General features: G+C 59.2%; 12 protein-coding genes across 34 annotated transcripts in view; 6 read left to right on the forward strand and 6 right to left on the reverse strand.

The window, feature by feature from the left end:
* Positions 1-1917: 1917 nt before the first annotated feature.
* On the forward strand, positions 1918-12646 carry NXPH4 (neurexophilin 4; the record flags this gene model as incomplete). The annotated part of the gene is made up of 2 exons (XM_080635344.1): positions 1918-1965; positions 11900-12646. The coding sequence occupies 2 exons, from the start codon at positions 1918-1920 to the stop codon at positions 12644-12646; spliced, it is 795 nt and encodes a 264-aa protein (XP_080491470.1).
* A 1271-nt stretch (positions 12647-13917) lies between these two features.
* On the forward strand, positions 13918-17788 carry SHMT2 (serine hydroxymethyltransferase 2). Its single transcript, XM_080635375.1, has 12 exons — positions 13918-13986; positions 14845-15042; positions 15149-15228; positions 15410-15610; positions 15701-15782; positions 16004-16126; positions 16216-16355; positions 16526-16691; positions 16757-16856; positions 17068-17223; positions 17404-17511; positions 17637-17788. Exons 1-12 carry the CDS (start codon positions 13963-13965, stop codon positions 17762-17764), a joined length of 1506 nt encoding a protein of 501 aa, XP_080491501.1. The 5' UTR covers positions 13918-13962; the 3' UTR covers positions 17765-17788.
* A 1065-nt stretch (positions 17789-18853) lies between these two features.
* On the reverse strand, positions 18854-23865 carry NDUFA4L2 (NDUFA4 mitochondrial complex associated like 2; the record flags this gene model as incomplete). The annotated part of the gene is made up of 4 exons (XM_080635390.1): positions 18854-18910; positions 19060-19120; positions 20390-20478; positions 23809-23865. The coding sequence occupies 4 exons, from the start codon at positions 23863-23865 to the stop codon at positions 18854-18856; spliced, it is 264 nt and encodes an 87-aa protein (XP_080491516.1).
* Positions 23866-33389: 9524 nt separating this feature from the next.
* On the reverse strand, positions 33390-36070 carry STAC3 (SH3 and cysteine rich domain 3; the record flags this gene model as incomplete). Of its 3 annotated transcripts, XM_080635437.1 has the most annotated exons (11): positions 33390-33617; positions 33703-33840; positions 34004-34055; positions 34164-34267; positions 34372-34421; positions 34634-34700; positions 34773-34867; positions 34947-35016; positions 35152-35249; positions 35372-35627; positions 36005-36070. In XM_080635437.1, 11 exons carry the CDS (start codon positions 36068-36070, stop codon positions 33519-33521), a joined length of 1095 nt encoding a protein of 364 aa, XP_080491563.1. In that variant the 3' UTR covers positions 33390-33518. The 3 variants fall into 3 exon arrangements, with proteins under 3 accessions (XP_080491563.1, XP_080491562.1, XP_080491561.1); XM_080635436.1 differs by lacking the exon at positions 36005-36070 and having other exon boundaries at positions 35372-35811; XM_080635435.1 differs by lacking the exon at positions 36005-36070 and having other exon boundaries at positions 33465-33886; positions 35372-35811.
* A 1552-nt stretch (positions 36071-37622) lies between these two features.
* Positions 37623-78092, reverse strand: R3HDM2 (R3H domain containing 2; the record flags this gene model as incomplete). 10 transcript variants are annotated; one of them, XM_080635289.1, is made up of 24 exons in its annotated part: positions 78001-78089; positions 75296-75463; positions 57563-57761; positions 57442-57483; positions 56733-56819; positions 55907-56033; positions 54915-54993; positions 54009-54068; positions 53475-53615; positions 52993-53101; positions 51735-51830; positions 50262-50293; positions 47526-47758; positions 44916-45100; positions 43016-43258; positions 42402-42528; positions 41798-42033; positions 41251-41405; positions 40969-41069; positions 40018-40187; positions 39697-39841; positions 39520-39620; positions 39017-39101; positions 37623-38253 (listed from the first exon to the last, which is right to left on the reverse strand). In XM_080635289.1, exons 3-24 carry the CDS (start codon positions 57728-57730, stop codon positions 37910-37912), a joined length of 3066 nt encoding a protein of 1021 aa, XP_080491415.1. In that variant the 5' UTR covers positions 57731-57761; positions 75296-75463; positions 78001-78089. The 10 variants fall into 10 exon arrangements, with proteins under 10 accessions (XP_080491415.1, XP_080491416.1, XP_080491410.1 ...); XM_080635290.1 differs by having other exon boundaries at positions 43055-43258; positions 44916-45133; XM_080635284.1 differs by having other exon boundaries at positions 44916-45133.
* Positions 78093-78772: 680 nt separating this feature from the next.
* On the forward strand, positions 78773-80603 carry LOC308230592 (inhibin beta C chain-like; the record flags this gene model as incomplete). The annotated part of the gene is made up of 2 exons (XM_080635388.1): positions 78773-79115; positions 79861-80603. The coding sequence occupies 2 exons, from the start codon at positions 78773-78775 to the stop codon at positions 80601-80603; spliced, it is 1086 nt and encodes a 361-aa protein (XP_080491514.1).
* A 5788-nt stretch (positions 80604-86391) lies between these two features.
* LOC308230530 (inhibin beta E chain-like) lies at positions 86392-88257 on the forward strand (the record flags this gene model as incomplete). Its single annotated transcript, XM_080635265.1, has 2 exons — positions 86392-86707; positions 87500-88257. The coding sequence occupies 2 exons, from the start codon at positions 86392-86394 to the stop codon at positions 88255-88257; spliced, it is 1074 nt and encodes a 357-aa protein (XP_080491391.1).
* Positions 88258-102320: 14063 nt separating this feature from the next.
* On the forward strand, positions 102321-109258 carry GLI1 (GLI family zinc finger 1; the record flags this gene model as incomplete). The annotated part of the gene is made up of 11 exons (XM_080635414.1): positions 102321-102417; positions 102576-102671; positions 102912-103107; positions 103287-103452; positions 103531-103632; positions 103724-103864; positions 104530-104679; positions 105315-105479; positions 106094-106342; positions 106463-106739; positions 107046-109258. The coding sequence occupies 11 exons, from the start codon at positions 102321-102323 to the stop codon at positions 109256-109258; spliced, it is 3852 nt and encodes a 1283-aa protein (XP_080491540.1).
* Positions 109259-111984: 2726 nt separating this feature from the next.
* CSAD (cysteine sulfinic acid decarboxylase) lies at positions 111985-117134 on the reverse strand. Of its 8 annotated transcripts, XM_080635536.1 has the most exons (14): positions 116688-117134; positions 116470-116596; positions 115739-115829; positions 115262-115368; positions 115066-115181; positions 114656-114735; positions 114518-114572; positions 113982-114098; positions 113830-113894; positions 113675-113756; positions 113024-113223; positions 112879-112930; positions 112358-112447; positions 111985-112268 (listed from the first exon to the last, which is right to left on the reverse strand). In XM_080635536.1, exons 1-14 carry the CDS (start codon positions 116829-116831, stop codon positions 112095-112097), a joined length of 1500 nt encoding a protein of 499 aa, XP_080491662.1. In that variant the 5' UTR covers positions 116832-117134; the 3' UTR covers positions 111985-112094. The 8 variants fall into 8 exon arrangements, 7 of the variants coding, with proteins under 7 accessions (XP_080491662.1, XP_080491660.1, XP_080491661.1 ...); XM_080635534.1 differs by having other exon boundaries at positions 115262-115829; positions 116688-116813; XM_080635535.1 differs by lacking the exon at positions 113982-114098 and having other exon boundaries at positions 115262-115829; positions 116688-116813.
* Positions 117135-117536: 402 nt separating this feature from the next.
* Positions 117537-123326, forward strand: ZNF740 (zinc finger protein 740). Of its 2 annotated transcripts, none has more exons than XM_080635543.1 (8): positions 117537-117670; positions 118775-119200; positions 119692-119823; positions 120709-120795; positions 121461-121532; positions 121705-121828; positions 121929-122047; positions 122126-123326. In XM_080635543.1, exons 2-8 carry the CDS (start codon positions 119192-119194, stop codon positions 122213-122215), a joined length of 633 nt encoding a protein of 210 aa, XP_080491669.1. In that variant the 5' UTR covers positions 117537-117670; positions 118775-119191; the 3' UTR covers positions 122216-123326. The 2 variants fall into 2 exon arrangements, with proteins under 2 accessions (XP_080491669.1, XP_080491668.1); XM_080635542.1 differs by having other exon boundaries at positions 118775-119034.
* Positions 123327-123650: 324 nt separating this feature from the next.
* Positions 123651-130374, reverse strand: LOC308230587 (integrin beta-7-like). Of its 3 annotated transcripts, XM_080635378.1 has the most exons (11): positions 130289-130374; positions 130124-130197; positions 129390-129561; positions 128143-128313; positions 127192-127427; positions 126433-126591; positions 126257-126352; positions 125386-125475; positions 125164-125304; positions 124070-124248; positions 123651-123830 (listed from the first exon to the last, which is right to left on the reverse strand). In XM_080635378.1, exons 1-11 carry the CDS (start codon positions 130353-130355, stop codon positions 123794-123796), a joined length of 1422 nt encoding a protein of 473 aa, XP_080491504.1. In that variant the 5' UTR covers positions 130356-130374; the 3' UTR covers positions 123651-123793. The 3 variants fall into 3 exon arrangements, with proteins under 3 accessions (XP_080491504.1, XP_080491502.1, XP_080491503.1); XM_080635376.1 differs by having other exon boundaries at positions 123651-124248; XM_080635377.1 differs by lacking the exon at positions 125386-125475 and having other exon boundaries at positions 123651-124248.
* A 1347-nt stretch (positions 130375-131721) lies between these two features.
* Positions 131722-135482, reverse strand: part of RARG (retinoic acid receptor gamma) — a 7163-nt gene continuing 3402 nt past the window's right edge. For both annotated transcript variants that reach the window (XM_080635438.1, XM_080635439.1), the window contains exons 3-8: positions 135413-135482; positions 134879-135039; positions 134618-134794; positions 133592-133796; positions 132675-132833; positions 131722-132176 (exon numbers count right to left, since the gene is read on the reverse strand). The exon at positions 135413-135482 is cut by the window's right edge and continues 72 nt beyond it. In XM_080635438.1, coding sequence (XP_080491564.1) covers positions 131998-132176; positions 132675-132833; positions 133592-133796; positions 134618-134794; positions 134879-135039; positions 135413-135482 — 951 coding nt within the window. In that variant the 3' untranslated portion in view covers positions 131722-131997. The remainder of the gene's footprint in view (positions 132177-132674; positions 132834-133591; positions 133797-134617; positions 134795-134878; positions 135040-135412) is intronic.

Genomic DNA, 135482 nt, shown 5'->3' on the forward strand with positions numbered 1-135482 from the left:
TCAAACGTCTTTATTTTTTCGAATCTTCACCCATTTCCCCTCATCATCCCTCTGCCTTCCCATGTTTAGGCCCATGGGCTGTTAATGGGGTGGGAAGGGTCTATCCAGGATCCCAAGTCCTCTTGCAGACCCTGGTGAGACCCTTAAGGACACCAGGACCCCACCCCAGGCATCCCCAGTTGCGTTGGGTGCCAGGTCCAAGGGCACACGGGCTGTGCTGGGGTTCACTTGTGGCCATGGGACAAGCGGGGTGACCACCGGGATTATTGGAAGTGGGATACAGGAGCCCCTGACAGCCGGGAAGCGGGGCCTGGCACCGGCTCTCGTGCCAACCGGTAGCACTGGCATGGAGTCAGCAGTGAGCCCCCCCTGCACCCTGGCTATGGACCCTGGCATGGGGTGCATGGGGCGCTCAGTCCTGCTGTGGGGCTGGCTGGGGCCAGGCCATGCGAGGACTCGCATCTCCCAGCTCCTCTCCCTTTCCTTCCTCTCCCCTCTCCATTTCCCTCCCTTCCCCTTATTTCTCCTTTACCTTTATTCATTCTGTCTCCACACGTCCGTGCGGTTCTGCAATGCCCCCCCCCCCGCTTGCCCCCAGCCCTGCCGACACCGCAGGCCCTGCCGGCAGATGGATAATGATAGGAATAACAGTAATAATAGGAACACCAATAAAGTGCAAGTTCTGGGGAGGCATCCCGCTGCGGGGGGGGGATGAGAACACCTTGCACACCCTCCGAGGGCTGGAGGGATGAGCACACGTGTGTGTGCATGCAGTTTGCATGGCCAGCCTGGGATGCTGTGTGTATGTATATGTGTGTGTATGTATGTGTGTGTGTGTATGCGTGTATGTGTATGTGTGTATGTATATGTGTGTGTGTGTATGTGTGTGTGTGTATGTGTGTATGTGTGTGTTCACACTGGGAGGGCTGCAAGGCTGCACCCCAGACCCTTTCCTGGGGGATGCTCCCCCTTCTCTGCTGCAGTCTTTAAGGGGGGGACCCAGCAACAGGGGAGCCCCCTCCCCAGGTCAGGCAGGACCGACTGCCCCAGGGCAGATCCGGTGGGGTGCTGGCAACTCCTAAAAGTGGGGGGCAAGAGCAGGGGCATCACAGGGTGCTGGGGTCTCATGGGAGAGGGGAGGCAGCCCCGGCTTTATCCTGGGGTGCGGGGGGTTCCCAAAAGCAGAAGCCAGGACCGGCGCATCCAGGGATTTGGGGGTCTCCCAGAAGCAGGGATGGGGGGGTAGGACCAGCACATCCCGGGATGCGGTGGTCTCCCAGAAGTGGGGATGGGGGGGTAGGACCAGCACATCCCGGGATGCGGTGGTCTCCCAGAAGCGGGGATGGGGGGGGTAGGACCAGCACATCCCGGGATGCGGTGGTCTCCCAGAAGCGGGGATGGGGGGGGTAGGACCAGCACATCCCGGGATGCGGTGGTCTCCCAGAAGCGGGGATGGGGAGGGTAGGACCAGCACATCCCTGGATGCGGGGGTCTCCCAGAAGCGGGGATGGGGGGGTAGGACCAGCACATCCCGGGATGCGGGGGTCTCCCAGAAGCGGGGATGGGGCGGGTAGGACCAGCACATCCCTGGATGCGGGGGTCTCCCAGAAGCGGGGATGGGGGGGGTAGGACCAGCACATCCCTGGATGCGGGGGTCTCCCAGAAGCGGGGATGGGGGGGGTAGGACCAGCGTATCCCGGGGTCCGGCCCCTCCCGTCGCAGCCGCCCCGGGGGTGCAGCGCAGGGTCCCGGTGCCCCCCCCGCGGGGGCGGCGGGCCGGGATTGGCGGGGCTCGGCGGAGGCGCCGCCCGGCCCCAGCAAGTCTCCAACTTTCTTCCTGCCTCCCCCTGGCCGCCGCCTCCCGCCTCCGCCCGCCCTGCGCGCTCCGTCCAGCCCGGGAGCCCCGGGAGCCCCGCGATGCTCCGCCGCCGCCTGCCCCTGCTCGGGCCCTGGCTGCTGCTGCAGGTACCGGGGCACCGGGCGCGCACCCCCGACAAAGTTGCTGCTACCGAGGGGGGGACCGCGGCATCCCGGGTGCGATTACCGGGATGAGGGGGGGTCGTACCATAACGGGGGGTGTGGGGGGGGGTACGATCCGCGCTGTGAGCGGGCGGGACGTGGAGAGAGGATGCTGGGGAGACGTGCGGTTTGGGGGGGGGGGTCATACAATGCGCGGGGGCTCCGGCAGTCACGGAGATAGCGGAGAATTCGGGGGGGGGGTTGCAGGGAGGTGAATGGGGGAGTTACGGGGGGGGGGTCCCGCTCGCCCCAAGTTACAGAGGGCGCGGGGCTGACCCCCATGAGAGGGGGGGGTCCCGCCGTTAGTGCAGCACCAAGAGCCCCCCCCTCCACCCGGTGCGGAGCGCGGGAGGCGCCGTCTGGCAGGTGCGGGGGGGGGGGGACAACGAGACGCGCGAGACGGAGCGGGGGCGACCGCGCGTGGGCAAGTCGGAGGGGGGGGACACAGGGACGCCCCCCCCCCCGGTTGTGTCGGGGGGAGACCCCCCCCCCGCTGTGTCGGGGGATGGCGGGGGGGGGTCCCTGCACCCCGAACCGGGCTGGGGCAGCGGGTGGGGGGTACCCCGAGGTCGGGAGCGCTGGAAGCACCTGCAGAGGTGACGCCTCATTCCTGTCGTGACTCGGTGCGGGCTCAGCTCCGGCGCTGCCGTGGCCTTCGTCCTCCTTCGAGGGGGCCCCCTCCTAAAGCTCCGGCCGCCCCCTCGCCTTCGGGTGCCCCTCGGTAGTGGTCCCTGGTACTCGATGCTTCCCAAGGCCACTCACCCCCCCCCCCCCCATCTCTTCTTGGAGCCTGGGTCTGGGGGCTCCATTAATCCCTGTGGTGGTCATGAGCGGGGGGGTGGGATTCATGGCCCCCCCCCCCAGCCCAGCTGTGCCGGGGGGGCTGCGCTCGTCCCTCAGCACATCCGATTTCCTGACATTCCATTTTTACTTTCCGTGTTTCATGAATAAAATCAAACGAGTCAATTCCCTCTCGGGAATTGGATGCACATCAGGGACCCCCCCAACCCCCCCCAGCACAACCCTACCCCCCAGGCAAAGGCTCCTGCAACTTATCTCTCCAGCACTGGTTCCTCTCTGGGTGTCCATGGATGAATAGATGGGAGGGGGCTGCTGTGTGTGACCCCCCCCTCCTCCCCATGTCCGTCTAACGCAGAGTATCTGTCGGTGCTGGAGCTGCTTCAAGATGAATGGGTTTGTTTTGATGGAATCAGGGGCTGGGCGCTGCCCTGGTCGACCCCCCCCATCCAATCCTCACCTGCACAGGGGCAGCGATATAGGGGCTTGTAGTGGGGGCCAGCGTAGGAGCATGGGGAATGACCCCGGGAGATGCTGTTGGGGGGCAGCGAACCTGGACCCCTTCATGGGCCCGGTGGCGTGGGGCTGGGGAAGGGAAATGGGGCAGCTCCTGCCCCACTTGGGCTTGTTGGGGAGAAACTTTCCCAGCGGGGCCCCACCGGCTGTCCCCAACCCCAATCACTGCACCAGAGCACCCCGGTGGTGGGAGCAATGGGGCAAAGAGGCAGACATGGCTGCACAGCGGGTACCAGGGTGGGCTTTGAGAGCTCCTGCTGCTGTCTATGGGTGTGCACATCACCCCCCCTCCACCCCCCACCCCTCATGGCTGCTGCTGACCCCAGGATTTGCCTTCTCCTTCCCCACGCCTGAGCTTGGGTGGCAGCGATGCTGCCCGCGGGCGCTCGCCCTGCCTCAGCCTTCCTGTTGATGCTTTAGCTCGTTCTCTGCTCACAGAGTGTTAAACCTTGGGGGTCCCTCAGAGCTCTGCCTTTCCCCTGGGTTGAGCACCCCAGGGTGCACCCAGGAGAGAGCCACAGCAGGGTAGGGGCAGGCTGTAGCTGCAAGGTGCTTTTACTAGCTCAAAAGGGTGCTAATTTAGCAGAGAGGAAAGGCAATTCCTGGCCAGCAATCTCCTGGCCTTGCCGGGAGGCAGATGCCAGCTTGGCCCTGTGGTCCCTGCTGCCCAAGTGATGGACATGATGCTGAACGGGAGCCAGAGGGGTTTAGGGTACCAAGGCCCTGGAGCAGGCAGGAATGGGAGAGTGCAGCCAGGCTGCCCAGAAGCAGAGTGGGATGTGGTGGGGCTGGAGCTAGGACACTGGGTACCTTCCCTGTACCTCGGCACCAATGTGCCTTCCCATCACCGGCACCGTGCCTCGGTTTCCCTCCTTCAAGGCAGGGAGGTGAGATAACGGGTGTCTGCAGAGCACCTGGAGTGTTGCTGGCAGGTTTTCCTTCCTGGATTAACCATTTCCAGGGAAATTCTGCTTTGAAAGTGCCTGTGGCCATGCTGGCGGGATGCTGGTGGTGCGGGATGCGGGATGCTGGTGGTGCGGGATGCGGGATGCAGGTGGGGCGGGATGCGGGATGCAGGTGGGGCGGGATGCAGGTTGCGAGCCGCCAGGAAACTCACCCCACTTCATTCCCTTTCCCTTGCTGTCACCCAGGCACTGTCACACATCGACTGGGTTGTTGGCTGACAGATGGCTCTGCTCTTAAGCAGATGCTGCCAGCCCTTTCGGTGCAAGGACACCCCTAATTCACCCTCCCAGCTCCCATTAACAGGGTAGGATTGAACAGTTTCATGGCTCAGAGAATCCCATTTGTGGCCAGGGGTAGGTAAATGGGGTTTGGGTCTGGCCGGGCGCAGTGCTGCAGGGTGCAGGATGGATGGTGCCCGGGCTGGGGGAGCCGCATCCCCCTTCTCCCGGTTGCTGCGGCTCTCCGGAGCTGACCGTGGCTGCGGCGGGTGCTGTGTGCTCAGCATGGCTGAGCTAATCTATCGCCAAACAAACACACTCTGTTATTCCGAAAGAAGGTTTCCAGGCGACTCATTTCCCTTTTTTTAATAACTCTTCCCTGTGGTGCCCTTTGCACCCTGAGCTGGGAGATTCAATAAGGATGGAGCCTGGAGCGTGGCGCGGCTCAGCCTCCCACCGAGGGGGGAGCGCTGGCTGGGGACGGGGGGGGGCACCCAGGGGTGCCCCCCGGCCAGACCCGCTCCTGCTCCTGCACTGTGTTGTTCTGGCTGCAGTCCATCGCTGCTTTATTGCTTTCCTCTCCCCCCCTCTTGTTTTTAATTGCCAGTTCACAGCCAAGAGGTGTGGGGGGGGGGGGGGTGGCCTCAGCCTTGTCCCTCTGCACCAGCTACACCCCTGTCAGCCCCATTGCTCATCACACCTATGCCAATTAACACCCTCAGATTAATGACTTTTGCCCCCCACCCCTCCAATCACAGCTCCTCTTTCCTAAAGCCCCAATAGTGGGGTGATGCTGCATACAGAAGCCCTCATATTCCTCCCCCCGCGCCTGCCCTGGCCAAGCTCCAGCATCAATGAAGAGCTGCCTGGCTCAGGCTTCGCGCTCGGGCGCTGAAGGTAAATGGCCCAGGAAAGATGAAGCTTCCTCTCCAGCCGCTTGGATTGCTACTAAAGAAATAATCACGTCCCTTTGCCCGTGTTCCCCCCTCCCTGCCTTTTCTCTTTCCCTTCCCTGATCGCTGTTGCAAAAGGAAAAGTCATTGTGGGAGCAGGAGCCTGGCCTGCAGGAATGATCGGCTGCGAGAGCCCACGTGGCGCCATGCACTGGGGTTCATTTTCCCCTCCTCAAATAAAGCCCTGTCAGACCCCGTTGTGACCATCCAGCCACAGTGACGGCCTTGGGCCCTCTCATCCCTCCTCCTGTTCCCCCAGCACTGAAGCCTCCCTCCTGGGCTCCTTGGTGATGCTTTACACCAGCCCCGCCTGGAACCTGGGCAAAGTGGGACTGAATCTGGCCCTGAAGGCTCCCAGGGAGCTTAGCAGGGACCCCTTGCGCTGAGCTCCCAATGGGAGCCAGCACTCAGCTGCGATGCGACACATCCTGGTAGCTGCATCCCCCATGATGCCCTTGAGGGTCCCCTGCATCCTTAGGGTCTCTCAGAAGGCTTGGACCAGCCTCTTGCTGGGGGACACACACACACAGAGCAGTATCCCTGCCACTGCTCCCCCCTTTCTCCTCATGGGGAGAATAAATCTCAGCTGGCCCTGGGAATGTGGAGGGATGGGGGGGCATAGGAACAGTGTTTGCCCCTTTCCATTGTGACCTTGTGGCATCGGTGGAGGGGGGGGCCACGCAATGTGTGGTGCAGGGGGGGGAGGAGGAAGGGCTGGAAATGCAATTTATGATCCCGCCTGATACGATCTTATAAAATTTCCCGGGCACACTCGAAATTACATTTCCATAGCTCGGGAGAAGCGATCTCCGTGCGCGCCGATACCTGCCACTTTTATGGCCACATTTATTGCAATAATAAAGTGAAATGGGGAGGCGAAGGTGGGGGGGAGGCTGGAGGTAAGGGCTGCGGTCCCTTTGGTTTGGGGGGGGGGCTCGGAGGAAGGTGGGGCATCCTGCTGTGCTGTGGGGAAACTGAGGCCAAGGGATGAGGAGGGGGAACGCGGTGTCCTGGTTGGATCAGGAGCGACCTGAGGCGCATCCCTGCCAGCTCTGCCTCTGTTTCCCTGCATTCTATCCATGGAGCTGCTCCCCCTCACACAGTGCCAGGTCCCAGTGGCCAAGCCAAGCTCTGGATGGCATCAGGGACCCCTGGCATGGGGTGAGCAGGATTCAATCCCCCACGGAGCCCATCAGCAAGCGCATCCCCATCCCTCCATCCACCCCTGTGCCCCCTCATCTCTCATGCGCTCCCCCCTGTGCACCCCTCTCCCCCTTCCTGCTCCGTTTATCTCCTCATTTTCCCATTCCTTCTCTTTTCTTCCTTGAGTCCAATGAGTCACACAAGCCCTGAATCCTTTGCCTGGTGCTGTCTCCTCCTTCTATTATATTTTTTCCTTTGCTCTTAACAGCACTTTTCTCTATCACCCGTGGGGGGAGAGACCGGGGATGCTTTCCTGCTTCCCCCCCACCCCCATCAGCCACCTCCCAGCTCCTGTCTCACCGTGAAGCCCTTAAAAGTAATAAATAAATAAAACAACGGCTGAGAAAAGAAAAGGCAGGAAACGAGTGACAGGGAAAAGGAGCCAAAACGAAAGGAAGAAGAAAGGGGAGGGGTGGGGGGGGAGAAAAAAAGTCCTACTCGGGCTATGAAATATTTATTAGCCAGCGCGTGCCGAGCCCGTTAATAAAGGCCCAGCATTTGCATATTCTCTCCGTCTGCGAGGAGCGAGGTGTCTGTTCAGGGGGTGAAGGCAATCGCATCCGTGGGAAGCCAATTCCCCCTGGCTCCTGCCTCACCAGCCCTTGGGTGAGCCTTGCTTCGGGAGCAAGGACCCCGCTGCGTGTGCAGGTTGGGTGCTGGCAGCCCGTGATGGTGGGGTTGGCTTTGGGGATGCCAATGGGGTGCTGGGGTCCGTGGTGCTGGTGCTGACGGTTTGGGCTGTCTGGTCGCATTATGGGAGAGGCAGAGGAAGGACCAAGGAGGTCTTTGTGTGGTCACGCTGAGCTCAGCTCCTGGCAGGATTTGTCCGGCTGTGCAGCAGGGTGCCCGTGCATGGGTGCACCCCAATTTGCCCCATCTGTGACCCACTTGGTCAAAGCTGGGAGCCAGGGAAGGGCTTTCGAGTGTCTTTGAGCTGAGAGGCAGGGAGTTTTCTCCTCTTGTTCTTGCGAGGATGAGATGGGGGGCTCTGCCCTTCCTCCCTACCCCATCTTGCACCCCATTCCTGCACCTCCTGGTACCCTCATCCTGCCCTGCAGCCCCTGGCAGAGCAGCAGCATCCTGAGGAGGCTGGGTCTCACCTTGTGCTTCTGGTCCCTGGCTCCTCCCAGCCCCACCAGCATCCTGGACCTGGCCCAGATGTGCCCGGTGGCATCATTGCCCTGGCACCAAGATTGGCATCACCAGCACTTGCATTGCTCTTGCGTGTGCACCCAGGAGCGTGTTCAGCCCAGGGGTACCATCGCACTGAGGAGGGGCAGAGGCTCCCCTGCAGTGGCATGCAGACAGAGCCGCCTTGCTCCATGCATGCCCTGCCTAACCCTGTGTGCACGCACGTGGAGCCATTTGTGCACATTCAGCTGCACGCTGAGCACCCGCAGGCAGTTTGTTTGCGTTCACTTGCACACCCGCTGCAGGCGCTGGGTGATCTTGGTGTACACCCATGCGCTCTCACCCGTCACCATTGCACCCCTTCAGCACCCGTGTGCTCGGGGCCCTCCCGCAGAGCCCACCGCTGCACCGCATCACCCTGCCACCGCATTAGCACCCGCGCCGCGCCGGCGAGATAAATGGGAGCTGTCAGAGGCACCTTGTTTGCTGCTAACCTTTGGAAATGCCACGCCGCCCCGGGCTGCACCGCACCGGGGGGGGAGCGGGCCCATGGGGGTTGTCGCTCAGCACCTCCAATTAATCTCCTCGCGCTAACGAAGGCAGCGGGGTGACAGGGGACAGACCAGCTTGACCTATGGGGAGACCCCCAGCAGCAGCTCTGACAGCGACCCCCGCTGAGGTGTGGGGACACAGGGTGGAGGGGATGGGGTCTTGAAGTGCTGTTGTGGGTGCTCTGCTCCTGGCACAGGCAGGGGCTGTTTTGCCTTGAGGTTGTGGGCCTGTTGTCGGGGTGCTGGGAGCCCCTCACCGGTGCTGATGTGCTCCCCTCCCTCCACCAAGGTGACCGTGGGTCTCGGGGGAGCGGCTGACGGCGCTCGGCCCCACCGGCAAATGGGATGTGAGTGGCCATCACCGCCGGTCCTGACAAGCCAAATTGATGCCGGCACCGAGTCCCTCTGCAGCCACCCCCAGCCCTTCCTGCATCCTTGCTTGTGCACACGTGGAGTGCCACACGGCAGCCCTATGTGTGCACAGGGAAGTGCACAAGGGGCTTGAGACCCCCAAAACGATCGCTGTCATGGGGTGATGCATGGATGCAGCAGTCTGTGCATGTATGACAAACCCACAGGAACGGTGCATGGGGCAGAACCAGGCATGACCTAGGATAGATCCTGGTGCAGCCAGGAAGGGAGGGGGTCTCTGTGCACATCCATGCAAAGCCAGGAGCACCGGGACGCCCACGGACACTCCGAGAGGTCCCCGTGCACGTGCGCGTGCTGCACCCCGACCGCTTGCAAGCAGGAGCATTAATATTTAACGCGAGGTGTGAGTGGGACCTGCCCTGAATGCCAACAGCGCTGGCAGGGTGCAGGGGGTGACCTTGGCTCCCCTTAGCGCTGTCATGGAAGAGGCTTGACGTGACCCTGCTCTGTGTTGCCCTTTGCCCGTCCTCGCGGGGTGCGGGTGCTGAGGGTCTCCCGCACGCTCCCCATGCTGCCCATTGATCGATAGCCAGGGCTGCTTTGGTAGTTGCTGCCCTGCTCTGCAATTCCCTTTCATCCCTTGCTCCCCAGCAGCCCTGGTGTGTGTGTGGGGAGCTGCCAGCCAGGCCTCTCACCCAGAGGGGCTGGGGGCAGCTCTTTCCCAGCCCATGCCCAGTCTGTGCCCCACAGCCCATCCCGTCTCAACCTCCTGCCTGAGCCCATGGCCCTCAAGTGATGGAGGAAGCTGCCGTCAGCACCTCCCCATAGTACATACCCATCCCCTCCCCACAGCCTGTCCCTGCCCCTTCCCCATTCCTACTGCATCTCTGTCCCCATCAGTTCCTCATCACAGCCCCGTTCCTATTGCATCCCTGTCCCCATCGCTAGTGGGGGATCACGGATGAAAGAGAAAGGGAAACTGAGGCAAGGGGCCACGGCGGCTCCTGTAGCACTGCTGGGGGAACCGCTTGTCCTGGCTGTCAGCCCTGGCTGAGATGGGAAGCCCCATGAGGGATGCGGGGGGGCTCCTGGGCTGATGAATACCTGGGAGTGGGGTGGAGGGAGACCGCAGTCTCCCCGGCGCCACCGTCCCCCCCCCAAAACGCTGCTCTCCTGGATGGAGGGGGGATGCTGGGGGCAGCCCCTTCTTCCCCTCCCCTGGTTATCTGCATCTCCCGGTCCTGCCACGCTCGCTCCCTCTCTCGCTGGCTGGTGAGGGCACCCGGCTTTGAAGCTGCGTTGAAATATAGATAAGGGCAAAGGCAGCAGCCGCGCTCAAAGCGAGATTGGGGAGGGAGCCGGGGGACGCCAGGCCCGAGCGGGGGCTGCGGGAATGCTCAGCCTCTCACTGCAAGCACCCCCATAACCCCCTTCCCGGGGCCGGCTGAGACCCCCAGAGCCTCCTCCCCTGCTCACAGACCGGGCCCGAGCCCCGGTGGCGCGGGCGCGGGAAAGCAGAGGCTGGAGCAGATTTACGGGCTCAGCCCAGCACCGGCAGCGTTTATGGGGATAAGGCGATAGATCCTGGAGACAGCAGCGCAGCCTGGCCTGAGGGTCCAGCGTAGCACTGGAGAGGAACGGGGACAGCGCGGAGCCGGTGTCCGCGGCAGCCCTGCTCGGTGCTGCTCCATCCCTATTGCGCGCCCCGGTGAGAGCAGCCCCTGCCTGGTTTGAGAAGGGGTCCTGGGGGGCTCACTCCTCTCTGATGGGGCTCATGGGAAGCGGCGTGGAGCCATTCTGGGGGTGCTGCAGGGCGGCTGGTGCCAGGATGGGTCCCCAGCGCCTCCAGCCGCGCCTGCAGCCCCCGGGCTCGTGTTCAGCGCTGAGGAGTGCCTCGGTTCCATCACCCCCCCCCGGCTTCCTCTGCTCGCTCCTCTCCTCCCCACACCCCCCTTGGGATGCAGGTCGTCCTGAGCAAGAACTGCCAGAGCCCCGGAGCACCGGGCAGCTCGCGGGTGACAGTGATTGACGAGGCCGGGGCTGACGGAGCAGCATCCTGCGCACCAGAGCAGCTGGCAGGGCAGGCAGGGGCGCGCCGGGCACCGCGGTGCGGAGCCAGCAGCAGCCGAGCTGAGGGATGGGGAAGCGGGGGGGGGCATCTTCCCAAGGTGGGGATGTGGGACACGTCAGAGACGGGGTCTCAGGGTGAGAGAGGTGCTGCTGGCTCTGCTCACCTTGTGTCAGTCCCGGCAGCCAGACACGCAGAGCTGCAGCCACGGGGACCCTCAGGAGGGGGATGCTGCTGTCCCGTCCCCACTGATGCTGGGGCCTTTTTCTCGACTGGAGCTGCCCTGGGGTGCCAGTGCCCATCAGCACCTCCCTGATGGGGCTCATAGCTCACCCAGGTTGGAGGGACCAGGTCTCCATTGCAGCTCCCTGCCTTAATTCACCCCACCAGGAATGGGGCTGCTTCTTTCTGCCCTGGGGGACCCCTTGCCCCAGACTCCTGGCTCTGCTGGGCGAGGGGCTGTGCTGGTACAGGCACCTTGCAGCAGCTGGGTGGTTTTCTCTCTGCTGCCCATCATTTCTGCTTTTGCTGCCAATTCTGCTGAATGCAGAATGAGGGGTCCCCGCTCATTCCTTGCGTGCCCTCCTCCCCGGCACACACTGCACACAATGCACACAATGCACCCCATTCTCCAGCCGTGTCTGCCCGGTGCAATTATCCTGGAGGGCGGAGTGGCTGCCGTGCAGCCTGGCAGGGGTCTGGCGTTTCAGCTGCACATCAGAGGTGCTGCCTAATGCAATTAGGCTTTACTGGCAGGCAGCGCAGCGCTCTGTTGTCTCCCCATCTCCGGGCATGCTGCTGCCCTGCGTCTTAACAGACCTCACTTGTGGGGCAGGCAGTCACAGATTGGCTGGCATCCTGCTTCCTCTGGCACGGCAATGTGGCTGGTGCTGGAGAAGCAGCCCCAGCTCCTGGCATGGGGATGGGGAATGGCATGGGCAGGATGCAGCCATGCTTGCACCAGTGACACGGCACCAAGGGAGGATGTGGTGCCAGAGAAGTGTGTGGTGCTGGGGGTGCACGGCCACAGAAGGGGTGCAGGAGGGGTATGTGGGCAGGGGGATGCAGCAGGCACAGCTCCTGCAGTCTCTGCTCTCTCCCCAGGCGGTGTGTGCTGGGGGCCACATTGCCAAGACCCTGGGGTACCTGGAGCTGGGCACCTCCGGCCTCCTCAAGGATGTTCCCTATGGCACCCTGAAGCCTCCGGTGCTCGACCCTGGGCGGCTGATTCCAGCTGAGCCCCCCCGGGGCGCAGGGAGCCCCTGGGACTGGCAGAAGAACCAGACAACGGGGGAGCTGCTGAGCCCCCGCGCCCGACGCAAGCCCTCGCTCAAGTCCGGCCGCACCAAGAAGATCTTCGGATGGGGCGACTTCTACTTCAACATCAAGACGCTCAAGTTCAGCCTGTTGGTGACGGGCAAGATCGTTGACCACATCAACGGCACCTTCAGCGTCTATTTCCGACACAACTCCTCCAGCCTGGGCAACGTCTCGGTCAGCATCGTGCCCCCTTCCAAGGCGGTGGGGTTTGAGGTGCTGGTGCCGGCCCCACCGCCGCTTTCCCTCCCAGCCCCTCAGCAGAGCACCCTGCCCGAGGGGCGCCCGGCCAAAGCCCTCAATTGCCATGTAGAGTATGAGAAGACGAACCGGGCACGGAAGAACAAGCCCTGCCTGTACGACCCGTCTAAGGTGTGCTTCACCGAGCACACACAGAGCCACGCCGCCTGGCTCTGTGCTAAGCCCTTCAAAGTCATCTGCATCTTCATCTCCTTCCTCAGCATCGATTACAAGCTGGTCCAGAAAGTCTGCCCTGACTACAACTTCCAGCACGACAACCCCTACTTTGGCTGATGGCTGCGGGAAGGGGCGGTGGGCACCACAGATGGGGGCAGATGGGAACCGGGGGCTCCTGGACCCCATCCTGGCTGTACAGTGCCCCCCATTGCTGCCGCATCGACCTCCCCTTCCTCACTGCAGCAGCTCCCTGGGGCACAGGGCATGACCAGTGCAGGGGTGCTGGCCCTATTCCCCGCTGCGTGCCATGCTCCCATACACTGGGCTGGGGTCCCCAGGAGTGTGCGGATGACTTGGGGGGTACAGCCCCATGCAATGGCATCACGGGGCAGGCACAGTTGTAGCAGGGGGGGATTTGGGGTCACAGTGCTGGTGCTGGGCAGTTACCCTCTATGATGGGGGGGCTTCACTCCCTATGCAGCCATTGGAGACATACATGCATGGGCGTGTGGACACGTGTGTGCATGCCAGTCTGTGTGTGTGCAAGGGCCGTGCCCCCCCCTCACGGCCCCTCACAGGCTGCGGCAGGGTTGGGGGCACCAAACCAAGCCCCCAAATGGAGCCCCCCCCCAAATCTGTCCCCCCCCCCCCGGCTGCTGCCTTTCCCCCACCACCAGTGAAGAAGCACCATGGCTGGGGCCTGGGGGGCCAGGGCCCTTGCTGGGGGCTGCTGTTCCCCCCCCCCCCCCCGGCTTTGGGCAGGGACTTCCTCATATTTTTTTAATAAAATGGAAAAAAAAAAAAGCAGAAAATAAAGAAAAACATTGGGGAAAAAAAAAAAAAAAAGCAAAAGTGTTGGAGCGTGCTGAGCCCTCACCCCCGGGATGCGGGAAGAGGAAGGAGGGACAGGGGGAGGGCGTGGGTTAAAGGTGGTGTGCGTGGTCAGGGATAGGGTGCGGGGAGGAGGAATGAAGATACAGAAGGTCAGGAATGGGATACGGGGGTCAGGGATGGGGTGCGGGGGTCAGGGATGCGATGCGGAGATCAGGGATGGGATGCGGAGGTCAGGGATGGGATGCGGGGGTCAGGGATGGGATGCGGAGATCAAGGATGGGATGCGGGGGTCAGGGATGGGATGCGGAGATCAAGGATGGGATGCGGGGGTCAGGGATGGGATGCGGGGGTCAGGGATGGGATGCGGAGGTCAGGGATGGGATGCGGGGGTCAGGGATGCGATGCGGGGTTCACGGGTGCTGGTACCCCGGCCTCGGGGAAGCTCCCGTTTCCCGTCGGGCCCCGCGGCGCCGGCAGCCCCTTTGGCTCCGCCCCGGCAGCGCTCGCGGAGCCCGGTGGGACGGCACCGGGGACCGAGTGGGAGCGGGAGCGGGACCGGGAGCTGGACCCGGCCGGGATCCGCCTGGACCGCGGCCGCTATGTGGCCGCTCCGCCTGGGCAGGGTGAGTCTGGGACCGGGGGGGTGCCGGTGCCCTCGGGGGGGGCGTGCACGGTGCCGGGAGGGGGGGTACCGGTGGCCGGGGTACCCGGGTGCCCGCAGGGTATCGGTGCCTTGTGGAGTCCGGATGCGCAGGCAATGCCGGTGCCCGCAGGGAGCCGCGGTACCCGGGGTGTCCCGGTGCTCGCAAGCGGTCCCGGTGCACGGGGGGGGATTCGGGTACCCACGGGGAGGTCCAGGAGGGGGTCTCTCCCTGCACACCCGTTTCTCCCACCCCAGCGCCCCGTTGTGGGCACGGCGCCCATCCGGTGGGTGTCGGGGCAGCGGCGCCCGCTCCTGTCCCGTTCCCCCCCCCCAGGCTGGGCAGTGCCCCCCAGCCCGGCCCAGCTCGGCCCTCGTGGACTTTCTGTCCAGCACAAAGTCCCCGGGTCGGGGGCAGGCACCGACCCTGGCCTGTGCTCGGTGGCCGCGGGTGATGCAATGGGGCGGCAGCAGTTACATCACCCACGACCCTGCATCAGTAAGAGGTCCTCTTCGAGAGCCTGGCCTGGGGGGGGGACCCCAATGCACAGCTAGGGGGTCCCCGTGTTGTGACCGAGGGTCTGGCCATCCCACCCATGCATGCACATGAACATGCAGCCATGCACACGCGTGTGCAGTGCTCTGCACTCGTGGACGTTCTGGCTGCTTCGGCACCTTCCAAGATGCTTCTGCCCCTTTTGGGGGGGGGTCCCTATGTGCCCACCCCGGCTGGAGGCAGAACACTGGGGTCTTGCTGCAGGCACTGATCCAGGGGCACTTTAGGGGGTACAGAGGGGCCTGTGGGGGGTCACAAGGTGTCAGCTTTGCCTCTCCTGTGCAGGCCCTGCAGCGATGTGGTGCCTGGGGGGGTACCTGCAGCCAGCGGGCACAACACGGCACTGCCACGGCTGCTGCCACGGGGCACGTGCCCGTCTGGACGGGGCAGGAGAGCCTGGCCGAGAGCGACCCCGAGATGTGGGCCCTGGTGCAGAAGGAGAAGGATCGGCAGTGCCGGGGGCTGGAGCTCATCGCCTCTGAGGTGGGGTACGGGCTGCTTGGGGCAGGGCATGCTCACAGCACTGGGGGGGTCCTGCTCAGGTGGGAGCTTCGCTGCCCCATCTCTGACCCCTTTCTCCCCCCGCCAGAACTTCTGCAGCCGGGCGGCACTGGAAGCCCTGGGCTCCTGCCTCAACAACAAGTACTCAGAGGGGTACCCTGGCAAGAGGTAAAGAGGGGGAGCAGGTCCTGGGGGTTCAGGGGTCCTCCTGCAGCCAGGATGCAGCTGCAGGAAAGGTTAAGGGGAGCCCTGGGGCCATAGAGGATGCTTCCAAGGGGAGGCTGTCACCTATAGGGCAGGGGGTAGGACCCCATCACCACCACTCGCTGTCAGCACCTCCCTTGCCCAGGTACTACGGGGGAGCTGAGGTTGTGGACCAGATCGAGCTCCTGTGCGAGCAGCGGGCGCTGGAGGCGTTCGACCTGGATCCTGCCCGCTGGGGCGTCAACGTCCAGCCCTACTCGGGGTCTCCGGCCAACTTCGCAGCCTACGCAGCCCTGCTGCAGCCGCACGACCGCCTCATGGGGCTGGACCTGCCTGATGGGGGCCAGTACGTAGTGGGGCGGGCAGCCGGGAGCCTGCTGCCTGCAGGGAGTTGGGGGGGCCCTGCCTGATCCTGCACCTCTGCCTTCCCCTGCAGCCTCACGCACGGGTACATGTCAGACGTCAAGAGAATCTCAGCAACATCCATCTTCTTCGAGTCGATGCCCTACAAACTTCATGTGAGCTGAGGGGGGAAGGTGCTGGGGTGAAGGGGGCGATCTGCTGGTCAAGCCGTTCATCCTGGTGATGCCTCTGAGGTGGCCGAGCTGCTCTGCCATCCCCTGCCCTTCCCTCCCTCTCTGCCAACCGCATCCTGGTGCTTGGGAGCTGCCTGGGGTTAAGCTGGGGGCAGGAAGGGGCAGGGGCCTTGGCAAGCTGTCAGTCTGTCTGTCCCTTACAGCCAGCCACGGGGCTCATTGACTATGATCAGCTGGAGGTGACAGCTCGGCTCTTCCGTCCTCGCCTCATCATCGCCGGCACCACCGCGTACGCCCGCCTCATCGACTATGCTCGCATGAAGAAGGTACACGGTGGCATCGCATCCATCCAGGGTGATGCTGCAGTCAGTGGGCGACACGGACAACCCATGGCTCCGTGTGCCTGTGTGTGCAGGTGTGCGAGGAGGTGAAGGCGTACCTGCTGGCGGACATGGCTCACATCAGCGGGCTGGTGGCAGCCAAGGCCATCCCTTCGCCCTTCGAGCACGCGGACGTGGTCACCAGCACCACACACAAGACCCTGCGCGGCGCCAGGTGAGGCCGTGTCCTGCATCCGCCGGGAGGATGCTGCCTGTGGTGTGAGGCAGAGGCTGCGTTTCATGCTCTGGAGAGAGCAGGAGGGACCCGCGGGAGGGTGGCAGCGGTGTTGGTGCCTCCATGGGGTGGTGGCAGGAGGAGCGGTACCAGCTCTTAATCACCACCAGGTCAGGACTCATCTTCTACCGCAAGGGCGTGCGCTCGGTGGATAAGAAGACAGGCAAGGAGGTGCTCTACGACCTGGAGGACAGGATCAACTTTGCTGTCTTCCCCTCCCTACAAGGGGGACCCCACAACCACACCATCGCTGCTGTGGCCGTGGCCCTCAAACAGGTCCGTGCCGGGGTGGTGGGGCTGGGGATGACCTGGCCCCGCACTGATGTGATTCCCCCTCCCAGGCCAGCTCGCCAGCCTTCCACCAGTACTGCCAGCAAGTGCTGAAGAACGCCAAAGCCATGGCACAGGCACTGCTGCAGCGCGGGTACACCCTGGTGTCAGGTACTGCCTCCTTCCCTGCACCTTTGGGGACAAGGAGGGATGAGGCTGCAGCATCACTTGGCCTCATTGCCCCTGGGCAGCAGTGGGGAGCATGGGCGGGTTGGGGGGGCAAATAGGAGGTGTTCTAGGAGCAGGGATGAGGTTGGGATGTGGCAGTGAGGAGAGGGGTGGCTCTGTTGGTCACTCCTCACCCCTTTCCCTTGCTCCCCAGGCGGCACCGACAACCACTTGGTGCTGGTGGACCTGCGGCCCAAGGGCATCGACGGCGCGCGGGCTGAGCGTGTGCTGGAGCTCGTCTCCATCACTGCCAACAAGAACACGTGCCCGGGGGACAAGAGTGCGCTCACACCAGGAGGGCTGCGCCTGGGTGAGGGATGGGCCCTGCCTCCATCCATCCAGCTCCTTCCCTTAGGGGGGGATCCCCCCTTTGCTTCACCCACATGGGACTTTGGAGCCAGTTTCTGGCTCAGAGAGGGGCCAGGGTTGAGGGAGCCCCTTGTTGGGATTGGCCAGTGCGGACGGTGCCCGTGATGCTCTCTGTCCCCAGGTGCTCCTGCACTGACATCCCGCCACTTCCACGAGGAGGATTTCCAGAAGGTCGTGGCTTTCATCGACGAGGGCATCGCGCTGGCCCTGGACGTCAAGAGCAAAACCAGTGAGTGAGCAGCAGGGCTCCCATCTGCCCCCTTTCTGGGTGCCAGTTTGGGTGCAGGGGCCTGTGCCCGAGCTGCTGCCAGCCTCCCCCCTTGCTGCAATGTCCTCCCTGTCCTGCATCCCCAGGCAAGCTCCAGGAGTTCAAGATGTTCTTGCTGCAGGATGCGGAGACGCAGCAGCGCTTGGCTGCCCTGCGCCAGCGCGTGGAGACCTTTGCTCGTGCCTTCCCCATGCCTGGCTTCCGTGACCGCTGAGCTGGGGCTTCAAACCACCCTTTGCATTCCCCACTCCTCTTTCTCCCCCAGTAGCACCTCTGGGCGCTGCTTCCCTGGGGTGGGGAGCTGCGTTACCCTTCCCCATCCTACTCTCAGTGTTAGGGTACAGAGACACCCCCCTAGATCCTGATGGGAGAGACCAAGTCCTTGCTCCAACCTCTCTGGCCAAGCAAATCTTGCACTTTTCTAGGAGAAGGGGGTTGCTAATAAAGCAGGGCAGAGCTGGTTGCTGTGAAGGTGTTGTGGGTGCTGAGCTGGGGAGGAAGAGGTCAGTGATGGGGTGTTGTGGGGGACAGTGTCCTGTGTGGGACATGCACCCACTGCCTGCAGTTGTGCCTCTGTGTCCCCACCATGGTGCTTTGCTGAGGGCACGAGGGAGCTGGATTTACCCTGAGCCCTGGAGCATGACATCCGTGCTGGGGGGGGCCGTGGCCCAGGCCCTGGCACGTCCCCCTGTCACCTGCTTTGTATTTGCTGGCCAGCATTCAGCGCTGCCATAGCCAAACCAAACAGCGCCAGGCAGGTGCCCTGGCGCCATGGCTCAGAACCGGGGCTGTGCACACGTGCAGGACACACACATCCGTCCGCGTGCGTGTGAGCGTGTGTGACTCCCTCCATCCCATCCAGCCCTATTCCCTCTCTGGAGATCCCGGGTTGGGACCGGGATGGGCCCTGGAGCGTGGGAGAGAGGAAACAGCACCCAGGGGCCATGAACCACTGCTTCCAGTGGGATGTGAGCCCCCATCCCAGCCTTCAGAGGGGGGAGATGGATGTCTCCTGCGTTCATGGGTCTGAGAAACCGTACAGGATCTGTTTTTCCTGACCCATTCTGTGCCCCAAAGTTTATTACTGTGCTATGAGTTTAATGTGGGCAAGACAGGATGGTGACAGCAGCGTGCCAGGCACTGGTGAGCGCATCGCTCCTGCAGTGGTGTGGTTTATTGCAGGTTGGGGGCCCAGCCCCAGGGATTGGGGTTGCAGGGGAGGCAGCGAGTGTCGTGGAGCTGTGGGGCAGGAGAGGTTGATGGGGGCTGCGGCAGAGCTGCCCCAGCACATCCCAGTGGCAGCTCAGAAACTGGGCCGCTCCTTCTTGAGGCTCTTGTAGTCGGTGGAAACTGCCAGAAACTGGAGAAAGGAGGGATGGGATGGGGGAGGAATGTTCCTTCTGTCCCAAAGCTGATGTTGCCTCTCCCCCTTCTCCCCTGAGGGGGTCTTGCCTTAACCGCAGCCGTTTCCCACCCACCCCAGAGGCCCCCAGTTCACCCAGTGCTCACTTTATACTGGTCCGTGGGGCTCAGCTTATTCCAGGGTTCAGGATTATTCTTCCGATCCCAGCTGCAAGGTTATGATCACCTATAAGGGGAGGGGGAGACAGACCACCCCCCCCATCACCCCCATTTTACCCCATTAATGCCCCCAGCCCTCTTTCAAGCTCATCCTACTGATGCTGCTGTGATTGGGGTGAGGAGCGGATTGAGGAGGGGGGGGACCAGGCAGGCGCATCCCTGCCCAGGCTTGTGCCACGGCCATGGCCTGACTCACCAAACCACAGCCTGGCAAGCACCACGGCACCGGTGCTACGTGCAGGGGTGCACATCTGCCTGCCCCCCGCCGCCCCATCCCTCTGCCCCGCTGCCTGTGAGCCTGCAAAGGCGAGCGCTGGTGTCGCTCAGATGAAGCCATCCCAAGGAGGACACGTCCCGTTGTGGGAGGAGGCCAGCAGCGCTGTGGGATGGGTCCCTGGAGAGCATCCCCCCCCCCCCCCCATCCTCCTGCAATCCGCTGGTGTTGGCCAAGAACAGAGTTTTCCATCTGGGAAGATGTGTGTGCGTGCACGTGTGTGTGTGCGTGCGTGCACGCTGGGGGATGCGGGGGGGTGCGGTGTGTGAATGCAGCCCCCCCCCCCGAGCTGTTTAATAGCATTAATGTGCTGGGGAGAGGGATGCTGCTGTTGCCTTTATCCCCCCTCGCACACACACGCGCTTCCCCCATCAAAGACAAGGTGCCTGGATCTGCTAATTGCCGTGCTAAGTACCCTGGGCAGCTGGCGTCAAACGGAATCAATGAGCGTTTTACCGGGAGCAAACAAATATTAGAGAGGCATTAAGCCAGCGTGGAGCTGCGGGGACCGCGGGCCACTGAGCTACGGGGGGAGAGAAGCCGGCTGGGGTGCTGCAGCGTGCTGTCTGCCCTGTGCCAGCCCATCCACTGCCGCTCCTCAGCAATCCATCCTCACACCTTGCCTCCCGCTCCTTTCCCATTCAGCCTTGCACGCTTTTCATCTCTGTCCCTCCCTCCCTCTCTCCCTTGGTTCCTTCTCCAGCCATCCATCCCACTGGTTTCCCATCCCTCTGTCAATCCATCCTTCCCCACACGGTTCCCCCTGCTCTATCAGTCACATATTGCTTTTATCTCCCTAGCCATCCTGCCCCATAACCCCTCTGCATCTCTCTCCCAGCCAGAGCAGCAGGATGGAGGGGCCCTGGTCCCCCACTTCCCAAGTGCTTCCCTCCGGGCACTGCTGCACGCAGCTTTGCTCGCCATGGAGGGTGCCAGAGCCCATCCAGGAGCCTTGTGCACCCCCAGGGACACCCCGACCCATACCTGACATCCGGGCTGTACAGGGCCAGCCTCAGCAGGTACAGGACGGCACTGCCCATGCCGACACTGATGAAGCCAATGAGGGGAATGAGCTGCAGAGAGAGGAAAATGAAAAATGCCCCAATGAAATGAATATTTATCAGGCCGACTGGAGAGTGAAAGGGAGAGCTGACACACCGGGAGATTTACAGGGGAAATATGGCAGAGCAATCCTGTAGCTGGGCTGCGGTACACAGTGTAGCTGTCAGCTTGAGTGACTGAATTAAAAGAGGGAGAGAAAAATCGGCTCGTGTTGGAGAGGAATTGGATTTGGAATGAGAAATCGCTTCCCCTCTGCCTGCTGCTGCTGCCCAGTGCTGGTGCAGCCATGGTGTGATGGTGCCCTGGTCAGGGGCTGAGCCTCAGGATTCCTCCCAAAGGGACTTGGTCCTGCCCCCCCCAGCCCTGTATCTCTTCCCACCACCTCTGGATGAGGAGGGTTCAATCCATCTTCCCCTGTGCCTGTAGCAGGGATGGACTGGGCTCGCTGGTGCCAAGCATCACTCAGTGACCCCCCGGGACCTGCCCCAGCCCCATAGGGGGGTGACCCACGGGGTCCCTTCACCCTGCTCCGTGCACCCAGGGTTTTGCATCTCTTCTTTGCAGGGCAACAGCTCCATCTCCTCGTCTCCGCTTTCCCCCCACCTCTACTGGCGCTGCCAATCCCCAGTGCCCAGGGGGACGTGGCCTCAATCGGAGCCGAGCCGAGGCTGCTTTGACCTCCCCTAAATTGCAGCGGCCCCCGTGGTAGGGAAGACGGGCGGAGCGTAATGAACCTCCCGCCAAGCCGTGCCCCTGGGAGGGCGAAACGCAGCCGGCTCCTCGCCGTGCCCATTAGCACGGAGCGGGGATCGGGGCTGGCGTGCGCTGTGCGCGCTGCACCGCCGGTATCCCAACCCTGTTGTGTTTGCTGGAGCTCTGAGCAAGTGTCCCCACGTCCCCCCCCAGCCACCCGCTGCACCATGACTCAGGTTCCCATCTGGATGAGACACAGAATCCCAGACTGGTTCGGGTTGGAAGGGACCTTAAAGCTCATTCCCTGCCACGGGCAGGGACACCTTCCACCGGACCAGGTTGCTCCAAGCCCCATCCTTAGATTAGCCCCATCCTCTGTTCTCTGCCAAGCACCTTCTTTATGGGGAAGACCCCCGGGCAGTCAGATGCGTCTCCCTGCCCTGGCTGTGCTCCCCCATCCTCTCCCAGTGCCCATGCCCAAGCCAAGCCATGCTCGCAGCGGCTGCTGGAGCACTGGGCAGATGCCAGCGCCGGTTCGAGGGGTTAGAGGCATCAGCAGATAATGATCTTCCGTGCTGCGTGCGGCTGGGTGCCAAGAGGAGCTGGCAGTAGCCGCTACCCAAGCGCGCCGGCTAATCAAGGCGAACTCCACAGCGCCGGGAATCGCTGTGTCTGGTGGAGGAGAGTCGGGGCGATGGGTTCGTCTCACCATCTGCTGCTGACACCTTCTGGGTAATTAATGCCTGGGAAGAATTAAGGGTAGGGGAGCTGGGGGAGCCTCGCATTGCACAGGCAAAGGGGCTCTGGGGCTGCAGGTGCAGGCGGTGGGGCCTGATTTCCATCCCCCACACCCAAAGGTAAACAAGATGTATTGAGAGCTTGATCTTAAGCATCCAGAGAGCCAAAATGCTGCTTGTGTGCCTGCAGTGGTTGCCCTTTAAACCCAGTTGGGGGGACCTGCTCCCCAGGACCTCCGTCTCCCAGCCAGGCTTGACTGCATCCTAGCCACCACACAGCACTTCCAGAGTAGGGATCTGGCCCCATTCCGACCACCCCAGCCCCAAAAATAGCAGGAAGGAGGAAAGAAATGCATGAAGGTGCTGGGTGAGGTGGGGACCCTGTGTCTGGATGGGATACGGGCGAGCGTCCCTTCCTGTGGCAGCGCCGTGTGCCATAGGGAGCGGATGGTGGGATGCAGCCCCAGGCTGTGATGGTACCCGAAAAGCACCCACTGAGCCGTGCAGCCCCCGGCCATGCCAGACGGGGTTTTGCTCCTGTGCTTCACCATCACGGTGCTCCAGGGCATGCTGGGGACATTAATCACTGCCATGCAGGCAGGCAGCCGGGCGTGCTGCGCGGGGAGAATCTATTGCCAGGTGAAAGTGCTGATGTACCTGCCCGGTGCGAGCCGCAGCTCATCGCCTGTAATGGATGACACGTCCAAAACTGCCCCAGCAACCTCTGCCAGCAATAATCCTGCTTAACAGCACCGGGCACATGCCAGGCTCTTCATATACAGGCACCCAGGATCACCCTCCCCTTTACATACACCGGTTGGCGGCCTCTCTGTGCCCCCCCCCCCCCCCCAGCTCATACACCATCCTCTGCTTGACAGATGGGGAAACCTTGGCAGGAGCGAGCAGAAAAGCCCCAAATTACCCCATTTTGCATACAGAAACACACAGCAGCCCTGGTCTGTGCTTTCCCTCCATCCGCTTCCACCGAAGACATCAAAAGCACCCAGGAGCACCCGCTTTTCCTTGGAAGAACCCAGCACCAGGGTGCTCCTGCTCCAGCCCAGGCTCACTCCCAAGTGCCAGCAGCGCCCGGATGCTCAGCCATGGCTCATCCTTTCCACCCTGGCTGCTTTACCGCCCCAAACCCAACTGCCAACAGCTTACGTGACTTCCAGCCAGTGCTTGCTCCTTAACCCTCCCCAGGCCACCAGCCCCTGGCAGGTCCCCAGGCTGCTGTTGTCTCGGAGGGGCTGTAGTTTATAAGGGTTTGAGCATCTTTGTACATAAAGCAGGGGCTGGGGCCAGCTCTGAGCTGAAAGGATGGGAGCTGGTGCTTCAGACTGGGGCTGCTGAGGTGAGTGGGGAGGGGAATTGATTCCCCTCACTCCAAGATGCCCCCTTGAACAGCCACCACAGGGGGTGGACATGGAGCATCACCCCTCACTCAAGAGTGCTGGTTGGGGTAAGTGAACCTGTGGGTAAGAGTCGATGTGCCCAAAGCCCAGCCCTGCCCCCTTACAGTGCTGGATGGAGGGAATGGGGCAGGGTGGCCTCACCTCTCTTTAGTAAAGGGGAGCCGGGGACCCCTGGGACCACCCGGCTTACCTGGAGGATGCTGTGAGAGCCGGGAGGGCAGTGCTGAGGGGAAGGTGGCACGCAGGGACAGCCTGGGCAGGCGTGGGGAGCGGGACCGGGAGGCTTGGATGGGGTTTGGCAAGAGGGAGGAAAGGGGGGGGCTGGCAAAGGGTGCAAAGGGCAGGAATTGGCGGAGGAGGGAGAAGGATGTGATGAGAGAAGGGCAACGATGACCCCGGAGGGATGGGGGCTGTGGGGATCCCTGCAAGGAGGAGAGGGGCAGAGGGATGGGGAGGATGGGGGGTCCCTGTGGGGAGAGGGAGAGGGGTGACTCACTCCGGGGTGTCTCTTGACGTGCCGGGAGAACATGGCTCCGAGCAGGGGGCCCTTCATGGCGAGGGTGTGGGGCAGGTCCGGCCGCGACGGCGGGTCCTGGAGTGCGGTCCGAGGATGGAAGCTGGGCAGGAGACGGGAGGGAGGCGTCCGCAGCAGGGCGGGGAGGGACGGGGCGGGACGGGACGGGGATCCCAGCCCGGGGACAGCATTGGGGGCTGGAAGGGGAGAGGGAGGCTGAGAAGCGGGTCCTGAGCTCCTCCCTGCCCCTTCCAGCCGCTGCCGATAACCGGGTAATGACGAGCTTTGGAATGGGATGCCTGAGGTCCCCGCATGCTGCTGGAACCCAAACCGCATCCGTGCCTCAGTTTCCCTCTCGGTGTACAAGGGGCTGGCTCCTTCCCTCCACGGGCAAATCCTTCCCAGGTTGCTCCGCACCTCCCTGCCAAGGCGAAGGATGAGTCGTGTGATTTGTTATGACAACCTCGCTGATGTCTGCTGCCCCCCTCCAACCTCCCATTGATGACAAATGACACAACACCCCATTTACATTTAGCAATGCAAATCTCCCTGGCGGTACCAGATGCTGCCGTGCATATGGAAACCAGCTCTTCATATCCACTGGCTCAACAAAAGACAGGGGAGCTGGATGGAGCAGGGACTTGTCCTCCCTGACCATCATCGTGTGCATCTGCATGAGCAAAGCCTGGCCCCAGCCCTGGGCAGAGCATGGGGAAGTGGCATGCGATGCTCATGGCAGGGGATTGGAACTGGATGAGCTTAAGGTCCTTTCCAACCCAAACCATGCCATGATTCTATGATGGTGTCACACACACAATGGGCACAGGCCAGGCCCTCTCGCACGTCCCTTCCACTGAGGGCTCAGTCCCTCAGCAGATCAGGCTTTGCTCATGCAGATGCATACATGCACGCATGCACAGGCAGCCAACACACATGGCAACGCGGCAGCAGGCTCCTGCACATACATACATGCCCATACATATACATACATACATGCACGCACATACACATACATACATACACACACATACACATACATACACACACATGCACATACACATGAGCTCTGGCAATTCTTACCACTGACCTATTGTGGTTTTGGCTTGGAGCCTCCAGCCCATCAGTGCACCCTCCATGTCCCCCCCAGCTCCCTCCCCAGTGCAGCCCCATCAGCACCACTCAACCTCACCTCAATTCTTCCAGCAAAGCATAAAAGGACAAAGGGGAAGAATTGCTCTGGAGTGTATGGAAATAAATAAGCGAGGCCTGAATTGCAGCCAGCGGCGCCGTGTTGAGGCCTTTGTTGATATAATTAGAGTTTTGAGATGGGATTGATTAAGTGCCACTCCCCAAGACGGAGCACATCCTGCCCCTGGCATCCTTTGCTGCAGCATAGGGACAGCAGAGTGGTGTGTGTGGAGGGTCATGCCATATGTACACGTGTGTACGTGGTGGGATTCACATGCAGTGCCATGGAGCGCAGCACACAGGACATGGGGAGCCAGCTCCCATAGCAGCCAGGTCTGCTTTGGAGCATCCTGCATCTCTGCACCCTGCACCAATGCAAGCTCCTGGCTCCCCATGGGTAGGCCCGGGCTTCCCGTGGAGATGCAGAGGGATTCCCTGCCCACAGAGCCCAGCTGGCTCCATGCTCATCAATGAGTGTAATTAAGACCTGGTTTCATTCCATGCTTCCCTCTTCCATGGTGACGACAGCGCATGGCCCCTCTGCTCAGGGCTCAGCCCTGCAGGGTGCTGGGGGTGCTGCTCTGCACCCCTCGATCCCCCCCCAGCAAACAGACTCTGCAGGAGCAGCTCCTCATTCATGGCTGCCCCTGCCTGGCACCCTGCAGTTCTGATGGGTCAGCACTTTTGGGCAAGAACAAGCCAAGATCCTTCCTATAGAGACAAGCACACACATGCGTGCACGCCTGCAGGCACGCAGCTACACGTATGTGTGCATCTGGGCAGCTCACGCACATGCGTGTGCATGGACGGACACCTACACGTGTACACCCAGCAACGGATGCGCATGGACACACAGGCATACGCACACCTTGGTACACTGACACGCGCTTGCACATGTACACACATGCGACCACGTGTGGCTGGGTGCACGCTCACACGTGTGCTGGTGCCCCCCCCCCCCAAGCAAAGGGCTGTGGGGAGCTGGAAAAATGAATGGGGGGGGGGGGCGCCCGGCACTGCCGTGGTTTTACAACGGCTCCAGAAATATTATTCAAGATGAAGGGGAATCAGGGCTGCTGCGAGCGAGCGCGGGGCCGTCGCGGGGAATTCATCATCCCGAATTGGGTGCCCCCCCCTTTATCCCCCCCCCGACGCCGCGGTGATGAAGTGCTTCATTAATGGGAGATGCTGCAGCTTGGGGCTGAACGTGCCTGCACCTAAGCGTGCATTTCCTTTGGCTCTCAGCCTCTCTATCCCCACAGAGGCCCTCCCCATCCCCAATCCCCCCCACAGCCCCTTCACCCTAAGCCCCACCGCTTTGGGATGAGCCACCCCAAACCCTCCCCTGATGCCGACACGAGGTCACCCCTCAGTGCTAATGGGGTCCCCTCGCTCAGGCTCTGCTGGTGCTGCTGGAGCTGTAAATCTCAGCGGCTCTTGGCAGGGCGCGATGGAAACCGGCATCAAAAATTCATAGCAAGTAAAGCAAACAAACAATAAACAAACAGCCCATAATTAAATGCTGAATGAACGGGATCTATTTCATCGCCCTACAGAGCCGCGCTGCGGGACGAGCCCCCTGCACGAGCGGCTCCAATGGAGGGCATCACATACAGGCGCTATTGTGTTGTGATGCCTTGCACAGCCAAAGGTCGGGTTCTGCTTGCCCCTTGCTCTGAGCTGGTGTGTGATGCCGTGCCCATCCCATGATGTCATGGATCTCTAGTGACATCACACTGCTCCTGCCCCGGCTGTGATGAGGCTCTGAGCACGCCAGCACCCAAGTGCTGGCCCTGGCACCATCCATCACGGGTGCACACTTCATTTGTAACTGGCACCTTCATTTAAAGCGCTATTATCACCCTAATTCCTGCCATTAATCAAAGGGCTCTGTGCGATGAGCACCAGGAGAGCCCATCCCAGACCCACAAACACTGCAGGATGGGGGGAAGGTGACACCATCCGAGCACCCCAGGACTCTGACACCCCCCTGTAACGCTGCCAAAAGGCAGCAGAGGTGACCCCCATCCCTGTGCCCATCAGCTCGGGGGGGGCAGCATCCAACGTGAGGAAGGGACTGCCTTTCCCCATGGCAGCATCCTGGAGGGGGTATTGTGTCCGCGTCCATCACCCTATGGCCTCAGTGGGCTGGGGTCCCTGGCTGCAGGTTTTTGGGAGGTGGTGGGAGGTGTTTCCTGGACCCGACCCCACAATTAAGCACCCGCTCGGGCCCTGCCCTCGGTATTGATTTGAGTCTTTCATAATTTGCTGAAGAAAAGCCCGAGCCCGGAGCTGTGATTTCCAGAGCCCGGTTTATAAATAACCGGGGTCACCAGCTGCCAATTGCTGTAATGCTGCCTTGATACAATTTAATAAACATAATAGCCTCTTCCTTCATTGTGACAGAGACACTGGTGGGGCCTGCGCCGCGCCGAGCGGGGAGCATGGCTCTGACACGCACACGGCCCCGACACGCACACGGCTCAGACACGCTATGGGCCTGGGATGCGCGCACGTGGCTGAGGCACGCGTGGACGTGTGCGAGACGGAGACGCGCGAGCACACGCCTGATGTGCGTGTCCACGGGGGTGATGCACGCAAAGTGCATGGCTGCAACACGCGAGAACACGGCTCGGACACGCGTGCACACGGCTCGGACACGCGAGAACACGGCTCGGACACGCGTGCACACGGATGCGGCATGACCGTGCGCTCGACACGCGCGTGCCCGCGGCTGGTCGCGCTCGTGCACCCACGCTCCCGCTTCCTGTGAACGCGCTCCCGAGGTCCCCGTCCCGCGTGGGGCCCGCCCGCACCGGGGCCTCCGGCCGTGCTCTGGCGCCCTCTCGTGGCCGCGGATCGCGACCCGCACCGGGGTCGGGACCGGGCGTCACCGCCGCCGCTACCGGACACGGTGCGGGGCACAGGGACAGGGCCGAGGGCACGGCCCCGCTGGTCCCACTCAGGATGCTCCAGGGAGCCCCGCACCGGGAGCCTCAGCCCAACCTCCCTGGAGGCCCTCGGACCCTGGTACCGCGGCTCCAGACCCGGAGCGGGACCTCCACAGTGAGGAGCATCCTCAGCACCACGAGCGGGTCAGGGTCCCGTCTGCCCTGCCCTGCAAAGTCCCCAGCAGCCGCCTCCCTCTCCAGCTCCCCTTGTCTCACCCCCAGACCCGCTGAGTGATGCCAGAGACTCCAAAATCAATTCCCATCCCCGCCAGGACACGGCGAGAAGGCAACAAATCACAGCTGCTGCTCCGCAGCCCCAGCGCCTCATTTTTCTTACTGAACTCCATAATAAGAAATCAATGGCAGATGCCGCACTCCTGATGCATCTCCCCTGGGAGAAACGAGTCCTCACCCTCCCTACCCAAACCCCTGCTGGGTACCCCCACACTGCAGGGCAGCTCCCTCCTTGCCTACAAAGCACCCCCCAAAGGCTTCCCCTATTCTGGGGGCCAGATTGACCCCAACCCACAGCAGGTTCTCTCCATCCCGCTGCAGCCTCCTAAGGTGGGCTTAGGAGCCCAACCGTGCCACTGGATCGCTGTGAGGGAGCCTCATGGAGGTTCCTCGCCCCATAGCCCAAAAGGATGGGAAGGACCCCAGTGTCCTGCAGGCAGAGATCTGGGGGGGGGCCTTGCTGTCACGCGGCAGCTCCAGCAGCTGCAGAAGGGCCTGGGCTTGGGGAGAGCTGCTCCAATTAGCTGTAATCGCGCTTCCCCGCAGCGCCTGACACCGAAAAACCTACATCATTACCAGCAGCGACAGGGAAGGCAGGCCCATGCGCTCGTGCTTAATTGAGTGTTTACAGCCCTGCGAATGGGGGGGGGCAAGAACAGCTCTATAGGAAAGCAATACACAACCCCCCCAGACAGAGAAGAGATTGGGGTGATGGGAGGCAGCGCAGCCCCGTCCCCAGGCCCCCCAGCAGCCCTTGAGCTCATGGCTCACTTGCAAATGCAGCTGCAAGAGCTGGGGTCTTGCTCCTGCCAGAGCCGGGCTGAGATCCCATGGGGGGGTCACTGCATGCGGAGGTGGGGATGGAATGTGGGGACAGGTTGTGGGGCTGGGTCACACCAGGGAGGGGGAGCCGTGAAGGAGTGACAGGGACCAGACCCCATCCTGCAGCCAAGCCCCAATGGACAAAGCTCCTGTTTTCTCCTCGTTAATCTTTCATAGCGTGATCATCATTCTGCTTCACCGCATCCTTATGGACCCCATAACAATGAGCCATGGGGCCAGGCCAGGCCAGGCTGCCCCAGCGCTGGGAGACAGCCGGGGCCAGAGGTCTGCAAAGGGGCACAGCCCGGGGTGTCCCCCAGTGCCAGAGTGCGAACATGCTCCTGTGTGTGCTCATGCAATGGGGACCACACATCACACATGCACTGACACGCATGGAGATACCCTGTGCGTGGATGACAAGCACATACGTGTGCACATGGCCTCGCAGCATCTCCCATCTGGAGGTGCTGGAGCTGGTGGTATCCCTGCCCTTCGCCCTCTTCCCACCCAGAAACAACCAGTGGGATGGGGCAAGTGGGTCTGAAAGGGGCACTTTTCCATATCCCCAAACTGGGAACACTGGGCGGGTTCTGGGAATGTGAGGCACCAACGTCCAGGAGGAGCTCTTGGGCAGAACCTGGGTGCTGAGCCCTATATGAGGCTGTGCCTTGGCTCACCCCAAAACAGGGCTTGAGAGGAAGAGGAGGGGGGGTTCTTAAGCCCTGCCCTCCCGGCCGCCTGCCACTTTCTGCTGTGCCCAACTTGAATCGCTAATTCCAATGAACCCAGGCTGGATTAATTTTCATTTCCCCATGCAAATCAGTGCTAATTAGGATGGATTTAGTTCACATCGCAGGGGCTGTGGGGACAGACGCTGCGCACAGCCCTCGATCCCCAGCCAGGCTTTGGGGTGTTTCATCCACACTTAACGATTGGGGAAGGCAGACCCCGCAGTCTGGAGGTCAGGAAGCAGGGAAGGGGCGGCAGGTTAGAGCAGGGATTGCTCTGGAATGCCGGGAATGACACAGCACAGCATCTCGCCCCCCCCAGCCCCTCGCCAGGACATCCAAACCTGCCCATCCTACGCCTATCCCTAAGTGTTATCGATGCTCTGATGAACGCCGATGTGGGATGCTCCTGGACCATAAGGAGCAAAGCTGATGGGGCAAACACGGGTGCTGGGGAGCGCAGGGGGATGTCGCCACCCAGGCAATGAGGAACCCCCCCAACCCCCCGGCTCTTTCAGCTTTGTCTGAGCCTCCTCCTTTGCCAGCTTTTTAACTCATTAGCACTGCCCGCAGGCTCCTGTTTACGCAGCTTGGTCTGGAGCCCAAGAGGACTCAGAGCAAAGCCAATGCAAGCCGCAAACGGGACCCCCAGGCACAGATAAACCCCACAGCCCCAGGGCCCCCCAACTCCTCTGCACCCCCAAGCACTCCTAAACAACGCTGTTCTCCCTCTGCGGCACCAGGGAGGTCGGGGCAGCCCGGAGCAGGAGGGGGGCACTGCCTTTGCTTGGCTGGGTGAGTGGGGGGCTCAAGTAGGAGGGGGGAGCCCTTATGCTGATCCCCGCATGGGAGAAAGGCATAAACAGCCCCGGTGCGGTTCCCTCTCCCTGCAGCCCGCATGTGGGGCCAGCGGTGGGGCAGGATGCTGGCCCCAGAAGCTCGCACACAGCCGCATGGGGGCGAGAGCAAGAGCCCAGGGGCAGAAGGAAGAAGGGGGCTGAGCCTGGGGGCTGCAGAGGACACGGTGCTGTGTGGGACCACGCAGGCAGTGAGGCCAGAGACAGTGACAAACAGCCAGAGGCGCTGCCTGCCTCCTGCCCTCATTAAATCCCCCCTAACGAGCTCAGCACTGAGCCCTGGGGCCCAGCTGGACTCAGAGCTGGTCATTACTGCTGACAAGGACCTGTCAAAGGGGGAGATGCGGTGAGTTCCATCCCGCCCCCCCCCATGCATAGCACAATGTGGGGGGGACACACACCTTAGGACTGGGGTCACCTGCCCCCCAAACCTTGGCCATGCTGCTGCTTGGGGATGGGGTGGACTCAAGGCACAGAGTGGGGGGGTGCTGGGGATGAAGGGGAGGAAGGACAGGGTCTCGAGGGGACAGTGATGGTGCTGATCCAGGGTGGAAGTGAGCTCTGGACACCCTCGATTTCCCCCTCCAAGATCCTCTCCCAGGACCCGCCTGGAGCAGGAGAGATGGAGGAGGATGAGGAGCAGGAGCACATTTCCCCCCCCTCCGCTTCCCACTTGAGTCCCCCGGCAGAGCTGCTCCTTCCCGGGAGCATCCTGGCACAGATAAGGAGCCCCGGTGATCCCCAGGGCACGTTTAATCTGGGACAGGACAGTTATTGGATAAATACCATGAATATGTAAATTGCATTTATGCTGATTTACGGCGGGGGGGGGCAGGTGGGGAGTGCAGAGATGGGTTAGTTTAGTTTAATGCATTTATTTCCCTGCCTGGAGATGGAGAACAATCTCGGAGCGCTGCATCTGCCAAGACAGAGGAGGTGATTTAGGCAGAGCCGTGCAGATGGGAGCACCCCAGGGCTGGGATGTGAGCTTGGGGGGGGGGGGGGAAGCAGCACCCCAACACTTCCACCTCCCACTGCACCCCCTGGGGTTCACCATCCTTACAGGCACCCCAGAAAGGGTGTGCAGGAGGTGGATGCTCCCATCCCCTCCATGCCAGCGCTGCTCTCCCGGGATGATGTATGGATCCAGCACAAGATCCGCGGTATTCCAATTAATTTCTGGGCCTTGCAAAGGCTCCTGACCTTTCACGAGAAGCAGCGAGGAATGGAGGTGATTAATCTGGTAGGTCAGGGTGGCTCCTCCGCTCTGACATTCCCTGTGTGCTACATGGGGTGGGTGCCAGACCCTTTTGCATCCAGGGGCTGCTGAGCCGCCGCAATCACAGCCCCTTTCTGCACACAGCTGGGGCACGGCCAGATGTGGACACCAGGAATGGGAAGAAACAGGAGCGAGACCAAATCCTGCCCCTGGGCACGTGGTCCCTCCCGACCTGTCACCATGCAAAGGACTCACTCCTGCTTGTGCCCCCCACTTGCCAGAAGCATCTGGGATGGAGCTGGGAGGGGGGATCACCCCTTAACTGATGAACCCAATGAGATCCTGCACCTAATGAAGACCATCCCTCCCCACCCCAAAGCAGCCCCTCCTTCACCCTGAGAGGTCCCTGGGGCAGGGCCGGGGCGGGGTGGGGGCCAATTATCCAGATGACTGTAATTAAGTTGTTCTCGGCTGTTCAATGAGCTGGAGCCCGCCCCGACTTCCTTGGGCGGTTCCCCCCCCCTTTCTTCTCACATGCAGCAAATCAGCTTCAACTCCCGCTCCTTCTCCCCCCCCCCCCCCCCCCCCCCAGGGCTCTGCAAACAAATAAATAGACACTCCTGATAAAATTAACCGTATGAGGAGCCGCAAATGAGGCGGAAAATCGTAACGGTTCCGCATTTAAGAGCTGTCTGACAGGAGGCCGGGAGGGAGGGAACAGTCCTGGGCGTTGCGTGCTGGCCCCCCACCCTCCCTTTAGCCCTCCCATTGCCATCGGTCCTGCACATCTGGCAGCAGCTGCTCCAGACCCACGGTGCGGACCGGGTCCCCCCCATAGCCAGCAGCGACACCCCCGAGGTTGGGCCCGAGGAGGGGGCCCGTTCTGCCTTTAACACCCCCCTGCAGTGGCAGCGTTGACACGGGGGGGGTCGAGGGGCCGGTCCCTGCTATGGGGGGACCGCTGGACTGAGCGCCACCCGCCAGGTGGCGCCGCGTCTTCCCGCCACCTTATTTGCATACGGCGCGGGAGCCCACGCTGCAGCAGTGCCCCCTCGCGGTGCGGCGGGGATGGTGCCGGGACCGGGGTACCGGGCGCACGGCGATCCCGCTTGCAGCGGTCGGGATGGGGAGAACGGGCTGCCTGTCGCCATGGCGACGGGAGGCGCGATGTACCGGCCCCCCTGTCGCCGTGGTTACCGTCGGCGTCACGGCTCCGGGACGTCACGGGCGCCGCCGCCGCCCCCTCCGGGGCAGCTGTTCCTGGCTCGGTGCTCGCCCTGCGCGGTCCAAGGCCTCGTCCCGGTCCCGGCACCTGTCGCCCCGCAGCCCCTATTCGGGCCCCACCGGGCCCGGCGCCAGCGCTCGGGAACGGGGGATGCGGCCCCGGGGGGACGCACGGGGGGTCCCGGCACCCAGGAACGGAAACCGAGGCAAGCGCGGGGAGGAGCAGACGTGTATTGACAACACAGGGGTACACAGCCCAGAGCCCCCCCCGGCACCCACCGCCTCAGGAAGGAGGCCCCCTCCTTGCACCCAATGTCTCTAATGGACTAGAGCTTCCCCTCACAGCCCCCTGCAGTCCGCTGGTCCCCACGGAGCGATGGGGCTGCCTCCCGTCCCCATTCCCATCCCGCTCCAGCAGCTCCCTGTGCGCAGGGTCCGTCCAGAGGGGGGGCCCTGGGTGCTGTCCCGCTCAGATCTCCTGCAGGAAGTCCACGGGGAACAGCCCCACTTTGCGGCCGGTGTAGACTTTGACGTAACCGTTTACCTCCTCCCCCTTCTGCACCACGATCTGGGGGCAAAGGGGGTGATGGTGACACCCCATACAGCTCCCCCCAAGGGTGTGAGCAGCAAGGACCAAAGGGCTCCTGTCTCACCTGATCCTTCTTGAGTGTGATCTGCCCAATCTCCCTGTTGCCCACGAAGGAGCGCGTCACCTTGTGCACCCGCTCGCCCGCCCGCACCCGGATGATGAAGTTTGGAGGGAAATATCCAACTTTCTCCCCGATCTTCCCCTGGAAGGAGGCAGTGGCTGGGTGCAAGGTGTGGGTTGGAGCCAACCTGTGTGACCCCCTCAACAATCAGCCTGCACGGTGTGGGGGGGCTAGGGACACAGCCATGCGATGTGCTTTAAGCGCTGCGTCTTTCCCCTCTCTGCCTGTAGCACCCCAGCCTTACCCTCCACCACTCCTCATTGGAGTCATCGACCACCGTGATCTTCTCCCCAGGCCTGCGAAGGGAAGGATGGGTTCAGCATGAGGGGGTGTAGGGACCCCCTCCCTGGCCAATTGTTGCTCCCCTCCTCACCCCTGTGCTCTCTATGGGGCTGGTTACTTACGGGAAATCCAGGTCATCTTTCTCCAGGGCTTTAAAGCGATAAATAGCCACGAAGTAGTGAGACTGGGGGAAGCCACCACGTGTCCCTGGCTGTAGCTTCTTGCTCTATGGGAGGAGGAAAAGGGGGTTGGTGCCCCAGAGTTGCTGAAAGCCCTGGAGAGATCCCTGCAGCCTCTCCCCATGCTCCATAGCATGAGGGTGACGGGTACCTTGTCGTCTGTTGGGCTCTTCTCAGCCTTCTTGTTCCCTTCAGAGGTGCCTGGAAATGGGAGGATGAGGGGTTACATCTCTCCTGGTGCTGCCTCCCAGCCTGGGGCCATCCCAAGGATCTCCAGGTCATCAACAAGGGGAAGCCCCTGAACTGAAGATCCCCACTTCCTATAGGGCAAAACCCACCCCAGTGAGCCTCCCCATGAGGGTCCCTCCCTGCCCGGTGCTCATGGCTCAGCCCCCCGATGCCACAGCACTCACCGGCCTCCGTTTTGCCTCCTTGTGGCTTCGTGGCCTCTGGTTCCTCATCCATCATAGCAGCCAAAGGCTGCAAGGCAGAGAGCCGTCAGGGGGTGTGGGGCGGGCAGGGAGGGGGGTTGGCCATGGGGTGCTCACTCACGTTCTTCTTGTCATCCTGCCCCTTCTTGCGCTCCTTGTTGGCCATGATGACGCCCGTCCGCAAGGTCTCGAACACGGGGTCGCTCCTGTCGGCTGCTGCGGTGGCACAAGAGATGGTGAGAGGGGTTCGGCTGCCGCACACGGGGAGATGGGGGGCACCCAGCACCCAACTTACAGAGCTGGTCCTTGATGCAGAGCTGGTCACTGTAGAGGGGTGAGCTGTATGCCCGGCGGAAGCCAGGGGGCTGCAAGGGTGGGGGTTAGAGCATCAATCCCTGTCCATACACCAGCTGAGGGGATGGAGGGCATGGGGACACAGACGGGAGCACCCCCGGAGCCAAGAAGCACCAGCCCATGGCAGTGCGAGGGGGAGCACTCACGATCTTGCCGAAGCAGCGCTGCATCTCCACGTAGGTCTGGCAGTGGTGGTGGATGTTGGTTTTGCAGTTCTTGCACCTCAGGCCAAACTTGTTGTTGACTGACAGTGTACGGGGTGGGGGGGTGGAAACGAGAGGCAATGTGACACTGCAGCTGCAGGGACGGCTGGGCTGGAGCCCTCGCCAGCCTTGGCCCCCAGCCCCAGCACCCCTCAGCACTCACGGACAATCATGCGGGCACAAACGTCACAGAACTTGGGCTTTTTGAAGTAATGATCTTTGAACTTGTGGGGTTTGTCATTGACGAGTTTCGGGGGCTCGGGAGGCGGCTCGGGCTCCTCTTCTTCCTCCTCTTCCTCATCCTCATAGATGTAGAAGATGGGTCCCCCGGAGGGGCTGACCAGCTCCCCATTGGGCTGCGGCTCTGGTGGTGCCTCCTCCTTGGGTTTTTGCTGGAAAAGCTGCTTCAGCTTCTGTAGCTGCTGGGCAGGAGAGGATGGATGCACAGGGCAGGCGTGGGGGGTGAGCCCGGCAGGCAGAGAACCCAGTGCCTGGCTGCCAGTCCCTTTGCTCTGACCTAGAGATTCCTTCATCCCCAGTGAGAAGAGACCCCGGGTATCCTGAGGCAGAAACTGTGAGGACGGGGACCCTTCTCCCATTAAAAGAGAAACTGTGACTCCTGAGCATGATGTGGATATGGGAAGAGCCAAGCTGGGAAACGACACCCAGTTTCCTGCTGGATCAGGAGCCCACTGGGCATCCCTGGTCCCACAAAGCCTTCTGGGGCCAAGGCACAGACGATGCTCGGAAGGTGCCTTCCCCACCCACCCAAGCTGCCCTGTGGGTACCCACTTACCCGGCTTTTGGGTTTCCCACCTGAAGCAGGTGAAGCTGGTGGCTCCGGCACTTCCTTCTCTGTCATGCTACGGGGAAAAGGAGACACATCAAATTGGCTGGGGCTATTCTCATTGCAGGGCAGGAACAGCCCAGACCTTGCTGGGTGAGAAGCATCTTCAGAGCCACTGCCTCCCTCTGCCCCAGCATCATCACCCTCAGCAAGGGCCCATCCTGCGCAGGCTGGAGACTGGGCTGCTGCTTGCCCTATGGATGCGAGCCAGACCCTGGGCTACCTGCACGTGTCCAGACATCTCCACCTCATGATTAAACCGCAAACGGTGCTACTCTGGGCTCCCCAGGACCAGCAAACGCCTATGGTGCTGCCTGGCATCACCACACAGCCCTGTTTTCTTCTCCCTGTGCTACCACGAGGGCAGGATTTGCTACTGCATCCCCCAAACAGGCCCAGTCCTGCCTTTGGCTCAACCATCCCCATGGTCCCTCTACCCAGACATCACTATTCTTAGTGATAACCAACACAAGCCCCCCCCATGCCCCCAAGGAAACCAGCCATCAGGGAAGAGCAATGGGCACCAAGGAGCCCTGGGACAAGGGGATGCTGCAGAGGCAGAGCCCTGGGGTCTGTTATCAATAAAGAAGGGGGCAAAAGGGGGGGGGGTGTCAGTGGCCACGACGAGGGGTCATTGCAGAGGGAATCACACTTACACTGTGCTTGCAGCTTTTGCCCTGTGATGAAGAGCCCCTCGATGGGCGGCCGATGATGGGGCCTCGGCAGGCACGGAGCCCCCAGCCCTCGGTGCCGGTGCAGGGAGGGGGCAGCCGCCCCAGTGCTGTGCGGTGCAGGAGTGACAGGGCAGAGGGGAGCCGACAGCTGAGCGCGGCCGGAGGCTGACGCCGGGAAATTGGAGCCCATGCGTGAGCCGGAGGGGAGCGGGGCCAGAGGAGGCACTGGCTATTTGCGTTAGTGGGTTGCTGGGCGTGCCAGAGGCCACCCACCCCCTGGCAGCAGCCCCGGGGCACGCCAAGGGCTCCAGCCTTCAGCTCCTGTTTGCTCTGGTGCTGGAGGCCCCTGCAGCCGGGAGGGGAAAAGGGGAAGAGTGTTCCTTAGCACCAACCGCGGGGCTGGACCCACCGCCCCGTCCAGGCAGCTCTTACCTCTCCATCCATGCCTGCTTCTCTGCTGGAAGCACCCGGGGTGCTGCAAGAGGCTCCATTGCTGCACGCAGTGCTGGGGTGAGGGTGGTGGCGCTTGCAGGGCAGGAGGATGCAGCGATGCCTGCACCTACCAGCTCAGGGGCTGCTTCCCTGTCATCAGGAGAAAGATGTTGCATCCTGGCAGGGGATGCCCTGTGCCCCCCTTCCTGCACTGCACGGGGCTGTGAGTATCGTACAGGGAGGACCAGTGCCTGGTCAAAGTGCTGGCTGCAGCATCCTCCTGCCTCCCAAAGAGGCAGCCCCTAGCACTGGTACTGGCAGAGAATGGGAAAGCAGCGTTAAAGCGATGGACAAGTTTTCCTTTTGTTCGTTTTTTATTTAAAAACAACCCCCCCAAATAAAATAAAACAAAAAAAATACCACCCCTCCCCCCCCAAATAATAATCAGATTAAATAAAATGTGCAGTGAACATACCAATTCAACACCTGTATGTGCGGTTCAACACAGTGCTTAACAAAACAACATACACAGGGGAAGGTGGGCGGGCAGGGGCATCACTCCAAAAATAATAATAATAATAATTAATAATAATAATAATTAAAAAAAATCAATTTTTCGTCTCTTAATTCTGTCCATATAAATATATCCATGAAGGAGGGCAAGAGGCAGGAAGGGCAGAAAGGAAAAAGAGAAGGCAGAGGGAAGTGCCTGCAAGTCCAGTGTGCTCTGTGTGCCTGTGCGCGAGCCCTACTGCGAGCTGGCACGCTCCAGCACCCGCAAGTCATAGTTCTTTTTGGCCACACGCAGCTTGAAGCGGCTGAGGGAGTTGTTGAGGCGGAGGGAGGCGTTTTGGGCAGCCAGCGGGCTGGGGAACACGGCCACGATGGTGTATAAGGCAGCGAGGTCACTGTGCCTGCCGTTCTCCGGAGTCCCGGTGGTGTCCCCGCCGCCTCCATCTCCGCGGCGCCCCTGAGTCTCTTTGAGCCACTGGATTTTGGCACCGGCCATGGCGAGCTGAGTGAAGAGCTTGTCGGCCTCTGTCCGCGTGATGCCCTCGGGCAGGTCCGTCACCTCCAGCACTCGGCCCAGCACTGCAGTGGGAAGACAGCACGGGGTGGTTGTGGGGGCTCCCCACCCTGCCACCGCTACTGTACTAAGCTGCCCCCACCTTCCTGCTTCCTGCATCCTGACCCTTTTGATGCCCACATCCTGGTCCCCGCATGCTTCAAGAGGAGGCTGCTGTAATTCATCTGCTCCAGCCCTCCTTGCTTCCTCTGCTTGGGCATGGCTTTCCAGCCAGGGTGCTCTGCCCCAGCTTCCCACCCTAACCCTTGGGTACCAGGACTGGGAGCCAACCCACCTCTCCTGCCCTCTATCCCTGGAAGGGAGAAAGACACCCACGGAGCAGTGGTGTGGATCCTGAGTGTGACACTGCTCTGAGTGCTCAGCCCATAGACAGATCCACTTGTGTCATGCCCACCTCTTTGCCTCCACTCTGTGGTACCCAAACACCCTCTGCTGCCTCTTGGCTCCAGCCTTGGCTTTTGGGCTTAGCAGAGCGCTGGCTGAATGGATTCTTTGCTAATATTAACGTGGCATGTAATGAACATGCCAGCCGCAGGGAGAGGGACAGCTCTTAAAGGGCTCCCTGCAACCAGCTGCTGGTGGTGCTGGTGACGTGGAGGTGACACAGGGGACAAGCCTGAAGCCCCCATAGAACCAGTGAAGACTGCATCCCCCCCTGTGCTGGTGGCGGCAGAGATGGCATCTGGAGTCTCTGCCAGTGCCAGCTATGCCGTGCAGTGGGGACTGCTCAGTGGGTACAGGGTGAACTGCTTGACGAGGGTCACTTGCCTACATCGCTTGTCCCAAGGTCAGTGGATGCTGACTTGAGGGCTTGTCTCTTGCTCCGGTTTCCATGTTTCATTCCAGTCTGCCCCTTAAAGAATAAAGCCAGCAGAGTGTCACCTGAGGAGACACTGTGGCCTTACAGAGCATCCTGGGGAGGCCAAACTCGATCAGGCCATCACTGCGAAGGGGGATGAAGACACCAGGATGAAGCTTGCACCCTCGGCACCTTCGAGGTGACACCATGCTTGGGTGAGAGGAGATCAAGGCACAGCCATGCTCCCAGGACACTCAAAGGACCTGGGGCTGACACTGCTTCTGGGTGAAGCTGGGAGCAGCACCAGGCTCTAGGGAAATCCATGGACAATAGCAGCTCTATTGGATGGATGGCATGGGGTAGGCAATACCTAACCGAGGGGTGCCCAAACACAGGGCAGGGAAAGGGGTGGTCTTGTTCTGCTCCCAGGCCCATCAAAGGGTGGCTGGGTGCAGCTTTGGCCTGGTTTTACCTGGTGTGCATTGTAGTTGGGTTGGTTGTGGAGCAGCGGCGGCGGACAGATAGACAGGTTATACTGCAGCGGCTGGCCCAGCAATGAGTAGCGCCCATCACCTGCAAAAGGGAAGCAAATGTCTGGGGGGGTCTAAAGGAACCGCAGGAAAGCCCCAGCTCTGTCCTGTCCCCTTACCTTGTGCTGGGCCCATGGGCCGGGGGAACTGTGTGAGGACAGGGAGGGGGCTCAGCCCCGTGCAGACACTGTTGAGGTTGGTGACAGGCGACGGTGTCGGGGATTGTGTTGGGGACGTGATGGGGCTGTTCAGTTGGGTGCTGGCCTGGGGAAGGGAGAGTGTTAGAGAGCGCCTGTGACGGGTCCCTCTCCTGCCTCACCACCATGGGGTGATCCCACCCCCATCTCCCAGCCCATCCAGATGGCACGGATGCTGGGGTCCTCTGTCCCGCCAGGCTGCTCCCGAAACAGGAGCTGCCTTCCTCCCAGTCCTCTCAATACCTGAGCACTGGTGTCTGGGTTGTACAGGTCTCCTGGCTTCTGCCCCCGCTGGTCCAGGCTGTAGTACTTACAGTGGCTCCACTGCACCACAGGGGGATTCTGGGGGGCCTGGGGGCCATTGGGAACATTCAGCTGCATCACAACCACGCCAGGGCCTGACGGAGACACCCCTGAGGAGAGATGACAGCACCGCTATTGCCCAGGCTCTGCGCGCTGCTTCTCCTGCTCACTGCAGAACAAGAGGCACGCAGCCTGTGAGCACAGGCTGGCACCCTACAGCTCCTGTATCCTGGTTCCAGCTCTTGCACCAACCCACCAGGCCCCAGCCAGCCTGGGCTGCAACGCTGGAACCCCAATTCCTCTCATCCACTGCTCCCTGGCCCCTTGCGCTGTCCTGGTGACACTGAGCCACGCTGCCGGCAGACGGGGTCCGCAGGCCACAGCAGCTCCCTTTGCCTGCTCCTACCCTGCCCACATGGCAAGGAGATGCCAGGCCAGCATCAGCTGCTGTGCCGTGACCTGGAAATTCCCAGTGGGCTGTGGGATGGGTAGGACTAAGGAAACCCATTGCACAGAAGCTGTTAGACTTCACAGAACCACAGCCTGGTTTGTGTCGGAAGGGACATTAAAGCTCATCCAGCTCCAGCCCCTGCCATGGGCAGGGACACCTTCCACTAGAGCAGCTTGCTCCAAGCCCCTGTGTCCAACCTGGCCTTGAACACTGCCAGGGATGGGGCAGCCACAGCTTCTCTGGGCACCCTGTGCCAGCGCCTCAGCACCCTCACAGGGAAGAGCTTCTGCCTAAGAGCTCATCTCAGTCTCCCCTCTGGCAGGTTAAAGCCATTCCCCTTGGCCTGTCCCTATAGGACAGCTCTGTTCACTGCAGCCCCTACAAAACCTGATCCACTCTGGGCAGAATCAGTGCCAGTGCTGACCAGTGACCACTCTTACCTGAATACTGCTGCTGCATCTGTGGCGGGCTGCAGGGTGATGGGGACTGTGGCATCTGATACTGTTCAGAGCCAGGAGGCTGAAGGAACCCCACCGAAGGGCTGTGAAGCAGAGAGTGTTCTGGTGAGGTGCTGGGAGCTAAGACTGGGCAAGCTCAAGAAGTCACCAGCATCTGTGGTACCCAGCCACCTCCCTGAGCTGCAGGAGCAGGATGCTGTGCCCTTTCCCTGGGCAGCAGGATCCCTTTCTCCCCAGGGCAGGTCAGAGATACAGAAGCTTTACCTGGTGCCATTCTGCTGGGCAGTTGGGATGACGCTGTAGTAGATGGGCACCCCCCCAGTCTGAATGCCCCCCTGAACAGACTGGCTGGCTGGTACAAGCACTGGCTGCTGGAAGGGCTGCTGGACCACACTCTGGGACTCACTGGCCATGGGAACCTGCGCAGGGAGGAAAGCAGCAGCACTATGTAACGACAGGTAACATGGAGCAGGAGCAGGGAGAACTGGCCCCAAAGAGACACCAAGGAAACCCATACAAGGTAGAAGAGATGCTGGATGGGTGGCTACTGCAGCCCACAGCAACCTTGCCCAGGCAAAGGCAGCACCTCCCAGTTCTTCTGCAAACACAGTGGCAAAGGGACTGACTGGGACTCAGTCCTCAAGGCACGTGGGACATCCTCAAGGCATGTCCCACACAGATTCAGACGCAGACAAGCATCTTCTCAAGGTAAGTCTCCACTTTTGGCTCCACCATGCAGGCACAGGAAGAGGGTGCTTCCCCCATAGCCCCCTTCCCAAGAGCCCCTCATTGGACAGCAACTGAAGCCTACCTGGTACGAAGGCAGTGGAGTGTACTGGACCATCAGACCTTGCATCTGGCTCCCCATATTGCTCCTCTGGCTGCTGAGGAGGCCAGGGGGCTGCGCCTGCTGCACTCCCATCATACTCTGCATCTGGCCACCCATGCTGTTCCTCTGGCTGTTGAGGAGCCCAGGGGGCTGTGCCTGCTGCACTCCCATTACACCGTGGTACGTTTGCTGCTGGTTGGACATCATTGGCTGTAAACCTATCAGAACAGGGTTTAAATGGAAGAGCTTCCCAGCTGGCCACAGCTTGAGACTTGGCAGATGAGGTGCTCAAACCCTGCTTTGCCCCATCTCTTGCTAAAAAGTGGGAAAAGGGTTTCCCTTACGGCAGGTGTGAAAGAAAAGACCTTAAGGAAACTCCTGGCTTTAAATCCACCTTGGGGCACCTCAGGGTATGCTACACACCAAGAGGGAGGGAAAGGACTAGAAGAGCCTTTGCAGCCAGGCCAACTTTCAGCTTCCCTTTGCACAGCCTGGCCCTAGGCAGTGCACGGGAGATCTTGAAGAGCCAACAAGAGTTGCAGATAAGGAAACCATGCCCCTTGACCCCCATTTCCCCCCTGCTTACCAGGCTGCTGGGACTGCTGAGGGAGCTGCTGAGTGCGCTGGGAGCTGTAGGCCACTGGGTGACTGAGAGATCGGTATTGCTGGCTGGAGTTCGGGTACTGCCCGGGAGGGTAGTAAGAAACCTGAATCTATCAGAGCCAAGAAAACATGGTGGTGAGAACACAAGAGGGATGGGACCAAGAAGGCTGCTTCCCCAGCACCAGTTTTCCCTCTCACTTTCTGCTGAATGAAACCAACCGAGTGATAGCTCCTCAGGTAATCAGCCCCTTCCTGCTCCTCCCAGCCTCACATCCAAGCCTTTCCCAGCCCAGTAGGTACAACTCATCACAAGCACAGGCAACAACCTTAGAGGTTATAATGCCCTGCAGGACCCCAAAGAAAGCTTAGAGGTGTCAGCCCTGAACTGGTCACCAAACCTATGAGCCAGAAATGGCCAAGAGGGGTCCCCAGGTAAATGCCCCACAAGGACAAAGAGGCAGAGATCATCCTGCTGTGTGCTGACCCATCACAAATAAGCAGCAGAAGAAGCAGAGACCCACTCTCAAGGAGCTGCTCCTCTGCAGCCCCTCGCCTCATAGAGGTGCACATCCCCTTTGGGCTTGCAGGTGCTCTTACTTGCTGGGGAGGCTGAATGTAGCCCTGGGGCTGCAGCACCTGCTGTGTGGGGGCCGTGTGCCCTGAGGCGGAGTAGTTGGAGGTGGGAATGGGCTGCCCAGGGGTTGCCATGATGAATCCTGTCTGCTGAGGATGCTGGGAGATGAGGGATGACTGGAACATCGCCGAGGAAGGATCCGGTGCTTCCGCAGAGCCCTGTCGGCTGAGGCTGATCTGCCCAAAGGGGTTGCTGAGTTCATCGGCCTGCATTGGGGAGAAGTGGGAAGGATGGAGGACAGCACGTAGGACAGCAGCATGGAGGACATAGCTCTGCAGACCCCTTCTTCCTACTCTTGTGTGGAGGAGCTCACCCAAGAAAGGTCCCCAGAAATGAGCCACACACCAAGAGCACTCTGGGGGATGGGGGGGCAGAGGCAGGCGTGCTGCTTGCAGGGCTGCATGCTCAGCAGGCACTGGTGACATGCAGGGCCCCCCACACGCAGGGGGGTCCCAGCCCAGGGTGTGCCATTCCCAAAAGAGACAACATGGGCTGACTGGGACCACAGGGCAGCCACAGTCCTCGGACCCCAGTGCTGGGCACAAGCATCACTTCTGGTGGAGCTTTGGCACTTGGTCATGCCCAGGCTCTTTCCATGCTCAGCAATGCCTGGCCCTGGTGGGTCTCACAGCCTCAGGCATCCCACTGCCTTGACTCCATGGCGGCACAGAGCCTCCATGAATCCCAAACCGACCGGGCGCAGTGTCCGCAATGCACCTGGTTAGCAAAAGCTCACACACCACAAAACACAGCACATGGGTACAACAGAGAGAGTGCAGAAGAGGAAATGGGGTTTATACCAAGTTGTACTGCTGGGGTGGAGAGACTGGCAAGAGGACTTGGGGGCAGGAGCTTGGAGAATACTGAACAGGCTGCAGCGCTGGGACCGGCTATGACCAGCAGAGAAGGGAGGAGAGTGGGAAAAGGGGGGGAAGGAAGGACAGAAGGAAGGAGAGAAAGAAGGAACAACAAGGTTAGTCAAGTGAGCCAACTGCAAACACAGAGGGGGGCATTGCAGAGGGTTGGGAAGCAAGGAGAGCAGACCAGGGGAGCAGTCATCCCTCTGTGAGGATCACATCCCCACCCCTCGCTTTGTGGAGCTGCAAAGGCTGATGCCTGTTGATGATGACACCTAACTCAAGCACCACATGCTATGCTTTGGGCCCTGAACTTGCAGGTGCACCAGGGGGACGGTGTGTTTTCACATCTCCCACCAACACTCAAACACAGGAAGGTTTGTTCCTGCGCTATCAGAACAGCCAAACAGGAAAAGATACAAAGGAAAACCTCAACAGGATGCAGTGACCCTGTACGAGCTCCAGAAGCTTGCTGGGTGTTCAAACCTCAGACGAGCCTCAGGAACAAGACAAAGTACGCAGGAACCAGGGCTCCATGCTCAGGATTAGCCCTGCAGGTTGTGGAATGTCACTTGGGTTTAACTCAGGGAGGGTCTGGAGAATACCAGACTCAGGTACAGCTCCAGGGCTGCCTCTTCCCAGGACATGAGGTGACCACTGGGGAAGCTCAAACCCAGCTACTGTTTGTGACAGCCCTTCACCAGGATGGCAACTGGTTGCAGAACATGACCCCACCACTCAGCAAAAGACTATAGATCCCTTGCCAGGAGAGCTGCTGGCCTGAGCAGATATAGAAGAGGCTGGCAAGCTGCCACACAGCATCATCCACAGCCACAGCAAGGCCCCGTAGCATGGAGGAACCGTCACTCCCTAACAGGCAGCAAGCGTGAAGATACCCAAACCCCACTGGGCAAGTGTGAATCCAGAGCACCCTGGCTCTGTTTCTACCTCCCCGCCGGGTGCCCAAGGAGCTTACGGAGTCCCTGGATCCTGGGCAGCAACTCACCTGGGATATCATGTGGTTGCTCATGGCTGGCTGCTGCTGGGCTGCAGGTGGAAGTCCCTGGGGCTGTGGTGGTGGCTGCTGGGGTGGCTGTGGTTGAGGCTGTTGGGCTGTGCAGGGTAGGAGGCCACGGCTGGGCTGTGAAGAGGGGGATTGGCTGCATGCTTCAGGGGCACCTAGTACCAGACCTTGAACAGAGAAAGGCATGGCAGGGTTGGTACCTGAGAGAGAAAAACATGGGTTTGTTGATGGGGGGTATCTCCTGCACTGCAGCCAGGTTGCAGTCTCTGCTGTCCACGTGGTGGCTTCCACAGGGGACAGGGTGAGCAGGCTGTAGGCTAAGTCAGTCTGCCTCTCTTCACAGCAAACCAAGGTGCTGACACCCTCAGCACACCGCGTTATGGCCCCTCATCATGTCTGTACAGCTCCACAGTGGGTCACAGCACCTCCTCCCACTGCCCCACACAGGGAATGTGACCAGGATGCAATCACTGTTCCACACTACAGCCATGACTTGTATAGCTGCTATTCCCAAGAGCGTGCTCTCTTCCCTGACCCCAACTTAGCACCCACATTCCACACTGGGACACAGCAGTCCCCACCCATAGATCTCAGGTAGTTGTTATATGCCACAGGCTTTCCACTGGGCAAAGGAACTTGATGTTAACAGCAGCCCCTGCCTGATGCAGGGCTCTCCACCTCAGCACGAGGCAGAGATTAACAGCATGGGATGCTATCAGATACACTCCTGTCAGCTCAGGACCATAAACCAGTCAGTGGAGAGAAGCTGAGCTGCTCCCAGCCACAGCTCAGTTTTGTGGCTCAGGCACTAACTACATTGTCACGACCTGTTCAAGTGCTTGCCCTGAACAGAGAACCCTATTTGATGGCCTCACAGATCCAGCACACGCACATCTTTTGAGTACGAGCCTAGGAGATGGAAAGCTGGAAGCAACTCCTTCCCATGGGAGGAAAAAATGGTTTGGAAGGAGTGCAATAGATGCTGCAGGGCACCCAGCTGGGAAATGCTCTCCTCACTGTTTCAGTCTCACTTCCAGAAAAAAAAGGGCTGTGAAACTATTGCTTGATGCCCAGTAGCTGCTATTTAATGAATTCTGCCTCTGATCTACTGCATTGCAACAGCTCATCTTCAGGCATTCTGCTAAGGATGTCTGTATCAGCAGCCTCATGGTGCAAAGAGGGAAATAGCTTCTGACAGTTGCCCAAGGGCTAAATGCTGAGATGGGAAAAGAGCCCCATAGTCCTCAGCACTTCCTCCCCCACAGAATAAATGAGGATATCAAAGGTGGGGCCTGGTGTTTCCCTCTCGCTCCCAAGTGAAAATCCCTGGATGTTGCTCACTGATATTGCACAGCGAAGGTAACCAATGTGGCTCCTCATTTAGCACTGCACCATTAAAATCATCGACTCACAGACTGGTTTGTGTTGGAAGGGACCTTAGAGCTCATCCAGTTCCAGCCCCTTGCCACTACATTCTCAGGAGTATAGTGACTCATTTGGAGTGAACGTTGTAGGCAGATACCACTAAATGCAGTCATCTGATGAGATAGACTGGGTCTGATGAGACAGACTAATTGGTGACACACTTTCCCTAGCCCTCCTTTGTTGGAAAGCAAGGAAAAGGGCCAGATGGTTCACCCTAACTAGAGGCTCCTTAGGCCTGTGAGGGATTCTGAAGAGCGGAACTTGTAGCACAGCAGGGGAGAGAAAACAACAGCTCCAGGGTATGAGACTAACCAATATCCTTTATCTTGGGGAACTGCGCTGAAGAGAAGGAAGATCTAACAGGGAGTAATGAAAAAGCAGGTGATGCAACAGGTGCATCCCTGTCCAGGTACTGAATGCATTCAGATGAAGGACTTGGGGGTGTTGGTTGATGAGAAAACGAACATGAGCCGGCTGCAGTGTGCGCTCGCAGCCCAGAAAGCAACCGTATCCTGGGCTGCATCAAGAGGAGCGTGAGCAGCAGGTCATGGAGGTGATCCTGCCCCTCTACTCTGCTCTCGGGAGACCTCCCTTGGAGCACTGTGTGCGGTTGTGGTGTCCTCAACATAAAAAGGACATGGAACTGTTGGAACAAGTCCAGAGGAGGCCATGAGGATGAGCAGGGGACTGGAGCACCTCCCGTATGGAGACAGGCTGAGAGAGTTGGGGCTGTTCTCTCCCGCATGGAGACCTCATAGCAGCCTTCCAGTATCTGAAGGGGGCCTACAAGGATGCTGGGGATGGACTCTTCCTCAGGGACTGTAGTGACAGGACAAGGGGGAACGGGTTCAAACTGAAACAGGGAAAGTTTAGATTGGATCTAAGGAGGAAGTTCTTTACTGTGAGGGTGGTGAGGCACTGGAATGGGTTGCCCAGGGATGCTGTGAATGCTCCATCCCTGGCAGTGTTCAAGGCCAGGTTGGATGAGGCCTTGGGTGGCCTGGTTTAGTGGGAGGTGTCCCTGCCCATGGCAGGGGGGTTGGAACTGGATGATCTTAAGGTCCTTTCCAACCCGAACTATTCTATGATTCTATGTCAACCACGTCCCATGCCCGAAGCATCACGAGCCCCAGTTCCCCAGCCCAAAGCCTATGAACAGTACAGTACCTGCCCGGGACGTCCTGCTGGCAGTGCTGCCTTTGCTGCTCCCGATGCTGTCCCCCCGTGTCAGGATGGAGATGCCACTGAAGCTGCTGGCTTTGGTAACGGGTGGTCGCAGGTTGCGGATGGAGCCATCGGAGTCTGTGCTGCTCCACGGCCGAGGTTCCAGTGACTTTATCTCGCTCTCGGTGCTGCTCTGGCGGCTGCCCGAGGCTCGGCTCAAACTGTCCCGGTTGCCCCTGCAGAGAGGGAAGGAATTGGACCGCACGTCCCAGAGCAGGGGGCAGCAGCAGGACCTGCAGCAGTGCTGCCGCACTGCGGGGGGAGCCCCAGCAGCAGCTGGCTGGGACACAGCCCATGGGCACTTTGCATAGGGATCCGACAGCAAACACATGCCCCCGGGACACAGCTTCCTTGGGCATGCACCAAGAAGAGCCAGGCGCTGCTGATGGCCCTTGGTGTGTGTTGAGAGCTGGCTCTCGGCCCTTTTCCCTAGCCAGATCCCCACCTGGAAGAGATGCCAGCAGGGTCAGAGCATGATCCCTTATCTCGCAACAGGGAGCTTTTAACAGAGGCCTTGAGACGAGGCTGATTGAGTCCACTTTCCACACCAGCCCTCGTGAGTCTTTCTGCTCAGCTGGAACACCTCCGTGCTGGGATGCTGCTACACCCAGAGCTGTGCTCCCACTTGACCGCCCTCCCTTAGCCCCAGATCTGGCTACTTTACAGGACTTTAGAAAGTACCAGCACCGCATCCTCACCAGTGAGCCTGGCTTCCAGCTAAGGATCACAAGCACAGGAATGGGTTCCCAGGTCTTTGCCAAGGAGGAAAGGAGAAGGCAACAGTGAAGCAGATGCTCCCACAGTGCTGCAGGCTGAGCCCAGCAGCAGCCCCACACAGGTGTGGAGGGGAAAAGACAGGCTTGGAAGAAACTTCTGAAGTGATGTCCTAGGCTGCTGGGAGCATGGGAGAGCCAAAGCAAACACATCCCTCGGGAAACCTGGATAATGGTTATATCCCTAAGGAGGTAAAGGAATTGGGACTATGCAGACTCCTGCTTTTCCTACTCCTGCTACTCCAGGCATGCTACCACACTCTCGCTTTCCAACAGCACTGCCCCAGCATCTTCAGCCATGCCTTTCTCTCCCTCTGCTTTACTACAGCCTGTTTCCAAGCGTGTCCACCAGCAGAGAGCTCTCTGCAATCACATCTGGGCTTCAGCAAGTGGAGGATGTATTGCTCCATATGCCCAGCCCAAGACTACTCTGAATGCTGGGTTTTGAGGGTGGAAAGTCTCTGGAGTTCACACTGACATCACCTCCAGCTCCTGAAGAGCTTGTCTGTGTCTGTCCAGAGCTCAAAATGGTCCAAAGGCCACACATCCTCCCTCTCTCCGCTATGCAAACCACAAAACAAAGACAGCAGGTTAACCAAGCTCTTCAGGGACAAGTCAGAAAAGCTCCTAGAGCAGTCCTGGCTCCTAAAGCTGCAATCCCATCAGCAATCATCACTGTTCTATGATTCTATGAACACCACTGTCACGTGCGGACTCCAGGACAGAGTCCCTGGAACTGTGCTGAGGACATTTGACTTTCCACAACAGCATCCCTCAAAAGAGCTGGAGCCATGCGACAGACCGAGAGGAGCAAAGCTGTTCCTACACTCACATCACAGAACGGTCTGGGGTTGAAAGGGACCTTAAAGCTCATCCAGTTCCAATCCCCTGCCATGGTCCAAAAGCCCCTCTCCAGGTTTCTTGTTGCCTCTTTAGGCACTTGGGAACTGCTCTAAGGTCTCCCCAGAGCTCATCAGAAGAGGGGAATCCCCTCCCTGAGCTGCTGCTCACGCTCTGGGGGTGCAGCCCAGCACATGGGGGGGTTCTGGGCTCAGGTGCACACTGAAACCGGGTCATGGGGAGCTTCTCTTCCCCCAACACCCCCAAGTCCTTCTCCGTAGGGCTGCTCCAGCCAGTCTCCCTCAGCCTGTGGCTGCGCTTGGGGTTGCCTCCTGTCATACACAGAGATGCTTCACTTCTAGAGCTTTGTCTATGAACATGCAGCAGGCATGAAGGCTTTGATTTTCATGCTGCTCTTCATCCTTCTCCTTTCAGCAGCCTCCTGCAGCAAGGTGACTTGTCACTAACTCCATCCTTCCAGCCCTTTCATCCACAGGAAAACTACTTCATAAGAAAATGCTGCTCAAACATGTTCCCAGTGCCCTCTGCAGCGTACTCTGCTTGAAATGAAAGCCTGAGACACTCCATTGCCACCACTAAGTAATCCAGCCTTTATAATCGGGGATTAGGAACAACCCCACCTATCTGGATGCTGATCCCTGTAAGGGCAGGGGGGTTCTTGGGAGAGAAGAGGCAGAATGGTTTGAAACTGCTGAAATCCTCTGGCTTCCCCACTCTTCTCTGCCATTTCCCCCTTCTCCCCCCCCCTCCGATTTCATCGATGGCTCAGCAAAAAACAGAACTCAAGAAATGGACGTTGCAAAAGAAGACAAGGTCAGAAACTGCAATAGCAGCCACGCATGGGGCAAACTTCCTCAGCAGGACAAGGTCCAGAGTAAGTCAAAGAGAGACACCTAAAAATCTGCCTCTGTTTGTGAGAGCTAGGAGAAAAGGCTTCTTTGGAGATTCTGTCAGTTAACGTCAGAAAAAAGCATCATTATAGAGTCATGCAGTCCTCTGTAGAGAAAGCCAGAGCTACAGATAGTGTCTGCTGAACAGTACTGACCTGCTGTCGGTGAGGTATCCGTTCTGGCCAGCCTGGAAGCACGGGAAATGCATGGAGATGGGAAGGAAAGAAAGGAAAGACTTAGTAACATTGGAAGCGACAAAGCAATTTCAAAGCAAAGTGGAGCAAAGCACTAACAGTATGGGACTTGAACACAGGTTGTGTTGTGCACCAGTTACTCAGGAGTCTTGCTGCACACCAGGCCCACTCGGCTCTCCATCCAGGCCCATTAGGAACCTTTCCTGGTACCTATGACCCTGAGATGTCTCAAGAGTTCGCAAATCTGAGTCCTCAGCTCCCTCCTTCATTGCCTTAAGGCAGCTTTGACAGTAGCTTTGTCAATGGAACAACCAAGGCCAGACATACAAGGGTCCTTATTTGCTAAATGCAGTTATCAGAGCCATGTCAAAAAGGCAGAGGGCTCAAAGCCAGCTCAGGCCACCCTGCAAGAGTCGCCTCTGCCTCTAGAAGTCAGATGCAAAGCGCTGGCTCAGCCCATGAACACAGAGCAAGGGTAAGTACATGCCCACCCCATGGTGTGCTAACACAGGGCAGCACGTGCTCTAGTCCAGCACTACAGGCAGAGCTGCTTGCTAACCTGTCTGGATGGCTTTGGGCCCGTGCATGGAAGACAAGTCCCTGATCACAACCGGCTGGAGAGTCACTGGCTGAAGCCTGGTGACCCAACGCAGCTCAGCACAGTGGCTACCTTAACAGCCTCCTTGGGCAGGCACATGGCAATTCCCATTGGGATGAATGAAAGGCGTCTTCCCCAAGGTGCTCAAAAGCAGCAGGCAAGGAGCTGGACTTTGAACGTGATCCACGGCAGATGGGCACTTGGAATCGGCCCTGATTCCATCACTTGGCACAGCATGGAGAGCTGCCTCCAGCTGGCAGACAATACTCAACAGACCAGAGCACAGCAGCCTCTCTGAGCCAGATGTGAGCAAGGAACACAGCTCCAACTTAGAGGAGTTCCATGTAGGGAGCAGAGATTTCAAGGAAGCAATAACCAAGCTGGACACGCCACAAGAACGACAACAAACGTACTGCCCAATTCATCCTGTAAAGGCACAGAGCCCTGCCCGATACTCCAAGGCCAGCACTGCTTGGTCAGGAGGTCGAAGTTGCAGCTCCTTTCAGATTCATCCATTGATTTGCTAGTCATCCCAGAAATGCCACTGCAAAAGTTTATCATCTTGCTGGGCAGCAAGGAGCAAACCTGCCCCCTCTGTCAGTCCCCACACGTGTAGTAGGCAATTTAGGGAAGGAGCAGACTGGGGAGTGGAGGTGTAGCTCCTCTACCTCAAGGTCTTAGACATCTTTGGTAGGAGTTGGAATTCAACCCTAGGAAGACCACTAGGAAATTGGTAGAAAAGGCACTGACAAGATCTGACCTCTCAGTATAGTCAAGGCCACCTTCTGCCACAACGTTCCAGGAGGGTACCTGGCAAGTGAGTCATCCAAGCTTACCTCTCGTGCAAATATCCGCTCCCTGACCCGCTGATACTCTTCCTCTCGCTCTTCTATAGATTTGCTCCTTCTCCCATCCTGCAAGGGGAGTCTGATCTGAAGGGACAAACACATCTCAGCGGGTCAGCAGTTGCCAATGGGAGCAGGGGGCTCAGTCAGCTGCTGGCATTTTCATGCAGCAGTGTAAGTGGATGTGGATTACGGAGTGCGTGCATGATGCCTGGATGCAATGACACAGCCTCTGCCTTTGAACCTACCTTCCGAACACCTATGTCTAGGGATGAACATCCGGGAGGTCTTAGTGCACTCTGAAACAAGGACAACTACTCTGCCTGATTCGGAAAGGACAGATCAGGAATATCACCACGTGCTTCTGGAAGACTGTTCCCAGGGGTCAAAAGCTAAAGGTCGCTCTTTGGAGCATATGCCAACACAGCAAACTCCTGCTCAGACATGAATTCTGTGCTTCATGGGTAGCTGCATCACCTGCAGAGTGCCACCATGGGGAAACCAGAAACTGATCCTGATTGCAATGACCAGCTCCCCAGCCTGACGACTTAAGTTCAGCAACATGACCCAAAGGCAAGGGATAGTGGTATTCTGGGGCGATGTAAAGATAGGAGCTACAAGAGCAAAGAGCCTGAGATCCCTGGTGAAGAGGTCTCCTGTCTCTTGCCTCTCCTGCCCCAGTTTTGACGTTCAAGAGTCTGTCTGACACAGGCTGGCAACGCAGCCACAGATGAACAAGCTAGCTCTGCATTACGGGTCTGGTGCCACCTGAGACAGCCCGAGGGCAGCCAGAGATTCAGGAGGGTTTTGAGCTTGGATGACTGGCAAAAAGTGTTTCATTTGGCCGATGGTTTCCTTCCAGCAGCACTCTGAGTCCTGTAGACTTCGCAGCTGGACTCGCTGCAAGCCCCAGGAAGGGGTGGGAGAGATGCTTGGCAACGCAGCTCTGGGGCATTTCCAAGGGAACCTTAGCAAAAGGCTTCACCTTAAAGCCTGGCCCAGCCACCAGACGATATTCAGGGTACAGGAAAGTACCCCCCATAGAATCCACACAAATTCTTCATGCATTTCCACAGTATTTTGTCAGGTTTTCAGGATATAGCTAGATGCGGCTGCTTGGGTGGGGTGGAAGCTTCTATTAAAGAAGGTTACTGCAGGAAACCCAAGAGAAATTGAGAGCTGTTCTCAGCTTAGAGAAGTCACACTTGACTTCCACAAAGTAAGGAGACACTGCATTACCACCCCTTACCTGATTATCATCTCGGTCCATGCTGGTATCATCTCGTTTTAGGATGAACCTCTGCGGGAACTCTGCATTCTTCTCATCTTTGATGTGCTCAGAGAACCTCTGCTCAGGGCTGCCAAGGAAGAACCAGCCCTTGTTAGAAGGGGAAACACAAGGCAAAGAACTGTCTGTCTAAACTCGCTGCTTTGCAGGGATTAAGGAGGTGTGCAAAGGTGTTTATTGTGTTAAACCTCTCCTTTGTGAGGGCAACAAGAGCTCCTGCCTCTTCTCTGAGAACTAGAGAGCTACGAAGGGCTTGCAAATAGGACTGGAAGTGAGGGATTCTCCTCTTCTTGAGAGGAGACCTGCCCTTCTTATGGAGGCAAAAACACATGGTGTGGGATCCATCCTGCTCTGGACCAGGGCTTTGCATCTAGGGGTCAGGCAGCCCCATGTAGGAAAGGGGATTCCAGCCCAGTTGTTCTCCCCCCCTCCTTCCCCCTTACATTCGTGTGTTACTGGTCTTGTTGATAATGACTGCCTTCCCAGTTTGGTCCACATTATGGTCCATGCCAAAGTAGGCAGCTACCCGGTGCAGCAGCATCCTATGGTACGAGGTCATCTGAGGGAACTTCTTGAACTGATTGCTGAGAAGAGGAGAGAAAGCATTAGAATTTAGAAGGCTTTAAACCAGACAATGATCATCTGACACCAAAAGAGAGATCAAGGCTGGAGTTGCCTTAACCAGGTCCCACATCACACCATGGCACATACCCCAAGCAGTTAGTCACGAACCAAGTGCTTGTGTATGGACAAATGGAGGTGGAGGATGAAGGCCAGGTTGGACAGGGATTGAAGCAACCTAGTGGAAGGTATCCTTGCCCATGACAGGGGGTTGGAACTGGATGGGCTTTAAGGTCCCTTCCAACCCAAACCTTTCTGTGACTCTATGAGGATGCACAAAAGAACAGGCCTCTTCCCAGCGTGCCCAAAAGACCCTCCATACTCTTTTGCATGACACAAACATGATGATCACTTACTTGTTATCACTAATAAACTCCAGAATCTCCTGTTCTAACTTTAGTAGCATCATTCTATCCCTGTCAAGAAAACAAAAAGGAAAAGACCACCTTTAAAGAGTGAAATTCTCCTTTCTCTGTGTGATAGCCCTTCCCTGTGATAAACTCACAAATATCTGGAGCAAGCAACCCTGTTAACCAGGCTTCACCCACCCTCCACAGGAATGAACTAAGAAACTCCACATTTATTCATATACAGTAAATGAATTGCCAGATATTTGGCAGTTTAAAGTTGCTTTACTCCATGGTGGGCTTTGGGTAATATTGACTCTCTGCTCTGCTGGACGCTCCACTGGTAGAGACTCCAGCTTTGCTATTCCTATGCCAGCATTTGGCTTGATTCTATTTATTACTGACACAGCAGTGGTTTCTTTTGAGGTCTGGATTTGACAATCAGTTATAGAAAGGGTTTTCAAGTAATCAAGCTTCCTTCCTGCTTGCATTCAAACAAACACTCTCTCTCCATCATACACCATTACATGTTTTGCTTGACTGCGGTATATCAAATCACAGTTGTCCTTTTTGTTTCTACACTGCCCCAGCTCCAGTAACACCCTCTGAAAGGTAAAACACATTCACAGGTACTTTCCATAGCTGCTGTAACGCCCCCTCCTCCCAAGACACAGACATATCCACACATGCACACAAACTCCATGGGTTTAAGAGTCAGTCAAAGTGTTCAAGGCCAGGCTGGACAGAGTCTTGGGTGACATGGCCTAGTGTGAGGCATCCCAGGCCATGGCAGGGGGGTTGGAACTGGATGATCTTAAGGTCCTTTCCAACCCAAACCATTCTATGATTCGTTGGTCACCAGGTACTCCCTCCCTTCCTTCCGTTAGCAAGCGGTTTTAATGAGAAGGCACCTACCGTGGGTTTTTTTTCAGTGTATTTACTAAAAACTCATGCAGGTCTATCCCAGTGGAGTCTGTATATTCCTGGCTGGAATCTGAAAACAACACAACAACAAGAGCAGAACAAGTGAACAAAACACTGCAACAGAACAGAGCGAACGGAAGAGGTGCGCGTCTTCCTGTCCCCGCAGGGAACTGAGCCTCATCCTCTGCACTGAGTATCCATGACAGGAAGAGAGGAAGGAAAGCCACCTTCTTCAGGTTGGGACCTGTGTTCACCTGGGCTCCAGCCCAGTTTCTAGCACAGGCTCTGAACACAACCAAGTGTCAAGTGTCTCCATCTGTGCAATCAGGACCATGTCCCCTTTCTGCCACAGGCTGCAGGAGCATTGGTACAAGGGACACGGGAGGAGGATACCAGAGAGAGGGAGATGAGATTGGGCCATGGAAGGAAACCGTGTCCCTACACCCAACCACTTGGAGAGTACTCAGGATATTCCATGCTATTATAGCATATTCTGTACAAGCAATTTCTGCACCTTTGATACTGGGTGCAGAAGAACCCTGTTCTTTCCCTCTCCCCACACCCTTTGTCATTTAAAAGCAATCACAGCAAAAGCAGCAAGCAAAACTGAACCTGCCCCAGTGCGGAGCTGCTGTCTGTACAAGGACTTCGGCTGCAATTTGCTCACCAGATGAAATGTGTATCTTTTAGCCATTTCTATGCCCCAAAATCATACACGCAGGATTGTACAGCAGAATCTGAGCTGACCTTCTTGCAACCTCACAGCTTGCCACGTGTGGCAACTGAAACTGGAAGCAAAAGTGGGTGTTCTTGGGTTTGCAATCTGCACTGTTAAAAAGCCACCAGATCACTAGGAATGCTGCAGGAAGCCTGCAAGCCTGCTGGGGCACGTGCCAATCTAAAGAAATCCTTCCCCTCACTCTGCAGGCTCTGCTCCAGGAAGGATGTCATAGAAATGGTACAGCCACCATCGACCACCTCACCTCGAGATAGCATTTTCCTAGGTGCCTTTTCTTTATTCTTGTCTTTTTCTTCTTTCTCAGCCCCATCTTTCGTGGACTTTTCCTCTTCCTTGTCAGAAGGGCAGCTAACGTGCAACTGAATGATATCCTGCAACAAAAAACCCCAGGCTGGTCTGAGTCACTTGAACGTCCCCTGGAGCTGGGACAGCCAGCACTGAAAGGCAGGGGATTCAGGTCATGGATGTGAGCCATTTCACAAGCAGCCCCATTCTAAGAGCAGCCAAAGCAGTCTCTCTCCCCACCCTCCTTCCAATGAGAAGCCTTGGCAGGCACTGAGGGGACTCTCAAGAGCATTTGTCGCTGTTGTCACTTGTCTGGATCACCTCAGAATCTAAATCACACGCTCCCCTATTTGAAGCTGATAAGATGCTATTACATCTTTGAGTCGCTAAATCACTTCCCTGACTGCTGCCCACCTCCAAGCTTCAGCTTCTTCACTGCCCACAGTGACCATAGATGAGGATCACCTCTTTTGCTCTGTGAGCTGGCTGCTTTCAGCCTGAGCATCAGGGAAAGGGCTTGGATCAAATCTTCCTTCCCATGGCCAAAAGCCCAGGGCTTTTGTGAAGGCCAAAGTACCATTCCATTCTGGGGGCATAAGCTTGCACAGTGTGAGTAGTTGTGGGTGTCCAGGGGGTTGATGCAGATGATTCCAGACATAACCCATTCCTTCAAAAGTAGTCTCTTGGGGAAAATTCCTGGCTCTCAGAGGACAGAACATCACCTCCAGCAAAGCAAGGATATTCTGGCTTTCCCTACTGCACAGCTTGCCTCATTCTAGGCCTACCTGTGACTCCAGTAGCCCATCTACAAAGGGGCTAGACGATTCTTCACATACAGCCAAACTCCTGACCAGTTTAAGCTTTGAATTAGACTGGAAAAGGAAAAGAAAGAGGACAGTTAAGACATCTCAGGCAAAATGCACCCACTTAAGGTCATCATGATGCTGCACTACCGAGCCACTCACACAGTCAGCCAGGTTGGACACAGCCTTGGGCGACATGGTCTAGTGTGAGGTGTCTTTGCCCATGGCAGGGGGTTGGAACTGGATGATCTTAAGGTCCTTTCCAACTCAAACCATTCTATAATTCTATGATATCAACCAGTCACATGAGATCCCAGGGAGGAGCAATAATAAGGAGAAAGGCTTGAGGTGCACAGACATGTTCTGCCTTACATATGGCAGTTGTACCTAACTCTGTCTTTTAACTGGAGGGTGTAACGTGCCCTGTCCCTCCAGTGACACCTCCGAATTTCACTTCTGGTGTGTTGGGCTCTGGGGAAGGGAAAGGAGTGGCCGTAAATAGCAGCAAACAGTTCCTTCATGTGCTAAAAAGGAGCACTCCTGCTCCAGTGCATGGCAAGTGACTGTCCTGAGCCATCATGTGCTGCGTTGTTGCATCTGCAGACAGGAGAGACTTGAGGGTACCAGCCTGGGATCACAACTCAGTGCAGGGTGGCCACAATGAAGAATGGGACATCAGAAGAGGTCGTACCTTGGCTCTTTTCCTGGCATGTCCATGGCTTGAAGTTCGCCTCTATGGAGAAAAGAAAGAGAAGGCAAGAAGCTGAATGTGGGAGACTCCCCCAAGGGACCACCCCCTCGTCTGCACTTACCTGAGACTCCTGGCGCATGCTGACCTCCTCCCCGCCGTCCTTCTCCACCTCCTCCTTGCTGGGTGACCTGGATATGTATTTGGTTTTGTTCACAGATTCCTCAACCACCTTTTTCTCCGACTCCTTCATTATTTCCAGAGACTCCTGGGCTGTGTTGCTGTTGGACATCTTCAGAGCCCTACGAGGCAGCAACGGGCACCTGCCAAAAGAGACGGCCAAAAGGGGAGAAGGGAGTCAGGTGCTGGAGAGAGTTTTTAGCTGTAACACAGACTCTTGTCCATACAGGTTGTAACTTCCTTTTAACTCAGCTCGCTTACAAAGACCCCAAACCAAGCACCCTAATGACAGCACAACCCCTTGGATGAGTGGCTCAAGGGGACCTTGCAGGAGCAACACAACTCTCACCAAGTCTCTGGAGACACTACCTGGGCAGAACAGAGCCTCTGAGATACACAGAGGTCCCCAGTGCAGCCATTGAGCCCAATAACTTCTTTGATATGAAAATGATTCTCCTTTCCAGGAAAGGAAGAAGTGATGTAGCTCAAGGGTTCAGAGTAAAGGTGCTGCATGGGGGGAGTTGTACCCTGCTCCAATGCCTCCGACAGCAACTAGGTCAGAAAAGGGAGCACTTGCTTGTTTTACTCACCAGCCCCCCTATAACAAGTTTTTAGCCCCAAGCCAAGCACCTCAGAGTATGGCAAAGGGATCTTTTCTCATCATACTACAATGGAACTTTGGCATCATAAGGGGAAGATCATCAGCTTTCCCTCTCCTCTTCCAGAAAAGACAACTCAGAGCCACTGAATTGACATTTGTCGGCAGCCCCCTCACAATACAGCTTCTATCCCCACCAGCAGCCCTGCAGGATGTTTCCCTGCACATATAATTCAATGAAGTATGTGCATTGCTAGTGCTTCTCAATAGCGATGCTTTCGAGAGGAGGTTTCCTTTTGGTATGAATGAATCAGCCCTGCTCCCCCAGGACAGCCGTGGGATGCAGCAAGGGGGTGGCAGACAAGAGCTGCTGTGACAGACAGCGGCTTGCAGAGAACGTGGAAGTTCAGAGGACTCAGTGGGGTGGGTGGGACTGAGCTGAGCCCTGGCAGGGCCATGACAGAGATGATGCGTTCAGCTCTGGGGCAACACCACAAGGATGCGGAGCTGATGGAGTGAGTCCAGAGGAAGTCACAAAGATGCTCCTAGAACTGGGCTGGTTCAGCCGGGAGATGAGAAGGCTCCTTAAGGGGAGACCTTAGAGCAGCTCCAGTGCCTAAAGGGGTTACAGGAAACCTGGAGAGGGGCTTGGGACAAGGGCCTGTAGGGACAGGCCAAGGGGAATGGCTTTAATCTGCCACAGGGGAGATTGAGATGAGCTCTCAGGCAGAAGCTCTTCCCTGGGAGGGTGGTGGGACACTCTCCAGGTTTCTTGTAGTCCCTTTAGGCACTGGAAGCTGCTCTAAGGTCTCCCCAAAGCACAGAAGAGGGGTGAGCTGCTGCTCACGCTCTGGGGATGCAGCCCCGCACAAGGGGGGGTTTTGGGCTCAGGTGCACACTGAAGCCGGGTCATAGGGAGCTTCTCATCGACCAACAGCCCCGAGTCCTTCTCCTCAGGTCTGCTCTCAATCCATTCTCTGACCAGCCTGTATTTGTACTTGGGATTGCTCCGACTCAGGGGCTGGACCTTTCACTTGGCCTTGTAGAACTGCATGAGGTTTGCAGGGGCCCACCCCTCCAGGCTGTCCAGGTCTCTCTGGATGGCATCCCTTCCCTCCAATGTATCAGCTGTACTACACAGCTCTGGGTTACCATCAAACTTGCTGAGGGTGCAATTTTCAGACGCAGCCCAGGTCAATGTTAATGGAATGGAGTTTTCACTACAGAGAAGGCTGCAGAGCCTCACTGCCAAGAAGAAATCCTGACACAGCCATAACAATAGAAGCTTTCTTCAGGCTGGTTATAACATAGAAGGAAAGCATACTTAGAAACAAAGTACATCCAACTGCACACTAAAGCAGAGTTAAAGTGCTCTGAGGGCTCAGAAATCAACAGCCTGAGGCTGGTGATTCACTGGGGGCAGGACAGTCCCCACCACATTGCTCGGGTGGACAATCATATCAATTCTGAGCCCTGGGAGCAGATGCAGGCAGGATGAGCTGGCCCAGCCCAAGGGAGGTTTGCTGGTGCAACTGATAATTCACCCCAATAAGCTGTGGCCTTCAGTGTTTCCCTTCACCCCTCTGTGTAAGGCTTCAGTATCAGCATCATCTATCACCAAGTGATGCTCGCACCAACAATTTGCTCATTGGCTCCGGAGGCAGCCAATGAGAATCGCAGCTCCATGGCAACAAGGCTCTGTCGCTAGGAGCAACCGGATGAGTTTGGGGGTGATTTAGAGTCCCCCCTCCCCATTCCCCTTCCTGAGCACAGCGTCTGCTGTAGGAAAAGGTTTTCACAGGAAGAAGTGGAGGCGGCTGCAAATGCAAGGCATTAAAGGCTCCTCGGTTCTCCTGCGCCAGGCAGCACAGTGCTCCCTGCCTGCACAGAGGCTTTTGTCCTCCCCTCTTCTGCCAGGGCACTGCAGCTGGTAGGGTTTTGCTGTATTAAAGCACAGATGTAACAGGAGGCTGTGCTTCACGGCTTTGCTAATACAAGCAACGAGGGCCCCCACAGATCCTGAAACACCTCCCTCCATTCGGGGTCCAGTCTGCTCTGCAGAATGGAAGCTGCCTGCACAGACACTGCTGACAGGGGCATCCCACAACAGGTCTGAAGCCTCGGCTTGAAAGCAAACAGGTAAAGAGCCTTTTGAGTACGCTCCGCTCCATCAAATCACAGACTGGTTTGTACTGGAAGGGACCTTAAAGCTGCCCACAGGCAGGGACCCCTTCCACTGGAGCAGCTTGCTCCAAGCCCCTGTGTCCAACCTGGCCTTGAACACTGCCAGGGATGGGGCAGCCACAGCTTCTCTGGGCACCCTGGGCCAGCGCCTCAGCACCCTCACAGGGAAGAGCTTCTGCCTAAGAGCTCATCTCAGTCTCCCCTCGGGCAGGTTAAAGCCATTCCCCTTGGCCTGTCCCTACAGGCCCTTGTCCCAAGCCACTCTCCAGGCTCCTTGTAGCCCCTTTGGGTTGTGGGAGCTGCTCTAAGGTCTCCCTGGAGCCTTCTCTTCTCCAGGCTGAACAAGCTCAGCTCTCCCAGCCTAGCTCCAGAGCAGAGGTTCTGTCGGGGAACACAGCACCCTATCAGGGGCAACAGTCTAACCTAGAACTAGCACCTGGAGCAGCGAGAAAGCCCCAACACCACACCCGGGCACACTCAGGAACTGCAACTATCTCAGCCAATGGATCAACCTGTCTTGAATTCTCCTCATTGTTTTATTCCCAGTTGAAGAGAGGGATTTAATTCCTCACTCCCATACAATTCCTACAAAACCTAGCAAAAAAAAAACCAACCCCAAACAAACAGGAAAAACCAACCAAATCCAACCCAAAGCCCAGGAGGCCACTTGTATCTGACTGCACAGTGCATAGGCTCCCAGTGCTTAGTCACTGCCTTATATCTTAATCTCCACCCCCACATTACGTCAGAGGTGAAATGATGATGCAGATGGAAAGGTTTGACTTCAGGTGGAAATAACCTTACAGGAACAAGGAGACAGGAAATGCAAGTGAGATGCAAAGCCCCCTCAAGGTCAATTCTGGAGCGTATCAGGAGGTCTCCAGCACATCCCACCCAAACAACTCCAAGGAGGGAAAAGATAACACCAGTTAAATAGGAACATAGGAACCGGAGCCTGGAGAGAGGTGTAATCCTGGAGCGCTTCTTCATTCTAAATACCTCTAGAAGGCTGTTCACCAGTACAGGTGCATCTGAATTATCACAACAGTCACAGCAGGACAAGTAATTTCTTGCCCCTCCAGATGTTCTCTCTCAAGACAGGTCTTTGCTTCCTGCCCCAAAGGCCACTCTGTTCTTTTTATGCAACTTAAACTGCTGCCTTTCACAGCAGTAGGTGAATATCAGGAGCAAAGGAGGAATCTTCCACTTGTAACCGAGCCCTGAGCCTTCAGATTGCGAGCAAATATTGAACCAAAGAAGGATTCCCTATACCAGTTAGGAGGGTATCCTAGCTCGGAAGCATCCTTACCACAAGGACCAACGCAAGGGGAGAAATGGCCTGTCAGTGAAGCGACACAGATCCTGTTCCTCTGCCAGGAATACAGAGGTGGCAACGTCCATAGCATCACGCAGTCAGCTGCCATCACTGAGTCAGCTCTACCAGGGGCTCACAGCCAAAGGAGAACAGCAAAATGACAAAGGGAAAGCGTGTTGGGTTTTCCCCCCCTATACCAGGAAACACTGGGATAGCAGTGGCAGGAAGAGCCACCATAAGCGGGAAGCTTCAATGCGGTGTTGACCAATGTGCTCAGAGAATCCAGCTTGACTGCCTGCATAGTCAGGTCCTTGCTTTTGACTCCTGGAGCAGCCTATACGCTATGCAAGACCAGAGCTCCCACCTCATTGCTGCTGCGAATAAGTTGATGACACAGAAAGAAGGCCATCACTGGATTCAGGCATGCTGGAGATCTCCTGGGGAAGATAACGCAGTTCAGCACCAAAGCCAGAGGCTGCAAAGATCCCCAGATCCCACTGCAAGCCTCCTCCCCATCCCGATTTGGCTTCTTGCTCCACTTTTGAGGCATGCTTCCTTTTATATACGCATCGAGAGGAGAAAATGGTGCATGGAGGGAGGTATCACATGAAAATGCAAGTGAGCAACCACGACAAATGGTTAGAAATCAGCTTAAAATAATGCATCCGTTATTGCCTGTTATGGAACCATGCACTGGATCAGCTTTTAAGTTCAAGCGACCCAACAAGAAAAGGAGACTGGAGGAAAAGGAGATGGAATTCTGTTTGCAGCACTCAGCATCAACACTGGAGCCTCACTGCTCCACACCACCTCTTTGCTAGGCAGTTTACTTGCATTTCCAGATCCCCAGTTGGAAGCACCAGACTCGAATAAGCAAGCCAGGGCATTCTTTGCTGCTTTACAGCACTTCTGGGTACAAAAGAATCTCTGAAGTACTTGGAACCGGATGAGTACACTTTGCTCACACCTATTCTGTAGGCATGAAGAAAGAGATGCTGAGAGTTTCTGCTCCAGTTATTAGATGTCCACAGCTTTACGTGCCTCCTAGAAAGGCTGCCCAGAAAGGACAACACTGGGAGAAAGGAACCTACTGCACAGCCACTACGGGAGGGTTTCCAGGAGGAGGAGGTCAAATGATACTGAAGAAAGTGGGTTTAAACAGCCTCAGGCTCCCAAGTTCCTTTTACTTGAGGTTCACAGCCATAGAAGCCATTGTCAGCCTTTCTAAGTCAAAGGGGTATTATCTATTTGATGTTAAAACCAGGCAAACAAAGCAGTGATGCTGTTCTCTCTCCCTTTTATTTTGGGAGCTGCAATGAACCCTTTCCTCCTTGTTGGGAACTGAAACCAAACCACAAACCAGCTGAGAGTGAAAACACGACAGAATGACAGAAGCCATAGACACAAACGGCTCTCCAGGAGGAAGGGCTCATGTCCAGTCCCAACACAGCACTTGTGGACAGCTCCTCTGAGGCTCCCCTGGCAGAAAAGACAAATCCAAGATGAGAATCTCCCCATCAGAGAGTTCCCTTCTCCATTTCCCCTGGTTTTCCTTTCCCCATCACGAGCTATTCCTGTCTTCATCCTGAAGAGCAGGGAACTGCTCCGGTGACGTCAAAGCAGTTTCCCAGCAACAATTAAGGAGGGCTGTCCACCACAGGGGTTTCCTGAAAAGCTAGCAAGGAATGATCCACCTCCTCTTCACTGTCTCAGGATGCAATAGGACAGCATTGAGCAGGAACTTCTGTTAACCCTTCCACGGCCCAAAGGAAAACCCTGACACATCCTAACTTTTCCAGGGTACCCCCAAGCAGAATTCCTTCCGCCTGAACCCATCCACAGTGAAATTCCATGTCAGGTAGGAAAATCCTGCAAGAGATGGAGGCGGTAACCAGGCTCCAGCAGAATGCCTGGCATTAGAAAGAGCTCTTCTTGTGATGGACACAAGCTCAAGAGGAGCGATCAGTGTGCAGCTGCAGCACAAAAGCCGACAGGATGCTGGGGAACATCAACACAGGCATCACCAATAGAGATAAAGATGTCACTGTCCCACTCAGTGCCTGCTGGGCCATACCTGGAATGCTGTGTTCATCCCTGATACGTGAAGAGAGATGTGGACAGGCTGGTGAGGGGCTGCAGAAAGGCCACAATGATAATGAGAGGACTGGGCAGCCGTGTGAGGAAAGGTTGAGAGAGCTGGGGCCGTTCAGGTAGAAGAAGTCCCAAGGGAGACTTTGTCACCATGGTCCAGGATGGCTACAAAGAAGACAGCGGCTTTTGACAAGGAGTCACATGGAAGAGGGGAGCTGGGCACAAGATGGGGAGATTCTGTCTGGATATAAGGAAAATCTTTCCCAATGAGAAAAATCAGCCATTGGAATCATCTCCCCAGGAAAGTGGTGACTCCCCAGGGTTGTGCACTGTCAAGATCTGGCAGGACAGGGTGCTGGGACATCCAGTCTAGGTCCTGCTTTGCCTAGGAAGGTTGGACCGGATGACCCTTGAGGTCCTTCCAATCTGGAATGACAGGATTCCCTCATTCAAAAAGCAGGGCTGCTATCCATATCCCCCTGTTTTCAAGGCTGATGCTCCTGCTTCTCACCATGCTGATGCTGAGCCACTTGACACACTCCAGGGCAAAGGGGTACAGAGCAAATAGAAGACACTGAGGCTGTTTTCCAGGTGGGATCCAGAGTCGGAGCTGATCATTACACAAAGCAGGGAATGATGATGATGATTTAAAGGAAAAAAGAAAAACATCAACATAATCTTTTGGCTCCCTGCTGCAAAAGTTGGACTTGACAGAGAAGAAGGAGTGTGAAGAGCAGGTGAAGTGTAAGGTGTTCCCCTTCCCACTATCCCCACAGCCTTCACCATTCACTGCAGTGGCTGCTCCTGCTGCTTGCAGATCCTCAAGCCACAAGCGATGCTTCCAGTTTAATGCTTCTTTAAACTGGAAGCATCCTCTTTAAACTGAAAGCATCCTCTTTAAACTGGAAGCATCATCTGAGGCTTGAGGATCTGCAAGCCATGACATTTTAAAGACATGAAGGGAAAGGAAACGGGTCCAACACACCTGAACAAATATCCTGCAGTGGGTAACAGCAAGCCCAAGAAAAGCAGCTCCTAAATCTCAAATGAAGGGAACATCATTTCCAGTACCCTGAGGTTTTTTTAGGCAAGACCAGGTGATGAACCTGTGTGAGAAGGCAATAAAGGCAACCTCAGCTCCTCGCTCAACTAAACCCAGTTCAGTAATAGGTTTAAAATGACTAAACCATGGGGTTAACATATATAGGTGAATACAAATATACTCCTACAGAACATCAAATTGCATAAGCTAACCTGAAAACGTCCTGTGGCACATAGCCAACGAACTAGCCAACGTTTCTCACCCGCTAGCCAGCTTCAAGCAAGTAAATCCTCTCCTGTATAACCCAGCAGAAGAGCAGGAAGCATTTTGTCTTGGCAAAAGAGAAACTACCCAGGAGCAAGCTGCATAAATGCCGAGCTACGACACAAGGAGAACCCATGAGACCGTCACGGGGAACTCCTTCATGACATGGGAGAGCGCAGTGTGCTTGCTGGGGATTCCCCCGTCAGCGGTGCATCCCCTGCATCACAAAAGGAGGAAGGAGAAAGCTCATCTCACGCTCTGCACTCTCGCAGAGCCACATATGCATTTTTGCACAGCCCCATTTTAAAGGAACCCCAGCAAAACAGCAGAAATCCTGCCACTTACTTACCCGAGATGAACGATGTCGGCTCCCCAGCCCTGAAACACTTGCATTTAGAGCTGTGCTGTATTTCCCATAGTGTGGGTACGGGGAAGAGGGGAAGGAGAAGTCTCCAGTCAATCTCTCTCAAGCCCAAAATAACTGAAGACTTAGTCTAAAAATAAACTCACCGCGGTGGCTTTGCACTCTCAGCAGGTCATCTGTCCCCTGATTCCAACGGAGCCCTCATTGCCACAACCAGCTCAAGAGGAACTTTGCCAGGATAACATCTCTCCTTAGAACGGCTCCTAACCCTGACTATAACGCTAGCGATCGTCGCTGCTGCTACAGCAAGCTAATTGCTCTGACAAGCAGCTCTGAAGCAAAGCAGAGCCCAGCTGTTGAGAGGGATGTCAAAGAGAGCTCTGCCAATAGCCACATGCACACACCCCCCTTCCTGCTCTCATTCAAATACTTCAATGGAGCTGCCTCCGCACAGCCCTGAGAAGGCTTTAAAGATGCAGCATCCCTCCCCTGCCAGGGACAGGGGCAACGCGGATGGAAGGGCAGGAGCAAAGAAGAGAAGCCCCAGCCACCATCAGCATCTTCCTGAAGAATTCAAGTGCGGGGACCGTGCTCTGCAGAACACCCTACGCATGCCGAGGTAGGTCACGGGCAGCCTTGCTTCACTCCCATCGCTGCTGCCACCGTGCTGCCACGGGGGCAGTTTGTTAATGGCTTCATTGCAATGCAGCTGGGTTTTTTTCCTTAGTGACTGATTAAGAAACAAGAAATGCAAATGGCCCTGGAGAGGTTTGAAACCTCTCAGCCCCCTTCAATTCTCCCCCAGGAAGAGGTTTTCCATCCCAGACCTGGTGACCAGGCTCACAGGCTGCGACCAAGTCTCCTCTCCATATATTAAAGCTTACTCGTGAGCACTTAAGGCAGAGGCAGACTCCACAATGGATCTCAAGCACATCCTGTCCCTCGCCAGGCTCGGATACGCCTTCTTGTTGGATTACAGGAATCTTCTGGCTATGGCTCTAAACACTGGTCAAGAGCAGGCAGGAATCATGCTGAGGGCGCTGGGGGGGGCTAGCCTGGAGAACAGGAGGCTCAGGGGGCACCTTATTGCTCTCTACAACTGCCTGAAAGGAGGTTGTAGTGAGGTGGGGGTCTCTTCTCCCAAGGAAGAAGTGATGGGACAAGAGGAAACGGCCTCAAGCTGCACCAGGGCAGGTTTAGATGGAGAGGAGGAACAATTCCTTCCCCAGAGGGTGCTCAGGCATTGGAACAGGCTGCCCAGGGCAGGGCTGCAGTCACCGTCCCTGCGAATGTTCACAAATGGTGTAGATAAGCCCCTCAGTGCCATGGGTTAGTGGTGGCCTTGGCAGGGCTGGGGAATGGTCGGACTGAATGAGCTCAAAGGTCTTTTCCAACCTGGCTGATTCTATGATTCTTCTGCACCAATGGCTCCCACTGGGCAAGGAGCTCACCCTAGGAAGACACAGCCAGAGCCGAAGAGCATCTGCCTGGGGACCAGCACTGACTTCAAACACGAGCAGCTCAGTCAGAGCTCTTGAGGAGGCTGCTTGATCAGGTTGAGCTCTGCCAGCAGAGCAAGAGGGAGCAGGGCTCCTGTGTAAAGCCAAAAGTTCATGACAATGAGAAGGCAGGCTCAGCCTCGGGCTCAAGGAGATGAAGAGGCTCGAGTGGGACAGTTGAGATGCACAGCATTAACTGACAGCATCCATGGCAAATCGCATGGTGCTGTGCTGATAAAGCCTCTTCAGGACTTGCCTTTACCACTTCTGTGGAGTTAACGCAGCTTCTTCTATATGATTCCCAGCCAAAGCAACAGCTCAATAAAGCTTTTGAAAAGCAAGGAGGCAGACAACAGCAACCTGATACATCTCAGCTCTGTGAGATTCTCTGTGAGGTTCCAGTTTGTAAAGCAGCCTTGCTTTGCAAAGGACTTCAGTTTAAATGTATGCATGAGCTTCTGCCTTAACCTGCTTCAGAGCCTTCTGAACCAAGCCCAAGCAGAAAGCAGGTGAATGTCCCTCCTCTTCCCGCTGGATGTGCTGGGATCCCGGCTCCACAAACAGCTCCTTGCTTCTGCCCACAGCAACACCCACATCTGAAGAGGGGGTCCCATGGCTACACAACCAGAGAGAAGAGAACAACAGAGGGGCAAGACAGAAGGGGCAATAAGACAGAAGTCACTTGCAATGCTCTACCAGTGGAGGGCCACAATTAACTGACACCCACATGGGCTGAATGTGAAGGCTTCATGGATGTTGTATGAGACTTCTCCATTGGAAGGTGTACGGAAAACAGATCCAAAGGATTCAAGCTCCTTTTATGCCTCCTGGTACTGGCCATTTCAAGGTTTTTCCTCCCAGTTCTGCCCAAGGAAAGTGAGCCACGACCTCCACGGGCTGCTCAGCAAGAAGCCAGCCTGGACATTCGTGTCCCCCTGCAGAAAGCATGTGCTCAGAGTGACTCCCTGTGGCAGCTTGAACCCAGCCAAGCTGCAGGACGCAGAGGTGAGTTTACCAACCTGGCATGAGGGTTTCCCCCTCTTTCTAACTCACCTGGTTGGGGTTTCTTTATTCCTGGGCCCCTGGAGTTTTAGACCTGGAGTTCTGAGCCCTAAAGAAGCTCCAGCAAATGACCAAGCAATAGGAATGGACTGATGCGTTCAGGTGCAGGAGCGCACTCCAGCATGCCATGCCCAAGCTGGGGATCTTTGCTCCACATGGATAGAGCCTTAAAATCTCTTTATTTTGCTAAGGAACATCTGTGGTCTGCTGCATTTCCACTCAGGGTCGTTAAGAACAGTTGCTGGCAACCTCTGCTCTGGAGCCCTGCAGTGACAAGATTAGTACTGTAAAGGGAGGGAACTTTGGCTGTTGTTCTTCCCTTCTACCTGTTTCCAGAGATGCCCTGCTGGCAGAGGCATGCTAAGCAAGAGCAACCGACCAGGTTAGGACCCTCTGTGGAAACCCCACTGTCAGTTCTTAACAGCCACATTAAAGCAGAAGGAAAAGCAGCTCCATAACCTAAGCCTAGAAACCTCATCTCGAGCACTGAAGATGCCTGGCAGATGGCATTCCGAGTGGGAAAGCTGTCCACTCCGAGGACACAAGCACCTGCCCTACACAGCACAGATGCAGCTTCCTGTGAGCTTGTCCAGCTCATTCAAAGCCCACTGCTTTGAGTCCTCAGCACTTCACCTTCCTGAAGCATGTGAGAGGATTTACTAAGCGGCATCTTTCTCCTTAGATGGGGAGAGAGTCAATGTTAGGTGGGAGGAGAAGGAGGAGGTGAAGGAAGAGTGAGTCAGTCCCACCAGCAGGCTGGACCAAGCCTACAGGGAGGGCTCCTGCCTTTCACACCCGAGAGCCATTTGCACACGTAGGTGCATGTGAAAACTAGGTCAGGGAAAGCAGGACACAAAAGGGATGCGGCAGCTCCAGGTATTGTCTGGGCTCCCAGCTCGCGAGGGAACTGCCTCTGCTTAATGTAGTAAGAGTGCAGAGCAAACAAAGGGACAAGCAGCAAGACACATCCCCTCCCTCCCTGGCAGACAATGAGCCTTGGCTCTGATTTGCCTGGCCCAGCTTCTACTGAAAGGAGACACATCCCTTTGGTAGTGGATATAACCCCATCAGTAGGTGGACACCAAAGTGGTGGCATGGCACTGGTGCAAACTGCACCAACAGCCAAGGACGGGGCTCTCTCATGTGATGGATAACCTGCGTCAGACACTTAGAAAGGGAGAAGAGCACTACCAAGAGACTTAAATGCACCCAGACCAGAAAACTCCCTTTCCCCTTTGAAAAGGGGAAAAGAGCCTGGGACAGAGCCTCTGTTGCAGGCACATCTCGCTTCTGCCAGCTTCAGCTACTGCAGCACCATGGGGATGAGGGAGAGAACTCAATCAGATGGAGAACTGCATCACGGACTGTTCTTTGGGTTGGACCTGACCTTGCTCATTGCATCCAGCAGCAGGCTGCAATCCCTCATTCATTACTCAAGTGAGAGGTAGAAACACGCTCTCCAGACAGCACCCGCTTCCACCGACATTGAGCAGGCAGACTGCAGGGGAGATGTGACTCATCTTCACGGATCTGCCAGGTATACCCCAAGCTTCTCGGGGATCAGCTTGGACAGGGAATGCGCTTAAGCAGCCATCATAACACAACCACCACGCATGGTAAGTCAAAGATCTTCTGTAAGTCCTCCAGGCTTGGTTTTGTAGGAGCACGTATGCAGCAGAAGGGTTGTGTCTGGAGTCAAGCAGGAAGGATGAGAACTGCTAGGAGCTACTGACTCTAACATGGAGCTGTTGCTCCATCAACGTCTCAACCTAGAGTGAGTACCCATTGAAATGCTGAAAGCAGGAGACCAGCAGAATCCTCACAGCTAGGGCTGAAGGAAGGATGTTCTGGTCTTCCTCATCCTTTTCCATGGGGCACACAAATGGAAGAGGGGACAAGAAAGTGACAGCAGGAGAAAAGAGAAAGGAAGGGGAATTAAGTTGAGTGAGTGGCTGGAAAAACCCAGGGATGAAACATCTTGCCCACCTGCTCCTTGGAAAGGCTGTGCTGCCATTCCTGATGGATAAAGGCCTGGATGTAAAAACGAAGCACCACACAAGGAGCTTTGAGTTAAGCTCACCCATAGCCACAGTCTCCGATGCTGTCTTCTCTACACACACACCATGGAGTCTTCTTTTGAGGCTGAAAAGAAGAATTTATCTTTCCTCTTTTAAAAAGGGACCTTCCACTCAAGCCTGCCTGAGCTGAGGATGCATTATCATGGCAACCGTCCCCTCCCTGTCTGTCCCAGCAAGAAGAGCATTAAACACACCAAGGTCTGAACAATCCTGCATCAGCCCAGGCTGCAACCAAGCCCCATGGTCCCCTCCGGCCCTTCTCCAAGCCGCGGCCAGCGCGATTTGACACAAACCAAATCTGTCAATGGCTCAAGACAGACACGTGGGCAGTAATGAGCGGTGGGAGAAAACACAGCATACTCCATTCAGCTCCAAACACTGCTAAATAATTCAGGAAGAGAAATGCCGCAATATAGAGCACAGCATGGTTTAAAAATAGAACATGTGCCGGTGCCAGAGGAACGGAGGGGAAGGAGTGAAAAGCAGAGAGAGATGGCATGAACTAAAGCATGTGTGGCAACACACGGGGCAGCCCATGGATGCTGCAGCCTCCCAGCTCAATGCATTGATGCCAGCAGCTGTTTATCTGCTTGCCCTTTAAATTGGGAATCCAAAAGACTTGTTATTCTTGTTATTATGATGAATGTGGCAACAGAAACCAGGGCTACCCTCTCTGGATCAGAGCCCTGCAGCAAGGCACAGACCCAAAACCAGGGCAGCAGCACACGCGGCAGCACCACAGGCACTGGCTCCCAGTGGCCAGGGTCAGGGACAGCCACTACCTGTGTGTCCTGCTCATGGGAAGCTCAAACGACGGGGCTCTGAGATGATGCTTTGTCCAATGTTTTCTGCTGGGGGTGATGGTGAAATGAGTGGCCACTGTTTCTAATGGGAAAGTTAGAGCCTTTTTCTCTACTCAGCTGTTCTCTTGTAAATCCAGCTACCTTAATTTCATAGAATCATAGAATGGTTTGGGTTGGAAAGCACCTTAAAGCTCATCCAGCTCCAACCCCTTCCACTAGACCAGGTTGCTCCAAGCCCCGTCCAACCTGGCCTTGAACACTGCCAGGGATGGGGCACTGATGGTGAAGAAACCAGGCTCCCTAGTTCTCCTGCTGACTGAACAGCCCACGTATTCACCTAATGATGCTGGTACAGGGCTCAGCATCAAGGTTTTGCCTGGGGGTTTCACCTGCATCTATTGGTGTCAATGAGGTACACTGCTTCTGAAAACCCCACGTCCCTGTTTAAATACACAAGCATCTCTCTGCATTCGCCCCATCCTTTGGATCTTCATTTCTGTCTGCGCTCTCCCCAAGGTCAAGTCACAATAGAAGGACTGGTCTCCTCATTTGGGTCTGGTCATGAAGCAGGCAGGACAGGATTCTATTTCCTAATAGATGGCATGCCTAAAGCCTCCTAAAGAGGTCAGCTTTTGGGATACAGCAAGCACCTTCTCTAATAAGGTGGCTCTCGTGTCTGAAGTCAGCTCAGGAGAACTGAGTTTCTCAAAGAAAAGGATGTCAAAGGAATATATAAAGATTTTCAAACTTCATTAAAAAAAAATACACAAGTGAGCTGCTCTGAGGAGTAGGCTGCATCTGCCCACATACAGTAATCATCCCCGAAATTCACTGGGAGGCAGCAGTGACTCAGCCTGCAGTACACAAAGACAGCTTGTGCTCCCAATACATAATGAAACTGGGCTTCAGACAGCATCCCTACTCCGCATGCGCCCCACTGACAACACACATGGAGGGGAATCCCAGCGCTGACAGGCAGGCAGGGAAGCAGCAGCCCATCCTCCTGCTGCTGCCCACATTCAGACACAAGCATCTTTGCAGCGGCATGCCTCACCTTTGCTGCCATGCAGGAAGGAGGCTGTGATGTCTTGAGCTGGGTTCACTGGGGCTTAGAAATCAAGAGAAGGGTCCAAAAAAGATGGAGGAGAGTGTGACAGATTTGAAGGCAGAGGGAAAGGAACTCTGGTCCTCGACTACATCCCACCATCTTTTCAAATGTCACCTCCAGCTCTTATGGAGAAACGAGAGAGAAATCTACGCATGGTTTGGTTCAATTGCTCCGTTGTATGAGTGGATTAATCACACTTCCAGTAAAAACCTTAAGGTATAAATTACTGCAGTTCACCTCCTGCCCAGCAGTCACAAGAAACATGGGGCTCTGCTGCATATTGGACTGTTTGCTCCCATACTTGTGCTGTCACAGCACTTACAAATAGGTTTCTCAGAGATGCTTTCTGTGCTGGCCTCAATGACTCCTTCACTCTGGCATCCTCAGTCTTTATCTTGGAACAACCAGGAGCTTCTATCAGAACTAACTGATACAGAAGGCCACTCCTCAAATGAAAACTGTCCCATGGAATTAGGACTTTAGCAGCACAACACATTTGAGGTAGAAACTATTCTACAGCAGCGAGTCAGGCAAGTGAATGACTCCAGGGTTCTCATCCTGACTCTGCTTTGCCTTTTGATGCTATCTCAGCCAAATCATTTCATATCATACAATAGAATGGCTTGGGTTGGAAAGGACCTTAAAGCTCACCCAGTTCCAAACCCCTGCCATGGGCAGGGACCCCTTCCACTGGAGCAGGGTGCTCCAAGCCCCTGTGTCCAACCTGGCCTTGAACACTGCCAGGGATGGGGCAGCCACAGCTTCTCTGGGCACCCTGTGCCAGCGCCTCAGCACCCTCACACGGAAGAGCTTCTGCCTAAGAGCTCAGCTCAGTCTCCCCTCTGGCAGGTTAAAGCCATTCCCCTTGGCCTGTCCCTACATCCCTTATCCAAAGTCCCTCTCCAGGCTTCTTGTAGCCCCTTTAGGCACTGGAGCTGCTCTAAGGCCTCCCCCCTTACAGATAAGGAAGGGATGGCAGGAAGGTCCAAGCTCTTGTGGTGGTATTCAGAAGGAAGACACTGCACCAAGCCATCCATTTGATGCATCAAGTGAAACTGAGCTGCTGGGAACAGGCACACACTGTTACACTTCTGTGTTGAACCTGGATTTAATAAAGTCAGTTGGGCAACAGCCACAAGAGCTTATCAGAGGCCACCTCTCCCTACTGCTTGGGTAGTATCTGCCCCGAGTCTAACTAAAGCCTCCAGAGATCTCTGTTGCCACCGCTCTACTTGGGCTACGTTTATAGAACCAGCTGAAAAGCACGCAGTGCCTTTAGATATCAGCACTTCCCTGTTGCCAGGCAGCGGGATTCTGAGTGATCTAAAGCAGTTATCCAGAAAGCAAACCCAAACTGGATCTACACTAGCTCATCGATGGATGTAGGCATTAAGGCACAAATCACAAGCCCCTCCAGGAGGTGGTACTGTACTTCTGCACAGTAGGCAAGTCAAATGTGTTCTGAATGCTTGAACGCTGCTGAATATAGAGGGAAGTCTCTCAGCTGAAGTGCACCCTTCCCTTGTCACAGAGCCAGCAGCATTTATCAGCATCACCACTTGTTTCTCTGACCTCTCCAAGCCTTTAAGATCCACTTCTACCACCTCCAGCTGCAGGCACTTCCAACATCATAGAATCATGGATTGGGTTGGCTTGGAAAGCACCTTCAAGCTCATCGAGTTCCAGCCTTCTGCCATGGCTCACATTAGACTATGTCGCCCAAGGCTCTGTCCAGCCTGGCCCTGAACACTGCCAGGGATGGAGCATTTACCACTTCTCTGGGCAACCTGTGCCAGTTCCTTACCGCAAAGGAAGATTCAGACCAGGGTAAAAGGTAAATCCACTTGGCCTACAGGGCTCATTGTCCTTGTGATGCGGGTTTCAGTCTGCGGGGGCCTTTGGATCAGGCCACAAAGCTAAGTCTGTGAAGAACTGAAGGCAAGCAATGCATGCAGAGCAAGTACCAGAGGCACAGAACATTGGCAAGAGCACTTGAGTACGAGTTTATCTTCAGCCAAATAAAATAGCTTTAGCCCTTGGAAAAGCCTTCAGCACTCAGGTGCCAAGCTGCATTTCCTGCCTCTTGCTGCACCACTACATTGGACTTCCTGCTTCAAATCCCTCTGAAAACAGCAGCTTGCTGAGCAACACCAAAACCTGCTGCACTTGAGGAGGGACTGAAAGGCAGCTCCAAAAGCTGCTCCCAAAGCTTTGGCACATAGCCTGCAGTGTGGCCTCTTTGGCAGCCACCTCCTCCTTCAAAATAATCAAGTTCTTAAAATGAGCACTGATCTAGCTGAAGTTTAACAGTGCAATGAGATTAAGTATGCCGCATCCACGCATGCTTACACTCGCAAACATCAGTGCTGGGACTCACTAGATGAGATTTAAGGTCCCTTCCCACCCAAACGATCCCATAATTCTCTGATTCTTCACACTTTAAACACAACCCTGCCCATTTTGGCATGAAAGCCCTTTCTGTTTGTCTACCTGATTCTAGGTAGGAATCATGTGATGACAAAACTACTCCCAGTTAAGATTTCTCCAAGACACCGATTGTTTTTGTCATCTGTCAGCATCTACCATATGAAGGATGATGAGAAATAGCAGTTAAAATAGGTCTGAACTCTAGAAGCCACTGGGGGAAATCCAGGCTGCACTGTAACCAGAGAAAGCTTTGATTCACGTTACGTTTATAAGTGGGGTGGTGGAGGTGAAGACAACACCTGAAGAAAGGCTCAATAGTGGGGTTGTTCCTCCTGGATAACAAAAGACCTAATTGTGGCCTTTCAATAATTACAGGGGGCTTGTTAGAAAGATGGAGAAAGACACTTTACCATGATCTGCAGTGATCATGGATTTACATCATCACGTACAAGGGTTTTAAACTGAAAGAGAACAGGTTTAGATTTGATAGAAGATTTTGTTTTACAATGAGGGTGCTGAGGTGCTGGCATAGGGTGCCCAGAGAAGCTGTGGCTGCCCCATCCCTGGCAGTGTTCAAGGCCAGGTTGGACACAGGGGCTTGGAGCAAGCTGCTCCAGTGGAAGGTGTCCTTGCCCTGCAGGTTTGATCCTAGGAAGGCCTTAAGCAAACAAAGCTCCTACAACTCACCCAAAGAGGAGGACAATGCTACAAACTGGTGTCTGATATAGTGAAATCATCCCAGGTTTTACCTTGCAGATAGTTCAAAGCATCCCTTAGGAAGGGTCAGCAAAACCTGCAATGCTTGATTACTGTGGGGTCAATTGGCTCTGTATCCCACTCACCTCTAGGGCACCAGTCCCCACTTCCAAGCAGGAGAGAGATAAGAGCCCAGATCAGATCCAAGTGATGTTTCTCCTTCACAGCTGGCAGGAGTTGATTTGGGAGTCTTAATCCAGGCTCCTCAGAAGCTACATGGCTGTCTCCAGCAACGCATCATCACTGCAAGCAACCTGTGGAGATACATCCTCACTTGTGCAACCCCTGGGGTATGGAGTAATGGTTTACTACCCAATGAAGCTGCCATCAAACGTCACACTCTGCCATCTGGGTGGACAGAGCAGAAGAAAATCAGCCTAAAGCCTTTCCTCATCATCTAGTTCGTGCCATTAAAACAATTCTATTTGTGAATACACATACACTGGAATAAGTTTACAAAGTTTACCATGCAGCCACAACCTGCCCTTGCATTTTGAAGACACAAGAATGAACAGGGGGAAATCTTTACCAACGTATGTTAAAAGCTCCATGAAAACACAAAGAGTGGATGGAGGAGTGAAACCATCCATTGAAAAACAAAACCAATCCACCCCCCCAAAAAAGAAAATCACCTGTGAACACTGAGCTGCCATTTAATCCGGAAGGAAGATTATGGCAAGCAATACCTGGTATGATTCAACCAAGACTTTCCAGCACAAATTCAAGGAGGAAGGACACAGAGGTTATGTCAGTCAGCCTTAATAGGCTACAGGGAGCAAAGAGGCTAGAAACAAAGAATGGAGCATGAAGAATCAGAACTATTTGAAGTAACCACAGGGAACCAGGTCCCAGTTATCAAAGGGAGATGGAGAACAGGTCAAGGCAGGAAATGAGATGAGATTCTCAACAAGCACCAGTGACAGAAACCCAGACAGAGACCAGCGTGCTGCCACCAGGAGAAGGAGCACCCAGACAGAAGTTTAGGACAAGCAAGGGCACTGGTTTGATCTGTTCATCTGCTTTCTGCCAAGCAAACCAGGTCCCACAACATCCTCCCATCGCTGCCCATGCAGCTGGGGGAAAGCAACTCTTGCACACAGCAGCGATTTGGGATACCTGTGGCATAGAGCGCACCCTCAGCCCTAACACCGCACCAAAGAGCTTCTTCCCCCTTCTTCATTGCTAGAACATAACTCTTCAGCCTATCCTTTGTTTGGTGATAAACAGGCACCAAAGTCTGGCAACATTTCCAGCTCCCCAAGCAGGTTATCTCCCTTTATCAAGTCTTCTTTCAGCACTCCTCAACCCTTTGGCTTCCTTAACACTTTTCCAGCTCTGACTTTGCTCCAAACCCACAGACAGACACTAACATACGCCTGCACTGAGCAACACACGCAGGGTTAACAGCAGCTCTGCATTATCCATCTGAACCCTCTTCAGCAGAGTGGTTCAGATTCTAATGGACCACTTTGCATGCAGTGAGGCCACAAAAGCAGCAGCAGCCATAATACACTCCAGGTTTCTTTGTACTCACAATTACAGTGGCATCTTTGAGCTCTAAGTGAAATAAAGCCTGTCCTGTTGTCAAGTTGGAAGCTTGGCACTTCTGCCAGAAGCTTGCTTAGCTCTCCCTGCTGTGAAACCCATCCCCTTACCGCTCCCACAGCACACCTAGCTGCGCTACCAGCACATATCCCTAGAAACACACCTTGCTTTGCCAGACATCTTCTGCCAACACTGATGCATTGCTCAAATACACAAAGAAAGGCAGAGCTAAAGCGGCTGAGCTCAGCTTTTAAGTGTGCAGGAGAAAAGCATTTCCAAGTCTCTGTGTTAAGATACCTACAAGCAACAGTTCCCTCACATTAGACAGATGCACTGAGCAGGGTGCGAGCTGGTAAATAAGCTTCCAGGAATAGGAATCAATTCACCCCTTCTGATAAATCAAAGCCCTGCTCTGGGGCACAATTAGCCCATGGGAAAGCACTGCAGGCGCACCTCAGGCACAAAACCACATCAGGGAGGCGGGATGCTCACCCAGGTCATGCTTTAGCTGAGATTCACAACTGAGAACCAATGTGGGAGCACTGCAAACTCCCCGAGAGGACACAAGTCACAGCGTCCGTAAGTGAACAGCAATGATACTGCTCCCCACGCACCTTGTGAGGGTTTAAATGTGCTAACATGGAGTAACGCGCACCAAAGCGACCCTTCCACGCCTGTATCCCGCTCGTGGCGTGCACAGAGCCCCTGCACTCCGGACCGCGCTCGGGCCCGGGAACAACTCACTCTCAGCCTTTCCACTCCCTCTCCACGCCGCAGAGCCCCAGAAGCCAGAACCGTTGCCAGCAGCGCGTCCCAAAGCGAGGACCCCGGGAGGCCGCCCTCCCTTCCGCAGCCACCGCCACGGATCCCCGCGCACCGGCAGTGCGAGGCCTCTCCTCCCGCCGCTTGCTCCTCTTCCTCAGCCGCCTGCCAGGGCAGCTGCCCGCTCCAGCACCCCACGGCCCAGCACCGGGCCGTGTGCGCTCCGCAACCGGGCGGCCCTCTGCGAACCTCCCCGCACCGGCACCGCGCCGAGCCCACTCCCTCTAGCGCGGCCCACGGCGGCGGGAGCCCCCGGAGACGCGCCAGAGCCAGGAGGCTCGGCCCGGAGCTGCCCGGGGCACCTCGCTCCCAGCCAGGAGCGGGCGGAGGGGTCCCGGTGCGGCGGGCCCGGGACCCGGCCCTGACCCCAGGCCCGGGGGCACCCGAAGCCCCTCTCCCCACCTCCCCCCCGGCGCGCACTTACCGGGCCGGGCCCTGCGCCGCGGGGCCGCCGCCGCCGGGCCGGGCCGGGCCAGGCCTGGGCCAGGGCGGGGCCGGGGGGGAGGAGAAGGGGAGGGGGAGGGGGGTGGGAGCGGGGGAAACCGGACAGAGGCGTTTGGGGGTTAAAAAAAAAAAAAAAAAAAAAAAAAAAAGGAAAAAAAAAAAAAGGGGAAAAAACGGCGGCCCCTCCCCCCGCGCGCCCCGTGCGTGCTGCGTCACCGCCCGTGCGTGCTGCGTCACCGCCCCGCGCCCGCCCCGCCGCCCGTTGTCGTAGCAACCGGCTGGACGCGGTAGCGCCGCCTGGCGCGGTGGAGGCTGCGGCGGCGGCAGCGGAGCCTCCACCGTGCGGCGTTCGCGGGTGACCGGTCGCTCCCCCGTGCCCCAGGGCACCCCCCGCAGCACCGCGACCCCTCCGCCCGCCCGCCCGCTCCTCGATGGGACGGGGGGGGCACCCCACGGGGGCAAAGCCCCAGCCCCGGGACCGAGCCGCCCGAGCACCACCTACCCGGGGCGGGCTGCCCCGTGCCCGGGAGAGGCTCCCGCGGGACCAAGGGGGCGTTCATCTCGCCGGGATCAGCCCATATCTGCGGGCAAGGCAGGAGGAGGAGGCGTGCGCTGCTCCTGCGCCCCGCAATCCCGGCCCCGCTCTGCCCCTGTGCCCCGCTCTCTCGGCCCCGCTTTGACTTTGCCTCCTCGCACCGCTGGAGAACGCCGCTGGCGGGGACCCGCACGCGGTCCCTCCCGCAGTGCCGGAGATGACAGCAGCGGTGGCTCTCCCGCTCCTGCTTCTCTTGGGGATGGTGGCTCCCCTGGGAGCCCGGTGCCCGGCTTGTGGGCTGGCTGCCCTGGCCCCCACCGCCCAGCGCCACATCCTCATGGCACGGGCAAAGCAGAGCATCCTCGCCAAGCTCCGCTTGCCAGGCAGACCCAACATCACCCAGCCCGTGTCCAGGGGGGCCCTGCTGACCGCGCTCGGCAGGATGCATGTGCAGCGCACGGATCCCGTCTCCCCTGGGATGCCCCGTGAGAGCAGCGTCCCTCCCCTGCATCCCGGGGTGGGTCTGCAGGAATACGAGATCTTGAGCTTTGCCGAGTCAGGTCTGTACAGACCCTGCGCCTCAGGGGCACGGTGGGGTGGTTCCTGAGCACGGAGGGGAGGCAGCTCTCGCCTGCGGGAAGGTGGTGAGCGCTTTTCTCCTCCGCACAGGCTCTGCACAGGGGCACCACGCTCCTGCAAGCAATGCCAGGCCAGCGGGCAGGCTGCTGCTGGAAGGACTGGTAACGGGAGGCTCCAGGTCCAGAACCTTTGCACCCAGGTCCTGAGCTTACCCCCACCAGCCACCCCTTGCCATGGGCAGGGGAAGCATCACTGAGGCTCCAGGGTCCCCTCAGTTACGTATGGGACGTGTGGGGTGGGGAGGTTGGTGCAGGAGCTCTACCATCTGAATTTGTTGTCTCTTTCTGTCAAACCCTTCCCATTTGAGCAAAAGGTGGCTGTGTTCTTCCAAACCTGATTTTAAGCTAAGATGCCCCGTCAGCTTGCAGCGGTTTCACTCAGGTCTCCAAAGCCCATCTGCTCCCCATGCTGAGCTGTATCTCCATTCCCTACCCAAAGTGGTGGGCTGCCACGTTTCACTACCGAATTGGTCCTCAGAGGAGAGACAAGGGGGATGTCAGGCCAGAGGAGGTGGAACCAAGCCGGGTTGCTGCATTCAGCACCGGGAGGATGCTGCTCCTTTAGCAAAAGAGGGAGGCATAGGGAGGAGGAGCAGCAGCAAGCACAGGGAAGCAGGGCTGCGGCTGGGCTTCCTCCCTTCACCTCTTCATTGGGTTCTGTGCACAGGGTCCTCCACCTCCCGCAGTGTCCACCTGCATTTCCGCTTCACCCGGGAGCTGGCTGGGAATGCTGAGATCCTGCAGGCCACCCTCTACCTGTTCTGGGCAGATCCCGGCCCCGGGATGCACCCGGTCACCATCAGATTCCTGCAGCCAGACCCGACAGGGCTCAACGTGACCGTGGTCCATGAGGCACGGCTGGAGGTGCAGCGTCCTGGCTGGGCCACGCTGGACGTGGGTCAAGCTGTCCAGAGCCTCTTTGGCCGAGGGAGTCAGAGACTCACTGTGGAGTTGGAGGCAGCAGAGGATTGGGGTTCTTCCCTCCTGCCTGGCCACCGTGATTCCCACTGGCCATTTGTGGCAGCCCAAGCCCGGGCCAGGACCCCTCACCGGGTGCAGCGGCGCGGCATTGATTGCAGCAGGGACTCTAAGATGTGCTGCCGCCAGGAATTCTTTGTGGACTTCAAGGAGATCGGCTGGGAGGACTGGATCATCCAGCCGGAGGGTTATCACATGAACTACTGCGCAGGGCTCTGTCCCCTGCACATGGCGGGCATCCCTGGCCTTGCTGCCTCCTTCCACACCGCTGTCCTCAACCTCATCAAAGCCAACAACGCGGATGCAGCCGTGGACTCTTGCTGCGTCCCCACGCAGCGTCGTCCTCTCTCTCTGCTCTACTATGACCGGGACAGCAACATCGTCAAGACCGACATCCCTGACATGATCGTTGATGCCTGTGGTTGTACCTGACCCACAGCCTGGGGAGGCAGGAGGGCAGGATCTGTGCTCTGCAGGGCTCTCCTCCTCCTGGCCCCTTTCTGGCAGCCCAAGACCTGGTGAGCTGCTGAGATGGGAACCCTGCCAAAGTGTTTTCTCCTCCTGAGGTTGAAGCATTAAGGGTGATGCTGAATCTGCAAGTCCTCTCCTCCCTCACCTCCCACACTGCTCGTTTCCCCCTGCAGATTTGTCCATGGATTCCTCTCTGCCCTTGAGCCATCTGAGACTGGCTCTTGATGGAAACCGGCCTCTTCTACCTGCAAGGCTCTGCAGAGCAGCTCAGGACAGCACTGCTTGCCCTGCCGCTGGTCCCAGACCAAGGCCATTGGCGCAGCCCTCAGTGCTGCAGCACGAACATGTGCTGGGGAGGTAGAAGCTGAAAAGGTGCTGGGGGATGGCCAGGCCAAAGGGGTGAGTCCATCCGTGGAGTCCCACTGCTCAGCATCACTGGTAGCATCCTGGCTACCTGGTACTCAATAAAAGACTCCCAGCCGTAGCGTGTGCACATGTATGTGCGTGCCCTGTTGCTAGCCAGCACATCTTTCACCTCTCCCCAAGGTGCCAGGGGCTGGATGTGCCCTAGGGCAGATTCCTTGCTTGGGCAAAATCTTCCATTCTACCAGAACTGTCTGGGTTTGGTCATTCTTGTCCTAAGTCAGGACCAAATGGAGCAGCTTTTCCCCCTTTTAAAGAGGATAGCGACTGCCGGGCAGGACAACCAGAGCCACCCAGGACCCTCACCTTTACCAACAGCACATGACCAGCTCCCTCGAGCAGAGCAGGCTCTGGCCCACAGCCCAGAGCAGCCACCCCCTTCGCTGCCCCTTGCCAGCCTGGCTGTGGGACATGTCAATGCCGTGAGAGCTGGGGGCAAAGGGCGGCTCTGACACATCGGCCCATTGTGTAATCTGGTGTTAGGGTTTCTCCATGGCTTCCCATGTGTCCCCTCCATGTGTGAGGGCTGAAAAAGCAGGGAGAGGGGGCTGGTGGTGGGAGAGAGAGGTTCATGAGGGCATGGAGCTGGGTAACTGCAGTGCTAGGGGCCGCCAATCACCCCAGCACAGAGACTGGAGACAGAACTGAACCAGGTAAGAAGAGGGTTGGCAGATGGAAGAGGGCAGAGTCAGACCTCCTCCATCTGGCTTGAAGGACAGCTTGGCATCTTGTGTCCTGCTCCAGGATCAGGCCGAGCTGGTCGGAGCCATGAGCAGCTCTGATCGGAGCGGAGCCAGGATGCACATTGACAAGAGGAACAACTTGAGCAGGGATGGAGCAACTGCTAGCAGGGAACGGGGGGTACCCACTGAGGCAGGCGCTCACGCTGAGCCCTGTGCTGGAGCGGGGATCCGCATCTCTCCATCAGCAGGCACCATCCCGAGATCCAGGCTTCCAGGCCTCCAACACCCGGACCTGGAGGGTTCCTGCTGACCCAGCTGCTGTGCAGGCAGCGTGGAGGGCTCGGTGATCGATACCGTCTGGGACACAAGGCCACTTGCGCAAACCCAAAGAGGGTTTGGTCTTTAGTGATTTTCCTTTTTTCCCCCCTTTTTTTCCCAATACTTCTTTCCTCTATCTGTATTTATTGAACAAACAGCTTTCCTGGGGCTGGTGCTGAGCTCCCCAGCCTGCAGCAAGCATGGGCATAAAGGGGCCGAATGAAGGGGCAGAGGAGCTGTTAGCTGGGCCCCGTGACCCTACAGGTGCCTCAGTGCAGGGAAGCACAAGCCTGAGACCCTGAGCTGAATCGTAGAATGGTTTGGGTTGGAAAGGACCTCAAGATCATCCAGGTCCAACCCCCTGCCATAGGCAGGGACATCTCACAGAAGCCCTCTTCTCCATGCATGCAGCTTGTCCTGCTCCCATGGAAAACAGGGGCAAGCGTGGCTGAGGTTCAGGAATCTCAAGGAGACTTCCACTGGGGAGCACCACAGAGCAAGGAGGGCACAGCCGAGGAAGGGGCAATCCCTCTGGAGCCAGGCACAGCCCATGGTCCTCAGCACAAAGCGGATGCTCCCACCACTGGTGGCCCAGCAGGAGCTATGTTTTATATCCCTAACAAAGCTGCACATGGAAAAGCCTTCTCTGTGTAGCTCAGCACAGCCTGGGCTTACTGTGCAAGTCTCCTCCTTCATCAACAAGAGTAACCTCAGTGTAAGCATGAAGGCAGAGAACCAAGTCAGGCTCCTTAGGGAGCAGAACAGGAGCCCTGAGAGCAGCAGGGTGGAACTTCCCACTGGGCATCCACTCTTCCATCACTGGTGGGAGGAGAGGGGATGAGGGTGGTGCTCACATTATGGTGTCCCCTCTCCACCATACTTCTTCTGCGGTCCCCTGTGTGCTCAGGGAGCTTTGGAGGTGAGGGTCTCATGCCCAGCCGCCATGACATACTGCTGTACTGGTCCCACTGGGACTAGTAAGACTGGTGGGGATCCCGCCTGCAGCCCCCCAGCCTGGCCTGGTTGCAGGCAGCATCGACCTAGCACCGGGGTTGCGCCCTTGGCCCGTGCCAGATCTAACAGAGAGGGCACCGCAAGGTCCCATCCCTGCAGCCTCCGTGCCGGGAGGGGATGGAAATGTGCCACTGCTGCCGGCGGCACCTGCAAGGAGCCTCTGCCAGTATCAACAGACCCTGAAGCAAAGGTCCGAGTGCGCTGCGCCAGGGCGTCCCTTGGCAGGGCCCGGCTCTCCGGGAGGGGTGGGAATTCCTGAAACCCCCGCCGTTGCCTTGAAAACCATTAATGTTTAATTTCCAGTCCCATGGGCGCTTTCCAGCCTGCGGCCCCGGCTCATCCACGCTGCGCATCCCCTGCCCGCCTGGTGCCAGGAGCCTCTGCCCAGGTGCCGGCCCCTCCGGGAGGATCTCGTCGCCCCCGGTCCCATCCCGAAGGGCCCCTCCCGGAGCACGTTCACCCCCGCTTACAGCCCCGGGGTCCCTGGGTGCGGCGTTGCCTCTGGCCGCCGGGTGGCGCCCGCGGGCCGGGGGCTGCAGCACCGCGCCGGACCGCGCCGCTCCTTCGCTCCGCTCCCCCCGGCCGGTGCAGCGGGCACCAAGGGAAGCGGGGCCGCCGACCTGCCCGCCCTGGCCGTGAGCCCTGGCCTCATTCCCTTCCCACGGCCGGACCCCGGCCTGCCCAGCCCAGCGGCCCCAGCACTCCACCGGCCCTGCCCCGGCTTCCCTCTCTGTGCTGGCCCCTCGGTGCCTAAACCCGTGCAGCCCCGACGGCTGCTGCCCTGACCCCCAGCCTGGTGCTGCCCCACGGGCCGGTGAGGAGGAAGCTTTTCCGTGCCTGTGCCCGGGACAGCGTCAGGGTTTGGCTCTTTCTTGGCCGGCATCAGTGGCGGAGCCGCATGGGAATGGGCACCGAGGCAGAAGCCGTACTCAGATGCTGGTGCATGAGCTCTTAGTGGGGACAGGGTGTTCCTGCTTAATCCACCTCTAGGGCAGGTTGTCAGGTGCCACGTTTGCCTCACCGGACACGAGGTCGGCAGCCCATAAACCATGTGTGCAGCAAGTGCTGGGCCTGGGGGGGACCCGAGGGGGTATTTTGGTCAGGTTGGTCACTGGGCTTCACTTTCTGGGAACCGTTTAATCAACAACACACTTATGCAATGGGTGCAAGAACCACTCACAGCTCCGTGCTGACCCCTGGCCTACATCCCATGGGCCAGAGTGCGCAGGGGGGGGACACATACAGCTGCAGTGCGAGGGGGCAGCGGCTCAGATGCTCTTGCTAAGCTGGAGGTGGAATGGGGGTTTGTGGTGGCAGCATTGGGGTGCTGGCCAGTGCAGAGGGATCTGGAAGGTTCAGAGGGATGAATCCCTTTGGGGAGACCCTGCTCCGCAGCCTGGAAAGGGCGATGGGCTAGGGAGTAATTCACCCTTTTAGCCACAGCTCTTTGCCTCCTGTTTTGTGCTGTGGATATGTCAGAGAAGGAATTCAGCACAGCATCGTGCCTCAGTTCCCCTTCCCTGCATGTGCAATGAAGCTGTGCAATGGCTGCTGCGAGGTGGTGGTGACACAGAGGTTTTAATGCCCCTGGACCAATGCCACTCAGCAGTGCAGCCTGGGACTCCCCCTGGCTTGCTGCACGTGGAGAGAGTACCAAGGAGGGGACCTGGTTCCCTCCATGGGTGGAAGTTAAATTATCCATAGGGAATGTACCCTAAGAGCCAGAAAGGAGCCACTCCACTTCCAGTACAGGAACATGGAATAAAAGGCATAGGAGTCAATGTGCAAAGAATCTCTGCAAACAGAGCACGTATCCAAACACTTGGGATGGGACTGACGGTGCGTTTGCAAGGAAGCGTGCAGATGTGCACGCACCGCGAAACATCTGTGCGAGCAGATGTGTGCCCTGCAAGCGGGTACCATGCCCTGTGCACCGGCGGCTGCTCAGCCCTGCTGCTGCCTGCGTGCTGCCTGCAGTCAGGGCTCCCAGGCCCTATGGGAGCTCTGCTTCCAGGCCAAGCTGTGCCCACTCTTTCCTCCTTGTTGACATTCCTGGGCTATTCTGGGAGCTGCCAGCAGGCCCGGCCAGCTGAGAACTTTGGCCCTTGCACTACGGTTGCATCATCTCCAGTGGGTGCTTTTTCCCAGACAGCCCACTGTTTACCTGTCACCTCTGCGCTTGGCCAGGAGCTCTGTGTGGTCAAGACCTTGGAGTCAGTGCTGCATGGCACAGTGGGCACAGGACATGCCTGCAGGGCTGGCTGGGCTTCAGGTTCCCACTGCACTCTGAGTTCCCAGCTCTGGCACAGGAGAACTGGGCTCTCCCACACTCTCAGCAACGTGGCGCCTTATAGCATCTTTAGACTTCGTGCCTCAGCCCTGGCTCAGGCTTGTGCAGAGCATCTGGGGCTGAGATGCAGAGAACATCTTGAGGCTGATGTGGGCATCTTCAGGCCAACTCATGAGCCCTGAGGAGACACAAATGTCCATTATAACTTGTGGGGAGCAGGGGGTGTAGCAGACACCCTCCTGGCCTGCCCTGCTCTGTCCTGGGATGAGGTTGGACCAGGCAGCCCAAAGGGCAGGCTCAGACTCCCAAACTCATCACATGGCAGGAGTAACAAAGCCCACAGATAGGAACAGTCCCCAGGGAGCTGCGGGGGGACTGCCCCAATCCCTGCCTTGTCCTCCATCAGCAAGTTAGGGACTGGCCCTGCTGAGAGGCCAAGGGGGTGCAAGTGCAATGCATGGGCTGTGGGTTCCAGGGGCAGCAGGCAAGGCTGGGATCTATCCCGCGGGATGCTCCACCGCTCGTGCTCCTCCACCCGGCCAGGATCTGCCCCAGCCCTTGTTTCCTGCAGGTTTTGGGTCTGGCAGGGATGCTCCGAGAGCAGAGCCCCCTGCACACGCATGGGCACACACCTCGGCCGGTACCACTGTTTGCACACACCCAGTTGAAGCCCCTCATATGCAGCTTCCCCTGTGTGCCCCCCCCTCGTGTCCAGCCCCGCGATACCCCCTCTGGTGTGGTGCGGAACAGCTCCCGATGTGCGCACACATCGGGGGGGGTGGTCCCCGGGGCAGCGGGGCCGTTCACCGCCCGCCTCCGCTGCGGGGGAATGGGGGGTGCGGGCGGGGGGGGCTAATCCCAGTAATCCCCCGCCCCGGCCGCGGCCCGACGGGACGGGACAGGCAGCAGAGCCGGCCAATGGCGGGGGGGCGCCGGGCCCGCCCCCGGCCGCAGGTGCCCAAAGCGGGCGGGCCGCGCCGCGCCACTCCCGGTGCCGGCCCGGTCCGTGCCGTCGGTGCGGATGGCGACGCGCGGCGCGGGCCCGTGGCTGCTGCTGCTGCTGCTGTCGGCGGTGCTGTGCGCGGCGGCGGCGGAGCCGCGCTGCCCCTCGTGTGCGGCGGGAGCGGAGCGGCAGCTGCTGGAGGAAGCGGCCAAGCGGCAGCTGCTGGAGAAGCTGCGGCTCCGTGAGCGGCCGCGGCTCGTTCACGCCGTGCCCCGCGCCGCGGTGGCCCGCGCTCTGCGGCGGCTGCAGGCGGGCAGCACCCGACGGGGCCCCGACGTCGACGACGACGGCGGCGAGGAGCAGGGCTACGAGATCATCAGCTTCGCGCAGCCAGGTGGGCGCCATCCCCGCGGCCCCCGACGGGGCTGGGGTGCGCTGGGCTGTGCCCGGTGCCGAACCGGGTGGGGGGGGCCCGCGAGGGATGCGCAGCCCCAGAGGCCGGGGCCCCGGGCACCCACCCCTCGCAGTCCGGGTGCCTGGGGCCACGCGGGCGGTGATTAAGTCCTTAATTAATGCGCCTGGGGTGCGCCGTGACCTCCCCGCGCTGCGGATGCACAGGAGGGCTCAGCCGCGAGGAGGAGGAGGAGGAGGAGGAACGGCTCCTCTTGCTCCTGCGTTAGCCAGGTGGGACCGCACACCGGAGCTGCTGCGATGCCGGTGCCCTCCCTTGAGGGATGGGTGCAACCCGAGGTGCTTGAGACCCTCCGAAGATGGACTTGGGAGCTGCAAGGACCAGCTCGGGGGTGGTGGGGCTGGAAATGCTCTGCAGTGTGCAGCAGCGCTGTGGGTGACCCTGCTTGAGGGTGTCTGGGCAAGGTGACCACCGTGTTCCCTTCTAGCTTTGCCCATTCTGTGGTTCTGGGAAAGTGGAAGGGCTGGATGCCCCCTCTATGCCCATTCTGCCAAGCAGGATGAGACAGTCCCCCATTCCAACACCACCCTCCTCTGGCTAGCATCCCCAAGGAAAGCAGGGGGAAAGACTGCAAGCCCCATTGAGGGAGGGAAGTTTGTAGGGCTTTCCTGTAAAGAACCTGAAAGAGATTGGCTTTGATGTGCAGGGTGACGGTGCAGCCTCACCTTCCCTGCATCCCGCGGCATTCACCTCCTTCTTCCTTTCTGCCCTCAGAGATCACGTCTCCCTCTCGCTTGGGGCTGCAGTTCCAGTTCAGCCGCACACAAGACCAGGATGTCCACATCCTGCAGGCTCAGCTCTGGCTCTACCTCCGAGTCGCACGGGAGCCGGTAGCCAGCCTCACCCTGCGGATCTTCCTGACTGGTGGGGAAGGGGATTTGGTGGGGGGCAACCGCACGCTGCTCAGTGAGAAGCACCTGAGCGCGCGGGGCAGCGGCTGGCATGCCTTCACCCTCATGCCTGCCCTGCAGAGCTTCTTTGGGGGAGAGCAGAGGACCCTGCGGCTGGAACTGGAAAGCCGCGGGGATGGGGGTGATACGGCAATAGTCAATGCCAGCTGGTTCCACCAGCCCTTCTTGGTGGCCAAAGCAAAGGTGAGAGAGCCAGGTCACCACGTGGCCAAGCGCAGCCTCCGCTGCAGCCAGAACTCCAACCTCTGCTGCCGCAAGGACTACTATGTGGACTTCCGAGACATCGGTTGGAATGACTGGATCATTAAGCCTGAGGGCTACCAGATAAACTACTGCGTGGGCCAGTGCCCCTTACACGTGGCCGGCAGCCCTGGGATGGCCTCTTCTTTCCATACAGCTGTCTTCAACCTCGTCAAAGCCAACAATGTCCAGGCATCGGGGCACTCTTGCTGTGTGCCCACCCGGCGCCGGCCGCTCTCTGTCCTCTACTTCGACCGCAACAGCAACATCGTCAAGACTGACATCCCTGACATGATCGTTGATGCCTGTGGCTGTAGTTAGGGTTGAGGGAGCTGTGCTGGGTACCCCCCTTCTCCAGGACTGTCTCTTTTGGTGGGGGGGAAGATGGAAAGCTCCCTTGAGCTCAGGCTGTGGAGCAATGGACTCCTTTGGAAAGGCTGGGAGGGAGGGAGAAGGTCTCATCAGAGGGGGTCTCCGGGGAGAACCTGGAGTCACATAGGGCAGGGCAGAGCAAAGGATGCATCAGGCTGCTGAGCCTGAGCTGGGGGTGGTTGGTGGATCTGAGCATCCCTGCTCTGACTGGCAGCACCCCTTGGTCCCAAGCTGACCCCATATTCCGGTCTGTGGGGTGAGGGACCCCATCTTTGCTCACATTCATAGTGGCTGGTGACACTTTGGGACTCAGCCTCCTTGAGAGCAGAGTGGAAAGTGGGAATGGGTCTCTTTCCTCCAAGGGCAAAACTGGAGGATGAGAGGCAGTCCCACTCTCTCCCCTACTGCAACAAAGCTTCCTGCATCATTACACTGGGGCCTGGTGTTTGGGATGGGTGGAATCGGGCACAAATAACGGCCCTGGAAGAAGAGGATGGAGGGTGTGACTTTGTCAAGGACCCCCAAATGGCAGTGACTGGACACGGTGGAGGATGACCTTGCCTCCTGACCAGGTCCTGTGTATTTCCCTATCCCTTTCCCTGGCGTTAGTGCTTTCCTTCCCTGCTGCCCACCCTCCCGGTCAGGTCTCTTCCAGCCTAGTGCCACACAGTGAGGTCTGACTCAGGATCTGCCTTTAAGACCATACTAAAGGTACAGATTTGTACTTGTACCTCTAGTTTTACACCTATCACTGTTTCTATGGTAGAGGTTTCTGCAGCTGTTGGGACTCTCTGGTGCTCCATCCTATCTACCCACCTCTCTGCCCTGGCCTTCCCGATACTAATGCGTGAATGCATCCACATGGTCTGTGCGCTTAATTTATTTCAATACCTCGGTGCAGCTTCCCAAATGAATGGGTGGAAATGCAACATCCGGGCTCCGACTCCTTTCTCCGGGCACCACTTGTGTGAATGGGGTGGGGGAAATGGTCCTGCTTGGCTGGAAGGTCCAACTCCTGGCTCTGGGGCTGGGTTGGATGGGAGATGGGGGGATAGGATGGGCTGGGATCTGGGTACCACCTCACTGAGTCTGTAACATGAGCATCAAAGAAGTGTTTCCCAGCAGAGCAGATACTGCCCAACCTGAAAGCGCTGTTCCCTACCAGCATTGATCCTGAACCGAGCTCGCTGTTATTGACCAGCTCGAGTGACCTCAAATGACAAACCACAGCCTCCCCCCCAAATCCTGTGTCCCCACTGCAAACAGAAGAGGTTGTACCTACCCATACCTCACTGACCTCCCCCATCCCCTCACACATGCTTCCCTAAACACCACCCAATGACCCCGGTCTCTGCTCCATGGAAGCCAGTGGTAGAGTCTGCCAGTGCCCAACCTCGTGGGTGATGGGGAGTCACTTGGAGTGGGATGCTGCTGGAGTGGGAGGCAATGCCCCCTGCTCATCCCTCTGAGATCCCAGGTCCTTGTTGCGTAAGGGCTCGCTCAAAGCTCAGTTTGGGGCTGTTTCATCTGGGGACAAACCCACTCGCTTTCCCAGCTTGGCCCTGTGCTGTGCCCTGCAAGCGGACAAAGGGCAGCTTTCATCAGCCGGCCCCAGTGGGCACCCCCCCAGGCTGTGGGGGCAGCATGGCCATCACCCACCCTCCCCAAAGTATCTCCATCTATAGGGAAAAGGTGCTGGCAGGATGCCTCAGCCTTCCAGGTGCTCCCACAGCCCTTGGTGCTGGCTGTGTCCTGCTATGGATGCGCTGAGAGCTGCAGGTGTGGATTTTGGGTGAGTGCACGGGGACATGCGTTGTGTCTTTACAATCCCTGCTCTCCCCTCCATAGCATCACTCCAGTGTCACTGTGGGGCCGGGCAGGCAGGGAGGCATCCCATAAAGACACCAGATACCTTATTTTCCTTTGCCAGCAACACAGCATCCTCCCCTCCACAGTGAATTTATGTTCCTATATGTGTGCACGAGGGGAGGTTGTTCACATGCGTGTGCGTGATGTGCTGACTCACCGACACACTGACACGCTGACCCACCAGCCCAGAGCTGAGATGCTGAGCTGGTTGTGGTGCTGCCATTAAGTCCTTAATCTGGGTGATTATCTGGCCCTGCTCTGAGCCGCTTTAACTTTCCTAAACAGGAGGCCAAGATTAGTGGTGGGGTGGGGGACGTGGCAGTTGGAGGTGGGGAGCCGCTGGTAGGGAGCTACCCAAGTGTTGTTTGAACCCCAGGGCTCAAAGCTGGTGGCAAAACAGACCTGGGCCTGCCTGGCCATGCAGATGGAAGAGGTGGATGGCCCTGGGGCAAGCCCGCAGACCCCAGGAGGGTGGCAGGGCTGGCCCCACAGCATCCCCAGTGCCCAGTGGGCCTTTCCTGGCGGCTTAGCAGGGGTCACACTCAGCTCAACAGTAAATCTGCTGAGCTGCTTATGCCTATTACAAAACGGAGATGCAGGCAATGCCTTTCACCTGCACCCAGCACCTTGGCACTCTCCCAGGGCTGATGGATGGGACTGCATCCATCGGAGCATCCTGGGGCCACCTGTAGCTGTTCTCCCCTTGTGCCAGTGGATGGAGGGGTGTCTCTTGAAACTTCCCCACGTTGTCCTTCTGCTCTGGAGGTCCCATGCAGCCAACGGAGACAGCGTTTCCTAGAGATGCACTATGGGACATGCTGTGAAGCTACTCCTGTGGCGCACCGGCCTCCTGCAGTGCGTGGTGACACACGGGGTTATGGGGAGGACAGGCTAATGCAAGGCGTAGCGCCCACAGCAGGGGTAATCCTGCTAAGAGGCTCTGAGGACAGGCTGGGTGCGTGGTACAGCTCCCCTCACCTTCGAGGGTCACACGACACAGGCAGTGTCGTCCCGGGGAGCAGGATGAAGCCGGTAGGAGCAGCTGAGCACTGGGGTAGGGTGAGAACAGCCATGTCCCCACATGAAGCATATCCGTGATCATCGGGGGAGCTGAGCACGCACAAGATAGGGCAGGAGCTCCCTCCCAGCAGGCTCTGTGCCCGCAGGAGCCCTTGGGAAGAGGCAGAGCAAGGAAGGAGCAGGGTCCACAGGCGAGGACGGGGGGGAACGGCCCCGCCGCACCCCGGGGCCAAGTCAGCTCCCACGGGTGCTGCGGCGGGGATGCGGCTCCGCCGGTCGCCACCAGGAGGCGCTGCCCTGCTCCGCCGCGCCCAGCCCGCTCCCGGCCCCCGTTCCTGCTCGTGCTCCCGCAGCCCGAGCGTGAGGGCTTGGCCGGGGTCCCAGGGGTGACCGGGGCCCGGCACACGCTGCGGGGCCGATCCAGGCCGGCTGCGGCACCAGGGCTGCCCCGGTGCCCCGTGGAGGGGATGGGCGGCCCGGCGGCCGTTCTCTCCCTGCCATGAGGGTCCTGCCCCGCGGTGCCACGGCCAGGGGATGGTGCGTGTCCCACCCCCCGCTGCCGGCAGTGTCCCACAGCCATGGGTGCCTCAGTGCTCCCTGAGGCACCAGCTCCCGTTGTCCATGCCAGGGGTCTCCCAAGGGATACAGGCTCTGGCTGGGTGGTGGGTCCAGCACTGGGGAGGGTGGTCTCCACTCAGTGATGCTGCAGTGCTGGGGCAGGCTCTGTCAGGGTCTCCAGCGGTACCCAGGCTACTGGAGGCGCTGGGCCTGCACTGCCTGGCTGCGGGGTCCCAGATCTGTGCCCATTGCCCCCGGACCCTTTGGCCTCTCCTTGTTGCAGTGAAGGCCCAGGGCGACTGCCAGACCCTGGCCCTGTCAACTGGTGGCTGCACACCCTGCCTGTACACACGTGCTGTGCTTGCGCTCTGTGCATTGCCCTGTGCACGTGGGGTGTACGTGTGCCTGTTTGCACGTGCACAACCTCTTCGGCGTGTTCTTGCACACGGCTGTACACGGATGCACCACGTGCGAACCCGGTGTACCCGTGCACAGGTGCACGTGTGTGCGCCCACCCCTGTGCACATGCTGGTGCGCACACGAAGGCACACGGCGGGTGCCTGCGGTCGGGCCTCGGGGTGCCGTGCACCCGTGCACGGACATGGGTGCACACGCGTGGGGGTGCGGGCGTGCGGGGCGACCGGGGTGCGTGGGCCCCCGCGCGTGTGCAGGCCCGCTGCGGGCGCGCGTGTCCCGCGTGCGCGCTTGCGGGAGGATCCAGCCCGGGTTTTCGGGGTGGCTGGAGCCGGCGGCGCTCCTCGGCCGGGGTCTCCGTCCCGAGCGCTGCCGGCGCCGCCGCCGCCCGAGTTGGCGGAGCGGGACCCGCAGCCCGGTTGTGCCGGGACGCGCCCCCCCCTGCGGGGGCTCCGGTAACTTTCCCCGGGAGCCCGGGGCGGGCCGGGAAGTGCGGGGGGCGCCGTCCCGTCCCGTCCCGTCCCGCCCGCCCGCCCACCGGGGTCCCCCTGGATGCGCCGCTTCTCGCCCGGATCAAGCCGCAGCCGCAGCCGGGGGAAGGGAAGCGAGCGCGGAGCCGCGGGTCCCGCCGCGTCGCTCTCGGAGCCGCCCGGAGGTAGGAGCCGTCGGCGGGTCGGGGCCGCGGGTGGGGAGCTCCCCGCGGGAGCCCGGGTGGCTCCAGAGGCTCCGCCGCGCCGCGCCGGGCCCCGTCCCGCTCCCGCGTCCCGTCGGCGCTGGGACCGTGAGAGCCGGGGGGAACCTCAACCAGGGCCGGGCAGAGCGCCCCGGGCCCCCCCGCGCTCCTCGTCACGTCCCCGCGCGTTCAGTCCCGCACCCTCCCGCTCCCGCCTCGCTTCGTGCACCGGGTGGGTGCAGCGCCGGCCCGGGGACCCCTCGCAGCACGGGAGGGAGCGGGGCGCTCCCAGCGCTGCGGGTGGGGAGCGCTGGACCGGGAGTCCCGACCGGGTGGAAGTTGCAGCCTTGGCCCGAGTGACGCAGCAGCTACGGGACTGTCCCCACGAGGGAGAGCGGTGCCACCCGCGCTGCCGGTGCAGCCTCCGGCCGTCCATGGGCAACTCGTGATGTACCCGGGGTCCTGCTGGGCCCTTCGTGGGCCTCTGCACCCGCCTGCGTTGGCCGCACCTCCCCACAAACAGCACCCGCTGCTCCCGGGACCTTGGGAGGGCTCTGAGGAGGGGAGGATTTGGCGCTGGGACGAGGGGATCCCCCTGCTCTCCTGACAGCCCGGCCAGGCCACGTGGGCCGGGAGAGTCCGTGCACCCCAAGGAGCCTCCCAGAAACCAGGACAAGGTGCCCCAGTCCCTGCTGTTTCCCAGCCCTCATCCCATAGGCCCTGGGGCTGCTTCTTCCCTGCCCATGTGGGCTGCAGCGGAGGCTGCCTTAGAAGTGTCCCACGCCTGGGAAAACCCGGAACCATAGAAGAGCCCAGGCTGGAAAGGACCTTGAAAGGTCCAACCCTTCATGGAATAGGGAGCTGAGTTTAAGAAACCTCCTGGGTTTGGGGGGAAGGCAGAGCTGCTTTTGCGCTTTGCCTGTGGAGCACCTCGAGTCCTTGCCTATGACAGTTCTGAGCGTCCCCAGCGTGCTTGCACAAGGACTGCTGCTGGCTTTAGTACTCAGAGAGATGGGGCTGGGGCAGGTGAGTTGGGTGAGGAACCCCTGAGCGGGGCATTGTGAGACCTGGTCAGCCCTGTCTGCAGCTGAGCGTGAGCTAACTGAGCCTATGCGGCCACTTCGGGTCTGACCAGAGCAAGGCACCCCCAGACCACACCAAGCCCTCAGCGAGTACAGGAAGGTTAAAGGCAGAGGAATGTGGCAGAGGAATGGCTTTGGCATTTGTGATGCTGTGTTTGGGGTCTGGGATACCAGTGGCTGCTCCAGCCACATCCCAGTGCTGGAAGGGACGTGGAGGCCCAGAGGATGCTGCTGGATACCCGGATACTGGAGTTTCCCCCCAGCCTGCTCTGTGGCCTGCATGTGGCAAACCTGAGCTGGTGGATACAGTGTCCCGAGGGTGGGCACTGGGATTTGGTGCAGGGAAAGGGAAGAGGAAGCACCCCGATGAAGTTTCACCTTTAGTAATTCAGACCTAGGAATACTTCCCAGTGTGGCTGCATCTGCTGTGTCCAGCTGAGGCAGAAGCTGCCTCTGTGGTGAACAGGGGATGGCAAAGGCATCTGCAGTCCCTTCCATGCTGTTGTGGGTGTTCAAAGCTGGTTGACTGATGTATATGGCTCTGCTTAGTGCGAGCTGGCTTGGTCCTCACCCTCCCTTCAGCCTTTTGCCAGCACAGTGAAGGTCACTGTTACTCAGCAAGGGTCTTTGAGGGCAAGGGGAATCTGCTGGAAATTGAGACCCTGCAGCAGATCCACACCAAAAGTCCATGTGCTTGGTAGGACCAAGATAGTGGAGCAAACTCAGTGCTGCATTCCCCTCCCAGTGCCAGATCTGGCTGAGCAGTCAGAACCTCCCTGGAGCAGAGAGGTTTCCAATGGGGAGTGAGTCAGCGCCGGTACCTTGTGCTGTTGTGTTGGGGCAGCCTGAGGAGAGGTGGATGCTGAGCTCGGGCTTGGGGAGGGAAGATTGGTGCTTCCAGGATGTGTGACACAGTGCAGCTCAGGAAATGAACATGTTTGCATGCACATGAATATCATAGAGCCATAGATAGGTTTGGGTTGGAAGGGACCTTAGAGCTCCTTCGGCTCCAACCCCTGCCACGGGCATGGACCCCTTCCACTAGAGCAGCTTGCTCCAAGCCCCATCCAACCTGGCCTTGATGGGATGGAGCATCCAAACCTCCTCTGTTCAGCCCATTCCAGTGTCCCAGCACCCTCACAAAGAAGAACTTCTGCCTAAGAGCTCATCTCAGTCTCTCCTCTGGCAGGTTGAAGCCATTCCCCTTGTCCTGTCCCTCCGTCCCTTGTCCAAAGCCCCTCTCCAGCTTTGTTTTTGGCTTGTCAGCTTTCACAGAAGGATTTGTGGCATTGTCTTTCCTTCCTCCTACAGGCCACTGGGCCTGATCTTGTCCATCTGACATAGCAAAAGAGGGAAACCTTCAGTTTATGGAAGTTGGTCAGAAGGGAGAGCAATCCTCCTATACCCAGAGCATCCTCTATGGACGTGTGTACAGAGGGGCCTGTTTGCGTGCTTCCATACATACCTGTGTGCACAGTTGTCTGCCTGGTTGGTGTCTTGCCTCCATAGCACTGGAGTCTCTCTGTGTGCCTCAGTTTCTCTTTATGGCTTTTGCTGGTGTTTGGCAAAATCCCAGCGATTTGATAAATGGAAAAGGTCCATGGGGTGGGTCCTGGGGGAGACGGGGGGGATTCTTCTCCAGGGATCCTCACAGCTCACAGCCCAATCCTTCCGGCACATCAAACCCCTTCAGAAGCTGCGCAGTAACAGGGTGAACAGCTGATAAAATAGCTGCCTCCGAGTGGGAACAAGCAGCAAAAACAGAGTCAGATTTCAGCCCTGCTGCATCCAGCTTTGAGGCTGAGGCTGGGGGGATGCTTCCAGATGTGGTGCGATCCCACCAGCCAGGGGGAGCAAAGCCCTGCTTGGTGCCCCCCATAGTGGCAGAGATGGGGCTCTATGCATGGACATCACAGGTCTCCAGCCAAGGAACAGGAGAGCAGGCGGTTGAGCACCCACCTCTATTAGTGACAGATACCTGCAGAGCCTAAAGAGTCCCATCAGGCACAGGATTGCTGAGGACATTGGGGACCAGCCCCACCACCACCTCTGGGCAGACAGAGGTGGCTCCTGCCCCAAAGGAGGAGCAATTTATGCTTCCTACATCCTCCCGTGCTGTGCTCCCCTCGCTCTGCCCTTGGCACATCAAGAGATAGGCAGTTCCACAGATGAGAAGGGGTTGCTGTTGTATATCCAATCCTTTAACGCTGCTGAAGTCTCTGCCAGCTCCTGCGCATCCTCCTCTCCCCATCCTGGGAGGGATCCTGCAGGATGGAGTTGTTGGGGTGGGAAGAGGCTCTGTGGACCCCACTGAGGGCAGTGAGAGGGCAGATGAGACTGCAGCGCCTGCCGTGCTCTCCCGTGGGATAGCAGGAACTCCTGCATCACAGCCCCTGTTCCGGGGGTGCCCCTCCACGGGACCGGGTTGGGGATGATGCCTTGATGGCATGGGAAGGAGCAGGGCCTGGCAGGGGCTCCCGCAGCCATGACTCAGAGCCGGGCTTTTATGGGTCCCACATGTTCCATTCTGCTGCTTCCCTCCAGCACTGGGAAGCGAAGGGGAAACATAAAAATTCCTTCGAGCAGCTGCTGCCGTGTGTGCACCCCCCTTACCCTCACCCCAAAACCTTACCCCAATGGAGGTGGGGGCCAGGGAAATGGCTTTATGGGAGCAACTGGCAGAGGTTACTGTGAGCGCGCTGGCAGCCAAAGCAAATACCATGCAAGCCCATGACAATCGCCTGCCTGCCCTGGGACCACCTATCAAGCACCACCGCTCCTGCCCGGCTTGCCACGGCTTCCTGAGCAGCTCAGCTTGTGGTTGAGGGCCGGCAGGCCCTGCTTTATGGGGGAAACAGGCACAGGGAGCACGGAGCTCCCACTCCGCAGCCCTGGGAGCCACTGCACCCCTGCGTTCCCCTCTTCCCCAAGCACACGTGTGTTAGCGTGTGTTAACGTGTCTAAAGGCATGTCAGTGCCTGGTCATGAGTGGGTGTGGATGCATGTGGGAGCGAGGGGCTGGATGGCTTGGCCCCCTGCAGAGATGAGGTGCATGGGTGGTGGTGTATGGTGGCTTGCATAAGGCTGGGATGCTGGAGGGATGGGTGTGCTGGGGAGGGACCGCTGGTCCCTACTGGAAGTGGTGTGGAGGGCAGAGAGGAATAATGGTGTGGGGCGGAGAATGAAGGTGGCAGCAGGGGCTGGAGAAGGGAGGGGGAGCAGAGGATGCCCTGCATCTCTTCTGGCATGGATGGATCTGCCCCTTTCCCTCCACACATGAAGTTGGTTCTTCCCTGCCTCGTCTTTTCCAGGCAAGGGACCACCTTGGAACGAGCTTGGCAGCTCACACCAGCATGGGTTCATGACCCTGGATCGTCCCCTTTCAGACCCCCTGAACCTGAAGCAATGTGCTTTGTGGCAGCTGCAGTCCTGGGCAGATTAGCTGCCCCATGCAGAGGAGCTTGGGCTTGCCCTAAAGCCTGGCCTAACAGTGGGGTCAGACGCATAGCGAGGCGGCTGGGCGGGAGGTCTGCGCATCACTGCTGCTGGAGGCAGAGATGAGAAAGCTCGTGGGGTTCAGGGGATGCAGCTTCCCAGCACAGACCGCCCTGCCCCGGCTCCAACCCGCTCCCAGGGCAGGGAAAGGGGCTTTTTCCAAGGGGGAATTTCACCATCTCTGCCTGTCAGTGCCTTCCCCTGGGTGCTGGCTGAGGCTGCACCGTGGGCAGGAGACACCGTAGCTTGGACCCTGCCAGACCCTCCCTGCCCTGGGATGTGTCCCCTTGGTCCTGGATGGCCACATGGGCTCCCCAGCAGCTCTCTTCCAGCTGCGTTGCTGCAGCCTGTGCCGTGTTCTGTTCTGTGCATGCAGAGCTGCTGTCTGAACCACTGCCCCGGTGCAGGAGGGCAGATCCTGAGCCAGATCAATGTTTTCCCTAAGGCCTTAGAGGGTTAAACCAATTGGGCATGTGGCTGACCTGGGGTCACGAGACGGTGGAGATCAGGGCTCGGTGCTTTGCCTATCATGGGGCTAGAGCCCACCTCTCCTTAGGGGGTGAAAAGGATGTGCAGTGGGGGCTTCTTAGGGTGCCCCCCTTCCCCAGCCCCTGCCGTGCTGCTGGGTCCTGCTCTCTGCCTCTCTGCTTCATCAGTGAGTGAGGTTCGGGGTGACTGGGCCTGCAAACACGTTGTAGCTCCCCACATGCACATAGGAACATCCCACTCGTATGTAGACAAGCACACATGCAAACACATACATGTGTGTACATACACAGAAGCATGCCCCCCCAGCCATGCACACAAACACAAGCCCCTCTCCGTGCATGCAGACACATATGGCCAAGCTCGTGCTTACGGAAACCCAGATGCCCCCACGCATGCACACACAGAGCCCTCCTCCAGGCCCCCCATGCTGGGGGCTGTGCTGGGCGGGTTGATGGATTGTGCCACACACAGCTCAGCGCTGCTGGTCTATGGGCTGGGATCGTGGCTGGGATGGAGGCCGCATGGGCTAATCCAACCCTGACATCACATTCCTCCACAGTGGGACTCCAGCATGGTTAACCCTACCGGGGCTGGGCCCGGGGCAGGAGGCGATGGGTTCAATGCGGAGGAGCAGACAGGGACCCCTGCCTCTCCTATGTGCTGGGCTGGGTGGCAGCCACCCCCCTGTGCCACACAGCCCCCACTGCTGCGGGCTGCCTGGACCAGGGGCTGTTCGGGAGCCAGGAGCATCCCTGGTGCGAGGTGGGAGCTGGGCTGTGGGTCTGCCCCGGTGCAGCGTGTGCTGGGTGCACGCACGCCCAGGTCCCCCAGGGGTGCGTGGTTCCCCTGTGGGTGTCTGATCCTTCCTACCACCTCTGCCTCACCACCCATCAGCGCCGCCATCCCATGGTACAAGCCCGCTCACATCTCCTTCCCCCTCTCTGCCTCGTTCCCTTTCTCCCCTTCCCTGCTCCCCAGTGTCCTCAGGAAACTGGAGCCAGATGACACATTTTAGATGTGTTTGCAGGAAATAAAAGGCAAGGAGCTGGGGTGGGAGGAAGGAGGAGTCGGGGGGGGGGGGGGGGGGATGGCCAGTCCTGACCCCCTCCTGCGCCGGCCTTTAGGGTCTGGAGCCAGCCCTCGCTCCGACTGCAGCCGGCGCTGGCTGCGCTCCTTGTTTTCTTGGCAGAGGGGAGGAGGAATGCGCTTCAGTTTGAGTTTCTTGGCAGGAGGAGGCCGAGGGAAGATTCCCTCCATCCCGGCTGCGCCCGGCTCTCGCATTCATGCCCATAGGCTGCGACTTGGGTGGGCCGCGGCGCTGTGCGGCGGGCGGGGGAGGCAGCGCCGCGGTGGGCGAGCCGCGGGCCCGCTCCCATTGGCTCCCCGCGCCGCCGGCCCCCTCCTGCTTCCCCTGCTAAAGGGGCGCGATGGGGTCCGGGGAGCCCCTGTGGATGCTTTGCATTGAGGGGAGCTGCTGGGACCTGGGGGGGGCTTTGATGCTTTCTGCCCCCCCATCCCCTGTGGACCCTTTACACTGGGGGAGTAGACTGGACTTGGGGGGGTCTTGATGCTTTCTGCCCCCCCCACCATGCCCTGTGGACCCTTAGCACTGGGGTGGGCTGCTGGGACTTGGGGGCCTTGATGCTTTCTGGCCCCCCAACGTGCCCTGTGGACCCTTTGCATTGGTAGGAGTAGATGGGACTTGGGGGGGCCTTGATTCTTTCTGCCTTGCGTCGCCACCCCACCATGCTGGTGCTGAGCAAGGGAAATGTGTGGCACCTGGGAGAGCTGGGTCACTGCCATCCTGCCCCCCTGCACCCACTGCCTCCAGACTGCCCTTGCAGGCTGGGTCTCCCTGCCAAACTCCTCCCTTCTGCCTGGGCTCAGGAGGAGAAGCTGCCTTGGCACAGTGGGACCCTGACCATCCCGCTTGGACCCGGGTGGGCAGGGACTAAGGGTAGGCAGGGGTTTGTGTGGTGGTCACTCTGCAGGGGTGTACACATGGGCTCACGTGTGCAGTATAGCACGTGCCAGGCCTGGCATAGCATGAAACGAAGCTAACAGTTAGCAAGGGAGAAAGGACATCACAAAGGTGATGGGTGAATTAACCCTGCTCCTGGAAGCAGGAGATGCCCCACGCATGGTGCCCATCTGCCTGGAGCTCAGGTCCCAGTCCAGGAGCTGGAGGCTGCTGGGACCAGTTGAGCCCACAGCAGAGCCCCCCATCACACTGGTGCTGCAGCCCCGTCCTCTTTGGGCTGGGATGGGCACACACAGTCCCTGGTACCAAACTGCAGCTCTCACTTGAGTGAGGAGCTGATGATGGGCCCAGACTGCGGGAGCTCGGGTGATGGTTCTCGGGCAGGGGAGACAATGGGGCTTTGGCTTTGCTGGTCTCCAACCCCCCCCATCATCTCCCAGCTGCTCTCTGGATAGGTGCAAATGCATGTTCATGCATCCCTGTGCATACTCGTGTATGGCTGCATGCAGAGACTCCACAACAGGACAGAGTTCTGTGAGGGGCTTGGTTAGATTTGGGGGGGGGGGGGGGGGGGCAGATGGGAGCCTTCCCCTGCAGCTACTCCCCAGGCTTTGCATCAAGGCCCAGGTTCAGTGGGCAGGTGAGAGGCTCCTCCTCTGCTCCCCCCTCCCTGTAGTCCCATTCCTCTTCCCCTTGCCTGTCCCCAGCACCACATCACCTTCCCGGGTCCCTCCCTCCCTCTTTGCCTGCCCTGCTGCCCCCCCTGCCCCATTCTTCCTGGCTGACACTCGCACAAAGCCCCGAGACGAGCTTTCAAAGGGGCAACTCATGCGGAAGAATTGCAGCCCCCCTCGCCCCCTCGTGCTCCGAACGCAGCCCAGCACCGTTCCCAGCAGGGTGAGGGGCTCCCACTGCCCCAGACCCCTTGTTCGGGGTCTCTCAAAGGGAGGAGGCTGAGGGGACAGGAGACCTTGTTCCCAGTGCCACCCACTCGGTGCTTGTTCCTCCTTCCAGAGCTTCCATCCTTCATGCAAGCCCTCAGGGATCTTGGGGCAGGGCAGTGACCATGGGTGGGGATGGGGATGGAGATGTAGGCTGGGACCCGAAGGTGCGGCCGTTGGTTGGAGATCAGTGGAAGAGACCCAGGCAGAGGACAGGAACCTGCAGGCAGGGATGCGATAGTGCCCTGCGGGCAGGGCTGCGATTGAGGGTGGGACAGGGCAGGGGTTTGACCTGCAGGCAGGGTGGGGACCAAGAGGCAAGGCAGGGCTGGGTGGGACGTGCTGATGCTGCAGGGACCCATTGAGGAGGGCAGAGCGCTCCGCCAGCGTGGGCCCTTTGACCGAGGATGGTTCTAAGCATCCACGCTTGGCAGTTAGGGCTCGCAGGTTTTACACCTGTGTGTGTGCTGGAGTGCGGGTGTCCGGGTGCACGTGTGCGTGTTCCATCCCTCCTGCAACGGACACTGCTGTTGCAGTACAGCACCAAGCATGAGGGCACCTTGCGAAGTCAGTATCCGGGGACCTGTGTGATGGGTGACCCTGCAGCAGCGTCACTGCTTGTGCCAAGCTATCAGAGGCAGCCTTGAGCTGGGCAATGGTTTAGTCTGTACCGTGGTCCTTGTGCTGAGGGTGTGTTAAGTGCCCTGTGCTCATGCCATGAGATGCCTGGGGACTTGGGGACAGACATACTTGCTTTGGAGAGGGTGGTGGATACGGGTGGCTGTGGTGATACAGAACCACCATAGCTTGTACCTCCTGTCCTCACCCAGCCCACCAGAGGCATGCAGCTCTCTGCGTGGTTTATGTCTCTGCAACGTCAGCAGAGGAGGAGAGGGATGCGGTGGGGGCTGCGCCCTCGCCCCACAGACATCTCCTCTTGCACCATCCCCTTCTTCCTTCCAGGAACACCCAGCAAAGTGTGGGGAATGCCCCTCAGCTCCAGGGACAAAGCGGGAGCCCTTAGGGCAGGGGGAGGCACCCTGATGGGAGGGGAGCACCAGGATGTCTGCATGCGGGAGGGAGCAGGGGAAAGTAAACGCCAGGGGCCACTATGGCAGTGCGGGGGTCCCCAGAGCGGAGTCAGATGGTCCCTTGCCCGGTTCCTCTGCCTGGGCCCCTCGATGATCGCGTCTGTGCCCCAAGATGCTGGTGACGCCGTTTCCCTGCTGTCACCGACCCTCCCTCCCCACCTTGGCAGTGCCCCCTTGGCAATGGGGCAGGGTCTGGGGGGGTGCACAGAGGGCAAGGGCAGGGCCACGCTGGGGGCTTTCAGGGCGCGGGTACGGACGCGGGGCGCGGGGCTGCGGCGCCCCCTGGCGGGAGCGGGGCGCGCATCCCACCCGCATCCCCCCTGCTTTAGGCGCCCGCCGGCTCCAGCCCCGCAGCGAGGACCCGATGCGCTCCTGAGCCCGGGCACGCTCCGCCGAGAGATGTTCAACCCCGTCAGCCCCCCGGGCAGCGGCTACGCCGAGCGCTGCTGCCTGCGCCCGCCCCATGGAATAGCTCCAGGGGCCCCGGGACCACCAGGTCGGTTGCATCCCTCCTCATCCTGAGCACCTGAGCACGGTACAAGGAGCATCCCGCTTCAGATTCAGTGCCTAGGTTCAGGGGTGCTCAAGGGACTTCCTTCCCCCTTGTGCCACCCACCCTTATGCTCTTCCCATCTTTCTCCTCATCCCTGCTAGGACTCGATTTCCCCTTATGCCATCAGTCAAACCTTACGGGTGGTCACCGTGGTTATGGGTTGGTGCCAGGAGCCGAGCACCTGGGCAGTGGTGATGGTAAGTGTGTTGGGAGGACACTGGGTTCTACATCTCCAAATTGGTCAGGCATCTGGACTAGACGATCATCGTAGTCCCTTCTATTTGAAATACCCCATTCCATTCTAAACCAGAAGCTAACTGGCACAGCCATGGTACTCCTTCAGGCTCCAGTGCACCAGGATTGTGTCCTTGGGGGTTTCTTCAGCCTCCTAGGACCCATACTGAGAGGAGAACCCCCCCTCTTTGCTGCCATCCCAGGCTCACGGTTCTCAACGCCCCGTGCTGCAGGCAAGCTGGGCAAGAAGCGGGCCCTGTCCATCTCCCCCCTGTCGGACTCCAGCATTGACCTGCAGACAGTCATCCGCACCTCACCCAACTCCCTCGTCGCCTTCATCAACTCCCGCTGTGCCTCTGCCAGTGGCTCCTATGGCCACCTCTCCATCAGCACCATCAGGTGGGCACCATGCGTGCAGCCGGTCAGGCTGGGAGCCTGAATGCCAGTTCTCAGCTTGGGGAATGGCTGTGGGGGGTGAGGGCCAGGGAAGGTGGGATGGGAGCGGGATGGTGGGTTAGGGAACCTGGGATCCCTGCGCTCTGATGGTGCCATCTGCTCATCCCTCTCGCTCTTTGCAGCCCATCGCTGGGGTACCAGAGTCCACCGGCTCAGCAGAAGGGCCAAGGCCACCTTTACAGCCACACCGCAGCACCACCACCACCATGCAGCTCCCATGAACCCCTGTCCACCCGCCCAGGGCTCCTGCATCACACCCCAGCTCGTGGGACCCTCAAACAGTGCCAGGTAAGGGGCGCTTGCGCCCGTGTCAGCGGTGCTCCAGTGAGCGTCTCGGTGCTGACTGCATTCCCCCTGCCCTGGCAGCAGCTAAAGTTGGAGTGGAGCCTGAGCAGCCCCTTGGCTGTCAAATACCCAGAGGAGAGATCCGAGGGCGACATCTCCAGTCCAGCTTCCACAGGCACCCAGGTACTGCCCAAGCCTTGATATCGCACCCCCATCCCCCTGGCACCACTCTCAGTAACAGGAGCATGTACCTCGGGGTACTGTGCTCCCCCAGGACCCCTTGCTGGGGATGCTGGATGCTCGGGAAGATCTGGAGAAGGAGGATGGGAAACCAGACTCTGAGGCTGTGTACGAAACCAATTGCTACTGGGATGGCTGTGCCAAGGAGTTTGACACGCAGGAGCAGCTCGTGCATGTGAGTTAGGTCCTGCCTGGGTACACACAGGCCTGGAAGATGCCCTGAGGCTTCTGGGTGTCATCCCCCCTTTGTCCATCCACAGCTCCTACTCTCCTATATTGAGCTGCTCCCCTCCCTATGTGAAGAACTCAGCACACCTGCACCATGTTGGAAGTTGCCCCTAGGAAGGGAGGGATTTGCATCCTTCACTTCTTGTGGGCAAATTCCCTGTGACCCTCCCATACCATGTCCCTGAGGGGTACATCTTGTCCAGCCTTCCTTATGCCTGTGGCAGCTCTCATGGACCACTGATGCATCCGGACTCCCTCCTTTGCTCTTTGTCTCCCTGCAGACATTACAATCATCCTATATAGTTGTAATATAGGTTGGAACTGGATGATCTGAAGGTCCTTTCCAACCCTACTGTTCTATGTTTCTATATCCCCTTCACCACACCCCAGACCACCTTGACCCCCGTGTCTTCTCTCAGTCCTCCCAGAATAGCCCCAAACCACCTCCTGTATCCACTGGTAGATATCATCCAGCCACCCTGGTTTCGCCCATCCCCTGATGTCTCCGGCCACCACCCCAGTCCCTCTCTGTCCGTTCTCTCATAGTATTCTATTGGCACCTCTATCTGCCTGACTCTTTGGTTGCCACCAGTGATGCCCCTCTCTCCTCAGCACATCAACAACGAACACATCCATGGGGAGAAGAAGGAGTTCGTGTGCCACTGGGCAGCGTGTTCCCGGGAGCAGAGACCCTTCAAGGCTCAGTACATGTTGGTGGTGCACATGCGGCGGCACACGGGCGAGAAACCCCACAAGTGCACGGTGAGCTGGCAAGGGCCCTTGCAAAGCCTCGGCTAAGCTGGGCCTTGCGCTTGGCACAGCTCAGGGCACGGTGGGACTTATGGCATTGATGGGGAAAACGGCTTGGGATGGGGAAGATCAGGTGGGACATGAGCACGGTCGTGCATGAGGTTGGGTATAAGGAAGGAGGTCTTCCCTGTGAGGGTGGTGAGGCACTGGACTGGGTTGCCCAAGGAAGTTGTGGGTGCTCCATCCCTGGCAGTGTTCAAGGCCAGGATGGACAGAGCCTTGAGAGACCTGGTTCAGTGTGAGGTGTCCCTGGGGGTTGGAACTGGATGAGCTTAAGGTCTTTCCAACCCAAACCATTCCATGACTCTATGGTGGAGTGGAGCTCTTGTGTGGCAGGCCAGAGCCTGTGTAATCAGTGCCACAGCAGAAATGCACCTAAGGTAAAGGGGTACAGAGCAGGCTGGCTACAGCACAGCTGGGCAGAGCATGGTGAGGGTCACGACATGGCCATAAGGGGGACACGGGCAGATGTGTAGTGCTTTGGGTGGGAGGTGCGATGGCATCGCTGGCAGATGTGCTGTGCAGGGCGATGCGGCACAGGCTCTGTGCGAGGTGCATGGCACCTCTCACCCTCCTCGCCCGCACAGTTCGAGGGCTGTAACAAAGCCTACTCACGCCTGGAGAACCTCAAGACCCACCTGCGCTCACACACGGGGGAAAAACCCTACGTGTGCGAACACGAGGGCTGCAACAAGGCCTTCTCCAACGCTTCCGACCGGGCCAAGCACCAGAACCGCACTCATTCCAATGAGGTACTGACCTGGGCTTTCTGCACCCCTTTGGGCTCGCCGTGTGCCTCCTTAGTAGTCCTGTGCTCTGAAAACTCCCTGTGTCCCTTGCATGTTGTAATAGATGGCCCCTGTTCCTTCCCTCCATCACCTGCATTCCCACCAGGGTCCCTTTAATCCCTCCTGAGGAGCACTCCTTGTGTTCTCCATCAGCTCCCTGTGACCTCCTCCAAGTCCCTGCTGTAGCATCCAGCATCCCCCATCCAAAGGGGACTCAGCCTCTTGGATCCCTTTAACCCCTCCTGAGGAGCACTCCTTGTGTTCTCCATCAGCTCCCTGTGACCTCCTCCAAGTCCCTGCTGTAGCATCCAGCATCCCCCATCCAAAGGGGACTCAGCCTCTTGGATCCCTTTAACCCCTCCTGAGGAGCACTCCTTGTGTTCTCCATCAGCTCCCTGTGACCTCCTCCAAGTCCCTGCTGTAGCATCCAGCATCCCCCATCTAAAGGGGACTCAGCCTCTTGGATCCCTCCCTACCCTCGATTCTTGGGCTTGTTTGAGACAGTTGGAGGGGTATTTGTTTCATGCCCAGGGGTCTCCGGTCAGAGCTAACACCTTCCTTCCCCTCTGCCCTGACAGAAGCCCTACGTGTGCAAGATTCCGGGCTGCACCAAGCGCTACACAGACCCCAGCTCGCTGCGCAAGCACGTGAAGACGGTGCACGGCCCCGATGCCCACGTCACCAAGAAGCACCGAGGGGATGCGGTGCCGGGCCGGGCACTGCCCACCCCCAGCGGCCCCCCAGACATGAAGCAGGAGAAAGACACCAATGGCCCCGCTGAAGCCCCAAAGGATGACGGCAAACTCTTGGTGCCTGACTTGGCCTTGGTAAGGAGCTGGGGTGTCTGCATGGGAGCGGAGTCATCTCCTCCCGTCTCGCGGGGTGCGTTGGGTGTAGTGGGTGTCTGACCCCCCTTCTCCTTGCTTGATGTCTTTGGGTACCCCCAGAAGCCCCAGCCCAGCCCTGGCGGGCAGTCATCGTGCAGCAGCGGCCATTCCCCACTCGGCAGCACCACCAACAACGACAGTGGGGTGGAGATGGCCGGCAACGCTGGTGGCAGCTACGAGGACCTGTCCACACTGGAGGATGTGCCCGGCGAGCCCATGGGCACCTCGGGGCTCATGGCCCTCCACAAGCTGGAGAACCTTCGCATTGACAAACTGAAGCAGATGAGGAAGCCATCAGCTCCCAAGGGCCTGAATTTGCCATCTATCCCCGGAGCCGGTGAGACTGTGGCTCCCTTCCACTCGGATACGGGGCCAGTCCCTTGTCAAGAGAAGCCTGGTTTCAGGCAGAGAGGTTTCCACACCTTCCTTTCACTAATGGTGGACCTCCCATCTATGGACTCGATCTTAGAGGTCTTTTCCAACCTCACTGATGCTAAATGATCTTCTGCCCCCTCTTTATTGCCACCCCTGAATCTGCCTCCTGTCCTAGCCAGGCACTAACCATGGAAGAGGCCACATCCTGCTCCTGGAGGTGGCTTCATGGGAACGTGCCCCGTGTCCCAACTCCTCCTTTTCTTTCCAGGGGAGATGCCAGGGATGCCCAGGCCGCCGTTGGCCGCCTCGCACCGGCGCATCGCGGCGCTGTCAGCAGCAGGGATGGGCACGGCCCTGAGCGAGCGCCGCAGCAGCGCCACCAGCACCGTGAGCTCAGCCTACACCGTGAGCCGGCGCTCGTCCCTGGTGTCCCCGTACCTGGCTGGCCCATACCCGGCTGGCGAGGCCGGGGCCGTGCCCGGCGCGACAGCCTCAGCCGATGGCTACGACCCCATCTCTCCGGATGGCTCCCGACGCTCCAGCGACGCCAGCCACTGCGGGGGGCTGCCGGGTGTGGGCAGCCTTACCCCAGCCCAGCGCTATCGGCTCAAGGCCAAATACGCCGCAGCCACAGGCGGTCCCCCCCCAACCCCGCTGCCCGGCGTGGAGCGGGTGGGCACGGGCGCGCACAACAGCTTCGGTGGGGACTGCGCCGGGCCGGCGGAGCCCCGCTTCCTCGCCAATGGGTTGCTGCGGAGGCACAGCTCCAACGCCCCCCCTGGCTACGCAGGCGGTGCTCCCCATCCCTTGGTGCCTCGGAGCGGTGTGCGCCGGGCCAGCGACCCTTCGCGGAGCGTGGCCACGGCTCACGCTGTGCCCAGGGTGCATCGCTTTAAGAGCGTGGGTAACGTCAATGTGCCGGGAGCGGGCAGAGCCGCTCTGCAGCCCTTGGGGGGCTCCGATGCCAACCTGCAGCGCCCAGGCTTCTCCCCGCGCCCGCCCAGCATCAGTGAGAGCGTCTTCCTGGAGAGCGTGAGCAGGGAGGGCCCAGGCACAGAGCCTGGCTTGGGAGGGATGGAGCAGTACTTGGACTACCCCGAGGAGAGCTTCCCGTGCCGTAGGACGGGTGCCGAGCTCCCGTGTGAAGGCCTCTATGGCAGCACCCAGCGGCCCGCGGCGTGTCTGCAGCTGAACCCAGGAGGGCACAGGGACGTGGAGGAGGGCTTACTTCAGCCTGAGTTCTCCCTCCCGCAGTGCCAGGTGAACCAGCACTTCACCACGATGCACGCTGGCACCGGGGCCGTGCCAGCGCCGTGGGATGAGCATCCCCAAAGCAATCTGGAGATGAGGTCGGGGCAGCCCGGTGTCAGTGCCGTGTCTGGGTCCCCCTTTCACCATGAAAGCACCGAGTACCAACTGCCCAGTGCTTGCGGGCAGCAACCCAGGCTTGTGAGCTCGTGCCAGGACAATGGGTATCCAGGGGGGCACCGGCTTAACCGACTGCAGATCAAATCAGAGCAGCGTTACCCAGCCCCTACCCCGGCGCTTGCTCCCTGCCAGAACCCCAGACTTGCTGGGCACGTGCAGCCTCCGGCATCATTTGGCCAAGCCATGAACGCAGGGCACGGAGGTTTCCAGCCTGAGGAGCAGGCGCCCATCAGTTACATGGGCATGTTGAGCCCAAGCGGGAGAAGAGACCAGACCCCCACCGTGCACAGCAAGGAGGGGATGGTCCGGAGCTACGTGCAGGCCCAGCAGGCTCTGATGTGGGGAGCCCAAGCAGCGCCCAAGGGCACTGAGCCCGGGCAGTGCCAAACCATGCAGGCACCGCTGTACCTTAACCCCAAGTGCTCCGGTTACCAACCCAAAGCAGAGAACCCGCAGGGTCTGCCAGAGACCCAGCATCTCCTGCATGCCCCATGCTTCAACCCTGAGGTGGGGCCGCATCCGCCCGGGGGCCCTAAACCCCAAGGGCACCCGAACAGCCTGAACTATGCAGGGAGCCTGCCCCAGCCAAGCCATTCCTATGAGGCGATGGAAGCCAGCTCCCGGCGCGCGCATCGCCTGCTCCCTGCCCGCCCCACGCTTGAGGGGCCCAATAATGCCCTGCATTATTACCCAGCCCAGGGCACACACATGGGCAAAGGTGGGCATAAGCTGCTGGGCCAAGAGGGAGCAAGCTGTGGGGGTCCTGGGCATTATGTGGGGAGCATGGAAGAGCTCAAAGGCAGCTCGTGTCACTACTTGGATTCAGGGGAGCAAGTGGCCAACAGCCTGGACTCCTTGGACCTGGAGAACACGCACCTTGACTTTGCTGCCATCGTGGAAGAACCGGAGCTGCCCACACTGCTGCCGGGGCCCCCCAGCCCTGCCGGGGCTCTGCTGCCTGCAGCCGGGGGTGCCAACATGGCTGTGGGGGACATGAGCTCCATGCTGAGCACTCTGGCAGGGGAAAGCCATTTCCTCAACTCCCTGTCTTAAGCAGGAGGTACCGGGCATCAGGTGGGCACATCTGCAAGCCAGGGGATGGGGGGGGCCCCAAACATGTTTGGGCCCTTCTGAAACGTGGATGTGTGGGGAGGGGGACATTGCTGAGGCCCAGACACAGCCACGGCCCCGGTCGGGTGCTTCAGGTCGCATCTTGCACTGGGGAGGGAATGGTTTCACTGAGCGCTTCCATTTCCAGTGCCTGGAAATGCTGGGCCTCCCTTGGCCCTTTGGAAACGGTGGCCCTGTGCAGTCTTAATGTCGAAACCAAAGAGTTCCACCCTTCCCAGCCGCATGGGCAGGCGCCATCCCTGAGTTCCCATTGTCCACTCCTTAAATCCCAGTCTTTGCCAGGACTGGGGTCACTCCTTGCTTGGCAAGCCCAGCCCTCTGCCCTCTACCTGCTCAAGGAGGGAGAAGGGGAGGCAGCTCCCCAGCACAGGGATGGTGGCAGGGAGCTGGGGGTGCCTGTGTTGCTCTGTACATAGTGTGCATATGTGTGTGTCTCCTGCAGCATCCCTCAGCCCTTTGACAGGGGCAGCAGTGTCTCCCCTCCCCATTAAACCCTTTCTCAGGGGAGCGTGAGCCGTGTGCTTCTTTATCCCCTGCAGATGGGCTCCGAGCTTGGACCCCTGTGCCAGGAGCTCTATGGCCCCCCTCTCCCTCTAACCCTCACCTTGGGACCAAGATCTGCTCCTGCCCTGCCTTTGGGCTGGGGATCCAAACACACAGGGATGCCCATTGAAGGGGTTGCAGGGAGGAACCTCCTGGGGGTCCAGCAACAGTGATTCCAATGGAGGCCCTGTCTCAGTGCCTATGGGGCTACATTTGGATCTGAACCTTTTCCTTCATCTTGGCTGCTGTGGGCTTTGGTTTTTGTCATGGGGCCACCCCCTTGGCACTGCAGCAAGTGCCGGGGACTCGTTGCAGGGTCCCCAGGGCCATTTGGGTCTGCTCTGAGGCTTTTCTGGGGTCTCTGGGTGGGTTTTGATGGTTCTGAGCCCCATCCCTCCTGCAGGAGCACTGTGGAAATGTCCTCTTGGTGACGGTAAGGCTACATAAGTCAAACCCATAAGGGAATAAACCAGCTAAAGGAAGGCAGACAGCACACCAGAACCTGAACCTCCATCTGCATAGTGCCTCTCTGGACCTATAGGTGGCAAAGTGAGGGCGGATTGCCATGCCGGTGGCACTGTGCCAGCAGTGGCAGGGGATGCAGGTCTGGAGCACAGCTGGAACCGCCAGCTATGGTCGTCAGCTCAGCAGCATCTTGACCACAAACATGCCTCTGTGCTTGGGGAGCAGGGCCCGAACAGCCGCACATTTGTCCTATCACCAGAGGCAAAGGCCTGCAATGGTTTTTGGTGCCGAGGCAGCGACTGTTGGAGCCGGGATACGGGAAAGGGGCACGGAAGCATCAGCCCCGTCCCCACAGTAAAGGAGCTGCTGCCTCCGGAGGGTGTGAACGGCGCTGGGGAGCCTCCGCGGTACCGAGCAAGCGAGCGGGTGGTGCCATCCTGTGGTCAAACCTCGGTACTGCAGGTGGTGGTTTGGTCCCCTGCACTCGTCCTCTTCTTATGTCCTGCTCCCTCTCCCTCTTTTGTCCATCGCTGGTTCTTCTTTTCCCAGCTCCTTGGCCTCATACGCATCCATCTCTTTCTTTTGCTGTTTTGTTTTGTCTCACTCTGCTCCCTGTCACTGTTTTCTCTCAGTCCGTGTCTGTCCTGCAGCCCGGGGCTTCTCTGTCCTTACTCCAGCCTGTATTTTCCTCTCGTTGCTCATGGTTTCCTGCGTTTCCATCCTCCTTCCTGCCCTTATTCTTGTTGTTCAGCCCTGCCTCTCCTCCCTACTTCTGCTGCCGCTCTCTGCTGCTTCTTTCTTCCCCTCTGTCAGGTTCCCTGTCCCCATCTTTCTCTTCTCACCCCCTTACCTTCCCCATGCTACACCCCCATGGTTGCCAGCTGCCGCTCATCTCCTCCCTTTGTTCTTTGACCTGCTCCTCATTTTTAGCAGCCTTTGCCACTGCTCCTTGCTCCAGGAAGCAGCCAATTGCCCATTCCCTGCTGGAGCGACCAGAGTGGCTCCATGACCACTGAGGGGTCTCAGGGAGCGGCCCAGAGCTCCGGAGCACGCTCCATCATGTCACTTGTTACACGTGTGGCTAAATCCTGCTTCTTGTCTCCTTTGGCCTCAGGGCTGCGTTTGCAGTCCTTGTGCACCGGATGAGGGGCTGTGAAAGGGCCCAGGAAGGAGGTCTCCATCCTGCTCCAGCGCTTCCGGCTCCTGCAGGATGAGGATGACACCGTTGGGATGGAGGAGGAGGAGCTCATGGGTGCTCCTGCTGCATCCCGATGTCACCCCATCCCACCACCGCCTCCTCATCGCTTAAGGGAGAGGGATCCGATGCGAATAGCGCAGAGGTTTGGGAGGGAATGGCAGGAGGTTGGGATCATGTGCCTGCGGCTGGAGAAGAGCCGCCTAGAGCAGATCCAGGAGGACCATTCCCACAGCCTCATCCTCCAGAGCTTCAAGATGCTGCACAAATGGAGCTGGTGCCACAAGGCTGAGGCCACGGCCCCCTGGCTCTGCATCTTCCTGCACCCCACCAGCATGGACCCTGATGTGTTCAACCTGCTCCAGGACTGATGAATGAGTCCCCCCTTTGCTTTCCTGGAGGGGGTCACCCCCAAAATGGATCAGTAAATGGTTTTATTCCACCCATCCCAATAGGTTTTAGAGTGTCTTTAACTCGAATTGGAGGTGGGATGGAGAAGGGGGGATGTGGAGCTCTGCTCCTGTTCCTCATGGATGGGGGGGTCTGTGGAGGGGATCACAGGTCCCATCCCAACCTCTCGATCTCATCCAGGAAGAAGTCCAGGTCCGCCCTGGTGACCGCAGGGCTGGTGACGATCTGGCGGAAGAAGTTGACTCGGGTGCCGTGGGGCTGGTACCCCACCATCATTGAGCCCTTCCTCATCATCCTCTCTTTGATGGTGGGGGCCACCTGTGGAGGGGGACACACACACAGAGGGGTTGGGAGGGGAGGGGGTTTGGGATCACCCCCCCGAGGATCCCGGTGGATCCAGCTCCCACCTTGCCCAGGCTGGACCAGTAGTCGGGGCAGCTCTCACGGCCCCGCAGGCTGGGGGGCACAAACCAGAAGCAGAGATTGATGAATTCTGGCTGCAGGGGGGGAAGAGGAAAAGAGAAGAGATCACACAGAGCCCTGGGGGGGGATGACATTCCCCCCCCCAAGGCCCATTTGGGGACCCCCATGCTTGGGACAGGTTCCTTCTGCTCCCAACACTCGGTGATGCTGTAGAGGGCACATTAAAAACCACTCCTGGGGCTACAACACTGATATTGGGGAGGGGGCACATTAAAACCCACCCCAGGGCAATGGATAGGTCATGTTAAATAGGGAATGGTTTAAAACCACCCCCTTGGCTATGGCTGGAGGGTGTTAAATGGGGGGGGGACACATTAAACCCATCCCAGGGCCCTGGCATGGTGGTGTATGGGGGGTCATATGAACACACCTCCCCACAAGGCCATGGCAGGGTGATGTTATGTGGGGCTACACACATTTAACTCCCCTTGCTGTGGCTCCGTACCTCCATCACCAGCTTGAAGCCATCCCTCCTCTTCACCTCCTCTGCCAGGTACCTGGGATGAAGCAGAGCAGGAAGTCAAAGGAGCAGAGGGGTCTTGGGCTGTGTCCTCCCATTCCTACCCCTATTCCCAGCCCCAGGCACCCACCGGGAGCAGGCAAAGGCTCGCTCCACACGCTGGGCCAGGCCCTGGGTGCCTGTGGCTTTCCAGAGCAGCCAGAGCTTGAGGCAGTCCACGCGCCGGCCGCACTGCAGGCTCTTGTCCCCGGTGTCGTAGGACATGTCATAGAACTTATCCCGTTGGAAGAGGTACGTGGCTCCGGAGCCATGGCAGCGCTGCAGGAGACCCTGGGGGGGGGCACAGGGGTCACCCCAAAAGTAGTGGCTAGGGGGCATCTGGGGGCAACACCCCAATTTTGTGGGATGGGGTATGGGATAGGACATGGGATAGGGCACAGGACAGTGCAGGGGATGGGGCAGCAGGATGTGGGAATGGGGCAGGGAACAGGGCAGAGGACAGGGCATGGGATGAGGAAGGGGATGGGGTAGAAGATGGAACATCAGGATTTGGAGATGGGATGTAGAATGGGGTAGGGGATGCGACATGGAATGGGGCAGTAGGATGTGAGGATGGGGCAGCAGGATATGGGGATGGGACATGGGATGGGGCATCAGTATGGGGTGTCAAGATGAAGCATCAGGATGGGGCAGGAGACATTGGGATGGGACAACAGGATGCGGCAGGGGATGGGGCAGGGGACAGTGGAGGAAAAGGAGGAGAAGGGGTGGTGGCACGCACAGAGGTGTCACGGAGCAGGAAGGCCGAGCACTGCAGCCCCACTGTCAGCATCTTGTGCGGGTTCCAGGTCACCGAGTGGGCCCTGTGGGAAGAGGGGGTCCCCCCAGTTTGGATCCTGGGATTGTGGGGTGCTGGGAGCCGGGAGTGGCACTGACCTCTCAATGCCAGCCAGGAGGTGCCGGTGCTTGCTGGAGAGCAGAGCGCTGCCGCCCCACGCTGCCTGTGGGCAGGGACACAGATAGGGATCAGCAGTGGGAACAGGGGGATTCCAAAGGGATTTGTGTGTGTGTCCCCTCCCAGTGCTCACATCCACATGGAGCCAGAGGCCGTGGCGCTCGCACACGTCTGCGATGGCGCCCAGAGGGTCGAAGGCGCCCAGCACCGTGGTGCCGCATGTGGCGCACACTAGGAATGGCTCCGCGCCCTGCGGGACAACAGGATGGGACACAGGATGGAACATGGGATGGGGCACGGGATGGGGCAGGGGATGAGGCAGGGGACGGCAGGATGGGGCACTGAGATGGGGCAGGGTATTAGGATGGGATGCGGACATCAGGATGGGATGGGGACATCAGGATGGGATACGGGACAGGATAGGGGATGTTGACACAGGACAGGGAACATCAGGACAGAACAGGACATCAGGATGAAACAAGGGTTCGTCAGGATAGGGCAGGGTATGGCAGGGTGGGACAGGAATGTTGGGATGGGACAGGGGTGTCAGGATGGGGTGGTGGATTTTGAGGTCGGGCAGGAGATGTTGGAACAGCACAGGGGACATCAGGATGGGACAGGGGACGTTGGGATGGAGCAGGGGAACACCCCAGGCCGCCACTCCTTCACCTCGGCTTTGGCCTTCTGGATCTCCTTCTCCAGCTCCTCAGGGATCATCTTCCCCCTGCGGGATCGGAACAGACCCATGGTGGGAGCAGAGCTGGGGCAGTGGAGCCGCAGATCCACCGGGATCAGCCCGGCTCCCACCTCTCGTCGGTGGCCACCAGGCGCACGTTGTCAGTGCCGATGCCCAGGAACGCGGCTCCCTTCTGGATGGAGTAATGGCTCTGAGCAGGGAGAGGGGGGGTCAAATCCCTGCGGATGGTGGGGACCCCCCTCAATGGGGCATCCCTTGATGGGGATGATATCTGCCTACCCCCCCGCGGTGGTGATGTGGCCCCCCCAAATGGAGACAATGGAACACCCCTCAATGGGGATGCTCCATAGGCCCCCCCCCCGGGGATGGTGGGATCCCTCCATGGGGACAATGGGGTGTCCTTCATGTGGACGATGGGAAACCCCCCAGATGGGGACAATCGGAATGATGGAGACCCCCCCGGTGGAGATGTGGGTCGTCCCCCCCCACGACAGGACGGTCATGCCGCGGGTGCCCGCACATCACAGGAGGTGAAGAGCGCCAGGCGCGGCAGCGCTGCCATTCCAAGGCTCCGGCATTCCGGGAAGCGCTGGAACCGTGCCACATTCATGGCATACATGTTGCAGATGGAGCCTCCTGCCAGGGGATGGGGACAGTGGTGTCACCACGGGGGGGGGGCACCGGGACACCCCCCTATATGGTGCTGGTGCTGGTACCAGGAGCGAAGATGCCATCACCACTGCTCCAGCCCACGAGCTCCCGGAGCTTGGCCAGGACCACCCCCTCCATCAGCACGAACACGGGCGCCACCTCGAACGTGTACCTGGGGGGGGCAAACACACACGCACCCCCTCTTGGGGACACTCCCGGTGAGGGGAACCCCCCCATAGGGATGATAGAGGGTACCCTCCAGATGGGGAATCCCGATGGGGATGTGGAGCCCTGCCTATGGGGATGTGGGAACCCCATAGGGAAAGTGGGGACCCCCCAATGGGGATGTGAGGAACCCCCCCATGGAAATGATGGATACTTCCCCCCCGATGGGGATGATGGAGATAATGGGGATCCCTCCATGGGGATGATAAGGACACCCCCCCCAATAAGGATGATGAGGACCCCCCCAAGGGGATTTGGGGACCCCCCCACGAGGACAATGGGGACCTCCCAATGACGATGTGGTGCCCCCCCCGCACTGGCTGGTGTTGAGCGCCTCGGTGAGCAGCCGCCCGGCCAGTGCATGTGGGTCCAGCCCCGAGAACAGCTGATTGAAGAACCGGGGGTGACCTGTGGGGGGGAGGGGGGGCAACGTGACAGAAGGGACCCCAGGACCCCCCCGGGACCCCCCCCTTCCCCATGGACCCGCCCACTGACCCATAGACGCCCCGTGTGACTCATGGAGCTGCGGGGAGTGGCAGAGCTGAACCTGGAGCCATGGAGCTTGAACTGGGGCCAGATAGGGCTGCACTGGGAGCATCTAAGGAGACGTGGGGCTGAACTGGGAGCAGCTGAGGCTGAACTGGGGGCAGTTAAGGCTGAACCTGGATCCGTGTGCACCCATGGAGCTGAGAGTGCCGAGGCTGCACTGGGAGCACTGGGGCGCCACTGGGACCAAACAAGGCTGCACTGGGAACACTGGGGCTGAACTGGGTGTACTGGGAGCCCTGGGTTTGTACTGGAACCAGTCAAGGCTGCACTGGGAACACTTGAGTTCACGCTGGGAGCAGTCAAAGCTGCACTGAGCTCACACTGGGAGCATTGATTTCACACTGGGAGCACTGGGGCCGCACTGGAAGTATGGTTTTCCCGCTGTTTTCCCACCGTTTTCCCCCAGTTTTCCCGCCGTTTTCCCGCTGTTTCCCCACCGTTTCCCCGCTGTTTTCCCCCTGCTTTCCCGCTGTTTCTCCCCCGGTTCCAGGGCACACACCGGTTTTGACGCTGTACCGCACCACATCCCGGCAGCGCTGCAGCAGCCGCTCCGGGGGCTCCCCGCGGCTCCGCAGCTCCAGGTCCAGCAGGTCCCGCAGCTCCGGCGGCTCCCGCCACTCGCACACCTGCGGGACACCACAATTTCCGAGCCCGGGAAGGCCGCGGGGCCCGGCCCGGCGCCTCCCCCCTTTCCCCCCCCCCCGGGCTCCCACCCACCTTCTCGGTCACATCCGTCCCTTTCCGCACGGCGTCCTCCAGCAGCACCCGCAGGGCTTCCCGCAGGAATTCCTCGCCCGCCGCCGGGTCCCAGCCGGGATGCTCCAGCCCGGCCATGGCACCGGCCCCGGCCTCTTCAGCCATGTGTGCTGGACCGTCACCACACCCCCCCGGCCCGAGCCCCGCGGTCACGGCAGCGGGATGGGATGGTGGCTCTGGGATAGTCCCTGGGGACACGGCCTCGCACAGGGACAAGGGACAAAGTCCAGGGACAGCGAGAAGCGGCTCTTAAAGGCGAATCCAAGGAATGGGGGGGGTGAAGGGGGGGTCCCCCAAGTGGTGCCACCCCCCGTCCCCATGGCAGGGCCGCCATAGGGCCTGTCCCCAGTGTCCCCAAGGGGGAGCCCTGATGCCACAGGGAGGGGCAGGATGAGGGGGGTAATAAGAGGGGGGTGCAATGGAGTGAGAGTCGCCATGAGGCGGTCAAAGCGGGGTAACACTCCCCCCCCAAAGGCAGGCGGGGCCTACTTCGGGGGGGGGCCAATAGCGGCGGGGCACCTCACCCCGGGGGCAATAACGTGCATGAGGCAGCCCAGGAGTGACGGGGCGGGCGGCAGGGTCCAGCCGCGGCCCCAGCGCCACCGCCCGGCCCCGCTTCGTGCTGCAGCCCCAGGCTCTGCCCAGCGACCGAACCGGACCAGGCCGCGCTGCCACTCCGTCACTACGGCAACCGCCCGGCGCCAAGATGGCGCCGCAGAGAGCGGCACCATGGCGCGACTTCGCGCATGCGTACGTCGCGCCGGAAGCGCTGTGAATGGCGGGTGGAAGGAGGGGGGGTGTCGTTTCCAGTTCCGGGTCGGCGGCGGCGGCCGAGGACGGGGGGGGGGGCGGCGGCGGGGCCGGTTCTGGACCCGTCGCGGCGGCGGAGCGGAGCCGGAGCGGGGCCGGAGCGGGGAGGAGCGGGGCAGGAGAGGCCGCGGCAGGTACGGACCGAGCCCCCCCCCGCCCCGCGGCCTATGTGGGGGTTGCGGGGCCCTCCCGCGCGCGCCGCCGCCGCCTCGGCCCCGCCCCCACCGGCTGCACCGGGACGGGAGGGGGCGGGGGAGAAAGAGGGGGGGGATGTGGGGGGAGGGTGTCACCTTTGCCCCCGCTGTGACCCCCCTTTCCCCACATGTGATTCTTGCTCTCCCTCCCCCCCATATTGACCCTTCCCCTCCCCCCCACGTCACCTTCCTCCCCCCGGGACCCCCTCACTCTGTTGGACCCCCCCACACACACTCCCTTAGGGTCACCCCCACCCCATCTTGGGACCCCCCAGCTCCGGTCCCCTCACACCCCCTCAGTGTCACCCCCACACGGCGCCCCCCCCACCCCTGTTTCACACCCCCAGGCCCTCCCCATTTCCCCTCCCCCTTCTCTTTCCCACCACCCAGACTCTCCCTGTGGGGCACCCACTTGATGCTCAGCACCCCCACAGACTGCACCATTTAAACGGGGGGGGTCCCCCCTATAACCTCCCCAAACCCTCCTATACCTCCCCATAACCCCCCAAACTCCTCCTAATCCCTCACAATCCCCCTTATAACCCCCAAAGCCCCTTCAACCCCCCCCGTACTGCCCCTATAACCTCCCCTAATGCCCCAAACCCCCATAACCCCCCACAACCCTCTCCTTAATCCCCCCATAGCCACCCATAACCCATCAAAGCCCTCCCTAACCCACCCATAACCCCCCTGTAACCTTCCATAGCTGATGTAGCCCCTGGAGCCTCCCTCTAACCCCTACACAGTCCCCCATAACCCCCACAACCCTATTATAGCCCCCCAAGCCACCACTCTATAACCCCCCAATCCCCCCTTTTAATAACTCAGAACTCCCCCAGCCCCCCATAGCCTCCCAAACCCCCTCCCTACACACTTCATAGCCCTCTAAACCCTTCCCAACCCCCCCATAGCCTCCCAAATACCTTCCTTAACCCCTCCAGAGCTCCCTTATAACCTGTACTCTAACCCCCCCCATAACCTCCCTATAACTCCCCATACCCCCCCCCCAATGCCCCCCTAACCCCGTTTCCTCCCTCCCCGCAGGCGAAGACCCGCACTGGTGTCAGCAGCAGCGCCGGGACCCAGCTCCCACCCCGGCCTTGCGTGTGTGTGGGGTGATGCCCTTGAGGGCTGTGGGGGTGACAACACCCCCGATGTCCCCTCCTGTCTAGTAGGAAGCTGCTGCCCCCCCACCCTACCCCCCCCCCCCCCCGCCCCGTACGTGATTGCTGCTGGGGGGGGCCGAGGAAGACGCTCGTCACCGCGCCGGCGGCACCGGGGCCGAGATGTCGGCGCAGTGGCGGGTACTGGATGAGCCCGGCACAAACATCCCTAAAACACCTTAACTGAGGCCACCCCTCGGAGGGTTAAAAAGGTCCTTCCCGGGGCCACCGTAAGGCTAAAGAATTGTCACAGTCCCTCTGTCGAGGACAGACAGACAGACAGACACACAGCCCCAAGATGGCTCAGGTAATGAGCCCCAAATCTACAACCCCCTCCCAAAACCCACCCACCCCCTTCCCAATCCGTTCCCCCCACACCAAGCTCCCAAGGAGGTATGGCCATGGGGGGTTCCCCCCCCCCCCCCCCCAATCCCCCCTGTCCCACAGCCCCGCGCCATCATCATCATCATCACCCATCACTCACCCGCGCCCCCCCACCCCGGGTTCTATTCCCGGAGCCGGCGGCGCTCTCCCGTTGTTCCAGGGATCGTCGGAGCTCTCCCGGTAGCCGTTAGCTCCCCGCCAAGGGGGGTGTGGGGTGGGGGGGGCAGGGGGGGGCCCCGAGCCTCCCTCTTCCCCCCCTTATCCCCCCCCCTTCCCATTTCAGCGCCCGGTCGTGTGCGGCCCCCCGGCAAAGGGTTTGGTTTGTGGTGCTGGGACCTTTGGGGTGGGGGGTTTGGGGGTGCTGGGGGGGTTTTGGGGGGGTCTGCAGCAGAGCTGCTCTCTCCCCCTCTCCAGGCGAGCCTCCTGGCCTGTGAGGGCCTGTCCGGAGTGTGCCTCGTGCCCACCGTGGCCAGCAAGAAGATGATGCCGAAGCCCAGCTCCAAGCAAGGGGAGAGCAGGGAGCGGGGGGGGAGCCCCGACGTGCTGGTATGGACACCCCCCAGCTGCCTTCAGCCTCTGACCTGCCTTCTTCCTCCCTTAACCTCCCTTCTTCCCCCCTCAAGCCACTTTCTTTCTCTCTCAACCCACTTTCTTCCTCACCGAACCTGCCTTTTCCCCCCTTTCATTCCCCTTTTCCCCCCTTTCATTCCCCTTTTCCCCCCTTTCATTCCCCTTTTCCCCCCTTTCATTCCCCTTTTCCCCCCTTTCACTCCCCTTTTTCCCCCTTTCACTCCCCTTTTCCCCCCTTTCATTCCCCTTTTCCCCCCTTTCATTCCCCTTTTCCCCCTTTTCATTCCCCTTTTCCCCCTTTTCATTCACTTGTCCTCCTTTTCCTTCTCCTTTCCCCCCTTTCGTTCCCGTTTTCCCCCTTTTCATTCACTTTTCCCCCCTTTCATTCCCCTTTTCCCCCCTTTCATTCCCCTTTTCCCCCCTTTCATTCCCCTTTTCCCCCCTTTCATTCCCCTTTTCCCCCTTTTCATTCACTTTTCCCCCTTCTCATTCACTTTTCCCCCCTTTCATTCCGCTTTCCTCCCTTTCATTCACTTTTCTCCCTTTTCATTCGCTTTTCTCCCTTTTCATTCGCTTTTCTCCCTTTTCATTCACTTTTCTCCCTTTTCATTCGCTTTTCTCCCTTTTCATTCACTTTTTCCCCTTTTCATTCACTTTTTCCCCTTTTCATTCACTTTTTCCCCTTTCATTCACCTTTTTCCCCTTTCATTCACCTTTTTCCTCCCTTAATTCACTGTTTTCCCTCCCTTAATTCAGTTTCCCCCTTTCCACTCCCTTTTTCCTCTTCTGAGTTGATTTTCCCCCCTGTTTAATGCGATGTCCCGCTTATTCCCCCCCCATCCGGTGCCATTCCCATTCCAGGCGCTGCGGCAGGATCCGGACAAGCCACGCAGTCGGAAGGACGAGGACGCACCCGAGGCCACGCACATCAAGAAGTCCAGTAAAAAGGCAGGTCGGGGCTTGGGGGGGGCACTTTGGGGTCCCGTCCCACTTTGGTCCCTGGGGTGTCACTTTGGGCTGTGGGGAGTCACCATGGGCTCTGGGGGTGTCACTTTGGGGTCTGGGGGTGTCACTTTGTGCCCTTGCGCTGTCACTTTGGATCTGTGGAGTGTCCCTTTGCCTGGGGGTGTCATTTTGGGGATATCCTTACGCCCAGGGGGGTCACTTTGGGGTTTGGCCTCTGCAGCATCACTTGGGGGTCCAGGGGGTCACTTTGGGCTGTCCCTGCGTGCAGGGGTTCACTGTCCCTGGGGGGTGTCATTTTGGGGTGTCTCTGTGCCTGGGGGGGGTCATTTTGTGGGTATCCTTGTGCCCAGGGGGGTCACTTTGGGGTTTGGCCTCTGCAGCATCACTTTGGGGTCCAGGGGGTCACTTTGGGCTGTCCCTGTGCCCAGGGGGTGTCACTTCAGGGGTATCCTTATGCCCAGGGCTGTCCCGTTGGGGTTTGGCCTCTGTGGCATCACTTTGGGTTCCAGGGTGTCACTTTGGGCTGTCCCTGTGTGCGGGGGTTCACTTTGCCCAAGGAGGGGGGGTCACTTTGGGATATCCCTGTGCCCGGGGGGGGGGGGGGGTCAATTTGAGGCCCGCAGGGGGTAACTGTGGGTGCCCCGCAGCGCCGCAAGCGTGTGTCCGGCGCCGAGGGACCCGGCAGCGCGCCGCGGAGAGGACCGCGCCTCGGCAGCCAGGTTTGCGGCCGCGCAGCACGAGAGCAGCAGGAGCAGGAGGAGGAGGAAGGATTCCCGAGCTCCGGCAGGCGCAGGACGGCCGGGGGGGGCGGTTCTGGGTTGGGGGGGGCAGCGGTTGCCCCCCCCCCTTGTGTGCTGACATGAGCTTGGGGGGGGGGGGCTCTGCCCGTAGGTGCTGGTCATGGAGCAGAACGGTCCCTTCCAGGCCCAGAGCCCGAAGAACTTCATCTGTGAGCACTGCCTGGGCGCCTTCCGCAGCAGCTACCACCTCAAGAGGCACATCCTCATCCACACCGGTACTTGAGGACCCCCACGCACCCCAATAGTGCAAGGAGGGGGGGAGTTACACCCCTAATTTGTGGGTGTTCCCCCCCCCCTTTTGTGGGGTGATTGCAGGGGAGAAGCCCTTTGAGTGCGACGTGTGCGACATGCGCTTCATCCAGAAGTACCACTTGGAGCGGCACAAGCGTGTGCACAGCGGGGAGAAGCCGTACCAGTGCGAGCGCTGCATGCAGGTATCCCGCTGCTCTGGCTGGGATGGGCTGCCCCAGCACTCAGAAGCATTCCCTTATGGAATTCCAACCCCTTTCCAGAGCTTCTCCAGGACAGACCGGCTGCTGCGGCACAAGCGCATGTGCCAAGGCTGCCAAACCAAGAGCCCCGACGCGCAGCTCCTGCTTTAAGAGGCCAACCAGGAATGCCAACCGGGAATGCCGAACGGGAATGCCGACGGCAGCTCCAGGGGTGGTTGGTTTTCCTTCCTCCCCCTCCTTCTTCATCATCCTCATCCTCTGCCTCCATCTCTCCTGCGTTTCATCCCTGGACGCTCGCCCGGACTCTTGGAGCCAACAGCATTTGGAAAAGGAGCTGGAAAAGCCCATTCCCAATGGGAAGAGCACAGGATGCCGCCTGCAGACCTCCCTCCCTCTCCCTACACCCCCTTTTTATCAGCCCCCCCCTCTCAGGAAAGACTCGGAAGCCCCAAAGCAGCAGAATGGGGGTGTCCCCCCCCCTGCCAAGGGCTTCCCTGGCTCAGGTTGGAGCAGGAGCTGATCCCAGCGCCTCCACTTTGGATAGCTTTGGGAGCAGCAAGAGGAATTCTTGTCATTGGAAAGGGGGGGGGGTCCCCCTATGAGCTTTGCCCCCCCCCCCGGCGCCTTCATCTCATGTTTTGGGGCGCTTTTGGGGTGTTTTGGGGGTTTTCTCCTTTCACACGGTTTGGGGCTGGTGCCTTCGCTCGTCGCTAGAGCTGGGGGGGCCTCAAAGGAGGCCATTTGCAGCCTCCCCCATGCTGGGGGGGGGACCCCCAAGAGCCTTGTTGGGGGGGCAAGAAAAGGCCATGAAGTGCCCCCCCCTTCACCTCCCAGCCCCATTTTGGGGGTCCCCCACCTCCCGTGCCCCCCACCCAAAGCACAGTGGCCCTGGACGTGGCCCTGTCAGCTGGGGGAGCACCAGTGATGCCACATAGGAGCCCCTCCCACGGGGCCCCCCCATTTTGGGACCCTCCTGCATCAGTTTGGGGGGGCCAGGATGGGGGTTGTGGGGGTCAGATCTTGCCTCTGAGTAGGAAAGGGGGGGGGGGGGCGATGATGCTGAGGACCCCCACACACACGTGGGGGGGGGGCACCGGCCCCCCTGCCACCACCCCCCCCCCCCCGGGGTTTGATTTTGGGGTGGTTTTGTTGGGTTTTGGGGTTTCTTACACTTGTTTTGTTATTGGGGGGGGGGGCTGTAGTTTTTATTACACTGTCCCCAGCTCGTGTGTCCCCCCTCGTGTTTCCCCCCACCCCCTCAGTGCCCCCCCCCCCCCTCGGTCCCCGTGTCCTGCCCCTCCCCCCCCCCCCCGGCCTTTAGGGTTTATTTAAATAAAAACTCGTCGGGTTTTTTTCTCTTTTTTCTAATTCTCGGCTCCATTGGTTCATTGGGGGGGGGGGGGGGGGCACCCTCACTCCCACCCATGGGTGCTTATGGACATCCCCCATGGACTCCCCAGCACCATCTATAGAGGTCTATGGACCCTCTCCCATGAACCCATAGGGGCCCATGGACCCCCCCCATCCCATAGGTGACCATGGGTGCCCCATTCCCCCCCCCCCCCCAGGCCCGTACCCCCCATGAAGGAGGTGATGAGGACATGGGGGGGACGGGGGGGGGTGTGGTTTATTGAGGGGCTTCAGCACAAGAAGGGGGGGGGGGTCCCTGTGGTTGTGGTCCCTGATAGTGGGGGTGTCCAGGGATGGGGGGGTCCCCCCGCTGTCTCCTCACTCCGGCCGGTTGCTGGTGTCACTTTGGGGGCTCCTGTAGGGAGGGCACCGGGGCGGGGGGGGTGTCACAGAGGGTATTCCCGATGGCATTCCCGACGCTATTCCCGCCCCAGAGAAGGGCTATGGAACCCCCCCTCCATCATCCATAGGGGCCCATGGGGGCAAGACCCCCCCCATAACTCCCCTATAGGGTCCCATGGGTGCCAGCCCCCTCCCAGGGAGTGGGTCCCACACTCCATGGTCAGCCCCATAGACACCCCCCCCCCCCGGTACCGGCACTCCGGGCTCCCGCCGTGGCGCGGGGGGTTTCGCGCCCGCTGGGGGGCGCCGCGGCACGGGCAGCGCGCGCCCAGCTCCAGCTGCAGCGCCCCCTGGAGGCCCGGCACGCGCAGCGTCACGCGGCTGCGCGGGAGCGGGCACGAGGCGGCGCGGGCCCGGACCGTGAACATCACCTGGGGGCGGGGGGGACACGACACGACACGACATGACATGGGATATCGCGATATGGGATATGGAACATGTGGATATGGGGACATACGGACACATGATCCCCCATACCTGTCCCAATGTCCCCACATCCTCCAGTCCTTCCCCATATCCCCCCCCATCCTGATGTCCCCGTGTCCCATATCCCCGTGTCCCCCAGGCCTCCATATCCCCATGTCCCATATCCTCACATCCCCATGTTCCCAGTTCCTATGTCTCATACCCCATGTCCCCCCATATCCCATATCCCAATACATCCCACCCATGCCCCCATATCCCAATACATCCCCCCATGTCCCCATATCCCATATCCCAATACATCCCACCCATTCCCCCATATCCCAATACATCCCCCCATGTCCCCATATCCCATATATCCCAATACATCTCCCCCATGTCCCCATATCCCAATACATCCCCCCATATCCCATATATCCCAATACATCCCCCATGTCCCCATATCCCATATATCCCAATACATCTCCCCCATGTCCCCATATCCCAATACATCCCCCCATGTCCCCATATCCCATATATCCCAATACATCTCCCCCATGTCCCCATATCCCAATACATCCCCCCATATCCCATATATCCCAATACATCCCCCCATGTCCCCATATCCCATATCCCAATACATCCCACCCATTCCCCCATATCCCAATACATCCCCCCATGTCCCCATATCCCATATATCCCAATACATCTCCCCCATGTCCCCATATCCCAATACATCCCCCCATATCCCATATATCCCAATACATCCCCCATGTCCCCATATCCCATATATCCCAATACATCTCCCCCATGTCCCCATATCCCAATACATCCCCCCATGTCCCCATATCCCATATATCCCAATACATCCCCCCATGTCCCACCTCCTGGTTGACGCGGACGCCGGTGCAGAGGCCGCCGTGGGGCCGGGGGGATCCGGGGCCACCCCCGCAGTGGGACTCGAAGCTGAGGCTGATGTTGGGGGGCAGCGGCGAGTGCTTGAGCTCCACGGTGGACGCGAGGGCCTGGTGGGGGGGGGGAGGAGAGGCAGCCGGGGGTGTCAGCACCCCCCAACGCCCCCCAGGGTGCCCCCGGCCCCCCCTCACCTCGTAGGCATCCGCCAGCAGCCGCAGGACGTTGCTGGAGTCACCGCGGAGCTCCCGCACCACGGCCCGGGGCAGCTCCCGGCTGAGCTCCTGCGGGCACGGCTCGGACCCGCTCACGCACAACGGGACCCAGCATCCCCCCCCCCCCCCCCGGTACCCCAAACACAGCCCCGAGTACCCCGAAACACCCAAAAACAGCCCCGGGGCACCCAAAAACAGCCCCAGGGGTACCCAAAAACCCAGAAACACCCCAAAACAGCCTCGGGGGTACCCAAAACACCCAGAGACACCCAAAAACAGCTCCGGGGCACCCAAAAACAGCTTCAGGGGCACTCAAAACATCCAGAAACACCCAAAAAACAGCCTCGGGGCACCCAAAAACAGCATCAGGGGCACCCAAAACACCCCCGGGGCACCCAAAACACTCTTGGGACACCCCAGAAACAGCCACGGAGCACCCAAAACCAGCCCCAGGGGTACCCAAAACAGCCAGAGACACCCAAAACCCCCTGAATCACACTGGGACCCCTACAGCATCCCCATGGATACCCCAGAAGAGCCCAATAACAGCCCTGAGCACCCCAAAACACCCAGAGACACCCAAACACAGCCCCGGGAACCCCAAACACAGCTCCCGGTACCCCAAAACACTCAGAGACACCCAAAACAGCCCCGGGGCACCCAGAACACCCTGAATCACACTGCAACCCCCAAAGCATCCCCATGGATACCCCAGAAGAGCCCAATAACAGCCCCAGGCACCCCCAATAACCCAGGGACCACCAACACCCAAACCAGCCCCATGGACACCCCAAAACACCCCGAATCCCCCCCCATGTCTCCCCCAAACCCTCCCTTTCCCCCTTCCAACCTCATAGAGCGGCACCACGGGCCGGGTGACAGCGAAGATGAGCTGGATGTCGGCGGCCTCCAGCACCTGAGCCAGCAGCCCCACGGAGGGGTAGTCCTGGGGGGGGGGTGTCTGTGTGTGAACGGGGGCGCTGGTGCTGGGTTGGCCCCCCATGACCCTCCCCATCCTGCCCGCACATGGCGGTGCTGAGCCGTGTAGCGGCCGCTGGCGTCGAGGTGGCAGCGGGTGTCACTGGGGCGGGTGATGCCCCCGAGCTTCCCGTCCCCTGCTGAGTGCCAGGCGTCGTCGGAGCAGAAGAGCAGCACCCGCGTGGCCGAGCCCCAGCCCAGGCGGTCCTGGGGGACAGGGGGATAGGAAGGGACAATGGGGGGTATGGGGACATAAAGGGCATAGGGAGCACAGGGGGCATAGGGGGCATGGGGGACATGGTGGGGGACGAGGTGCACCAGGGGCACAAGGAGCTCAAGGGGCATGAGGGGCAGGGGGGGCACAAGGCGCATGAGGGGTATGGAGGACATGAGGGGACATGAGGGGCACGGGGGGCACAAGGGGTATGATGGGTATGGGGGGAAATGGGGGCATGGAGGGCACAAGGCGCATGAGGGGTATGGGGGACATGAGGGGACATGAGGGGCATGGGGGGCACAAGGGGTATGATGGGTATGGGAGGACATGAGGGGCATGGAGGGCACAAAGCGCATGAGGGGTATGGGGGACATGAGGAGACATGAGGGGCATGGAGACCTCAAGGCGCATGATGGGTATGGGGGGACATGAGGGGCATGGAGAGCACAAAGGGTATGATGGGTATGGGGGACATGAGGGGACATGAGGGGCATGGGGGGCACAAGGGGTATGGGGGGACATAGGGACATGAGGTGAAAGAGGCTCTTTGTGGGGTCCATGCTTGCCCGCATCCTGTCCCTGTCCCTCACCCCGCACACGGCCGCCTGCAGCACGGCGTCGAAGCCGCTCTCGGGCGCATCCAGGTTCGCGGCGCTGCGCAGCCCCGCCACGCGCTCGGCGAAGGCCCCGGCGCGGCCGCTCAGCGCCAGCTCGTGCCGGAACGCGGCCGCGGGCTCACACGGTTCCCTCCTGCGCGGGCAGGGCCAGGGCCGCGGCCCCACGCTGCTGAACGGCAGCACCGGCTTCTCCACGAAGGAGCCCAGGCCTGGAACAGGGACACGGCTCAGCCCCGGAACACCACAGGAGTCCCATCAGCATTCATCTCCCATCAACCATCAGCTATCAGCCATCATCCATCCATCATCCATCATCCATCCATCCATCATCATCCAATCCATCCATTATCCATCAGCTATCAGCCATCATCCATCCATCCATCATCATCCAATCCATCCATCATCCATCATCCATCCATCCATCATCATCCAATCCATCCATCATCCATCATCCATCATCCATCCATCCATCATCATCCAATCATTCCATCATCCATCCATCTATCATCATCCAATCCATCCATCATCCATCCATCATCATCATTCCATCTATCTATCCATCCTCATTCCATCTATCCATCCTTCCATCCATCCATCTGTCCATCCATCCATCTGTCCATCCATCCATCATCATTCCATCATCCATCGATCCATCATCCATCCATCCACTTACCCATTTATCCATCCATCCATCCATCTATCCATCCATCCATCCATCCATCCATCCATCCATCCATCCATCCATCCATCATCATCCATCATCCATCATCCATCCATCCATCCATCATCCATCGCCCATCATCATCATCCATCCATCCCCACCCTTCAGTCATCATCCAGTCATCATCCGTCCATCACCCATGGATGTGTCGTGTCCCCCCCCCACGGGTGTTGTCCCCCCCCACCCCATGGGTGTCCCCGCACCGATGCGGACGGAGGAGCTGAAGTTGTGCAGGGTGTCCATCAGGTCACTGCCCAGCATACGGATGGTCTCCAGGTCATCCCGCATGGAGTAGGACAGGTCCATCAGGTAGTAGAGGTCCACGGGATGTCCCTCAGGGCGGCGGAACCGGACCTGGAAGCTCTGCTCCTCTCCTGGGGGGAGGAAAAGCGGGTTCACGGGGAAAAGGGGACACTCTGGCCAGACACCAGTGTCCCTTGTGTCCCACCAGCATTGGCTGCTCTGGAGCCATCCCTCAGCCACCCTCTTCTCCATCCGTCCGTCTATCCACCTTCTCCATCCCTCCATCCACCTTCTCCATCCCTCCATCCACCTTCTCCAGCTCTCACCATCTCTCCATCCATCCTCATCTTCATCTCCATGCCCCCATACATCTCCACTTCCCCACCCTCTATCCCTCTTCATCCATCCATCTTTCCATGCTCCATCTCAGTCACCATCCCTCCATCTTCACCATCTCTTCATCCATCCCTCATCTCCTTTTCTATCATCTATCCAACCATCTTCACCATCCATCCTCCATCCATCCATCCATCCATCCATCCATCCATCCTCCATCCATCCATCCATCATCCATCCACCCATCCATCCTCCATCCATCCTTCCATCCATCCATCCATCCATCCATCCATCCATCCATCATCCATCCATCCATCCATCCATCCATCCATCCATCCATCATCCATCATCCATCCACCCATCCATCCTCCATCCATCCATCCATCCATCATCCATCCACCCATCCATCCTCCATCCATCCATCATCCATCATCCATCCACCCATCCATTCTCCATCCATCATCCATCCATCATCCATCCACCCATCCATCCTCCATCCATCCATCCTTCCTTCCATCCATCCATCCATCCATCCATCCATCCATCCATCCATCCATCCATCATCCATCATCCATCCACCCATCCATCCTCCATCCATCCATCATCCATCCACCCATCCATCCTCCATCCATCCATCATCCATCATCCATCCACCCATCCATCCTCCATCCATCATCCATCCATCATCCATCCACCCATCCATCCTCCATCCATCCATCCTTCCTTCCATCCATCCACCCATCCATCCTCCATCCATCCATCCATCCATCATCCATCCACCCATCCATCCTCCATCCATCATCCATCCACCCATCCATCCATCCATCCATCCATCCATCCCAGCCCCATCCCAGCCCCTTGCCGCACTCACCGGGCAGGAGCCACATCTGGACACGCTGTGGGCGCAGCGGGACATGGTCCCCCCCCGGGAGCAGCTCCAGGTCCTGCAGCACCCTGAGGCTGCCGCGGGGCAGCACCACGGCCCCGGGGGGGCACCCGGCGCCTTCCAGCACCTCCGGGGGGGCGCAGCGGGGCAGAAACCCCTGCGGGGGTCACGTTCAGCACCAGCACCCCCGTTACCCCCCATGTCCCCCCCTCCCTGCACCCGCTGTGGGTGCCCCCACCCTCCCCTGCTGTTTGTCACTGAGGTTTGGTTGCTTCCTGGTGACAAACCACAGCCACCGGGGCGGGGGGGGGGGGGGCACGTAAAGGTGGGGGCACCAAACAGCACACGGGGGGGGATCAGGGACATTGGGACCCCCCAGGACACTGGGGACCCCATGGGGATCCCTCGGGATGCCCGTATCTCGCGGGGACATCCATAGGGCACACAGGCCCCCCCCCCGGCGACCCCGCAGCACCCCAAAGTCACCCCGCGACCAGCGCGGACACGGGTGACCCCCCCCGAAGGGCACCGCGACCCCCAATAGGGCAGGGAACCCCCAAAGCCGGACCCGGAGGGGGAGGGTGGGGATGGGGGGGTCAGGTCGTGGGTCAGAGGGATCAGGGGGTTCAATAGGGGGGTCAGAGGGGTTCGGGGGGGGACCAGGGGGGTCAATGGGTGTCAATGGGGTCCCAGGGGGTACCCCCCCCCGCCCCGCTCACCGGCTGCTCGCACCAGGCGCAGCGCGGGTGCATCCGGACGCACTCCTCGCAGGACGTGAGGAGCTCGCAGCGCTCTGGGGACACCGCGGGGGGGGGTCAATCGGGGGGGGGGGGGGGGCACATGGGACCCCCCCCCATCCCAGTGAGCCCCCCCCAGCCCCTCACCTGCCCCGGCCCTCCCCGGGGTCACCAACAGCAGCGGCAGCAGCAGGAGCCCCCCCGCGCGCCCCATGGCCACGGTGATGGGAGCCGGTGGGGGGGGGAAGGCGGGGCCGCATCCGGCGGGGGGGGGGGAGTGGGATGGGAGGGGCACCCATGGGTGGCGATTGGGGCACCCATGGGTGGGGGACAGGATACCGGGGGGTTGTCCCGGGGGGGGAGCGTCCATCACCCCGCAGTGCCCCCCCCCGTTATCCTTGAGGGGTACCCCAAGAGGGGGGCCCCCAGATTGACCTCCTCCGTTATCCGTGCTTGGGGGTGCCCCCCCTCCTCCCCAAGTGCCTCCATCACCAGAGGGGTGCCCCCTCCATCACTAACGGGGGGATCCCCAACTGTTTCCATGGGGGGGGACACCCAAACCACACCAGGGCCCCCCCTGACCCATCCACATCACACCAGGACCCCCCCCAACCAAACCAGGAGCCCCTTCCCCCACCACACCGGGGCCCCCCCAAATTTCCATCTCTTTATTTTGCAAAAATAGAAAAGTCCCGGGGCCCCCCCGAGGAGGGGGGGTGGGGGCTGTAAACATGGCGGGGGGAGGGGCAGCTCGCACAATGGGGGGGGGGGGGCACATGGCGGGGAGAGGGGGGGGGTGGGCAGCAGCGGGGGGACCCCCCCCGGGGCCGGGGGCACCCCCGGTGTAAACGCAAAGGAATAAATAATGGGTGAAAAGTGCTGCCCCGGGGAGGGGGGGCAAAGGGGGGGGGGGCACAAAGTGACCTCTCCCCCCCCCGTAGTGTAACAGACCCCCCACAAGGGCTGTGCACCCCCAAATTGGGGGGGGCAGGGAGCACCCCCCGTTGGTAACAGATATTGGGGGGGCAGTTTGGTCCTGGGGGGGTGTGGGGTGGGACCCCCCCCAAAGCTGCCCTAAGGGGGGGGGCACCCAGTAGGGTCCCCCCATGGCATTGGGGTAACTGTGACTATGGCTTGGGGCCCCCCCCAGCAATACTGGGGGGGGGTTGAGGGGGGGCTCACTTTGTGCCCCCCCATCTTTGGTCTCTGTAGTGTTCTGTGCTGGGGGGGGAGGAGTGTAGAGCACAGGGAGGGGGTTTGGGGGCATCCCCCCCAAAAGCAAAACCCACAAGCGACCCCCCCATATAAAACAATAACCAGCAAATTAATTGCCCCCCCTGAATTGGGGGGTCCCACCTGCACCTGAGGGGGGGAAAATGGGGGTGCCCCCCCCAGTCCACCCTGTCTCCAATAAATAAAGGCCCCAGTGTTGGGGTCCCCCCTGGGGTGACGATGGGGGGTGGTGGTGCAGTGGGGTGGGGAGGCACCCCAGGGGTGTCAGGTATTAATGTGGGGAGGGGGGTTCTGTCCATTGTTGCCCCCCCTTAAATCCCCTCTCAAATACAAGGTGGGGGGGGGGGGGCAGCGGGGCTGGGGGGGGGGCTTTGGCGTGAAGCTGAGGTTGGGGTGGGGGGGCCCCCCCGGGCCCCCCAGCTTAAGGCAATAGCTGTGCCGCGGGGTCCCCCCCGCGCGGCTCCATCAGTCTCTGGAGCCCCCCCACATTTGGGGGGGGCACAGTTGGGGTTCCCCCCCCCGGAGCAAAGGGGGGGGCCCTGGAAGGCTGTTGTGCATGTCCAACCCTTGGAGAGGGGGGACACACAATTGCCCCCCCGCACCGGAGTGGGCTGGGGGGGGGCCTATGGGGAGGAAGGGGGGGGCCCAGGGGGGCTGTCCTGGGCCGGGGGGGGATCCGGAGGGGGCTGCCCCCCCTCTTCCGCTTCCTCCTGGAACATCTCAGGGTTCTCCAGCATCTCCCGGATCAGGGGGGGCATCGGCCCCGGGATCTCCATCTTCAGCGTGATGGCTCGCTCCGCGCCTGCGGGACCCCCTCCGTCAGCACCAGGGACCCTCCCATGAGCAGGGACCCCCCCTGCAAGCTCCAGACCCCCTGATCCCCTCTTAGCACCCCTCAATGTGAGTTCCACCCAATGCCTCCCTGTGTGCCCCAGCATCACCCCTCGAGCACCCCCCATGCACAAGCCCCTCCAAGTACCCCCCCCTCCCACATGTACAAGCCCCCCTGAGCATCCCATTTCCCCTACACGCTCCCTGGTGAGCTTCCTCCCTATAGAGCTCCCCATCCCATGCACAAGCCCCTGTGAGCATCACTCCCCCCTAAAGAGCTTCTTCCATAGAGCTCCCCATCCCATGCACAAGCCCCTGTGAGCATCACTCCCCCCTAAAGAGCTTCTCCCCATAGAGCTCCCCATCCCATGCACAAGCCCCTGTGAGCATCACTCCCCCCCTAAAGAGCTTCTCCCTATAGAGCTCCCCGTCCCACACACAAGCCCCCCCGTGCCCCCCCCCCGCGCACCCTTGGTGCTGATGCCGCGCAGGTCCGTGATCTTCATGAGCATCCTCGGGAACATGTGGGGCTGCCGCGGCCGCCGCCGCCGCGCGTACACCTTGAGGGCCTCCAGCAGCGGCTCCTGCAGCCGCTCCACCTGCTCCGGCTCCTCCAGGTCCTGCCGGTCTGCGGGGGGGGGGACACGACACCGGGCTCAGCACCTCCAGAGACACCCCCCCCACCGTGTCCCTGCTGCCACCTACAGGGGTCCCCGAGTCACCGCATCCCAGCGACCGCCTGAGCCAGATGTGGCCTGTCCCCATGTCCCTTCATCCCCATCAAGCTGACACCTCCCGACCCAGAGATCCCCTTGTCCCTATTGCCCCATTATCTAGGTGTTCCCATGTCCTCATGTCCCTCTACCTCATGTCCCTACATCAGTATGGCCCTGCTATCTCCCAACCCAAAGGTCCCCATGTCCCTGCTACTGCCTGGCAGTTGTGCCCTGTCTCCATGTCCCTCCATCCCCATGCCCCTGCTACCTCCTACCCTGAGGTCCCAATGTCCCTGTGCTCCTCAGAAGTTCCCACGTCCCCCCATGTCCAGCTGGGTCTGGATATCCCGCGTCCCCATGTCCCTACATCCCCACTACCTTCTGATCCAGAGGTCCCCATGTCCCTGCTGTGTCCTGGCCTGGAGGTCCCTGTGTCACCTTGTCCCACTTCCTCCTGGTCCAGAGGTCCCTATGTCCTTGCTGCTGCATCATCCAGAGGTCCCATTTCCCCACATCCCTGCTACCTCCTGATCCAGAGATCCCCATGTCCCTGTGTCCCCACGTTCCTGCTACCCCCTGACCTGGAGGTCCCCATGTCCCTGCTTCCTGCCGGCCCACAGGTCCCCGTGTCCCCACAGCCCTGGGCTGGATGTCCCCATGTCCCCATCACCTCCGCAGATGAGGCAGATGGCACTGAGCAGCCCAGTCTCGGTGTCATCCATCTGCAGGGGCAGGAGCTGCCCGGCGAAGGCGAACACCAGGTCCGTGAGGGGCCCGAACCCGGCGTTGTGCATCTGCGTGCGGTTCAGCGTCAGCCCATCCGAGAAGGTCATCGTGTCCTGCTCCGGGGTGTAGCGCGTGCAGATCCGCAGCATCTGTGGGGGGGGGCATGGAGTCACATCACCCAGAGACCCTTTCCACCGGAGCAGGGGGCTCCAAGCCCCTGTGTCCAACCTGGCCTTGAACACTGCCAGGGATGGGGCAGCCACAGCTTCTCTGGGCACCCTGTGCCAGCGCCTCAGCACCCTCACAGGGAAGAGCTTCTGCCTAAGAGCTCATCTCAGTCTCCCCTCTGGCAGGTTAAAGCCATTCCCCTTGGCCTGTCCCTACAGGCCCTTGTCCAAAGCCCCTCTCCAGGTTTCTTGTAGCCCCTTTAGGCACTGGAGCTGCTCTTAAGTCTCCCCTTAAGGAGCCCTCGCAGCATCTCCGTGGCCTCCTCTGGCCTCGCTCCAGCAGCTCCACGTCCCTCTTGTGTTGATGCCCCAGAGCTGGATCAGGGCTGCAGCGGGGGTCTCACAGAGAGCAGCAAAGGGGCAGGACCCCCTCCCTGAGCTGCTGCTCTGGGGGTGCAGCCCAGCACAGGGGGAGGGTTCTGGGCTCAACACTGGTCATGGGCAGCTCCTCACCCAACAGCCCCAAGTTCTCCTCCTCTGTTCTGAATCACTTCTCCATCCCACCTGTGTCTGGGACTGCCCCAACCCAGGGGCAGAACCTTGCCCTTCGCCCTGTTGAGCTCCATGTGGTTTCTCAGTGTATCCAGATCCCTCTGGATCCCGTCCCTCTCCTCTGGTCCATCAACACAGCTCAGTGCCATCACCGCCTGGCTGAGGGCGCGTGCATCCCACTGTGTTGCTGATACGATGGACATGCCCCCCCCCCCCCCCAAACCCCTCTCTAGGCCCCCCCAGCCCCTCACCAGGATGTCCAGGCACGCTGCCTTGAGCAGGGTGATCTGATCGGCCATGCTGAGCGCCGTGAAGCCGGGCAGGCGCTTGGCGAACTCCACGATCTTGATGATGCACTTGGTGGCCAACTCACTGAACTTGTCCCACAGCCCTGGGTCCAGCTGCACCCGGCGCTCGGCGCTCGCATCCTTGGGGGCGAAACACACATGGGGATGTAGTTATGGGTCTGCTGGTGGGGTGCCCCCCCCCCGGACCCTCCCTTTGGTGCTCACCATGGTGTACTTGCCCAGCTGGCACAGCGAGGGGAAGGTCTCCTGATGGGCTTTGCTGACCTTCTGCACCAGCTCCTCCAGCTCGGGGCTCAGCTCATAGCTCTCAACCGTGGCCTCCTCCTTCATCTCCTTCTTCTTCTTGTTCCTGTCATTGCGAACGGCTGTGGGGAGAAGTGGGGGGGGTCAAGGGGGAGGTTTGGGGGTGCCCCCCACCCCTTCCCCATGCAGTGCTTCCTGCCCCCCCTCCCCTTCGCACCGGCACAGGATGTGCCAGCAGGATATCCACATATAGCACAATGCAGCTGGAAGGGATCCCAAAGCCCCCCCCCCAAGGTGGGGGGCACCCTACACACCCCCCCCCAAAGGTGGGGCACCCCAAACCCCCCCAAACTGGGGACCACCCCATTGCAAGGGGCCAGCTCCATGGGGGAGACGCTGGATATTGATGCTTTGGGCTGGGGGGGGACGGGACATGGGACATATTGGGGTGTGTGTCCCCCCCCAAGGACCCCCCCATCAGGCCCTGGGCCGCACCTTCCTTGGACATGCCGACCTCGAAGCACTTCTGGAGGCGGCAGAACTGGCACCGGTTGCGGGTCACCTT

The sequence above is a fragment of the Psittacula echo genome (genome assembly GCF_963264785.1).
Source record: "Psittacula echo genome assembly, chromosome: 27".
Lineage (NCBI taxonomy): Eukaryota > Metazoa > Chordata > Aves > Psittaciformes > Psittacidae > Psittacula > Psittacula echo.

Bases quoted from the DNA above. Each gene is read 5' to 3' on its own strand.
- SHMT2 (XM_080635375.1), top strand. From the start codon at position 13,963: ATGTGGCCGCTCCGCCTGGGCAGG. The intron at 13,987-14,844 runs GTGAGTCTGGGA...TCTCCTGTGCAG, and splicing joins GGCCGCTCCGCCTGGGCAGG to GCCCTGCAGCGATGTGGTGC. The intron at 15,611-15,700 runs GTACGTAGTGGG...CTTCCCCTGCAG, and splicing joins GACCTGCCTGATGGGGGCCA to CCTCACGCACGGGTACATGT.
- CSAD (XM_080635534.1), bottom strand. From the start codon at position 116,496: ATGTGGTGCGGTACAGCGTCAAAACCG. The intron at 114,736-115,065 runs GTGCGGGCACCC...CTCCCTGCTCAG, and splicing joins CGCTCTTCACCTCCTGTGAT to AGCCATTACTCCATCCAGAA. The intron at 114,573-114,655 runs GTGGGAGCCGGG...CCGATCCCGCAG, and splicing joins CTGGTGGCCACCGACGAGAG to GGGGAAGATGATCCCTGAGG.
- ZNF740 (XM_080635542.1), top strand. The intron at 120,796-121,460 runs GCAGGTCGGGGC...GGTGCCCCGCAG, and splicing joins TCAAGAAGTCCAGTAAAAAG to CGCCGCAAGCGTGTGTCCGG. The intron at 121,829-121,928 runs GTACTTGAGGAC...GGGTGATTGCAG, and splicing joins GCACATCCTCATCCACACCG to GGGAGAAGCCCTTTGAGTGC.
- LOC308230587 (XM_080635376.1), bottom strand. From the start codon at position 130,355: ATGGGGCGCGCGGGGGGGCTCCTGCTGCTGCCGCTGCTGTTGGTGACC. The intron at 129,562-130,123 runs GTGAGCGGGGCG...TGACCCCCGCAG, and splicing joins GCGCCTGGTGCGAGCAGCCG to GGGTTTCTGCCCCGCTGCGC. The intron at 126,353-126,432 runs GTGCGGGCAGGA...CCCCCCCCCCAG, and splicing joins ACACGGCTCAGCACCGCCAT to GACTACCCCTCCGTGGGGCT.